Source organism: Melitaea cinxia, chromosome 8, assembly GCF_905220565.1.
Source record: "Melitaea cinxia chromosome 8, ilMelCinx1.1, whole genome shotgun sequence".
NCBI classification, from domain to species: Eukaryota; Metazoa; Arthropoda; class Insecta; order Lepidoptera; family Nymphalidae; genus Melitaea; species Melitaea cinxia.
This window is the reverse complement of record NC_059401.1, coordinates 14,346,513-14,469,859: the sequence shown is the minus strand read 5'-3', so window position 1 is coordinate 14,469,859 and position 123,347 is coordinate 14,346,513. Positions and strand designations below refer to the sequence as shown.

At 32.7% G+C, this 123,347-nt stretch overlaps 3 protein-coding genes and 1 non-coding gene across 4 annotated transcripts; 1 reads left to right on the top strand and 3 right to left on the bottom strand.

The window, feature by feature from the left end:
* Positions 1 to 3,902: 3,902 nt before the first annotated feature.
* Trnac-gca lies at positions 3,903 to 3,974 on the bottom strand. The gene has a single exon. It is a non-coding gene; the product is annotated as a tRNA-Cys (tRNA).
* Positions 3,975 to 5,853: 1,879 nt separating this feature from the next.
* Positions 5,854 to 16,558, bottom strand: LOC123656064 (ell-associated factor Eaf). The gene is made up of 8 exons (XM_045591788.1): positions 16,457 to 16,558; positions 13,454 to 13,546; positions 12,387 to 12,525; positions 11,246 to 11,361; positions 10,790 to 10,898; positions 9,563 to 9,788; positions 8,777 to 8,909; positions 5,854 to 7,527 (listed from the first exon to the last, which is right to left on the bottom strand). Exons 1-8 carry the CDS (start codon positions 16,551 to 16,553, stop codon positions 7,463 to 7,465), a joined length of 978 nt encoding a protein of 325 aa, XP_045447744.1. The 5' UTR covers positions 16,554 to 16,558; the 3' UTR covers positions 5,854 to 7,462.
* A 9,014-nt stretch (positions 16,559 to 25,572) lies between these two features.
* LOC123655887 (PIH1 domain-containing protein 1-like) lies at positions 25,573 to 30,446 on the top strand. Its single transcript, XM_045591632.1, has 6 exons — positions 25,573 to 25,713; positions 25,801 to 25,948; positions 27,559 to 27,634; positions 27,821 to 28,398; positions 29,909 to 30,052; positions 30,372 to 30,446. The coding sequence occupies exons 2-6, from the start codon at positions 25,880 to 25,882 to the stop codon at positions 30,402 to 30,404; spliced, it is 900 nt and encodes a 299-aa protein (XP_045447588.1). The 5' UTR covers positions 25,573 to 25,713; positions 25,801 to 25,879; the 3' UTR covers positions 30,405 to 30,446.
* A 3,656-nt stretch (positions 30,447 to 34,102) lies between these two features.
* LOC123656063 (dnaJ homolog subfamily C member 10-like) lies at positions 34,103 to 93,418 on the bottom strand. The gene is made up of 25 exons (XM_045591787.1): positions 93,363 to 93,418; positions 79,074 to 79,293; positions 69,212 to 69,357; positions 63,844 to 63,967; positions 60,426 to 60,540; positions 59,644 to 59,861; positions 58,684 to 58,852; positions 57,817 to 57,917; positions 56,674 to 56,829; positions 55,990 to 56,198; positions 46,897 to 47,053; positions 45,531 to 45,744; positions 44,299 to 44,411; positions 44,127 to 44,222; positions 43,684 to 43,878; positions 42,702 to 42,890; positions 42,430 to 42,550; positions 41,122 to 41,325; positions 40,434 to 40,540; positions 38,868 to 39,033; positions 38,364 to 38,503; positions 36,508 to 36,683; positions 35,885 to 36,019; positions 35,176 to 35,263; positions 34,103 to 34,665 (listed from the first exon to the last, which is right to left on the bottom strand). Exons 1-25 carry the CDS (start codon positions 93,416 to 93,418, stop codon positions 34,399 to 34,401), a joined length of 3,882 nt encoding a protein of 1,293 aa, XP_045447743.1. The 3' UTR covers positions 34,103 to 34,398.
* Between the last annotated feature and the right edge of the window lie 29,929 nt (positions 93,419 to 123,347).

Genomic DNA, 123,347 nt, shown 5'->3' with positions numbered 1-123,347 from the left:
AAAAACCAAATTGGTTCTCAATTCGACACTTATTTGTATAGGTATATATGCCTATGTTTGTATATATGCCTTGTAATAATTTTAGAAATTTAACTCTAAATTCGACTCTCATATGCGCATTCTGCATCTGCATTCGCATTCTGTTATGACAAATTTAATACTTGTGGAGCGAGTTTTGTAGCGTTAGTTATAAATTGATGTTTTACTCCTTAAAATGTAGGAAGTTTTTGAATATTAAAATCTACTTGGCTTCCACTAATAAACTGTAACATTTAAATTTACAGGTTGCGAATAGGAACAACAGAGGACTTTAAGATAAGATTAGAAATGAGACTATCCGCGAGAGAACGAAAGTAACCGACGTAGCCCACAGAATCAGCAAGTTGAAGTGGCAGTGGGCTGGTCATCTGTGTCGCAGGACCGATGGCCGTTGGAGTAGAGGGATCCTAGAGTGGAGACCGCGTTTTGGCAAACGCAGTGTGGGACGTCCTCCGGCCCGTTGGACTGACGATCTACGTAATATTGCCGGTGTAGGCTGGATGAGGATTGTGGCTGGATGTGGAACGTTGTTAATCCTAAAGTGTTGAATTATTTTTAAAATATGTAGGTAGTCAGTACTTAAGATACTAACTAGTATCCTCAATTGAAAACTATTGCAGTAAAGTTTTATTAGTTTTGAGTAAATGCCTAAAGAATTATACTAAAACAATTACATCTTGGTATTCAGTTTTGTGTTTTGTTATTTTACTGTAATTATACGTATTTAAAAAAATTCACTTATTTCATTACATTTTAAATGTACTTACTACTTCATTATATTTTAATGTACTAGGTAAATAGGTATTGTATTATTTTTTTGCATTTTGATCGAGGTAGTGAGTACAAGTTATTAAGATATACTAATGACAAACATGTTTTAAATATATTTTACAAAAGCCTTGAAGTGTTTCAATTTAAACACGTTCTAGAAAATATAGGTTTAAATTGGTTTCGTTATCAAAGTACGATACGATGCTACTTATTAAAACAATATTAGCTGCGCTACGCTTCAGCCTATTGCAGTCCACTACTGGACATAGGCCACCCCGATTTCGCGCCAAACAGCCCGGTTTTCCGCAATTCTCATCCAGTCACCACCGGCAATCTTACGTAAATCCAGTCAGTCCAGAGGGCTGGAGGGCGTCCCACACTGCGTTTGCCAACACGCGGTCTCCACTCCAGGACCCGTCTGCTCCAGCGGTCATCGGTCCTGCAACACAGATGATCAGCTCACTGCTACCTCACTTGCTAAGTTGTTGAGGATCGTGTCTACCTAGGTCTGAATCTGATAGCAGGATTCGGTTAGTCAGGGCGGCGTTTGGATTTGGTTGTTCGAAGATTCCGCAATGCTTGAAGATGAAAGTCTTCAGACGTCAACACAGACGAGGGGACTAGTCCATAAGCTCTATTATATTGTTAATTCAAATTAATTATTGTTCTCTGTCCATGACTCGATTTTCGATGACATTGGATGTTTGCTGTTCGTTGTTGTGTGTGCTCACTTTCATATTCTTTCGAGATGTCAACATCGATCTCTTCAAACCATTTAACATCTTGGTGTTCACTGAACTGTGTGATTTTAATGTGGTCTCACTCATGTTTCGGCCATATTTGCTTAAATTAAAATCTAAACAAAAACAAGAAATAATAAATGAACATTGCTGACGTAACCACAATCTGGACTTCCCCAAAAATAAGCAAAACTCCCATTCCCATTATTAAAGTTTTAAGTATTAAGTAGGGTGCTTACGTAATACTTAAAATAATGACCCCGATACAATGTATGTAGATAATGTAGCAGAAAATGACAAACAATAAAATTTAATCGTCGAATGACATGCCATTTCGATTTTTAGACATCCTTCAATAATAACAAGCACAAGTAATATTCCAAATATATATCATTACATAGTATAAAACGAAGTCGCTTCCTGGTATCTGAATGCTTAGATCTTTAAAACTACGCAACGGATTTTGTTGCGGTTTTCTTCAGTTAATGGAGTGATTCGAGAGTAAGTGTCGCTAGTTATTAATAATGTATTTTTCTTATACGTTGTCAATCACTAACTCAACGCTAAATAGAGATTGCCAAGTGAAGCTTTATCGTTTGTAATTTAACTTGCTTTAGTCTCATGTGAGGGAATGTGTTAATAATAAAATATTAAGGATATAATTATATCAATTTATAATTTTGAAAGAACATATTATTATGAAAATAAATAAAATTGGAGTGTCTGTTTGTAATATTAAAATTACCGCTTTTCACTAAAATTATTGCCTAGAAAAGTTGCACAAACATTGCCAAACGAAGTTTTAAAGATAACAATTTTCTACTTCTGCTCTTTCTTACACGATAAATTTATACACTATCAAAATCGAAGAATCGGGTGTCGTAAGAGGCGACTAAGGGATAATACAGTTCCACTATCACCTTGGAACTTATAAAGCCGACCGATGGCGGGATAACCAGCCATGCTAGCTTTGAAATACACAGGCCGAGGACGGGCAGCAGCGTCTTCGGTGCGACAAAGCCAGCCCTGCGGCCACCAACCCGCCTGCCCAGCGTGGTGACTATGGGCAAAACACATGAGTTCACGCCATTTTTGGCTCGAACTTGCGGAGGCCTATGTCCAGCAGTGGACTGCGATAGGCTGATTTGATGATGATGATGATGATCAAAATCGAAATTGAACTGAATTAAAATACCAGTCTTATTTACTTTGAATCTATTGTCTCATAAATAGTTCACATAGCGATACCTTTTCATATAGCGTCTAGCTCCTTTATGAGGGTAAAGAGGAAATTATATATCAAGAAAAAGTTACTTCTTATGTATATATTTATTTCGTCATATGATGATTGATTACATTTAATATTGTTTGCTAGCACGAAAAAAACCGATTTCAATTACATCGACAAGACAAGTAATACAATGTAAGTAGGTAGACGAAAAAAATAACAAACGCACTAGTCGGCACTACGATTTTCGAAAGTTCCCCTCGATTTCTCTGAGATGCCATCATCAGATCCTAGTTTCCTCATTATGGTACCGCCCTTGGGATATCTGTTTTCCAACAAAAAAATAATCAGCAAAATCGATTCATAAACGATGAAATTATCCGCAAACACGCATAAAAATCGAATTGAGAAACCTCCTCCTTGTTTGAAGTCGGTTAAAAAATATTTTAATCGTCGTTACAAATCAACTATAATAATTTCGAGATTACTATAATTTAACATTAGGCACATTAAAAACTAGATAGATAGCTGGAAATAGAGTTAATAAATCTTAAAGAACTCAACATATTTCTTCTCTCTACCATTTTTAAGGAGTATGTAAATAAACTACAGTCGCGTTTCGGAGCGGACCTGACAAACATACTTTTTTGTCGTTTACAATAAAGTGTAAATTATAAAGAAAACAACGAAATAATATGTACAAATTACGTATTTGATAAACAAATATAATCTTTATTTATTAATATGATTGCTTTGAATAGAATTTTTGTTATAGAATTTAGAAAAGAATTATTATTTGGGTCTATATCTTCTGCTAATTTTATATATTCAATTTCTAACTCGGTCTTACTTGCGATAAATTTTGATCTCTCAATGGATACCGGTCTTCAAGGAGTTTATTATTAAACATACTTACTAAAGTAAAAAAAAAAAATTAATTCTATTTTTAATTTTATTTATCGGTTTGTGTAAAAACTGTGTGCGATTTGTGTGATGTCACGAATAAACGTGTTTCTTTTTTTTCTTTAATTCGGTAATACTATGATGACTTAGTACAAAAACACAAACTCGTTAATTTTACCTTGGAAACGTTATGAAAAACAGAATAACTAAAAAACGTTCGAAGGGGACACCCGGGTTTGAACCGGGGACCTCTCGATCTGCAGTCGAATGCTCTACCACTGAGCTATATCCCCAGTGGTAAATGAGGTGAAAATATTAATAATATTATTACTATGCTTATTATTTCTTAAGAATATTTTTTTTATATTTTATTAAACTACATATAATATTTTGATTTAAAAAAAATATTAAATTATTTAACTATCCGCACTGAAATTGTTGTCTCCGCTGATACCCGCAGATATATGTAATTTGAATTATATATAATTAACTTACTTAGTTTAAACTTTAAAATTATTAGGAAAAGACACGTAGACAATTTTTAGCAAATGAGGTGACGTAATTCGATATGGGTGAAAACCTCAACAATGAAATACAGCGCCTGATGGAAATAATGCGCAAGATTTCAAGCGCAAAAAGACTATTTATAAAGTAATTATATTGCAGGCATTTCCAGTATCTTTTGATGGGTTTTTATATATTTTAACCACAAATAAATCATTATATCTTAAAAGACAACAGAAAAAACAGAAAAAAGTTTCTGTTAGTAAAAGGTCTGTTTGTAATATTAACATAAGCGCTTTTTACTAAATGCATATGGTATGGTTTATGTATCGTGTATACAATATATGCATTTAGGAAAATAATAGTAATATGAGTAATATATACACGACATAAACTAAAATAATTTATTTTCTTCAATTTTTGTCTGTCTGTCTGTTTGTGATTTTTTATTGTTATTATTTAACATTGTTACTCTTTTATTATACTAGCTGTGCCCATGACTTCGTCCGCGTGGAATAAATGAAGTAATTAGTGATAAACCAATGTTTAATAAAAATAATTATAACTTTTTGCTCCATAAGACGCGCGGTATGAAAAAATGTGGAAATTGAAATAGTGTGAAACAACGCTGATAGTGATGCTGAAAGTTACGCCGAGAATAACATATTTAGCTGTTTATGCAAGTATAGTACGCAAGCATTTACTGTGTGGCTACCTTAAGCAAAGGTTTTTTTTTATTTATAACACTGTGTCTAATATTCGCCGTGTTAGATAAAATAAAATGAAAAATCTAATTTTAAGTAAATTGAATTCAAAATATTAGATTTTTTAAAATAAATACTGTCTACTATTTTGACATAACAAAGACGAAAAAAATATTAGAAATGTTATACAACATTATGTAATTTATTTTTATTTTATTTTATTATACCTGTATCATTATACAAAACAATTACTTATGAGTACATAATTAAACATAGTCTTAAATTATTAATTTAGTTAGGGGTCGTCGGTAAATACTATTGGTGAAATATGGTGTGAGAAAAAAAAATTTAAACAGGTATAATCTGATTAAATTTTGCAAAATTAAGCTCCGTGATTCGTGATACAATTTCCAGCTAGACATCAAGATTGCAGGTTCTGTGGTAATGTCAAAGAGCGCGTTCTTTAAGAAAGCGTGTCAGCATGTCTCGTTTACTTCAAATGAGAATCCGTGCAATAATTTTAAAATTAAAATACCTACCATACTTTTTTGTTTTTTTTTTCATCATTAATTGCAAAGTTAAAAATAAACGTCTTAAAAAACTCACCTCATAATAATTTATCCATAAAATCTTTTTATTGTTGTTCTAAGAATAACAAGTTTTCAAAGAAATAATGATTTTCAATTTTGTCCCTAATTTAACAAATCTAATGGAATTTCCAGGATACAGGTCAATCTAATTATACTATTTTTGGTATCATGGGAAAATAGTATTATCTATATATATAATAATGAATGTTTGTCTGTATGTTCTTTATAGAATCGTAAACTATACATTTGATCATCATGTCATGATCTTCAGCAGTGTTATGCATGAGCCCACAATGTTTTTAAGGTTGATAAGACCAAAAAAATAAGCGCAGCAACGAGCGCAGGGTACGGCTAGTAATAAATGAAATATCTTCTATTTTTATATAATAATTTATTGCAGACTCGTAAACGTATAATATCGTTCGGTGTTTACCGAGCGCTATAATCTTAAATCTAGATAAAAAATTGGCATAAAATAAAAAATATATCTATATTTCACTCGAGGCACAATAATTTTTCAATATGATACACGCTTAACTAACCTAATTAATTCTATATCGTTAACATTTGTAAGTTTTACTAAGTTTTGATAAGTTTATCGATATAATCAGAAATCGACTATAGTCTAACATACAAAAGTAGGACCCGAAAGATCTAGAAAGTCAAAGAAAAAGTATACATCTCTAATCGACCAAAAATAGAATAAAAAATACTCAGTACTAACTCAGTTTGATACTTGAAAATGTAAATTTAAACTTTATTTCAATTTAGAGTAAATGTTGAATAGCGTTATTTTAAAATTTGATTTTAACATTAATTTTTTTTTTTTTGTGAAATAATTGTTATAGTTTTTTTAAGCAAAGTATCAAAAGTCAGTTAGCACACTAACGTATTAAGTGACGTTAGTGATGTCAACAATGTTTCCATATAAAAAATTAAAGGTTTTACTTTCGTGTGTCAGAAAAAAAAACATTACAATATAATCTACAACTATTCCCGGCCTTTATTCCTAGCGATAATAAGTTCTTTACATTATCATAGATGAGATTTGATATAATTTTCACAGATTATTGTTTCTTATCGATATATACATTTTATTTTTTGCTTAGCATGACGCCGAAGAGTATTTCATTAGCCCTATATTTTATATATAGTTTTAAATTCGATCCCAATAACTATTTTACAATGTACAAGTAAACTTACAAATGACGACTGTGTTTGATGCTGTTACGAGTTTTTATGACATTTCATTTACAATAGATCCGATTTTCAAACGTGACTTAAAAAGTTATAAATTCGAATTTTACTTCTTTAAAAATTTTAAAATATGAATTTTATATAACGATATGGCAGTAAATAATCAATACCAATGTTACTTTAAACATGGCAAGAATTGATGAAGATGGTAAAACGACTGTTTTCTTCTATTTACGAAGATTCACGTACACAGGAAAAATGTAATGTCGTTTTCGGTTTTTATATTAAAAAAATAAAATAAAAATAACTTGTTCACAATTAAACATGTGTTAAAATTTTATTAGTTCCAAAATCTTACGAGTTTAACTCGTATCAAGTTCAATTATTATTTTGACTTCAAATACATTATATAAATATTAATTAACAGCCTGATTATTGTCGAAAAATGAAGCTAACAATAAAAAAATTAAAGATAGCACAATTTGTCAAAAAAAAAAAAAAAGAAAACCAAATAAACACTGCAACTAACATACAATAATTGATTGTACAAGTGTAAATAAAACTCATATTTCAAATAATGTTCTGCATACAGATTAGACGATACACTTAACAAAGGAGGAAAAAAAAAACAATTAGCATAGACAGTTTTGAACAATGACACTGCTGTTACATTTGAATACAAAATACTGTCTGTTATCAGTTTAAATACAGAAGGCAGTCGTGACTTCAATTGCCAAGTCTCAAGTACTCGAGCAGTAACAGTTCCCGGTCAGAAAGTCTTGTTGGTCAGTCGGAGTCGCTGCCCGACTCTGAGAGGCAAAGGTCATCGTTGAGGACGTCGCTGGGCAGAGCTGCTGTGCCTGGAAAACAATAATATAGACACTCAGCTATTTACTATTTTATATATTATAATGAGTTGCTTTATTTTTCTCTATTTTGTTCTATGTTAGTCCACTTTTATTTACGTTTGTCTATTTCAGTATTTTCTAGTTTAAATTAGCATAGTATATGTACTAAAACCTACTCTTATTAGACTGCTACTGTATTTCACTCCATCCTACTTTAATACACTCTAGCCTACTATACTACACTCCGTCCTTCTCTAATACACTCTAACCTACTATACTATACTCCATCTTCCTCTTATACATTCTAGCCTACTATATTACACTCCATCCTCCTCTAGTAGATTCTAAACTACTATACTACACTCCGTCCTTCTCTAATACACACTAGCCTACTATACTACACTCCATCTTCCTCTAGTACACTCTAACCTACTATACTACACTCCGTCCTTCTCTAACACACTCTAACCTACTATACTACACTCCATCTTCCTCTGATACATTCTAGCCTACTATACTACACTCCATCCTCCTCTAGTACACTCTAACCTACTATACTACACTCCGTCCTTCTCTAATACACTCTAACCTACTATACTACACTCCGTCCTTCTCTAATACACTCTAACCTACTATACTACACTCCATCTTCCTCTAGTACACTCTAACCTACTATACTACACTCCGTCCTTCTCTAACACACTCTAACCTACTATACTACACTCCATCTTCCTCTGATACATTCTAGCCTACTATACTACAATCCATCCTCCTCTAGTACACTCTAAAGTACTACACTACACTCCGTCCTCCTCTAGTACATTCTAACCTACTATACTACATTCCATCCTTCTCTAATACACTCTAACCTACTATACTACACTCCATCTTCCTCTAGTACACTCTAACCTACTATACTACACTCCGTCCTTCTCTAACACACTCTAACCTACTATACTACACTCCATCTTCCTCTGATACATTCTAGCCTACTATACTACAATCCATCCTCCTCTAGTACACTCTAAAGTACTACACTACACTCCGTCCTCCTCTAGTACATTCTAACCTACTATACTACATTCCATCCTTCTCTAATACACTCTAACCTACTATACTACACTCCATCTTCCTCTAAGACATTCTAGCCTACTATACTACACTCCATCCTCCTCTAGTACACTCTCACCTACTATACTACAATTGATCTTACTCTAGTTTACAGTATTTTCTCTTGTCTACTCTTATCCACCCTCTCTATTGCACTCACCATTGCTAAGCGAGTGGTGCGCGCTGGAATCGTTGTCATCGCTATCACTACCACTACCGCTATCACTATCGCTGTCGCTCGACGAACTAGACGAGCTGTCGTCCTGTCGTGACACCTGAAAACCATCAGCAAAAAGTTTATAAATATTTATCCCTATTATGTTTGAACGAATTTATATTTTATATACATATTCTAATATATATAAGTTTACACTCTTTTATTCTCACGTATGAATATTTATACAAAAAAACCAACCAACAAACAAACGACACAAAAAAAGTTTGTCTGTTGTTACATTCCAAAAAAATACATACTATATGTCATTTAAGTATCAATTATCCAAAAGACTGATATGGCCAATAAGCATGTTACAAAATAACAAAAGTTCCTAAAAAGGTCAAATAATTATGCTCAAGGAATTATTGAAAAGGATCCACCTAATAAGCAAACAGGCAGAGGTAAATAAACATTTTTTTTTTATATTTATATACGACTAGGGCGGCAAAAAAGTGTATAGCCTACTTGATAGTAAGCGCGTTGCCTATCTTACTCTCGACCCTTCCCAGGAGCTTTAGCCATCTAATTCTCTACAGGAACACAATACTACTTGAGAGCAGTATCCAACCGTGATCTTCTGAGGTACTTTCTCAGATGGGATAAACGGGGACACTGCTCCAGCTTTTGAGCAGGATATATATATCCTGCTGTGCCCTACCTCAATGACTACTTCACTTGAATATAGAACGTAGTAGAGTAACGGATACTCACAGCGGGGGCGGGTGCTGGAGCGGGCGGGGGCGGCGCGTGGCGGGACGGTGGCGCGGCCAGGTGCGCGGGCGGAGCCACGTGAGAGGGCGGGGCTACATGTGGGGGCGGGACCGCGGGGGGCGGGGCGTGAGCCGCGGGGGCTTGTGCCGGCGGGGAGTGGGCGGGGCCATCGTCGAACCCTATCATGGGCAGCGACGCGTGCGTGCTGTTACCGCCTCCGGACCACCTGGTGGGTAAATTAATATAATTATAAAATTTATTTACCTAGACACTTTTAAATCCTAATATGTAAGATTAGCTGATTGAGATAGCAAGAGTCGGGATGAAAATTAAGCTATGCGTTCATCTGGATCTCTAGCTACAATACCAATTTTATTTTTATACAGCTAGGTCGGCAAGCAAGCCTACGGCACATTTGCTGTTTAGCGAATACGTATACGTAGCCTGTAGACGGCCTGCAACAGTAGAAGCAACGCGCGTTGTCGACCTTACCCCCAATCCCCCTAGAGTACTGGTCACCTTACACACCACAGGAACACGACACTGCTTGAAAGCAGTATTATGTAGCTGTGATCTTCTGTAAGGTCGGGGTACTTCCCCAGTCGGGCTGCTCCAGATTTAGATATTTCCTACTGTGCCCTACTTCAGTTAGTTCAGTTTCAACTTGAGACTAAAATAAGTAACAAACATCCATCCAACCATCTTTACAAACTTTCGCATTTATAATATCAGTAAGATGTGTCTTTATTTCCAATGTTTACTCATTATACCCTAAACAATTAGGTTTATCCAAAAAAAAGTAATCAACAGAAGTACTAATATGTACTATACACGTACTACATTATGTTGACACTGAACACAATAACTCAGTAGTATCAAAACGTACTATCAAAGTCTACCTAAGTACTATCAAAACAGTTAGTGAACATAGCAAATTTTTTTTTTCTAATATAGTAACAAGAGAAAAGCTAAGTTGTATGTTTTTACCCACAAGTAACAAGAGAAAAGCTAAGTTGTATGTTTTTTTTTACCCATTGTTATAAATCTTTTTGGGAAATAAAGTATCATATTATCAATGTAAGGAAAATCTTAAATGTCATTACATATTTTTTTTTTTTTTTTTTGTAATATGCTTTATGATATGAATAGTATATAAGAAGCTGTTGGTTTTCTGAATAAATAAATAAATAAATAAATAAATAAATATCTCTGTAATTAATATCTTACGGAGCTTGTGGCGGTGAAGTCTTAACTCGAGGAGGTGACCGGACCATGTTCTGTGCTTTCGGTGCTCCATGGTTAAACCGATTCTGATTATTGTGAGCACTGCTAGCCCCTATTTATACAAAATAATATATTTATTTACTGACAAACATTGTAATATACTTGAAGCTTAAAAGTTTTAGTTATTTTATTATATATTCACATTTGTGATTATATGTTTGATATTAGAATTTGTATACAATTAAAGTTACTTATAATTTTAGTAAGTTTAGTTGACTAATATTTAAGTCAAATCCATAATCAAACACTTTATTTCTATCGATTCTGACCTAATTTTTACTAATAGCAAAATTATTATAGTAACAATAACAACTGATTCAAAATTTTACAATTGTAATCATAAAAGAAATGTAATTGTTTCAAAACTTTACTAAAACTGTTAATGAATGTTGTAATTACCTGTATTAGTTCTCCTGTTTGTAGCCACACGAGTACGAGACGTCGACCTCTGAGTCGTATTTGTAAAATCTGATGTCACAGGAGTTAGGGGTCTGGGTTTCGAATTAGTTTCCTGCCTGAAATTTTTTTTTTGTTAATGTTGTAGTTTTTTTTTGTATTTGATCACCAAAAATATTCACACAAAATCATTTAAATTACACAAATAGTAAAAGAAAAAAAATTATAGATGATTGACAACTTTAACTAAATTAGGTAACAAGAAAACTAATAAAAATGCGACTATTTAGAATTTAAATCAAAAAATTCTGTTGTAAATAAAGGAAATAATTTGTTTTTTTTAAATAAAGTTAAATCAAAAAAATACATTTTGCTTAAAAAATGTATAATTTCTCTTTAATATGCCTAATCTTGAGAGTATTACTGTTAATTACTGTCACACTAGACCGTAACAGATTGTAATTAAACTTGAATAAAATAATATTTTAAAATTAAAATTCTATTGTGACCTAATGATTATCACAAAAAATGTTACAACTTGTCATAAACTATCAAAACAGATAATATATTTTATGATTAATTCAAAAAATTGTCCACTTCATGGTGTTTAATGATCATACTTAATTATGAATTTAGGTGAGGTGGCTGGTTTAGTTTTATTCACTTTTACCTTATTTCAATTACTTATAACTATTCTTAAAATATAATTAATACAGACATATGAGACATAGTTATTGTTGTTGTGGGAAATGTACATATGAGGCATCCAAGCTAGTAGTAATCTGCATATATATATGAATATTCCCTTGGTCGCGCTGTGAACTTGAGAATAACTACTGATTTCATTTATTGTTCACTTTTTTATAATTGTAGAAGGTTCTTACATAATGAAAAGATAATAAAATTTCACCAATAGAAAAATTTCAAGAAAAAGACAATATTACAATTTGAAATTATCAATTTTATTACTAAAATTATTTAAAAACGAGATATTTACCATGTTTTTTTTTTCATTTCGTGGAAACTGATACTTCGACATTATCTACTAATGTATTTTTCATGAGACATGGCATCTTATTGATTTTAGTTAGGTTTAGATATACATTAAAAGGGACAAATTCTGTAAACAAATCAAGACACTTACCGAGTCTTTTTAACTTGAATATTGCTAGAAAGTTTTTCTAGGGTAATTTCCCCGGTAACTCTGTCTATTATTAAAACACATTCTTTTGCATATGGTCGTTGACTGCCTTTAAATACTGTCTGTGGAACTCCAGCTCCATCTACAAAGTTAATAATATATGTTATAAATAAACAAAATCTTTATATTTGTCTGAAAGAGATGCTTTATATAAGACTGCCAGTTGTACTATTTTAATATTAATTTATATGTAGTATGTTTGCAATAAAGTGTTAAATAAATAAAAATACACAGCACCAAGCAATTGAAATAATCTGATAACTTTTTCTTATGTAAAAATATAAACCACAAATAAATTAAAAAATTTAAGAATAATTAAAAATAGTTTTTTCTTCAAGTTACCTAATTTTTTTTTTTTTTTTTTTATTCAAGTTGGACATTTATATAGCATTCAAAAAGAAGGTTAGCACAGGTTAATATATATTAATTGGTTGATTTATTCAGCCTGTAATATCTATATCACTCTGCTGGGCAGAAGTCTCCTTCAAAACAAAAAACTCTTTTGTACCAAAGGCCTCTTTCGGCATCAAGGCTCTATTGAGACATAGAAGATGTCACAGCTAAATAAAACTTTTTCAAACAGTGTTATGTTCCTGTGGTGAGTGAGATTTCAATTATAACTATATTTGAATACGGAAAATACTCAGCTACTCAACACAGCCGAATATATCCTGCAAAAAATGCTTGCATATTGTGTGTTTCCTGTCTCCCAACACAGGAGAAAATCCTACTGGGGGCCGTGGAGTGTGAAGCATTTATTTAAAAAAAAATCTAAAGTAGACTGAGGTAATACTAAATGACTGCTTTCAAGTAGTGTTGTGTTTCTATGATGAGTAAGGTGACTAAAACTTTTGGAGAGATTTGGGGGTAGGGTTGACATGTGATGCTTTTGGTGTTGCAGACTTACATAAGGTACGGTACTTGCTTACCATCAGGTGAGCTGTATGCTTGTTTGGCGAACTAGTCTTATAAAAAAAAGGAAAAAAGTGTTGGAGTTTTTTTTGACTTACCTAAATGAGGTACAGTTACGGTCACCTGGTTATTGGTGCCTACGTCAACTGTCGCCATTTTATTGACGTCCACAGAGGCCGGTTTGAAATCATCTGAAAAAAAAGTATATTAACACATTTAGGTTTTTAAACATTTACTTTACAAATACTGACAAATCAACTTAGCAGATTTGTTTTTATCTTTTTGTTTTTTAAATCCCTGCATAAATAAATTTTTAACTGTGATATATTCATAAATCATAAGCAACGATTTGATACAATATTATAAAGCTGAAGAGTTTGAAAGAAAGAAAAATATTTAATAACAAAGTTTGTTTTGGTTTAATTTGGTTAACCTTTAAAATACAGGCTTGAACACTAGGTCAGTCTATGAAGTTAAATCGTAAACAAAATGTGTAATGATTGCTGTGGCATTGTTTGGAAAAATGGTTTTTTTTTTTCTTTTCTTTTTAACGCATTAATCTTCGGAACTACTTACTGATTAGAGTTGTAGATTCTTTTAATATTAGACTAACCATTTATCAAGGAACTCTTTAAGCAAACATTACACTACATCTCTCATAAGTGAATATACTTTTTAATATTAGGAGAGATCAATGAAAATTGTTGCAAAAATGGAAAAAATTAATTCTTGCTATCACTACTATAATATACTATACTACTATTTACTGTTTTTTTGCTGTGTGGCTACGGCACTTTAGAATTTAGCCACCCCCCTCTCATCCCGTGGGTGTCGTAAGAGGCGACTAAGGGATAGCAAAGTTCCAATACCACCATGGAACTAGCCAAGCCGACCGATGGCGGGATAGCCATCCTACAGCTGGCTTTTTAAATGCACAGACCGAGGACGGGCAACAGCGTCTTCGGTGCGACAAAGCCTTGCGGTCACCAACCCGCTTGCCCAGCGTGGTGACAACCGTGGGCAAAAACCCCTATGAGTTCGCGTCAAAAGTTTCGGCACTCAGTTCCCGGCAGCCCCACTATTCCCGGCTACAGCAGCGGCTACGGTAACAGTGAGGTAAGAGGGTGCTAAGAGTCACCGGTTACGGGAGGATGCCAATCAAAATTACACCTGGCTATGTATAATGGGCGCACGCTACGGTTGGACCATCACCTTACCGAGCTTAAAGTAGAACTGAGTCACATTAAGTGGAGCGTACTGGGGTTGTCTGAAGTCCGAATAGAGAGTGAGAACACGATGATCCTGGACTCCGGACTTGTTCTACTTCCGTGAAGGTTATGGGTTTTCCCAAGGTGGCGTCGTTTTTCTGGTCCACAAGACTCTCACTAAAAACATCGTGGAAGTCGAAGCAGTGTGTCGACCCGGGTAGCATACCTTGTACTTAAAGTCACTGACAGGTACTCCCTGAAAGTGATACAGGTATATGCGCCGAACTCGGCACACTCTGACGATGAAGTCGAAGCCTTGTATGAAGACATTAAAACGGTCATACATGGCACTACTTCGACCTTCTACAGCGTTGTTATGGGAGACTTTAACGCTAAATTGGGAGTACAAAACCGCGACGGATAGAGAATCGGACCACACAGACTGGGGCAAAGGAATCGCAGGAGGCAGATGCTTGTCAACTTCCTCGAATCGGAGGGGCTCTTCTTGATAAACTCATTTTTTGAGAAGAAGCCCCAAAGGTGGTGGACATGGCAAAGCCCCGATACTGTGTGGAGGAACGAGATAGATTTCATCATAGCGGATAAAAGACATATATTCAGAGATGTCTCAGTGGCCTCCGAAAAGAGCGGGCCCGCTTGATGAAATCTATTCTCGGACCTATGCTGCCCCAAATACTAAGTGGCTCCGAGCAGTTCCAATTGGAACTCCAAAACCAATTCGATTCGCTGAAAACTACTGCTGACGTAGACGAGATGACCGACAACGTGGTGAAGACGGTGTGTACACTGGGTCGCAGACACTTTCCGCCAACGAAGTCAACGAAGCAGTCCAAACTTTCTCCCGAAGCCTTGGATCTGATGCGACGAAGGCGCGAGTTGTCCGCTGCTTCGCCAGATCAGAGGGCTCTTTCTAAGAGGATACGGAAACTTGTACGCTGAGACCTCCACTGCTCAAATACGAGAGAGATTGCTACTCTGATTGAGCAGAATAGGGGTCCAAAGTTTTCCAAAGACCATTGAGGAGAAGCCTTCTTGCGAAGCTTAAAACAGCGGATAGCAGAACCGTTTGCTCTCGCCCTCAGATCCAACAAGAAGTTGAAATTTTTTATGGACAGCTGTACTCGTTGAGCGCACGCAAGCCTGCGACTTGGGACACCGAAGATCCACGGGCACAACATTTTCATGGGCAACATTTTCATCATATAACACCGAGCCGCTAAAAGTGGTGACCCTAATGTGATCCTGATCTGCTGGTGATGCTCCAGGAAAACGGAAGGCACACAACGTTATTTATTAAGAATTCAATTACTTCTAGGTTCCAACTTGTAATCATAAATAATAAAGAGGAACAACTGAACAATATATTTAATATGCGTGCGAGTATCTCATTTGAGTGTCTCATTCCAACTGAGGGTTGCAAATACATATAATGTAATGTGCTGACGGCACAAAAACAAAATTAATTTACTACGCTTTTTATCATATTGTAAAGACAAACTTGAAAAAATGTAAAGTGAACTTTCTTTTAAAAAAAATTTATCTCTCTTAAAGTGAACTTTACATTTTTTACTAACATTGCTCATAATATTTTTATAAAAATAAGTTGATAACTTCTTATCAATATTTTATGCTTTTGTTTTACCAACATTAAAAGTTGATTTATTACTTAATTAGCTTTTCAGATTACATACATATTTCAATTTGTAATTAGGTAATATATCTTATGTAATCACTATAGACATTTACAACATACAGACACACACAGAAAGCATATTAACAGCAGTGTTATAAGAGATTTGTGTTAAATATAATATACTTATAACTTTTTTAATTTATATAAACTAATTATCATTTTATATAATAGGTACTTACACTTAATTGTATGATACTGTGATGCCTTATTGTTGGTGAAACTTGTTCCCAGTTTCAACTCCCTTACTTCATAGTTCAAACTATGACTCTCAGCCATTTTTCTTTTTCCATATGGTCTTACCTAAATTAAACAAAAATGTAAACTAAATATTAAGCAATGAAAATAGCTTAACCAAATAATGGATTTGTATTTTAACTAATTACACTTTAGATTTCTCCTATATGAATATTATATAGAACCGTATTTTACTAAATATTAATTAACATTATCAAATTAGTTATTAATAAAATAATTTTTAATCATAAATATGTTCTATTTTCCAATGTGGAATTATTCACAACTTTTTTCGTGATACAAATAAGATTTTGTTAAGTTTCTAATTCTTGAGTAAAATTTAAAATATTCAAATTACTTACGACATATTATTTTAACATATTCAAAGGCAAAAGTCATCGTCTAAAAAACTTAGAAAGGTTATGTCTCTGTTGTTTTTCTTGAGTTTAATGTTATGCATACGTATTACATTCACTTAACTACAGCTGACAAGCTAGAAACTTAAATTTGTCTTTTTCGAGATTTAGTTCCGAAATATTTATATTAAAACATTGCACCTCTTAAATTCGAATTAGTCTATCGAATCATGTATAATAAATCATTCAAATGTAATTAAGAAAATATCTACTAGACAAAATATGGCAAAGTAATATAATTATTATTCGTACTTTACCTTTGATAATTTCTTTCACCAAGGTTACACGTTGCTTGTTCTTATGAAATAAATTTCATAATCAACGAGTTTTTGCTAAATTTTGCATCGCAGAAATGATTATTTAAATAAAGAAAGACTGAAATAGTTCAAAAACTAGACATAGACTACTCTTTCGACCTAGTTCTCATGATGGACACGACGGTTGACGGCTAATCGGGTGACAATGACAATTGACATTGGAACAATAGACATTTTTATCATAACTATAAAAAAATGATTGGATTATGGAAATAGTCATAATTTTAGGATTTGGAATACTGATAAAAATTTTAATGTTATATTTATTTAACTATAATTTTAATTTTTCTTATATATAACATGATATATGACCATGAGAGGAAGGAGGGTTGAAAAGAATGAGACGTTCCAAAAAAATTCTGAAGAGATCGAACAGTTGGAAATCTATTGGTGCAAGAAATAGAGCAACACGAAGATTGGTGGCCAGAAAAACAAATGTGACGGGAAACTGTTGTTTACTTTTTAATTTCATTTTTTAAATGTCATCTTTCCATGGTATTTTTTTTATATTAGTAATATACATCCACGGGCTTTGAACCCATGTCCTTTTTATTTCTAAAACATACAATTTTTATAAATCAAGGTAGGCGTTACTCAGCAACGTCATTATTTAAGTTAGACTAACTTAATATCTCCAACAGAGACGTAAATTCAACGACCGGTTCTCATTGTAACGTATGATAAAAAAAAATGTAACTATTCTTATTATTTATTCTAGATCTTTTCATGGTATTAAAACCAGCCAGTTACAAACAATACAACCAAAAAGATTTTATTGCAAGTTTTTTACTAGAAAATACGAAAAGACTTTTTTCTCGACATTACTATTACGACTCGACATTACGTAAAATAAACAATAAAACTGAGTTTACCCAATCTATAAGGAAACAATATATAGAGAACAAAATTAAATCTATCAGCAAGTATGAGATCTGCCTAAATATAATATGGTCCATGGTTTAAAAATAGTCAACGTTACAAGTGCTACACGCTATTACTCCTACTCATGAGCTTTATATAACTTATTCTTTACAGGCACAGAATACTACTAGAGATGAACCCTGAAGTGATCGCGTGAATTTGATATGTAACCCATCCATACGAAATCGATATTTTCTAAAAATTGATTAGCGTTAGCTTCATGCGCTTTCGTTTACTTTCAAATAAATATTTGAGCAACGTACTCCGTACAGTACGAGCCACCAAGTTTCACATATTTGTGTTACAGGATCTTCGCAAACATTACAATTACATATTTAACAAATTTATGTGTGGGGCATCCTTTCCATCGTTGTTGGCTATTCTGATTAAAAAAAAACCGTTTAATATAATTTAGATTTGTTTCCAGCATTAGTCATTTTGTGATCGCAATTAGAGCAATAAGAGATTTTTTGGTAAATTTAGAGATTTTTTATTTGTTCATTATTAATTTTTAAGAAGGAAGTAGTTATTAGGTTTTGTTGATAATATTTAGTTAGTAAAGTTGCAGTCATGATGATTTTATATAATAAAAAAAAAAATTAAGTATTTGTATTTAAAAAATATGTGCTGTCATGGGACATCAGGTAGGAACGAAGTTCCTTCGGATAGTATAGAAGCAACACAATTTGAAAAAAAAGTTGAATTTTTATATATTTTCTAGTTCTTGATTTTATTTTTAATTTTGATGATTGGTTTTTAATTAAGAGCCATTTCATAATTTTACGCTCTGCAAGTTTAGGTAAATTTGGTCGCATCGCGCGAGTCATACGAGCCGCGCGATCTTTGTGCTAGTACGTATAGTGTGACAACCAAAAGACCATCGTGATCATTTTCTGATGTATAATAAAAATTATAACTATGGTATAAAATGTTTTTTACATAATTAATTTGTTAAAAATTTCAAGTATGTTATATAACAACAGTCAATAAATTAAAAATAAAAATAAAAAATCAATTTTATGAAACAATTTTTTATTATTTTAATTGATTTAGTTTTTTCAGTTTACGAATGAATCTAATATTTACGATATGAATAAAATAGCATTTAATGACATCGACACCGACAAACATATTAATTAACAAATAACAAGACAAACAGATTGAAATGCCTATTTGTATTGATAGTGTGAGAAAAGAAAATTAAATTATACATTTGTTTACAGAAATTATCATTATATTATTTTACAGTCATTTTCGTAATATGTTTATTTTATTTATATTTTATTATGAAAGTATCAAATGCGTTTTATCCGCTATAACAACAGGCGCTTGGCGCGTGTGAGCGAAAGAGACGGCTGCGCAGAATTTGGCGTGGACCTTACCTCTAAGAGCGCTAGCGCTCGACTGATTTACCGGGCTTGATGCGTGGCAATATATACTATCTTTTTATTATTTAATATAAAATGTATTAAAAATAATTACATCTTTTAATTATTTTTTTTGTATTCCTTAATGATGTAAGTTTACTTTGATGAAGATAGTTCGTTAAAATTTCTTAGTTTTCTAAGAGAAATATCGCTTTTAAAATTGTACTTATTTGGAAAATATTCGTAACTTTAAATTTTTTTTTATCGTTTAATAGAGATACAAATGAAATAAAAATCTATGATAGTGGACAACAAAATTATATTCCACATATTATGATATTTGTTTAAAATGGTTTCAACGTAGAGGTTATTGAAAAGTAGGACTTCAAACTATACATTGCGACCGTTTACCCAGGGAGGAGGCTGATGAAAAGGTTAATAATTTTATACACATAATATAAATCAAAATTCTGATCTGACTATGGACTACAACAAAGGTTGCTCTATTATATTTCAAGAATATAAATTACATTATTGCATCCAACACTGAGATTAACGACGTCAAAATATTACAATTTCGCGGAATGTTACCGATTTTTGTGAAATGGCTCTTAAGTACATAAAAGCATTTAGAAAATTTAGTATTTTAGAAAATAACAAATATCGTAAAATAAAATAAATAAAACAAAATAATAATAATTATAATAATTCAAACTATTAAGTGAAACAAAAAAACATGTGTCTATTTTTTTTTTGTCAACAGTATAAAATTACATAAATAATTTTAAAAAAGTTAACTAGTAATATTTTAGTTTTACAAATGTTATATTATACAGTTGTGTGACCGATATTACGTCACTTCTGTTATATATTTTTCTTGCGGTTTTAGTAGGTATCACATTTTTTTCAGTTCGGTCGCCCAGCCAAATGTCAAGCCTGCGGTAAGGAACTTCGTTCCAATAATAGTAAAACATTCTTTTGTAGAAGACGAAAATAAAGACAAAAATATACTGCTAACAAAGAACGGATTTTTTACAAAGCCACCCTTATCTAATTGTTTAACGTTTATTTGTGTAACGTTTACTTTTAGAAAGTATACAAGTAGAGGAACAAAGAGATAGGGTTTGTGACCGATTTCCGAAAACAGCATTTTTTTATGATATACGTCATAGCAGTATACCGCTATAACTTTCCATTGGTAAACTCCTTGCTATTGTTTACACTTTTGCTTTTAAAATAAAAAGAATTCCGAGGTATATAAATATTGTTTAGTACCTCATGGTATAAATACTAGTAAAAAAATATATTGCTTGCCTAGTAAGTAAACATTTTTACAAAGACGCTATGTTATAAGAATAACTGGACAGCTTTGAATAAATATTAATAATTTTTGATTTTAATTAAACATGGTTTTTTTCATTACTAATATTTTTTTAAGCGTTGTAGGTCTCGAAATTTCGAAATTATCTACGAATGTCTTGTTTCCGAGACTGAAAACATGACACGAGTGTCGTAGTAAGAAGTTATGAGGTCATATACGATGTATATGCGTACACGAAAAAATAATCAAGTAACTAAGCATTTAGAGGATCTCAGTCTGATTTAAATGGAACGACATCACAAGCACCAACTTCCGATTACAATAAGAATCCTCAAAATCAGTACATTAGTAAAAAGTTATGAGGTAACACACATAAAAAATACAGCCGAACCTCTTTCTTTTTGAAGTCGGTTCAAATATAATTGATATATTAGCAGTGAAACAAAAAAATATAAAGTTAAAAAAAAATGTAGTGTTATTAAAATTGGTAAAGTCGATCTTATAATATGGTGTAATAAAGGAAAAGGGGTTTTCTTTTCAAAAATAATGAGTAAATTATTGTAAACGGTCCGTAGTCAACTTAAGGAGAGGACAAAATTAGTTTGATAGAAAATATATTTAATACTAATAATTACAAATAAGCAATTAAATAATTTTTAAAACTAAAAAAAATAGCATGCATTTGAAAATTAGAACCGACTGGCCAGTAATTTATTTGATGTATTATGTTATTATACGTGTGTTGTTAACGAGGAGGCGACAAAAAACAACCCACAGTACAACAGCACATTGCAAATTTATATCTAGTAGTAATGTTTTACTTACCTGTGTAGACATTATTTTTAACTGTTCAAATCTTAATAAGTTCTCCAGAAGTAATACTGATAATAAGTATGTGAGCGGTAACTGATTCACGGTAGGACCCGGTACACTATAATGCGTGGGTAAATAGTTGTATTAATACAAATATCTGTTCCAACCAGGTACAGTACCCATAAGTTTAATGAAACTTTTCAGTATACACACACTTGGTGTGTCTAAGACTTCACTAGTAACCCGTGGTTACGTTACTTCACTAGTAGCCCCTAGTTACGTGTGATAGAAAAAGGGACAAAATGCTATTCTGTTTTCGTTGCACAGCACACCCATCATTCGTCATGCTTCTGGCGGCCGTAAACAATTAAGCCGATAATAGACAGTAGGGGCGTTGCTTTTGAAATTATTTTTGTTACACTTATAGAACAACTTATTTTTTTGTAGTGCAGTATCAATAAGTATAAGTATGTACCTACATACATATGTCTTCTAATAACAAAACATATACATTGCGCTTATTGTAAAAGTCTCCTAAGCTAATAATATAAAAGCATCATAGAACAGCATATCCAACATAATAATCAAATTATATAATTATAATTTTAACTGAGGTTGGGCCAGCAGGTAACTGAGTATTATAAATTATTGAGTATTACAATAAGTTCAAATATTTCAATCAAGGAAACCAAAAAACACGAGTGTGCTTTACATCACACGACTGAAATAAAACTTTTTAAGCTCCTACAGTAATATACGGAACGAAGCTCTCTCTCTCTCTCTCTCTTTCTATCTTTACTAACTTATATCTCCCACTCAACTTCCGTTTGCCTCGCCCGATCACACTTTTCACAATGTTTATTTTTTCAATTTAAGCTAAGTGATGACCTAGATCAAAGTTGATTAAGAAGTAGCTATCATGAAACGAATAATGATATAATATAATTTTAATCTCAGCATTTGGGTTTGTGATTGACTTTAACATCAGTGATTGTAGATTTGTAGATATTTATCAAGAAGCCATAGAGCAACACGGAGGGGAGTAGCCTTTGCGTCTGCTACCGATACAAAACTTTCTGTCATTTTTTGCGGGGGGAAATTACACACATGCACACTTTATCTAATTCCCACACAAAAATAATCGTCTGTCACTACGAAACTCACACATACTAAATTAAAATCACACTTACATTTTTCACACACACATAGATACATTCTGTGTCATTACAGTATAATGACACGCCGCAACTACACTGACAAGTTGCCTACAGCCGTGGTTGTAACAACTGTCGATATCCATTATCGATAAATTCAAGTACTCGGTTAGGGAAATAAGGTTTTTAAAATGATACAAAGGTAAGATGTTATTATAAAAATAGACTTAATTTATTATATACTACAAATCAAACATCTTCATGTAAAATAAACGATTATAAAGAGTAAAGATTTGATTGTTTGTTTGTTAGCATTGAATAGGCTCCGAAACTACTGGACCGATTCAAAAAATTATTTCACCGTTGAGAAGCTACACTATCCTTGAGCGACATAGGTTATACTATATTTTCAAAAATATTAGGGATCCTTACTAAAACTCCAATAATGTAACCCAAGGGATAAAAAAATAACCTAAAAAATTCCTTACATTGCGTACGCTGCAAAAACTAATGATAATAGAAATACATAATGTAGTAAGACTTTGTACAACACATCATTATCTACAATAATTGTATTTGCTCGCAAACGAAAACAAAACTGACTTCAATCACATCGACAAGTAATACAATATACATAATATATACGCGTTATCAAAGGTTACTCAAAATGTTGTTATCAGATCTCGATGAAATTTAAACGCGACCACATGATAAACATCAGCTTTCTGTTAAATTAAAAATCATCAAAATCGATTCACCCAGTCAAAAGTTCTGAAGTAACATACATAAAAAAATACAGTCAGATTGAGAACCTCCCCTTCTTGGAAGTCAGTTAAAAAGTGTCGCGACAGCCTATGTATAACTATTATAATTATGTCACAATACGTTTGGTGCAACGTTGTTGTAACAACTTTTAAACTTTCGCGTTCCATTATTATATTTTAATGTTCACACGGGGATTAACGCGAACGAACAACGTTGTTGTGCCAAACAATGCCAGTCTACAATAAACGATTTAAAGTTAACATACATTTTGAGGAGTTGATGATGTACACGGTGATGTCAACGAATCGGGAGTAGGGAGCGTAACACTAATGGCATCATAAGATGATAGCTTGCCATCTGCTAGATTGAATGATTTGTTGATGACTCTGAAAGGATGGACATTGTTAATTTTCAAAGTTGATAAATCTAAGCTTCATTTCACTACTATGACTAAGGTGAACCATATCTTGATTACCTTGTACATGAGACAAAAAAAAACAGTGTGGCGTTAGTGTTGGTTTGGTGCCCTCGACTAATCCTTCTATTGTTCGCCAACACTTGAAAGTTAGTGGTACTTATTTATTTATTTGACATATCATGACTAGCCCGTTGGCGCAGTTTGTAGTGACCCTGCTTTCTGCTCCGAGGGTTGTGGGTTCGATTCCCACCCCGAGTCTGGGTGTAATATAAATATTTATTTATATATTTATATATGTATTATTTATAAGTATGTTTATCGAAAAAAAAAAATATGTAGCTATATACCAGTCGGCTGTAACCTATAACACAAGCATTAAGTTGCTTACTTTTGGAACAGACGACCGTGTGTGTATTGTGTAAATATTTATTTATTATTTATTTATTATTTATTTATTATTTATTTATTATTTATTTATTATTTATTTATTATTTATTATATACTTTATTGCACTCAAAAAATAGATATAAAACATAAAATAATAGAAAGGTTTATGGCAAAGGTGGACTTATCTCTGAAAGAGATTTCTTCCAGTCAACCCATGGTCATGAGTAAGTGTTTCATATAGCGAGGCAAACAGTGCAAGAAGTATTCATTAACAAGAAAAAAAAAATATAAAAAAAACACCAAAGAAAAAATAAATAAAATAAAAGATAATAAAATTTATATATATACAAAAATGTAACATACTACATAATGGTATTGATATGATCTGAACAAATTACACTATTTTTTGTGGGTGTCCAGGTTAATCTGTTATTACCATTTTTTCCATGTATCCCTTAAATTTGGATTTTTAGAAAAGATGCCAAATTTTTATATAAAACATTATGGTGGAAATTCACATTAAGTAATTCTAGCAAAATGTATTAATACTCATAATACGTGTATTATATTTAATTTAATGCAATTTTATTATATAACTATGTTTATTAAAAAAAGCTAGCAATATAATATTTTAAATAAATCAAGATCTCAAAAATGTCTGTCTCCTCTTTTGCCTTTGCCGTTTTTATCGATAACCATCTACAAACAAACCGGTAACAACACTATCGCTCGGCGACAGTGACTTCTCGGAAATAGACTCCGATCAGTCGCTCGACCGATCCGCATATTGTATGCGGGCGAGCGGCCTGTGTTGGTAAACAAATCGAGTCAACACGAACGATAATATTTGTAATTTTTAAGTTTAAAAAAGGTTTAAAAGATGTATACAAGTAATAATGTGATTAAAAAATACTTACGTATGAAAGGTAACGCCATGTTTTAGTAAATTTGACGTGGCAAATCTTTTTTTGCAGCAAAAAACAGAACAATTTGGCATTTTTTGAAGGACGTTGATTCAATCGCGCAACTAGATTTAGTCTAGTGATCAGTGCGGCTGCAACTAGTTTTATTGTTTGCATATGGCCATTTGGCCTTATACCTTGACTGAGGGGAACGCCTGTACATGGCTACTCCCCTCCGTGTTGCTCTTTGTCAAGAAGCTTATACATATTTTATTCTACTCTATGGTGATTGTTTAGTGATTGTCATCTGGACTGTGACGTATAACGTTCTTGTAAGTATTACTATGCTCTGTGACCTGTGTACCTCTGTGAATTTGCGGCTTGTTTTCTTATTTTATACCGCATTTGCCTTTGTTCATAGGTATTATAGAATGAAAAAATAAATAAATGTAATAAGCCTACGCATACAATATTAACAATCAACCTTTATTTTTATTTTCTGGTGCAGGTCTCCGTAGGAAAAGCACTTTTCTTTTTATAGTATATACACGCTACCATAGCAACTACCTACAGAAAATAAACAAAAAATGAAAAAGAAGTCAATAACATTAGACGTTGATCCTAGTATAATGGAGAATAATATGAGAATAGTTAAGGTAAATAACAAAATTATAATTATTTAATGATTTTTTTTGTAACTTAGTCAATAGGATTTGTTTAATTAGATGTGTAGATCAATTTTACGGCTAAGATCTAGATTAGGTAAAACCGAATTAGAAAAACCGAATTATGGGGTTTTTGGGTGTGGAGGGTGGAGGGTGTAGGGGAATCTATACAAGGTAACACTGTCACACCTCAAAACCCCATGGTTATGGAGATATCCATGGTTAAAGTTTTGAGTCTGTCCTACCCCTAGAGTGTTTTTTTTGTGCCGCGGAGGCGCGGAGGGAGCTCACTCATGCTCCGTTCCGCAGCGGAGGCTGGTCGCCTTCGGCGACCAGCCTCAGCCGCTCCTCTACGCATTCGTTCGCACGCTTTCGCACGGCGGGCGAGGGCTGCACTTCCCGCAGCGCCGGAGCCAAGCGTTCCTCTAACTTTCGAAATTCTTCTTCTAACCTCAAAACTTTAACCATGGATATCTCCATAACTATGGGGTTCCGAGGTGTGACAGTGGTACCAGGGGTAGCGTTCCCCACCCTCTCCCCCCACCCTCTCCCCCCCCATCCCCCCACGGTCCCGAAATTCGGTTTTACCTAATCTAAAGCTTTACCCAATTTTACTTTTGTTTTTGTTTTACATCATTCATAATTTTCCTTTACATGTGAGAGTATAGAATAAATATGATATAGAAGCTGTAGAAAAGTAAAAATATATGTGTAGGTACATATAAATGAATTCCATTCGCTATTATTTTAGTAACTGCTCCCATTTCGCATGGCATTATTTTTTTTATTGTAAATAAATAAACGTCTCACGCTCAACTGCCTCACCAAGATTTACTCTAGTGCACAAACACCCAGAACACTGCAAACATTTGTAAGGCCAATACAAACATATGCCATGCACCAGGATCGAACCCACGACTGCCAGTGCAACAGCTGCAATCCAGCGCTGTCACCGTTGCGCTAATGCTGCCATTGTAAATATTTCTCTTCTGTTATATTTTGGTTTTGAATGGCTTGTTATAATGGTACATGCACTAGCTTTTAAGTTAAACCTTCAACAATACTGCTGCGAAAACCTCATCAAATTTCAGTCAATAGTTATTGCGTGATGTACAGACAAATATATAAACAGTCAAAAATTTAAAGATAATATTTTGGCTTCTAATGTCCATATGCCTCTTAATGCATTTTTTATCATATATCTCCTAAGTACAGACTTAAACCAGTTAGTTTTATTATAGATCCATTGTATACTTCTCTGGAAACACTCTATTCACTAAAGAAAACAGCATCAAAAACCATTGCGTAATTTTAAAGATATATAGACAGCAGGAAGCGACTTTGTTTTATACTATGTAATGATAAGTGTTAATGTATTAATATTTTTATCTTGTGTGTAAATTTATTATAACTACATTACCTACCAATTCTCAAATAAGTACTCTATCCTATTTTGGGGTATCTGGAAGAAAGAGCTAACTACTCTAGATTGTAACTACTTGTAGTGTATGAATTGTAATTGTCATCAATTTTTTTTGTATGTTATGTAAATTTTTTTGTATACAATATGTAAATCAATTAATAAATTAATTGAAATATAGGAAAATCTTATAGAGGAAGAGTTCAAACAAATGTTAGCAGAAGCTGTACCAACACAGATTGTTAAACCAAGGCCAGGTAAATAAAAATATTTTGTTTTTAATTTTTATTCTGATATATATAAAATAAAATAAGTAGTTAATAAAGTAGAATATAAGTATCTTTTTTTATATTTTTTTATTATATTAGTATAAAAATTTATTCTGATACCATAGAAGTTAAAATGTGTCTAAAATATTTTGTAAAATTGTAATAAATTTTCAGGATTTTGTGTCAAAACTTTCACTAAACCAGACAACAAAAAAGTTTTTGTGAATATTTGTTTAACTGAAGCTATACCATGTCCACGTGATATCACTAATGAGGAATTGATGCAAATTTTAAATTCTGATGATCCCTCAAGCTACAGAGTGCCTATGAGCATTGGTGAAGGAAGAACGGAACAGGACAAAGCTGGTGCCCCAGTCACTGTATATGATGTTGCAGTTAATCCAGACTTTTTCTCTAAAGTCGAGAAATGTGATCTCTTTCAAACATTCTTTTTGACAGTAGTTTTTGAAGGTTTACAAGATAAATATCAGTTCGAATTAGACATGCAAAAGTTCACGATACTGAAGAATAGGAAAGCTATAGGAACTTTACAATCTCATAGAATACAAATTAGAGATGTTAAAAAATGTGAGGAGAAAACTAAGCCGTTAATTGAAGAGGTACAGAAGCCACTGCCTAAGAAGGTTGAGGTTCCAGTTCCTAAGAAACAGCAGATTATTTATAGACTCAGACGAGAACCACCTACTGGAGAAATCAAGTATTTGTTAGCTGAGTTTATGATTCCAGCTTCAGTAAGTAGTAGCTTCAGTAATATTTAAATATTTATATAAACACAAGCTGTGTCCGCGACTTCGTCCGCGTAGAATAGTGAATTTCGACAGCATTTTTTGGATATATCTTTTGGTTTATTTTGGACATCAGAATAGCGATAATATAATCAATAAATAAATATTAAAAAAAAAGATTTTAAACTTTTAGAAACTTTGAATGCCATATTTATTTATATCAAATCAACAGCCTAAAAAATAAAGTCAATATGGCGATAGATATATAGATAGATACTCTTTATTGTACACAACAACAATCAACACAATAACATAGGTATTACAAATAAAAAAAAAACAGTGTACAAAGGCGGTCTTATCGCTAGAGTAGCGATACTTCCATACAAATTTTCATCCCCACTTTTCAACACCTTACATTCCTTTTTTCGCATTAAAAATTAGCCCATATCCTTTCTCAGGCTTTAGACTATATGTGCACCAAATTTCATTTAAATCGGTTCATTAGTTTCGGCGTGAAAGTGCGCCAGACAGACAGACAGTTACTTTCACATTTACAATATTCGTGAGGATTGAACTTCTTTTGATGATGTATTGATTAAAAAGAAGCCCGCAAAAATGACACAAACATCTAAATGGATTTTCCTTATCATTTTACTTTTTATAAAATATATTTGTTTTGTTTAATAGTTTGTGTACTACATATTTAAATTTTTCTTTGACTATCTTTTTTTGTAACTAATATACTGACTAGAAGTTAAATGATTGCTATTACACGTATTATAATTAACATATTCATTGACAGAACACTTAGCTCCCGGGATTTTTATAAATTTAACTGTTTTGCTATTTTTATTATCATTCTCCAATTTGTGTTCTTACTTGTACTTGTAGATTAAAATAACAAGGCATTATGTCTACTATATGTATGTATAGATAAATGTTAAATTCATTAGTGGGTACTTTATTAATTACTTTTTAAGCCGAGTATTGGAAAGCCATGGCATGACATAGGTATAGGGTAACTTTTGATAGCAGAATTAAAGTATTAAAATAATAATATATAATAATTAAATATTATCAAGTTTTTTTTACCGTTACATTTTATTTTTAAGAATTTTTCAACATTGTCGCCGTGTTAGTTTCATATAAAATAAATACGCTTCAGCCTGTTATATACTACTACTTTTTTTTATATACTACTACTGGGCATAGGACTCTTTCCCCATGTAGGAGAAGGATCAGAGCTTAATCCACCACGCTGCTCCAATGCGGGTTGGCGGATATATTGCCTACTATGAGTAGCGATCGCTATCAGGTGTACATGATAACACCCGGGACCGACGGCTTAACGTGCTCTCCGAGGAACAGCATATAAAATAAATATAATACAGCCAATGCAATTGCAACACATTACCAAAATGTGTATTAAAATCTTAAGGACCGATAATCAGCTAAAATCATGTGATATAATTATAAAGTATAAGTAGTATTTGCTTATTTCATTGTATATTTTCAGATAGAATTAAAAGATTTAAATCTAGAAATTGGGGAAGATAGATTAGTGTTGGACTCTAAAGGTGTTTACGAGATTGTTGACATTTTCTTGCCGTGCAGTGTCGATCAAGACGTTGTTGACGCCGAGTTGAATAGGAATAAAAATGTAAGTAAACTAATATATACCTAACAATATATGTATGTGTATACACTCCTTTTTTATAAAATATTTAAAAATAAATAAAATCTTAGTTTTACTATTAAACATCTGAAACAATTAGGTTATATTAATTTTTAAGTATGATGATATATCTATGTGTGATTAGAATGCCTGCAGTGGAATGAAATGTAAACCACAAAAAATGTAGCAACATGCTGTATTTTAAGTAACTAACATTTTGTAACAATAACCTAGTTGCAGTTCTGTATAATTATGTTAACTTTGAATAACTTTAGTTTTTTTTAATGTTGATTTTTTCTTTCAGATGCTGTATGTAAAAATGCCGATTATTCATTAAAGATTAAAGGAATGTACATTTTAATAAATTAAAGACAAACTATTTTCGTATCTTTTATTTGTGATATTAGTAACGTTTTTCTTTTATTACAACAACACATTTGTGATGTGAATATCAAATATTGCTCTAAAATACATATATAGATTTTTAATAAAGTATTACATAGCAAGTACACTTTGAATACAAATATGTATCTATAATTTAGTAAAAATGTAAACAATATAGAGGAATGACAACCGCTGTTACACAGGTATATGCTAGCAGTAGGATGACAATATAAAACATAGATAGATATAGTAATTTAAACATGATTCAGATTCTTTCGAGTGTATTATATTTCGACTGTCACTACGTATAATATCGAAATTGAAAAAAGGCACTTTACATTTTTTACGCTGAAAGATTTGTTAAGTATCCATAATGAGTATAAACTCATGAAAAATGTGATTTTATGTGTATTTTATAGCATTTTCTCTTTTTTTATTTGAAAATATACATAAAAAGTAGTTTTTTCATGCAATAAAAAAAAAATAGAAAATTTTCAGTTTCGATACTGTACGTAGGGACGGTTTATTTATTCATTGTTAATAATTAATACGTCTTCCAATATTTCCAAAGTAGCACAAAATTTGGCCAACGTTTCATATAATTGAAAAGACACGAAAGAGATAAACCTTTGAACATAATTATATTTTGTTGTATGAATAAAAAAAAATGATAGATCAGATATAAAATTATAAGCACCAAAAATTATTGATTGATTGGACTTCAGTGATTGCTGAAAAAGATTCAGATTTGATATAGGTACCTACAATGGTATCCAAGATAAAAGTATCCGACATTTTTCTGTTTCACTATCAAAATCGTATATTTATATTCCAAAAGATAAAGTTTAGTTGTTGAAGTGAAAGTAGGCTCTGAGGACTTATTTGACCTCCTTTAAGTGAGAAATAATTTCGATTTGTGCACGATAAACTAGCGATCGATGAAATTGGCTCATACATGTCCATATCAAAAAGCTATAAAGTTAGGACAGTAGCATTGTTAACATTACAAATCTGGTAAATTAGGCTGTTTGTTTAAATACATATCAGGTTTATATAAATATCTACAAATATGATATTCGCTATTATTCTAATGTAGGAAGGGGTTAACAATATTCTTTTACCTATGTTTAAAAAAAATGTACATTGTAGGTATGTACTATATTAGGTTTTTATATGATTTTGAGATTCACAAATACCAGCTAGTTTCATTATTAATGCAATTTCATTTACAATTTCAATAAAAAAGGGCATAAAATAACTACATAGCTTACAAATGCTAAACTTAAATTCAAATACTTAGGACTGGGAATCATTTGAAACGGAAGGTTATATTACAAAATAAATGCAATTTTCAGGAATGCGTTAAATACTTAAATTAAAAGCAGATTTGCTTATTTCAAGTAAAATATTTTCATGTAGGTTATAAAATAAAATCTGTGGTGTCATGGGACACCAGGTAGGAACGAAGTTCCTTCGGAAAGTATAAAAGCAACACAATTTAAAAAAAAATGTTAAATTTTATATAGGTATATTTTCGTTCTTGATTTTTTTTTTTAAATTTTGTTGATTGGTTTTTAATTAAGTACATAAAAGTATTTAGGAAATTTAGTAGTTTAGAAAAATAACAAATACCGTAATAAAATAAATCAAACAAAATAATAATAATTCAAACTATTAAGTGAAATGTGTCTATATTTATTTTTGTCGACAGTATAAAATTACATAAATAATTCAAAAAAAGTTTACTAGTAATATTTTAGTTTTACAAACGTCATATTATACAGTCGTGTGACTGATATTACGTCACTTCCGTTATACATTTTTTCATAAGGTTTTAGTATCGCATTTTGTTCAGTTCGGTCGCCCAGCCAAATGTCAAGCCTGCCGTAAGGAACTTCGTTCTAATAATTAAAAGGCATAATAACTTTTGTGCTATATGTAACAGGTTTAGAGACAATATTGGTGATTCTGGATGAACCAGTCACAAAATTTATACTAATATTATAAAGCTGAAGAGTTTGTTTGTTTGAACGCGCTAATCTCAGAAACTACTGGTCCGATTTGAAAAATTCTTTCAGTGTTAGATAGCTTATTTATCGAGGAAGGCTATTTTCTTCAAATTAACGTACGTGAAACCGCGGGGCACAACTAGTTATTAAATATTAGCTGTCTATAATAGGTTAATTTGGTTTCCTTACTTCATATATTTTAATGACATTAGATGATGATAATTAAGCTAATTATTGAATGTAACATAGTATAAAAAATTTAGTATAATTTAATTTAAGATACTAATTTAATTAATGCGGTAATACGCAGGGCCACGAAAAAGTATCTCCGTATCTTTGACCAGACCCATCTAGGGTTATGTCAAAATACCCCCTAATTTTGAGTAACTTCCAAATAGCCCTCATTTAATATATAAAATTCTCGTGTCATGGTGTTAAACATTGAACTCCTCCGAAACGGCTCGACCGATTTTAATAAAATTTTGGGCATATCGGGTAGGTCTGAGAATCGGCCAACATCTTTTTTTCATACCCCTAAGTTATAAGGGGGGGGGGGGGATTAAGCAGTTTAATAACATATATGGCAAAGAAACGTTTGCGGGGTCAGCTAGTAAATGGCTAAAAATCACAAAAAATGCATTTATGCAAATGATTTTTAGTAAGTATACTTCTTAAGTATTTCAATGTTTTAATAAAATTTGGTTATAAATAAATTATTCTAAATTTATTATTCTGTGAAAATATCTTCAATCTAACACTTGTCCTTTTTGAATATTAAAAAAAAAATACTTTCAATAACAAATAATATATTTAAGTACTAGTCAGAACGATTGGATGAAATAATAGATTCAAAAGCTGAAAATCAAAAATTATTTGAGATTCCTGCTTCTAATCTTTAAAATAGTGCAAAAAAATTGAAGATTATTTTTGAGAAAATATGATTTATTAGGAATAGTGTAATTATATGTATCTATTACTTATTAAATAAAAAATGACAGACTGATTGATTTATTGACTCAGTATGTAACATCACTCCTAGCTTAATCCGACACGATGCTCCACTACAGGTTGATAGATAAAAATGACAGAGCTTCATACAAATTTTCATCCCCAATTTCACCCCTTTCAAAGAGGAACTTAGTAAAAATTATTTCTGACATTTACAATGAAAAATCAACATCTTCTTGAGATTTCAAATTTAATTCTGTCATTAACGGTTTTTGTTATATCCCAGTTGGGACATTGCATAGTATATAGATTAAAAATATTGTCAAATTCAATGCCTATTATTTCTAGTAATTAAATATTTTGAAATATGTAGATAAATATAGTAGCATTATCGCCAATATTAAATATATTTATGTTGCGGTGATCATTTTATATATTTTAATCACAGCCTTATTAAAATATAAACTAAACACCTATTAGAATTTCACTCTTTAATGTAAAAAAAGAATTATATATCTTTAACCGATTTGAGATTTGAGACCCATTGAGATTCATATTTTAAAAGCAGATAATTTTAGTACACTGAAGATAAAAGAACATTAACGACTTGTTTACCGTGGGGTTGAATTTAACCCCAGTTTATTTTTCTACGCATATGTCACGATCTCATAAGTTTTGTATAGAAAAATGTTAGTTGTGTGAGAAGTTAGTACGAATTTGATAAAAAAATGGCAGTAATACATTTGCGTTCTAAATTCAATTTATAACCGCCTTCAAAATAGGAGGTATTTGATGTAATTAATATGAGTACATTTATGGAACGTTTTTTTAAATTATAAACAAACTAATACTTAAAAACTTTCAAGGATGGTTTTCACTGCTTTTCGTTTCCTTTTTTATGAAAATGTATTTACTTTTCATACATAAGCGAAAAGCATCGAAATAGATTTAAATTATGCAATTAATTATATTTACCTAATTTCTACAACGTTATAGTTCATCCTTGAAATTTATGTGACTTTTTATATCAATATTTTTTATACCAAAATCACTATTATATCTTAACAAATGTGGTTTTATATCTTCTATGAGTTTCTTGTAATGTTTTGGTTTCAATATAATCACAGTACTCGTGCGGCCTTGTTGCCGGTTCAAGTAAAGCTTGATTGTAGGGTAGTGAGAGATATGTTCTTGTTGGCAGATAGTTCTTTCGGTGATACAATTTACTTTTCCGTATTGTAAATCATTTCCTAGGTGCTGAAAGAAAAATATTTAATTAAAACAAAGCGTCATACTCAATGGTCCTCAGTAGAATGAAATTAAAGTCTGGAAACATAACACAAAACTAAAAAACACAAAATACAACAAGAACAAACACAAAACTTGACAAACGACTATTTTCCTAAAGAAACATCTTTAGCAGGGATTATCTTTATCTCTGCCTAGCAGTTGTCAAAACAAATAATATGATTGTAAATATTCTAGATATAAACTTACTTATTTGTTTATCTATAACATTCTGAAGATTCTTTAAAATTTAGTGTACCATGTGTTTGAACAAATAGACAGTGTTAATCCTATTCAAATTTAAATTATATTTCAAAGAAGCTGGCATATTATTTTCTAATTAAAAAAAAAAAACAAATGTAATTAGAATACATATTTACAATATTAAAAAATAAAACAGCCTCTGAAACATCATAATCTCCTAAAATGCAATAATTAACAAATCTTAGCATCTAATTAATAATAAATAGCTTTACATACATATGCAGTGATGACAAAGTCGGGAAACATTTCATAGCAGTGGTAACAACGTGGAGAATGGAAATAGACTAGCCACGGTTTTTTGTCTCTGAAATAAGAGAGACGTAATATAATATGTAGCATGTATATAATTATGTATTTTGAAGATCCTTTATAAAAATGATTTGTAATTATGTTTTTTTTAAAGTGCAATAAAGAATATATATATATATATAAACTTCTTTACGCACGCTTGACTTGGGGAGTAAGATGGTGAATGCGTGACGAGAGCGTTACGAAAAGTGTGATTGTCAATGCGAACGGAGCAAGAGAGAGGGGCGAGCACACTTTTTTTTTCTCTCTCATAGCCAGTTACGTTTCGTATATCTAAGACACAGCGCAGGCCTATTGCTAAAGAAGTTTTACTCCAGTCGTGTGGTCTAAAGCACACTCGTTATTTTTATTTGATTTCTGTTTAAATTATACTATGTATATGGTTTATTGTATCTATAGTAACTGACTCGTATGTCACAATAGTTGTATGAAAAAATCAGCCAATTTTGGAAATAAATTGCTTTAATTATAAATTACACAAAATTTCCATTAGGATTTTTGAAGAGGTATTTTAGCTCTGGATAACATAATAGGACCTTTTACAATTCTCGAGAGATTGTTGAAATGTGATTTTAATTTTGATAATGAACTTTAAAATAATGTAAAATTATTTTACCTGTTAGGATACAAATCTTCAGCTATGACGTTCTTAGAGAAAGCTTGCCAATTCAACTTGACAATTCTGTCGTATATTTGATCGAGTACTGATTCCAGTATATAAGGCACTTCATTGAGATATTGTAAACTTATCCTAAAAATAATATTCAGTTATTAGAAAATAATTATTATAAAATACATACTAGTGTTATTAAGTTGAAGAATGCATTTTTTTCCTTTACTGGTGACATTTAAGGAACTTAAACAACTTAATGAACAAACTTGATTCAATTATCTTAAGAGCGTTTAGAACTTCGTAGTTTGGTAGGTAGATAATTGTATTTTGTTCTCCAACAAAAATAAATCAATTTAAATTACATTGATGCACAATACACATTATTAGAGAAATAACTTAAAAACTACATTGCATATCTAGTTTTAATTTTAATCACGCCACGAGTACGAGTTCTCGAATAAAAAGAGAATCATTAAAACCGATACACTTAATAAAAAGTTATGAGGCACATAAAAAAATAAAGTCGAATTGAGAACCTCGTTTTTTAAGTCACTTAAAAAACATGTAGTGTGTTATTAATAAATATATACTGTACATAGTTTTAAAAGTATATAAATGGTACATACGTGTTAACTTGACGTTTTGCCTCAAGCGGGAAGTATTTTGCTATAGGGGTGCGAATAACTTTACAGAAGGGAAACAATAGTGTGTCACAGTCATACAATCCCACTTTGACGAAATCCAATGGTTTTAACTGCAAATAAAATAAATTACAAGACTTATAAAAGTGGTAGAAGTACATCATCATCATCATCATTTCAGCTTATTGCAGTCCACTGCTGGGCATTGGCCTCCACAAATTCGCGTCATAAACAGCGTGTGTTCCCCCTTAGTCACCACGCTAGGCAGACGGGTTGGTGACCGCAGTATTGGCTTTGTCGCACCGAAGAGGCTGCTGCCCGTCTTCGGCCTGTGTATTTCAAAGCCAGCAGTTGGATGGCAATCCCGCCATTCGGCTTTATAAGTTCCAAGGTGGTAGTGGAACTGTGTTATCCCTTAGTCGCCTCTTACGATACGCACGGGAAGAGATAGGTGGCTATATTCTTTAATGCCGTAGCCACACAGCTAAGAGTAGAAGTACATAGTTAAACTTCATTCATATAAATTCTCAATTATTGTCTACATTTAGTCTTTAAATATAAAAATCTATGTTCAAATTTCATTTTATATTTATATATTATCATATTTATATTTTTAATTCGTATCTTTTTTAACCCCATAATTTTTATTTTTAACTGATTTTTTTTCTCTTTTTGATAGTTAATACAATTTGTATTGTCTTCTTCTTCTTCTTAAAATGGCTTTCAATAGTGCCAAATGAGCACAGATGATTTCGCCAATGTCACGTAGAAAATTTGTATTGTTAATTGATTTAAAACTTCAACTTTTCAAATGACATGTCTGTGTATTATTGTTACTGGAAACTTTATTGATAAATGTGTTTTTTAAGAAATTTAATTTTCTGCGTGACATTAGCGAAATCATCTGTGCTCATTTGGCACTATTGAAAGCCATTATCCCTAAAAAAGAAGAAGAAGAAATTTAATTGTATGTGATGTTTATATTGTTTGTTTCCCAAATAAATAAAATAATATTTTTTTTTTGTAATCATTCTGTACTGGTTTTTACTATCTGTAATATTTTAGATTCCTGCTTCAACATAGGCATTGGATATGACTATTTATTGCTGTTTTGTCTAAGCATAGGATATAGGCTATGGTAACTGCTTACAATCGGGCGGATTGTACTTGTTTCAGTCACCCTGCTATATACATATATTTTTTTAAATATCTTTATGTTGGGACTTTTATACATATGTACGTTCGTATACTAAAGTTATCTATATTACACCAAAAACTTGGGATTTTTTTTTAAACTAAACTTAATTATAATACTATATTATTACTAGCACTTACAACCGCTCTGGTGTTGTGGAGCGAGTAGTTGCCCAAAACACTGACGGTTTGCGGATTCGATTTCCGCTCAGGATAGATTTTTATTGAGTTGCATTTGTACAAATATTTTGTCTGATTTGGATTTATGTCTTTGTGAGATGTGTCTCCCCACCGTGCCTCGGAGAGCACGTAAAGCCGTCGGTCCCAGTTGTTATCATAAATACATGATAGCGATCGTTACTCATAGTAGGGAACATATCCGCCAACCCGCAGTGGAGCAGCGTGGTGTGAATGCATTATAACTAGATGTTAACTTATACTACAAAACACAAACTCTAGTATGGTTTTCGCATATTGAAATGCGGTTCAGATCAGATCCGATTGAACAAGTACTGACTTTCTGTAGATTATAAGTGGTACATAATATTACTGGAGCCCTCACTTCCTGTATACTCTAAGTGGTACATAATAATATGGGCAACCAGAGGATAGGTTAGATAGATGTAGATAGGTCATTAGAGCATTACCCGCTGGGCCACAGCTCGCCAGTGTGCGCGGAACACGTCACATGCGCGTGCGCAGGCGGGCGGCAGGAAGGCTACGAGCCACGCCTCTTCCGCCTCTCGAGACTCTATCTCTATTGCTTTCTCATCTGATAACTCTATGTCTGGAATTTAGTCAGAATCAAATAAAAAACTAAAAATAATAATAATTAATACTACCTTCAATATTTTTTTTAATTTAATAAAAAAAAACCTTGCCGACTTTTGCGGTGTAAATAAAAATAATCATTATGCTAAATTGAAACATATAAATTCTTAGATCAATTGGGAAGGCACTTGAAATGGCATTTGTCATTAATTTCCACAGAAGTGCAGTGAATGTTCCGGTGGTGATTATTAATAAATAAATACATAAAAGAATCATGGAATAATACTAAAGTAATTTACGATGATATATACTCTACAAACATACAGTAATATATATATTTTTATTATACAGAAAAGATGATATTTGCATAACAAGCTTACCAGAAGTTTCTTTAAGCAATTGGATGAAATCAATAATTTCATCTTTACTGCCGTCTCCAGTGTATCTGAAGTTGATTGTGCCATTCTGTACAATTATGGCCGGTTCATTGTGAATCAAATCACGACAATATTTATTTGTACTCGCTGTACAGGACATTATACCAAACTGTAAGGAATATTATATACGACTGATTAATTTGTTATTAATAATTAAAGGTTTTATTGTGTTAGCTGGTAATTATATTTAAATCTAATAAATATAATAAATAAATAAATATCTACAAAATACACACACGGTCGTCTGTCCCTAAAGTAAGCAACTTAATGCTTGTGTTATAGGTAACAGCCGACTGGTATCTAATGGAATAGTGACTATACCTGCTCGATGTGATTATTTAAATTGGAATAACTTTTTTATTTAAGAACCAATTGACATGAAACAATCGGATAAGCCGTTTCTGCGATTAGCGTGCACAAACGCACAGACAAACAGACAAATATTCTGACAATCATTGTTTTGGGTGCCATTTGCGTTGATAAAGTAAGTATGCATATAGATGTTGTTGTGTTTGTTATTTAGTACAAAGTTCTATTACCTATACAGATGAATAAAATTGGAATGTCTGTTGGTAATTATATATAAAAATTATGTTACATTGGCTATTTGTATACGTTTGGACTCACTGTACTTATTCTACGTCATGTTGTTAGTCTGTGATGCTTAGTGTGATGGGTCATGTATCTTTTATGTTACTATCCTTAATGTGGCTATCCTATTAACTTAATTTTGTTTTGTTTTTCAAGTCATTTTAATATAGGCTCTTAATACTGCTCTTTTGTAACAGTACTAAGATGTATAGATAGGAAAACCTATTACTGGCCTTATTATTGTTAATATTATGTTATTTTAAATTTTTTTATGTTAAAATAAAGGTCGTAAAAATATTTTTTCTCATATATCTTAAATGTACAGACAGCGACTCCTTAAATTTTTATTATATGTATGATGAGTAAGCTCCTGGATTACTATACTATGTAGCTTCATAATAGCAAAAATTAATTTATATATATATAGCTATTTTTAAATCCCCTAAATAATAAGGGTGGCCGCCGGCCCAAGCCAAAAACTTTTTTTACATTTTTTTTTATTTTTATTTTATTATGCTTTGGCTTTAAAAATACACACAACCCTAAACTTTCACCCTTCTACCACCAACCTCTATTTTTTATTAGCGTTTAGCGGCAAAACAACATTTGCCTGGTCAGCTGGTATTAATATAGAAATAGATAGAAGATTCATTATCCTGTTGGCATAGTTTGTAGTGCCCTGCTTTCTGCTCCGGGGGTTGATGGGTTCGATTCCCACATCGAGTCCGGATGTAATATATATATTTATTTATATATGCATTATTTGTATGTATGTTTATCTAAAAAAAAAATAGTATGTAGCCATAGCAGTCGGCTATTACCTACACAACACAAGTTTTAAGTTGCTTACCATAGGAACAGACAACTGTGTGTGTATGTCGTAGATGAAAAAAAAAAAAAGATTGCACATATACTCACACTGATTCCCGAGTCCAACATTTCTATACTGGCCTGTGTGAACGGTAAATCTAAATGTTCCCATGAAACTTGATACGGTGCAATCAATAGCACCCATATACCCATATCTGAAACAAATGCACTCATTATGATAATATTTCAAAACACTTTGATTGTGTGGATGTGAAGAAAGTAATAAACTATTTTGTTTTCCGTGTCCGGTGTTCGGAGCTAGCGCAGGCAGTGATGGTGAGTCTATATAAGCGGAATGGATTTTGTGTACGAATAAAATAAATGGTAAGTTCTAAGTTTATCGTTGAATTTTTTGTGAACTCCCATTAAAAAATGTCACGACCCGCCTCTGGTGGAAATTGTTAGAGGAGACCTATGCCAAGAGGTATGCTGTGATTAGAGACATTTAATAAGTTATAAATGATGCAAACGCATACAATAGCTATAATCTCAGAATATATTATTATTGTTATTATTATATTATTACTAGCTGACCTGGCAAACTTCGTATCGCCTTATTTTTTTTCTTAAATATAATAATTACATATATCAAAACAAAATATACCCTATCATTCAAGTTGGATCAAACTGCACACGGTGTGCAAATTTGATTAAAATCGGTTAAGTAGTTTAAGAGTTCATCGCGGACAAACATTGTGACACGAGATTTATATATATTAAGATAAGCAGGCCGTACCTCCCGAAAGAACCCTGACGAGGTCGGAGGGCGACAGAGAGTGCAGGGCCCTGGCGTGGGCGGCCCGCCGCAGGGAGGGCCGCGTGACGTCACGCAGGCGCTGGAAGGCGCCGCTGCTCTTAAGCAGCGCCCACACGGCCGTTTCACCGCGTTCCGTCTGCAGGGACAGGCACAGCTGCTCCTGCCGCGAGCAGTTGATCACACCTGGAACAGTACAAGCCACTAGCCGTTACATTCTGATCACGATGATGATGGTGGTGATGGTGGTGATGATGATGATGATGACGATGATGGTGGTGATAATGGTGATGATGATGATTATGATGGTGATGATTATGGTGATGGTGGTGATGATGATGATGATGATTTCGCTGCCTGGCATAGGCCTCTTTCTCCATGTAAGAGAAGGATTGCAGCTTAATCCACCACGCTGTCTGTTGTGTGGTTACGGTCAGGCGTGGTGACTATGGGCTGTTGCACATGAGTTTTGAACACCATTTTTGGTGCGAACTTGTGGAGTCCTATGTCCAGAAGTGGACTGCGATAGGCTGATGTGTGTTTCACACGGGTATTGCTAGTCATTTATAGTTTAGTTATATCTAAATGAGTCTCTCATAGACACTAAAAATAATCTATTCGAAACATTTCTCAGATTAGTCTATCCAAGACGGATCCATCGACCGATACCGGTCTCGGTATGACTTGGTTGTTAAATATAACTTTCGTTTTGTCCAAGTTCATACAGAGTTCAAGCTGCCGCATCAGATCCAAGGCTTCGGGAGAAAGTTTGGTCTGCTTCGTTTATTTTGTCGGTGGAAAGTGTCTGCGACCCAGTGTACACACCGTCTTCACCACGTTGTCGGTCATCTCGTCTACGTCACCAGTAGTTTTCAGCGAATCGAATTGGTTTTGGAGTTCCAATTGGAACTGCTCGGAGCCACTTAGTATTTGGGGCAGCATAGGTCCGAGAATAGATTTCATCAAGCGGGCCCGCTCTTTTCGGAGGCATATATTCAGAGTGTCCTGTACTAGGCGGTGGTCGCTGCCGGTGTTAAGCCTGTTAACCACTGAGACATCTCTGAATATGTGCCTTTTTCCGCTATGATGAAATCTATCTCGTTCCTCGCCACAGTATCGCGGCTTTGCCATGTCCACCTCCTTTGGGGCTTCTTTTGAAACTTATGGCTATAATTATTTCAATCAAGTTTAGTTTCAATGAAACTTATATCGTATTATTTTGTTACTGTCTGTAATTTTACTAACACTGGGTAAAGGCCTACCACTAAAGAGAACTTATATTTAACTTACCAAAGTTCATTGCTGGTATTGCACTTCTCATTTGATGAAAGGCCAACATGTTGCTTTCGTCTGTTGTAAAATACAATACCCAGGGAGTTTCATATCCATTTCGTAGTTGATTTCTAATTTTCTGTAAACAACACACACAAAATTAAAACTTTTTTATCAAAATGATGTCCCGCTAATGATGGATTTTATAATATTAATTAAAATAGCAAATAAATGTAAACTAAAATAATACTACAACAATATATAGCAGTAAATTTAAGCATACAACTTACCTGAAACATTTCAAAGTCTATTTTCTCCACTGGATGAAGCATTTCCATTACTTCTTTAATAATTTCATTTTCATCTGTACTCTGTATTTCTTTGACATTTTCGTTATGTTTAAACACTAGCACTGTTTCAGGATTGTTACTTAGATGCGTTCGAATATGACCAGCCATGAACACATTTGCTATACCATTCTGTAAATTAAAAAAAAAAAAAAATTATTTGAAAATGTTAATGCATACAAAATAAACAAAATTAATTTTTTGTTATTATATAATTAGCTGACCTAGCGAACTTCGTATCGCCTTACTTTTTTTTCTTAAATAAAAATTATGTAATTTTATATCAAAATAATATATAGCCTATCTTTCATCAAATAGCACATCACTGCAGTTGGATCAAACTGCACATGGTGTGCAAATTTGATTAAAATCGGTTAAGTAGTCTAGGAGTCCATCGCGGACAAACAACGTGACGCTTAATTATTAAGATGAACAGAACCATTTAAACTCTGTCTGAAAACCACACAGTTGAGCAAGTATTCCATCTTAGAAAAAAAGGTAGAACGAAATGTGCACTGCTACTTCGTAGGTTGGATAATTTCCCTATCAATAGTTAACGATTATAAGCTATTTATAATAAATAATAATTGCGAGGATAAAAACCAATACAAGTGACAAATATTAATGTATATAAACATTGATTTATTTCATGCAGCTATCGAAATAACATATATCATACATGGTCATATACGGTACATCAAGAAATTTTCATACTACAACACCAGAGTTTAGATGCTTTCAGGTTACCAATACCCCCGTATTTCAAAAATAATAATTAATTTTCAATAAATAATATTAATTTCAATAAATATATAAATAATTTTATCCTTTTTCAAAGTATTTTTAATTTAATATGCACATTTTATGAATGTACCTTGTTTTAATAATAAAAGGCTATTTATTATAATTAATTTTCGATACTCACGAGATGGTATGCGATTTTTAATATTTTGTTTTCACCAATGTCTTCATCCAAAACATACAATATGGGTTCATCAGTCTTCACAATGTTAGCTATTACTGGTACACGAACTGTACTACGAACAAACTTTAATACAAATTCTTCCAACGCATCAAATGTATGTGCGCCATTGTAGCGAAGATAGTTGCCGTTTTTACCCTGAAATAATAGTCTTCTTTTACTTTAAATATATAAAACGTTCAAAATAATACTGCCATTTTATAATATAAATAATATATTGTACAACAGCATATTATTAGAAAATAAAAGTATAAATAAATAGGAATGTTTATCTGCTACTATAGTTTTAGTAATATAGATAAAGAAGGCAATGCAATTTAAGTAACATAAATTAGATGTAAGAAATAAATAGGTAGGAGTGTAATCATTAATATATGTATACTTACATCAGGGTAAAACAGAAGTGTTGGGTAACTACCAATCCTCATATTATTGTAACAAAATGAATTATAATATTTACAATTTACAGCTCCGACATTTATCTAAAAAAAATTGAAAATTAATATCACACTCTGTAAATAATCATTTGCAATAACACTAATAAAACATAAGTCTTACAATTCCTTTATAAGTTTCTGCCAACATTTTCCAATGTTTGGCCAAATTTTGGCACGGAGGACAGAAAGGTGAATAGAAATTTATAAAATATAATCCTTCATTTAAATATGAATCTGAAACAAAAAAGTGTGTGTTAGCTCCGACACGCGACTGGAGTTTACTTTTTAAAAATGATTACCGTGATATTTAATTCTTTTTCTCGCAAGAGACTTTCCTATCCACACAAATTCAAATCCCATTTTTTTTAAATATCTCGGGCTTTGGATCGTTTCTTAACGAGTTAACTCCAAAATTATTAAAAAAATTCAATTATACAAACACCGAAAAAACTGTCACATCTATAAATAGTATAATTATGTAAAAAATTTTATAGTTTTATAATATACAGCATAGATAAAAGTGAGAAGCATTAAATGAAATCTGTATATCTGATTGCATTGTTTATGTTTTTATATATTTTTTTAAATAATTAATGTAACTGGTGTAAGCTGTTTTATTTATCATAATAAATAAATAAATAAATTAATTAATTACTTTCACTTGTATATGAATACACATCGCCTGTATTAAAGGTAATAACAGAAAAATATATAAAATAGAATTAAAAATTAATATTTTAATTAATTCTTTGACCTTAGGAATTCTAATAAAATGTAACTCAACATAAGTTGATACTGTAGCATTTAGCACTTTAAATATACTCAACAAAAATACATATTGTTTTCTGTATTTTGAACTGTAGCTACACAGTTATTACCTTCCAACAGAATATGATGTAATATAACAAAGAATTGTAACAAAATAGTACTGAGCAATTCTCTTGATATATTTGGAACATGATATTTTAAAATTTAGGTGATTTTCAATTTTTTATTATTATTATTATTAATATAATCATCTTCATGTTTTAACTATTAGCCAAAAATGGCATTTGAAAAAAATAATTATTTGCTAATTTTTTGTAGTAGTTTGAAAGAAACTAAATTGGTTCCAATAATATTGGTAAAAGTAGCAGAAAAATTTTGTATATATATTTAAATTTCAGGTTTTAATTTGTTAAATTTAAATTCCTTTAGAAAAAACTTTGGCTACTATTGAATATGGCTTTCCTGAATTTTTGATTGATTGATTGATCCAGACTACAGTCTTCGTTACAACGCAGAAATACTTGGCACTTTTCATGTAGGGCAATCCAAAATTTTAGAATATTTTTAATTACTAAAAACACTTACAAAAGCTACGAGAACTCAAAGTCTTGACAAATGGATCTTCATGATATAGGCCATTGTAATATAAATTGTTGTATTCAGTTTGTGATTGGTAATCATATTTCCTTGTGTATGATTGTTCTGATCCATATATGTCATAGTTATGCCTTTTTTGTGGATCCTTTAGAGTTTCATATGCCTCAGTGATTTTTAAGAACCTTTTCTGTTGATCTTTATTCTGAAAGTTATACAAAATAAAATAATGAATATAACAGGAACACAAAATTTGATAAAATATGTGTATCCATATGGTTTGTCAATAAAACCTATCCACAAATAGGGGGGAGAGAATAAGTTATCTTAAAAATAAGAAAAAAGGTGAAGTAATAATATGTGGAATGTTTCTAATCAGGAATTTATTTATGAGGGAAGGGACTAGCTTTTGTAATGTAATATTTATTAGGGGGTCACTGAAAGTGTGACAATGAGCGAAGGGACTAGCTTTTGTAATGTAATATTTATTAGGGGGTCACTGAAAGTGTGACAATGAGGGAAGGGACTAGCTTTTGTAATGTAATATTTATTAGGGGGTCACTGAAAGTGTGACAATGAGGAAAGGGACTAGCTTTTGTAATGAAATATTTATTAGGGGGTCACTGAAAGTGTGACAATGAGGAAAGGGACTAGCTTTTGTAATGAAATATTTATTAGGGGGTCACTGAAAGGGTGACAATATAAATCAGTAAAGTTCAGAGTGACTTTTTTATGGTCAGTCCCTATATAATTTTTTTTTTGTAATAAAGCAGTATATATTTTAGATAATCATAGTAACATAAAATTATCAAAACTAAAATTTTATTTACAATTACAATTGAAAAATTTACTGAAATCATTTTTGTAAATTTAAAAAATATGCATTCAAGATTTTTTTCAAAGCAAAATTTTATCATTTTAATTTGTGAATGAGGTATGATTTTAATTTTTTATATAGTTTATATAAAACCATATTTCATTATATATGTCATACAAGCATGGGGTAAATCATGTTATCTAAACAATTCATCACGCCTTCAAGATAAACTAATCATAGTTTAACTGTGTCACTCTTATCATGCATGAGAATAATTCAAACATAGCAAGAGTGAATGTTCACCCACATCCTGCCCACACATATTTCAACACACTTTAGAAACTTCTCCAATGAATTTGGACAATTTATTACAAAAAATTAATTACTATAATGCACATGAATATTCGAATTTAAAAATTAAAAACATCAAGAACAAGTTACTTAAAATTGATATAGCAATATATCATATTCGGTTTAAAATATTTCGTAAAAATATTTTGGTAAAACTTTTTTTTATAATTTTTTTTTATAATTACTTACAGAGTTTTTGTCTGGATGAAGTTTAACTGCTAGCTTTTTGTAAGCCTGTTTTATTTCTTGAGTAGTTGCATCTTTCGATATTCCTAATATTTCATAATAAGTGACATCAGACGATGCACTTGTAAATAATATTAGCAGTATTAGTGTAAACTTATACCTGTAAAGGTAATAATAACGAATAGTTCATTTTTATATTAAAACTTTTAAGTTCAGTTATTTCAAACTTACATTATTTATATATTGCTGGTAACTTTAAGTTCACACTTTTAATTTTTGATTTTATTGCGCATTCGAAAATACGGTCAGTTTGTGTTTTTAATTTATCATATGCTTTTAAAATTCACTTTATTTGTATTTTGTACCGTTTTCCCATTTTTATCTTATGAGAAACAGTTCAGAAAGCGTATTCTTTACAATGACTTTTAGTCATCTTTCAGTTGTCACTAACAACTTGTCAGTTTGACAATCAGTGCGTTCCACTTAGCGACCGCAACACTTACATACCCCAGCTTGCAAAATAATGATATTTGTAATTAAATAAAAAATACTACTCGATAGATTTTCAATAGCTCAATTCAACTACGTTATCCTTTAAAATTGCTGACCTTAAATTATTTAATTAAAAATCAATAAAGTCGTTGAAAAAAAATATCATTTCATAAAGACGCCGCGTTGGCGCAACGGTCACAGCTATGGATTGTGGCTGTTGCGCTAGCGGTTGCGGGTTCAATCTCCGTACATGAAAAACATTTGTATTGACCATACAGGTGTTTGCCGTGGTCTGGGTGTTTGTGCAGTCCTTGTGGGTCTCCCCACCGTGACTTGGAGAACACGTTAAGCCGTCGGTCCCGGTTGTTATCATGTACACCTGATAGCGATCGTTACTCATAGTAGGGAATATATCCGACAACGCGCATTGGAGCAGCGTGGTGGATTAAGCTCTGATCCTTCTCCTACATGGGGAAAGAGGCCTATGCCCAGTAGTGGGATATTACAGACTGAAGTGATTCATAAAAAGCATAACATCATCTATTATTAGGTGTACAAAAAATAGGCACCCGGTATTATTTATTTTTTACTATGACTTTAAAATATTTAAATTATTTTATCGTCTTTCTCGTCGATAATATTGAAAACGAGAAGTTTCTCTTCTTCAAACGTCGAAATCACGTCAAAATTCGACAAAATTACGATGCCATGTTAGTTCCCGTAGAAATAAATATCACAGATAACTAAAATTACGTAATATTTAATTACAAGAATTTCATACAATTCTTGCGATTAAATTAGTTTAATCACTACTTAAATTTTAATTTCTTTTCGTGCAACTCGGCGTTAGCCTCCCTAATATTATGTGGCAAGGCATTCCACAGAATTATTGACTGCACTGTAAAGGAACAATTGTAGAATGCAGTATGATGAATAAGGTATTTACAGCGTAGTTACTTCATTCGAACGCAGTACCTTGTCAGATTTACGTACTATGAACTTTTCTCTTAGATACTCTGGGGCCTGGGGATTTTTAAGTATATAGTTAAGCAGCGCCAGCATTCTAGTATTCGGGCGAAAATGGATTGGCAACCACTTGAGCTTTTTACGAAAATCGGATGTGATCGTATTTTCGCAAAGAAAATACGAATCTAATAGCTAAATTTTGGAGCTTCTCAAGTTTTGTTAGTTGTTGCTCAGTAAGATCAGGATAGCATGTGTCTGCATAATCGAGATAAGAAAGGGAAAGAGTTTCCGCGAGCGCAATTTTGGTAGAAATAGGTAGCATGTATTGTAAGCGTCTTAACGAATGCCAAGTTGAAAACATTTTTCTACTCACTTCTTTAATCTGCGTTGTCCAGTTCATGTTCTCGTCCATGTAAACGCCAAGATTTTTAACGCATTTACTATATGGTATGGAAGTGTTGTTGATGAGCACCGGAGGTAAAGAAGCCCAGTAAATCCTCAAAATAAAAACCCGACTACCCAATACTATAAACTTGTGATTTCACTGGATTTAATTTAAGACCATAATAGTGACTCCATTCAGATACAGCAGCAAGATCTTTATTAATTATAGCAATAGCCCCAGGCAAGTTTTCGAGTTCAGACTGAGCATTTGCAAATCATCAGCATACAAATGGTAGAGAGAAGAAATGTTATTTGTGATGTTGTTAATAAATATGGAAAAAAGAAGGGGTGATAAGACGCCACCTTGAGGCACATCGACAGGCAAATTAGACCAAGAGTAAAGATCCATTTCCATCTTTACTCTCTGCCAGCGCCTCTGTAGATAACTACGAAACCACCCAATCCCTGATGGAGATATGTTAAGTGAACACATAGTACTAAGAAGCACGTCATGATCTACCGTATTAAAAGCATTACTGAAATCTAATAGTGACAGAACAATTAGCTTCCTGTTATCCATGCCCTGATCTGATCTGATGATCTGATGCCCTCGGTGACTTTAACAAGAGCAGTAGTCGTGTTATGTCCTGTTCTAAACCCTGATTGAAGTGGATTAAGAAGATCATTTTTCGTCATATATAAAGTAAGTCGAAAGTGGACTATGCATTCGAAGACTTTGGAAAGAAAAGGAAGCATAGAGATAGGTCGAGTCAGTAATAGTAAAAGGATCAGATTTTTTAGGTATAGGAATAACGTAAGCAGAGATGTATCTAACTTATCTAAGATAAAAGTATCTGAAATACAGATACAAGATACAAAATACGTATTTTCATCTTGTAACTAAATACCTTTTTTTAAAATTCATTTTGTATCTTGTATTTAAATACCTTTTGTTTGGTATCTTAGTATTTTGTAGATACTATGTTTGCTAAGATACTTTTAGTAACAGATAATTGATTCTATTGTGACATCCTAGGTGACATTAATTTTAAATATTAATGTTGTCGCAGAAACTGAACGCGCTATTGAATCTTTAGTCCCGTGTTTTAGTCTTTTAGGGTCAAATTGATGGATGGCGTGGCAACATTTTATAGAAAAAAAAGAATTGTCTTTTTTTATCCTATTACATGTTTTTAAAGGATTCAGATTCCTCTGTTGCAAGTGCCGAAAACACAGGATCAGGCAGCACCGCTGACTTAGAAACATTGCAATATTTAAATAATAAAGATACCAACATAAAGAGTTTAAATGTTTTTGCTGTTTGCTAAGTTCTACCCCTATGGAGCGACTCTTCTCATTTGGAGGCATGATCATGTGGCCTCATCGAAGGAAAATGACTGATAAACTTTGAAGGATTAGTTTTACTTAAGTTCCAATTAAAACCATAAAAATGTAATATTATGTTGTTTCACGGATGCGCAATCAACGCGATTTATATGTAAAAAATTAAACTTTCATTAAAAATAATGTTGTTTTTTTACAAAAGTATTTTATCTATAAAAAGTATTTGAAAGATACGTATTTTATATCTAGTATTTCAGATACCATTACACAAAGTTATTTGTATCTGGTATCTGAAATACTTATTTTAAAAGTATTTTGTATTTGGTATTCGAGATACTTTATTTGAGGTATCTTGTACATCACTGAACGTAAGCATCCTTCCAAGTATTCGGAAAAATGCTAGAATCAAAGAATTATTAGAGATATGCGAATTAAGTTTTACTGCAATCCATGCGAAATATTTACTCACAAACTCACAACCCCCACAGCTGCACGTTTTTTAGGCAGCGTTTTCAAAGAAAGCTCCTAAGTGACTTTATCATTTAAGTATACACCTAAACCTTCCATAGGAATTACTGTCATTTGGTTAAAGCTCCATGAAAATTGAAGATGGTGAAACGGAATGAGACGGAGGACTTTGTTTTATAATTTGTTATTAGAGTAAAATCAGCAACGCAACGATGTAAAATGGAATTTTTATCGCGTGATAATGGATTAATGTTTAATGAAGTTAATTATTTGATTAATGGTGCCCAGTTATGCGATAATGTGATGGCTTACTATTTTCGTAATGAGAACGGACTAAAGTGTACTTTTCTTCTAACTAATGCCGCAACACGTCAAGTAATCAACTACTCGAGCAGATAATTATGTAGTTAGCCAGAAATTTGAACAAGTAGTCAAGCAACTAGTCAGACCAGTCGAATAAGCATTCGACCAACAAGTCGAGAAACTAGTCAAACGACTTCTCGAACAAAAATACTTTTACCTAGATTATTAGTTAAAAAAAATGGTTTGTATTTGTATATTACGGGTTTTGTTTGCTGTAAACATACGAACAAAATTCTTTTGACACCTTCGCTAAGCCAGACTGCAAGAAAAACAAACCCTCATAAGATTACAGAAACAGCGAAGAGATGATTTTATGGCCTTTTCAGTCATTGGTCTCTTTTAAAATGCTTTGATTAACATTTTTCAACAGTAAGTCTACAGAGCTTAAACAGAATACCTAATTAGCATTTAGAAAAAATTCTATCTCTCTCTGACTCTACTCTGCCTATAAATTAAACATTTTTTATGTTTGGATCGAAATATAATTTTAGATTTTGATTATATGCTATTTTGATTCATTAATTGAATCATCATGTAACATCCCACTTCTAAGTAGAGCCCTCTTTCTCTATGTAGAAGAAAGGACGGCGTTTAATTAAATGCGCTTCCCCACAGCGGGTTGGCAGATATATTCCTTATTATGAGTAATGATCGCTGTCACTATGATAACAATAAAGGCACGATGGGAAGACCCACAAATATGTAATAAATATAATTTTATTCTCATCTTTATTACATTGTGAAACTAACTACTCGTAAACTAAAGGAAATATATATAAAACACAGTTTTTTTATATTAAATAAGAATCCTTTATTTTTTCAACTTTAGACATACATCATTTTATTTTCTAGTAAACGAAAAAAAAAAAAAAAAAACCGGTAGACGAAACAATAGTCAAGTAAATACGCATTATCAAAGATTACTCAAAAAATTGTAATCAGTTCTCGATCAAATTTAAATAGGACTACAAGACAAGCATCAGCTTTCGATTTAAACAAGAATCATGCAACGTAGATCGAAGAAAAAGTAGTCAAGTAAATACGCATTATTGGCGATAACTGAAAAAGGTACCTGTCAGCTTTTAATTAAATTTAAATGCGACAAGACACCCATCACCATTCAATAAAAAAAGAATAATCGAAATCGGTCCACCCAGTAAACAGTTCTGAGGTAACATACGTAAAAAAATGCATTTTCGAGAGCTTCCTTTTTTTAAGGTGATTAAAAAATTAATAGATTCAAATATTTTGTAAAACTTACAAAGCATACTATATTTTGCTCTGAAAACTGCACAATTTATTGAATATTTAAAATATTAAATAACCCTGTAATTGTAATAATAATATTCAATATAATTGTGTTTGCTAGCAAACGAAAATTACCGACTTCATTACATCGACAAGTAATACAAGATAAGTAGACGAAAAAATTAAGAAACGTACTAGTCGCCAAAACGATTTTCGAAGGTTCCCCTCGATTTCTATGGGATGGCATCGTCAGATCTTGGTTTCCTTATTTTGATTGAATCATCAAAATCGGTTCATAAGCGACGAGGTTATTATATTTTACACACATATTATATTTATATATATACTAACTGACGCCAAAAACGTTGTTTTGTCATATATGTTATTAACCCCCTTAATCCCCCCACCCCTCTTAGGGGTATGAAAAATATTATTTTGACATCACTTGCAGAAAATTCATACAAAATTTGGAGTCTTTAGGAGCTATAGCTCGAAAATTTAAATTTTTTATTGTTAACGCCCACCTTCGCAATACTTAATGGGGATGAGTTATCATACAATCCGCTCATTGATCATTTCTATATTACATGTAGGAGATTCCTACCAAATTTGGAGTCGATAGGGATTTATATATAGTTTAAATCCGGAATTTTCCATTGTTGACGCCCCTACAAGCCTCCCTTGTGGGTGGAATTTCTTAAAATCCGTTCTTAGCTGACCTCTACTCGGCGAAAGGAATATTCTTACCAAATTTCAAGTCTCTGCGCCATATGGTTTCAGAGCTATCGCGATGAGTCAATATATAGGTGGAAATATCTTATATTCATACGGTCGAATCGAGAAACCTCCTCCTCCTTCTTTTTTGAAACTTTATTATTTTGCTGTATACAGTACAGATTTACGGTATAATACTTTTTTCGTCTACACAATCTATATTTTATTATAAACTAAAATAATTATAATAGTATACCAAACAACCATTAATTAATTATATTTTACATAGTATAATAAATAAAATACAAAATGAAAGATTCATAAAATCAATTGTTATATCACAGAATATTTTAGACAATAAACGCTACGGGAGCATGCATTATTATTGTAACAGTCAATCAGTATTCCCTTACAGTATTAACATGTGAATACTACTGAGAAATATATCTCGAATAATATAAAATTTCAGTCTTAAGTAAGGAAAAAAAGCTTTAGATTAATTTATAATGCCTTGTGTTAATAATTTTTTTTCTGGTTCTGCTATAGAGGGTAGAGGGGAGAAAATTCATCTTATATGGGAGAAAAGTTGAAAACAGTTCTAAAATCTTCCAGAATCGCACTGGTGTAGACAAATGGTATGAATGTAGCAATTGTAGATGAATTGAAGTATCGGCATACTTTATATACAATTATACATACATACATTGCTATTGCTATGTGATTACGCTTGCTGTGTGGTTACGGCATTTAGAATATAGCCACCCCCTCTCTTCCCGTCGGTGTCGTAAGAGGCGACTAAGGGATAACACAGTTCCACTACCACCTTGGAATTTAAAAAGCCGACCCATGGCGGGATAACCATCTAACTGCTGGTTTTGAAATACACAGGCCAAAAACGGGCAGCAGCGTCTTCGGTGCGACAAAGCCAGCCCTGCGACCTGCGGCTGGGTAGGCGGACTGGTGACCACCAACCCGCCTACCCAGCGTGGTGACTATGGGCAAAACACATGAGTTCACTCCATTTTTGGCGCGAACTTGCGGAGGCCTATGTCCAGCAGTGGACTATATAGGCTGAAGTGATGTGATGATGATGACATTGTTAAGAAATTTACTTTCATTCTCGACTAAAGTAGTTAATTATTCAAAATTTCAACAACTTACGTTGTACAAAATAGTTTAGTAAATAAAACCTTGTAGAATTATTATAAGGAAACTTGCACCTAGAGTGATTTTATTTTGAAAATATGAATATGCTTATTGATATATTAATATTTTATGAAAAAGTATGTGAATAACGGTAAACCAATTCATAACATTTGGCGCTTTCTTTAGGATTATCATGATGCTAATGTTCATCATTACAGCCTATCATAGTCCACTGCTGGACATAGGCCTCCATAAGTTTACGCCAAAAATAGCGTGAACTCATGTGTTTTGCCCATAGTCACCACGCTGGGCAGGCGGGTTGGTGACCGCAGTGCTGGCTTTGTCGCATCGAAGACGCTGCTGCCCGTCTTCGGCCTGTGTATTTCAAAGCTAGCAGTTGGATGGTTATCCCGCCACCGGTCGGCTTTTTAAGTTCCAATGTGGTAGCGGAACCGTGTTATCCCTTAGTCGCCTCTTACGACACCCACGGGAAGAGAGGGGGTGGCTAAATTCTTTAGTACCGTAGCCACACAGTACAGTAGTATGATGCTAATGTTGCGCCACCTTAATTATATGCATTTCGATGGACACTTAGTGATATATACAGATGATTCTCCTCCCTTCTAACCACCAAAGATTCTGTAAATAAACCTGAGTTACGCCCGAAATTTTTTATAGTATAGTTATTATAGCTATTCAATAATTATTGTTGAATTTTTTATTTATCGTGTCATTTTTTATCTTTTAAAATTAATACCCCTCACTCGATACATAATATTGACGCTATTCGTCAACAAATGACAGCTGTTAATTGTTATGCTCTGAGCCATCTGTGGTCTCGCATCTTTATAATTATTACAACGTAGTAACTAATACTTAATCTGTGATTAGTATATCACGATGTAAATACATCTACAGCATAGCATAAGTACGACATTTCTTATAAGTTTAATAGACGGAAATTCTATTTGGATTTGGTTACTTTCCGTTTTAATGTGAAGTAAACTATTATACGTATTACAATTAACTGTATAATTAAAATGGTTATGTTCGTCCAGAAATTATCTTTCTTGAAACCCATTTCCTTTAATATCTCCTTCGGGTATCTGTAAATGAACAAAAATAAATATGATAATACACATTAAAAAATTTAAAACTTGCAGAAATAAAAAAGCAGAAACAGAAATAGTATTTAAAGTGTGCTAAAATAAGGATATTTTTATATGATTTAATATAATTTAATATATTTTTTAAAGATTATTCTACTGTAGGTATTTGCTATTGTCTTGCTCTCGCGCTTGAATCTTACTCTGTACTAAATGTTGAAATTTAAATCGATTATTAGAAGAAGAAGAAGAAACACGTTTATTCGAAGCATCACTCAAAACGCAGACAGTTTTTACACAAAAAAAAATCACAGTTAAATAGAAATAATAATAATTAATAAATAAGTACATATAGAAAAAAGAAATTTACAAGACTAATAATATAGACTACAAAAAAAAAAACTATAACATCAAAAAAAAGTTAAAAAAAAATGTATATAAAAATTTCCAAAGAAGTTATGAAAAAAAGGCGAATAAACAAGAAATGTGAAAATGTGTGATTATATGACCAAATAATACCGACCGCGGCTAAGTGCTGTGCCCCAAAAAGGTATATCACTCAGCTTGGAGTTGGCTTTCATAAAAACAAAAATCAACACTGAATTTCAGTGATACCCGATGTTTACCGAATGTTTTGACGAGCGCGACAAGTACCATTCCTTTCTTCTAGCAATATTATTATATTAAATATCGAACAAACATTTAAAAACTCCACCCATTTAATACAGTTTTAAAACTCCACCCGGAGTAACTATTGAATAGTAAAATTATATTTCGTAATTTTAGTTTTAAATTATAGAAAAGCTAGCCCAGAAATATACTAATTTTTTAAGTAACATAAAAATGACAATGTATTAAGCCTTACCTCAAATGGCAATAAATTTTATCTTTCGGGCATACAAGTGGTGCTCTGTTGAATGCATAAATTGATAGAGCCAGAGCCTCCAAAACATACTTGAGGAAAGAAATCGTTGAAACGTATTGCATGAGAGGCGACATGTGCGACGTCAGTACGAGAAATCCCGCGAAAACAATCATGGTACACGTCGTGATGGCACCAAAGAACGTACCATTCTGAAAGGAAATCAATTAAATAACATTAAAGACCTTTTTCAGATGTTGGCATGCATTGACAATTAGGCAACATTGGTATGTCAGAATTGTATGTCAGAATTGTTGCTCAGACTTTAACAAACGTTTAAAAATATTTATTTGGTTTATCTACCCTTTTCACTGTATATTGCAAATAACTATTCCAAAACGGAAAGAACTGGGGCAGTAATCTTATCAGCTCTTCTGAAAACATTGAAACTTTATGTGGTGAAATTTTTTGATGTTAAAAATTGTCTTATTAGAAGATCTACGTCTAAGTGCAGCTGCATTTTGTGCCGTGAGTCAAGCTAAGAGCTGGAAGACTACCGCTTCTTACGACACTCACTACATTAATTAAGCCAGAAACGTATTTATATCCTCTTGTGTTACATGTATGATTCACCGCGGTGGTGACCACTTGCTGTCTATCAAAAAAAAACAACAAGTAAGTACTTACGATTGCTTGCACACAAGTGCCTATGAGATTTCCAATAGCGTCAGCCAACAGCGTGACGTTGGCCAAAACCAACACGAACATTGCAAATCGTTCAATTTCCACCGGTTGGCCGGTCAACACGTATGATGGCGCTGAGTATACAATGCTAAATGAGATCTAAAAATTAAACAAAAAAAAATCATGTGTGATAATGCTGATCAATAATTATTTAATATTTCGACCCGTAAATCTTAAGTTTTAATTGACTACTTGTTTTTTTTTTTTATACATTGTATAAGAAAGACTGTTTTATTACTTAGGCTATATATAAATTTTCTGGGATGGATTATAGGAATTTAGTCAAACTTAAAATTTCAAATAAAATAATTTATAATTATATAACAAAACTAACTGTGCCCGAGACTTCGTCCGCGTAGAATTAAAAAAAAAATCCAAGATACTCCTTATTACATCAGCTATTTGCTAGTGAAAGCCCCATCAAAATCAGTCTATCTGTATTAGAGATAAGCCGGAACAAACAGACAAACAGACAGACAGACAGACAAAAATTGTAAAAAATGTTATTTGATATATGTACAGTGTAATGTTATTTTGATATTTGTGCTGTGTGGTTACGGCAGTTAGAATAAAGCCATCTCCTCTCTTCCCGTTGGTGTCGTAAGAGTTGACTAAGGGATAATACAGTTCCACTACTACCTTGGAACTTAAAAAGCCGACCGATGGCGGGATAACCATCCAACTGCTGGCTTTGAAATACACAGACCGAAGACGGGCAGCAGCGTTTTCGGTGCGACAGTAGGCCTTGTAAGGCCTACGTCCAGCAGTGGACTGTATTAGGCTGAAGTGATGAAGTAAAAAGCGGTTATTTTAATAGTACAAACAGACACTCCAATTTTATTTATATGTATAGATTACTGGAATGTATAAATCATTCATCATCATCATCATCATCACTTCAGCCTATCGCAGTCCACTGCTGGACATAGGCCTCCCCAAGTTCGCGCCAGACATCCCGGTCTTCCGCAATCCTCATCCAGCAAAAAAAATAATATAAATCATTAAATATATAAAATTGTGTTAAGCTTACTTATAAATAAATAAACATTAAAATAAAAAAAGATTTATTTAAGATGATTTATTTACCTGTAATGGTATACTAGTAATCAGTGTAGCCGCGTAGTAGGTCTTGAGATTATACCAGTTGTTGAAGTTTTCTTTTTTCAAGACCGGCAATTCGTCGGGAACTAGGGATCAACAAAATGAATATTAATTTAACTAGACCATATTGAGTTACAAAAATATATTGCTACAATTGCTTGACATAAAAGCTTAAGTTTTTATAATGCTTCGAAACGAGTGTTCTTATTTTATAATTTACTAGCTGACCCCGCAGACTTTGTTTTTTGCCATATATGTTATTAACCCCCCTAATCCCCCCTCCCTATAACTTAGAGGTATGAAAAATAGATTTCAATTCTCAGACCTACCCGATATGCACACAAAATTTCATAAAAATCGGTCTAGCCGTTTCGGAGGAGTATCGTAACTAACATTGTGACATGAGAATTTTATATTAAGCTTGATATTTTTTGTAATCCTATGTTTTTTTAATACATCTGTATGAGTATGGCAGCCGTGTCATTTTTAAATAACTGACCAATATGACCATATGTTTTTTCAGGCCTTCGCGCCACCGATCCTTTTTTTTCCCATATAACTAGGTCGGCAAACAAGCGTACGACTTACCTGATGGTAAGCGATTACCGTAGCTTATAGACACTTGCAACACCAGAAGCATAGCAAACGCGTTGCCGACCCTATCCCCAATTCCCTTTAGGAGCTCTGGTCACTTTACTAACCAAGAAACACTGCATGAAAATAGTATTATTTAGCTGTGATCATCTGTAAGGTCGAGGTACTACCCCAGTCGGGCTGGTCCATTAATTGAGCAGGAAATTTCCTGATGTGCCCTACCTCGGTTAAAGTTTGGTTGTAAAGACGTCAACTTACATTTTAATACTCCGGGCATCATAGAAGTGTAGCAGAGGTAGGCGGCGGAGACTATTAGGAAACCGAGATTGTTGAAAGTTTTTGATGCATCGTTGCCCGTGTACTGATAGAACAGACCCATCAAGACTCCAAGAACTATATGCATTAGTATCTTTAGATGCGTTACTGTCTGTGAACAATTGTACATATTTTGTATTCATTTTATAGACTCATGAATTACTAGCGACCCGCCCGGTTGCAAAAACTATCATTATTCCTCTACTATATTATGCATGTGTTATACGTATAAACCTTCACCTGGAATCTTTCTATTTACGAAAGAAAACCGAATCAAAATCCGTTGAGTAGTTTTAAAGATTTAAGCATACAGACAGCGGGAAGCGACTTTGTTTTATACTATGTAACGCTCATGTAACGATTAATAAAGTTTTCTGTGACATTTTGGAATTTACTCTTTAAGAAAGATATAAGGTTCGTGGTATGAAACAAAGAGTATATAAATGGTATGAAAAGAATATGGGTAGTGAACTCTTGTGACAGAACTGATGCTGACGCTCAGTGACGCTTAAAGTGACGTTTTATAGCGCTTTTAGCTGTTTTTATATAGTAGGTTATGATACACTTAGCAAGCGTGAACTTAAGTTTTGATTTTAGACTTAAAAAAATATAGTTCGATTATTTTAAATAAATATAACTTAATTTAATAGACAATTTTAATTTTTAAATGTTATGGTAATCCTGGGAGTAAGCATCAATCGCTTGTCCGAGCTGCCACACATGCTTTTGTATTTTTTTTTTTTATTTTAATTATTGCATTATACCAGTATAAATTTTGTATTTTTTTTGTATTTTAATTATTGTATTATACCAGTATAATGGATAACTTCAAAATTACAGTAGTTCCACTGTATTCGGGTTTTAATTCAATTCTGATAAATTGGTACAAAATTAAAATCTTACCCAATCTCGATATAGTTGAATAATACATCGTCTGAAAAGCACATTAAACTTATACAGCTCCGGTGGATTGTTGACAACAATTGTTAGTTTTCCGCAAGCGAATTTTGGAGCTGCTTGTGGTTCAATGGGTGACTTCTCGGTAAAATAGTGACTGCTGCTGATTTTCGCCGCCAAATATTCATTTAGTTCACCGTATTCACCATTCGCTATCTCCAATACTGGAATCATTTTAATATTTTTAATATTTTATTGCATGTTTTTTTTTTGACAATTTATTTAGAGCTTGGATCCAAAAGTTTTACGGCCAGTTCTTATTATCAATATACAGCTAACCTGCAGCAGAGCAGCTTGGTAGATTAAGCTAAGACTCTTCTCCTATATGGAGAATGAGGCCTATGCCATGCAGTGGGATGTTACAAGCTGAATCAATCAATCTACCAGAGGTAGAATTTGGAAACGATTCTTATGGAGCGTATGTCAAAAAATGTTATCTCTATTAAGGGGGGATCCAGCAGAATTAAGCAGTCACGGATAGATAGATAATAGAAAACAGCGTACGTTTTCTACGGAAGTTTAAATCACCTTGGCATCAAAAAGTTTTTGGTACAATGCCATCGCAGTCGTCATCTAAGCAACAGTTTTGCTTATCATCGAAAACAAATGTTGTAATTTGGCATTCATTTTAATGGAATAAAATATAGAAATTCAACGTAACTTTGTATGCGAAGAGTGCAATTAAGTATGACTAAAATACAATATAAAGAAAGGAAATTTATATTTACTGTAATCGGCAGGATTGTGGTATTTAGGACACTGTAGGCCCAATGATGCGAGGTAGGGCACAGTGTCCTCGCTCGGACCATTGTAGATGCACCTTCCCTCAGCTAGGATGTATACCTTGAACATTTCAAAACGGATAAATAATTGTTTATAGCAACGTCTTAAATTGACATCGACATGTATAGTAGTATGTACAATACACATTTATTAGATATAACTCAAAAACTACTAATATTATTAAAAAACAAATAGTTATATATTACTCTGGGTCACACTACAAGCATCAATTTTCTAATAAAAAAAAAAAAGAATGATCAAAATAACATAAAAATAACGATGAATTTAGAACCTCCTTTTTTTGAAGCCGGTTAAAAAAAACTACACCATTCCTTTTCTCGTTAAAATATAACTGTTTATTTTATTTTCTAGGAAGCAAATACATGATTCGTACAAAATAATATTCAATTAAAAAGAAAATTTTTGATTTGATATTATTAAACTCCATTTGGTACCCATATAGAGAATTACAAATAGTTGTTTAAAGACAACGAAATTATTTCCCCACCTATTAGATACGTGACTAAAATAAGAATGGTATTAAAAAAAGTTAATAAAATAATGGAGTAATAAATATAAATAATAAATAATAATAAATAGTTAATACATATTGATAGGTTTTTATGCTATTAATTTTTTATTCTCAATTAATTTTAAGTTTAGTAGATCTAACATCGTCATCAAGATAATCTCAAATTAATAAAACAAAATTAAATGCAACGAAGTAATTTACATCTGATAAAAAGTCAAATGACGATATTCATAAATATAACATGAAGAAATGTTACAAGTTTGAATCCTTTGAATTTTAAATTAACAAAATTCGTAAAAATGTCAAAGGATAATGAAAACATCGTAAGGAAGTCTATAACACGGTATAAACTCTGTGAAATAGCCAATTAAAGCAGAACCATTAATACAACATTTCTCCTAATAATGATTAGGGGCCGTTGGCTAGCAAATTAATGCCATTAAGCTTTTATTGTAATACTAGCTGTGCCCGCGGCTTCGCCCGCGTTTAAATCAGTTCGTCACAAAGTTTTCCCGGTAAACTTCCTATGAAACTCTCATCAAAATCGGCTTAGCCGTTCCGTAAACCTTCCTCTTGTAACCCCCTCTCCATTGGTGAAACCGCATGAAAATCCGTTCAGTAGGTTTTGAGGGTATCGATCACATACGATACACTAACTGTTGCTCGCGACTACGTTCACCCGGACGGTTATGAAGATATGCATTACTATTAAGATGTTCAACGCAATTTTTTTTTATTTCAGTTAATTAAAATGCTTATCAAACTGAGTAACTTTTTAAAAGGCACAATTTAGTATAATTTAATAGTTAATTTTATAAAACCTCTCTATACACCACATTTTTAATTTTCATACAAACTATCAACCCCAATTAAACCTCCTTAGCGGTCAAATATCGTAAAATCCGTTCTTAGCGGACGTCTGCTAGCTATAATCTACCTCCCTGCCAAATTTTATCTTTGTCCAACCTGGATGGATAGACCATCCAGCGGTTTTTGAGTTCTCTTGAGTGAGTTAGTGACCTTTCCCTTTTATATTTCTAGATTACGATGCATTATTTGGACACCTCCTCACCATCTATAGATCACACATTTTAAATTTCAAGTCTCTTACTTCAAAAACATAGGACTTTCATATAAACTTCCAACCCCCGTTTTATCCGCTTAGGGGTCGAGTTTCGTAGAATCCGTTCTTAGCAGATGTCTACGCCCTACCTACCTGCCTTTCAAGTTTGTAGCTGTTATAGTTTCAAAGTTTTCGTGATGAGTGAGTCCACCTACCTAACCTCGTTTTAACCCCAAAAGGGTGTTGATTTATAAAGATATATTATTTGGACACCTTCTCACCATCTATAGAGCATACATTTTAAATTTCAAGTCTCTTACTTCAAAAATATAGGACTTTCATACAAACTTCCAACCCCCGTTTTATCCCCCTAGGGGTCGAGTTTCATAAAATCCGTTCTTAGCGAATGTCTTATAAGGATCCTACCTGCCAAATTTCAAGTTTGTAGCTGTTATAGTTTCGGAGATTTCGTGATGAGGGAGTCAACCTACCACACCCGCTTTAACCCCAAAAGGAGTTGATTTCTAAAGATACATTATTTGTACACCTTGTCACCATCTAAAGAGTGAACATTTTAAATTCAAGTCTCTTACTTCAAAAACATAGGACTTTCATACAAACTTCCGACCCCCGTTTTATCCCCTTAGGGGTCGATTTTCGTAAAATCAGTTCTTAGAGGATGTCTACGTCCTATAATGAACCTACCTGCTAAATTACAACTTTGTGGCTGTTATAGTTTCGGAGGTTTCGTGATGAGTGAGTCAACCTACCATCCCCCATTTTAACCCCAAAAGGGAGTTGCTTTCTAAAGATACATTATTTGAACACCTTCTCAGCATCTAAAGACCGAACATTTTAAATTTCAAGTCTCTTACTTCAAAAACACAGGACTTTCATACAAACTTTCAACCCCCGTTTTACCCCTTTAGGGGTCAAATTTCATAAAACCCGTTCTTAGCAAATGTTAACGCCCTATAAGGAGCCTATCTGTCAAATTTCAAGTTTGTAGGTGTTATAGTTTCAGAGATTTCGTGAAGAGTGAGTAAACCTACTATCCCCCGTTTTAACCCCAAAAGGGAGTTGATTTCTAAAAATATATTATTTGGACACCTTTTTACCATCTATAGAGCATACATTTGAAATTTCAAGTCTTTTACTTCTAAAACATAGGATTTTCATACAAACTTCCAACCCCCGTTTTACCCCTTTAAGGGTCGAGTTTCTTAAAATCCATTCTTAGCGATAGTGTACGCCCTATAAGGAGCCTACCTGCTAAATTTCTAGTTTGTAGGTGTTATAGTTCCGGAGATCTCGTGATCAGTGAGTTAACCTACGATCCCCCGTTTTAACCCCAAAAAGGAGTTGATTTCTAAAGATACATTATTTGGACACCTTTTCACCACCTATAGAGCTTACATTTTAAATTTCAAGCCTCTTACTTCAAAAACATAGCACTTTCATACAAACTTGCAACCCCCGTTTTACCCCCTTAGGGGTCGAGTTTTGTAAAATCCGTTCTTAGCGGATGCCTTCGTCTTATAAGGAGCCTACCTGCCAAATTTCAAGTTTGTAGGTGTTATAGTTTCGGAGATTTCGTGATGAGTGACCTTTCGCTTTTATATATATTATACATTAAGGAAAAAAAATCAAGTAATATATATATATATATATATATATATAGACGAATAATTAATTTATTCGGCATGTGCTAAAACGATAAATAATGTGTTTTAAAATCATATTTTTTACTAAACATACATATGCGTACCTGATCAAACATTTTGTATAAAGATGCTGGAGGCTGATGTATAGTAAAGACGACTGTTCTGCCAGCAACAGCCAGTTCCTTCAGCATTTTCATGCAGTGAAGAGATGTCAAACTATCTAGCCCTCTGAAACACAATAAAAATTTGTAAAATCGTTATAAAGTTTCTGCAATACACAATCATCTCTATAGAGATATTAGGTACGTTTTCATATTTTAAACATAAATATATAAGTAGCACGACCGAGATGTTATATTTGCTTTTCAGCCAGTAATATCCCACTGCAGTGCATAGGCCTCTTTGCCATATAGGAGAAGGATCAGATCTTAATCCACCGCGCTGCTCCAATGTGGGTTGACGGATATATTCCCCACTATGAGTAATGATCGCTATCAGGTGTACATGTTAACCACCAGGACCAACGGCTTAACGTGCTCTCCGAGCCACGGTGGGAAGACCCACAAGGACTAACAACCGGACCGGAAATAAATATTTGTATAAACACAACTCACTTCACTCCGAGGGGTAATTAAACCTGTAACCGTCGCTGTTTGCTGTTGTCATAGATGAAGTAAAAAAAAATTTTTTTACTTGATCTATGGCTGTTGTATTACACCAGAGCGGTCGGCCATCAGGTATAGTACCTGGGTGACCGAACTTAGCTTGGTATTTTTAGTGAATCGTGTTTTTTGGAAATCATATTTAAATACGAATTACATATTGATTAAATATGAATGATATTTTCTGATTTTACCGACATAATAATAAAAAATATGAACTGGTTATTGAAATAAAAAATCATGGGTGCAATTAGAAAAAAAGGGAAAAAAAATCGATCTGGAGAAATGGTGATGTGAACTGCGCTATTAGAACTTTATTGTCAATTGCGAAATTTATAACCTTTGTATTCTAACGATATTGCCATTTTTTTCATTGCCTAAAAACAGGAATAAAACGACATTTTCTAAAAATGAATTCTAGCTATATCGATTTATCGCCCCCGAAATCCCCCGCATACTAAATTTCATGAAAATCGTTGCAGCCGATTCCGAGATTCAGATTATATATAAAAGAATTGCACGTTTAATAGTATTAAATAAATATAAAAAGGCATGAAAAGTTTTGCAAGTATATAACAGGTATTCTCTATAGACCGTTATTTCACTAAAATACAGTACAGATAATTTAACTAAAATATATATATATATATATATATATATATATATATATATATATATATATATATGATGATTTAACTAAAATAACAGATAATTTAACTAAAATACAGTTTAAAAAGCAGGTTTTAACAACAAAGATCCTTCATCATCATCATTTGATTGGCTGACTATAAAAATAAATATACATATGTATTTGTATGATTGTTTCGAACACGTATCTTCTATTAAATTACAAATACCACTATATATACACATACATACTATATACCACTACTATATTTATTTATTTATTTATATGTTTTTAGTTCAAGTACAGCATATGAGTAGATAGATTGACATTGACTTTTGATATTGTTTCACTGACCTTTCGTCTCGTTATGTGGGTTATCATAGTGCCCTATTATTAATAACACGGAATTGTTCTCGCATGTGATGGATGCTGTTTTTAAAATGAAAACAGTTACTTCTCTCTAAGATTTATTATAAACACTTAACGAAAGACAAAATTAAAATTAATATAAAATAACAGTTGGTCGTGGTAACAAATTCAACATACAGCTTAAATAGAGCCTACATTTTAATTTTAGTCTGTCTCACATCAAAGTGTAGCTTTCTAATGATATAGGAATCAAAGTTGATTTTTTAGGTTTCGTTTTTATCGATTTTAAATAAAACAGAAATACATATTTCCTGTTTATATATATATGCTAGAATATATTTACATGAAGTCTTGTCATATAAAAGAACAGGAACATAAAAAGCTTTTAATCGATATTACAAGGAAAACGAATCATACAGATTTCAGTTATAATTGATTAGCAATAAATTTATTATTGCACATCAAGTCACGTACTTTTATTATTGTTAACGGGTATTATAACTACAGAACTAACTTTAGTCATAAAAATTGTACATATATATGTATATAGTTTTGACACCAAATCATTGATATTAAAATGGTATATGAAATTGATTAAATAACTATTATAATTAATTAAAACAATAAAATTCTAACATTAAAACCGGGACCGACGGCTTAACGTGCTCTCCGAGGAACGGTGGGAAGCCCCACAAGGACTGCACAAACACCCAGACCACGGCAAACACCTGTATGGCCAATACAAATGTACCCGCAACCGCCAGCGCAACAGGCACAATCCATAGCTGTGACCGTTGCGCCAATGCGGCGTCTGATGTCAAGTAACCGTAACCAACTATGGAAAATAATAGCAAGGTCTTTATATAATATAAGGCAACTATAATATATTAAAACTACCTTTGCCATATACTGTTGTGATATATCTTTTTTACGTGATCTAAATTTTTCTGCATAATTGCAATCGTAACAGATAAGTAAATACTTGTTTTTGCAATATAATGATCATAATGTGTTTTTACGTATTATTTATTATCTGTGCCTGCGACTTCGTCCGCTTGGAATTTAACAAAAAAGTTATGAAGTTCGCAGAGTTATAAAATAAATAAATTTCTAAAACATAAGTAGCCTATGTTTTTCCTTAATACATCAGCTATCAGCCAATGATAGTCCCGTCAAAATCGGCCCAGCCGTTTCAGAGATTATCCGGAATAAAGAGACAGACAGACAGACAGACGCGTCGCGTGCACAGCTAGTGTAACTATATGATGAAATTAATATTAATTATATAATTAATTTTCATTAAGGGGGGGGGGGGGTATATCGGATGTACAAAACTTTCAAGCGGTTTTTCCACAACTCCCGTGTCAAAGCCGGTGCCCATCATAGCTCCAAAACTACTGCATTGATCTTTTTGAAATTTTAAACACTACTATACATAATTTAGATAACGCTGGACAGTTTATTAGGTTTATTTTATATATGGAGAGTTAAAATTGGAAAACCCTTCCAGCGTTTCCTGTGGTAAACTATTACAAGTACCTTACTTTACTTACTTACTAATCTTACGCCGAATTGCACGAAACAAAATTAAAATTTAAGTAGAAATTAAACTAATTTAATCACAAGAATTCCATACAATTCTTGCGATTAAATTAGTTTAATCACTACTTAAATTTTAATTTCTTTTCGTGCAACTCGGCGTTAGTTTCCCTTGGCAAATTATAAGTATCTAACGAAAGAACTTTGAATTTTATATTTCGAATGATCCAAAAGTCATGAATAAAAATAAGTAAATATATGTTTGACATTCAAAGAGCACACGTAGAAACCGGAATGTTAGATAAGAATCCTGTATCTGGGTTACGGAACACATACACAAAAAACGTTAATACAGATCCTTTCAAATATTTGTCATGAACCTCGATCGATGGAGGACCTCTAGCGATACAATTAGATGCTATGACTACAACGCTAAGTCATCGTCGTAATTAATCAGCATAGTTGGCATAGATAAGGTATTTATTAATAAAAAAAGAACCGACTTCAATTACATCGACGAGTAATACAACGTCGATCGACGAAAAAATAGTCAAGTAAATAACCATTATCAAAGATTACTCCAAAAGTTGTATTCAGATCTTGATGAAATTTAAATTTGACCACATGATAAACATCGGCTTTCGATTAAATTAAAAATCATCAAAATCGGTACACCCAATAAAAAGTTATTGCGGATTTTCGAGAGTTTCCCTCGATTTCTCTGGGATTCTATCATCAGATCCTGGTTTCCTTATCATGGTACCAAACTAGGGATATCCCCTTTCATCAAAATCGGTATATCCAGTAGAAAATTACGCGGTATAATACAACGTAGGTCGACGAAAAAAGCGTCAAGTAAAAACGCATTATTAGATATAACTTGAAAAGTAGTTGTTAGATCTCAAATAAATTTAAATGGGACCAAATGACACACACCACCTTTCGATCAAAAGGAAATTTGTCGAAATCGCTCCACCCTGTCAAAAGTTCTGAAGTAACATACATTAAAAAAAAATACAGTCGAATTGAGAACCTCCTCCTTTTTGGAAGTCGGTTAAAAATCGGCCCCATTCAACCGAGGGATATGGAACTATTTAAGCCAAAATGTTAAATAAAATCACAATTATTTATATTATTTATATTATTTGGATTATTGGATTGTACTTATTTCGAAATCGTTTTACACAGTATTATTACCTAATCCGGTGATCGCAATTTTTTTGTGAATATAAAGTTTTTTATACAAACCTTATTCAGATAATAACGAACACAAAAAGAGAATTATCTAATTTAATGCAGTCGCTCGGAAATTATGCGCGTACATTTGTATAGATGGTACATTTGTATCATATAGATGGACTTTGCCGTATAAATTGATAGTAATATAAAATTAAACTAGCATTAGACTAATTTTCCTCGTTTCTACTGCTCAGACATTGCATTGACGTGGAAAATTATAAGTAATTAATAATTATTAGCGACACGATATGTCTTCGCTAAGGTATAATTTAGTTATGAAGAAAACAGGAAATGCCTTAATAGAAAATATAAAATCAGGATAATAATATTTAGGTAGCATTATTGTGAACAATATATGAGTGTTAAATTGTGAACTAGAACAAGAATTATATACTAAACTATATGTACCGTCAAACTTCACATGATTACATTTGTCCCGAGAATAACGAACACAATAAAAAATATTCAATAGGGTGAAATCATTCGGGAGCAAGTTCGAGATGCGCATGACTGTTTAAGTAAGTGGGAAACACTAGAAAAATTAATATCTTGGATGAAGAACATACAAAGCACTTCACTCACTTCACTTCAGCCTATTGTAGTCCACTGCTGGGACGTAGGCCTCCACAAGTTCGCGCCAAAAATAGCGTGAACTCATGTGTTTTGCCCATAGTCACCACGCTGGGCAGGCGGGTTGGTGACCACAGGCTAGCTTTGTCGCACTGAAGACGCTGCTGCCCGTCTTCGGCCTGTATATTTCAAAGCCAGCAGTTAGATGGTTATCCCGCCATCGGTCGGCTTTATAAGCTCCAAGGTGGAAGTGGAACTGTGTTATCCCTTAGTCGCCTCTTACAACACCCACGGGAAGAGAGGGGGTGGTTATATTCTTTAATGCCGTAGCCACACAGCATACAAAGCACAAAGGAGATTAATCTTCGGTCGAGTTCGAGATTACATCCTTCATTAAATGTTGAAGATCGTAGAAACAGTAGGTTTTTTATTTGTGTTAATTAAAAAAAAAAAGATTATACTAACGTCGTTGGTTCATCTAGAAATATTATCGGTGGGTTATCGATGAGTTCAACTGCAATGGACAAACGTTTTCGTTGACCGCCGGAAAGGTTGCAACATCGTGTATTCTTTGTACCCGATAACCCTAAAGTGTCCAGTACTTCGTTAATCTGTAAATAAAAAGAAAATTATTACAGCGTACAATGTGACCTATAATTTGTTTTTGTTAATTAAAAAAATCTTATTGAATATAAGGTCATTAAAAAGTTTAAAAAAATTGGACATAAGTATAAAAAATATATATAAATAATAACAATTAAATATCAGATCAGAGCAATTGACGTCCTTCTTGATTGTGACTGTGTCAATAATAACAGGCTTGGGCTCAAATAACGCAGACTTTCGTTTTAAGGTTTTTTTTTATACAATGATAGGCTTACGTTTGACCACTATTTCACCTGATGATAAGTGAAAATGCGGTCTAAGATGGAGCACGCTTACCTAAAAGTAACCTATTCACTCGCGACTCCTAAATAAAACATTATGGATACCAAATTCTTAAAATATTAGCGAGTTATCTCAAATTAGTTTTAAAGATTTCTGTATTCTTAACTTTGGGGGGAGGGGGACCTGGTGACTTATAGTACAGGTATTTTATACCTTTTTTGAGCACCAGTCCTTCGCTAATCGTGTTGTCAAACTTTGTGTTGTATCATTAAAAAGATAAGGTTCATTGTATCAACATGACTGTGATGGAAAATAAATCATTATTATTATTATTATTTTAAAACAAAAGAATCGAGTCAAATAATTATTTATTCTTTATTGAACAAGACAAATACTTTCAACACCAAGCTTATAGATTTGTTTATTAATTTGTAACTGGCGACCCGCCCCGGCTTCGCACGGATAAAATGCTGATACTCAATACTACAGAATGTCAGAAGTGTACAAAGTTTATAGTTTTATTGCCATTAGACAATACAAACATGTTTTCTTTCGAGGTTACTCTTGAATTGATAAATTTTGCTTTTAGTCTAATCCTATCTAACCTAATGTACTTACTATAAATGCAGTTTAAAAATTAACCGTAATACCGACTAAAGTACGACCATACGATTTCGAAAAAATTGTACTTCAAATATATCGTCACAAGTTATAAACACTTAACGTAAGTCAAAAACGTCTTATCTTTTAAATAACTATGTAGTGGCAGGAACTCGATATACAGTTTAAAGATCGCTCAATTTTAATACCAGGTACACCACCAATCTAGGCAATGTTATCTAGCCACCTTAACCTGGTTCATAAGCCACGTGGTGACAAATGCAAAATGGCGCTAAATCAAGAAATCCTTGACAAGGAGCAATATGATTTTGAGTCAGATAAATAGTTTGTTTAGAAATAAATTGTATGTATATGTTGTATTTATATGAACCAATGGTCGCCCATTGGTCATAATTCGACCATAATTAATTTAAATTATAACTTTGAACATTGTGTTCTATTGTCAAAGACTGTAATAATAAACAAAAGAGTATATATGCGTGTCAAATACATGGTAGTGTGTAATTTTTTTTAATTGATTTATGGCATTTTTTAGGCATTATTTTTTAAAAAATATTAGCTTTCCGCACTCCCCTATATAAATTACAAGAGTGTGAAATTTCATACTCGTCCGCCCGCGCAATGTTCGTAATATGGGATACACAGTTTTTGCTTCATATATTAAGAGGAAAGGATACCGGCTCTTTCTCCATACAAACGTAGTTGACTGTTTCCTCTCTGGATAATGACACTAGATCAAATATTTTTGTGATATAAAACCTTTAATTGCCATGATCATGCCCCTATGTCTTGGTTTTTTTCATATTCTTATGCATAAAAGGTAGGAGTCTCCAAAAACTCGAAATATTGTCCAATTTTTTTTAAACATTTTCAGACACTCATTAAAAATAATTGTGTTTGCTCGCAAACGAAAAAAAACCGACTTCAATTACATCGACGAGTAATACAACGTAGATCGACGAAAAAATACTCAAGTAACTGCGCGTTATCAAAGATTACTCAAAAAGTAGTTATCAGATCTCAATGAAATTTATATTTGACCACATGACAAACATCAGCTTTCGATTAAATTAAAAATCATTAAAATCGGTACACCCAGTAAAAAGTTATTGCGGATTTTCAAGAAGTTCCCTCGATTTCTTTGGGATCCCATTATCAGATCCTGGTTTCCTTATCATGGTACTAAACTAAAGATATTTTCTTTCCAACAAAAAAAAGAATTATCAAAATCGGTACACCCAGTAAAAAGTTATTGTGGATTTTCAAGAATTTCCATCAATTTCTCTGGGATCCTATTATCAGATCTTGGTTTCCTTATCATGATACCAAACTAGGGATATCTCCTCTCCAACAAAAAAAGGATTATCAAAATCGGTACATCCAGTAGAAAGTTATGCGGTATAATACAACGTAGGTCGACGAAAAAAGCGTCAAGTAAAAACGCATTATTAGATATAGCTCGAAAAGTAGTAGTTAGATCTCAAATAAATTTGAATGGGACCAATTGGCACATGTACTGTGTGGCTACGGTACTCAAGAATATAGCCAACCCCTCTCTTCCCGTGGGTGTCGTAAGAGGCGACTAAGGGATAACTCAGTTCCACAGCTACCACCTAGGAACTAAAAAAGCCGACCGATGGCGGGATAACCATCCAACTGCTGGCTTTGAAATACACAGGCCGAAGACGGGCAGCAGCGTCTTCGGTGCGACAAAGCCAGCCCTCAGCGGTCACCAACCCGCCTGCCCAGCGAGGTGACTATGGGCAAAACACATGAGTTCACGTTATTTTTGGCGTAAACTTGTGGAGGCCTATGTCCAGCAGTGGACTGTATAGGCTGTAATGATGATGATGAATTGGCACATACCACCTTTCGATTAAAAGAAAATTTGTCGAAATCGCTCCACCCAGTCAAAAGTTCTGATGTAACATACAAAAAAAAATACAGTCGAATTGAGAACCTCCTCCTTTTTTGGAAGTCGGTTAAAAAATAGGCAAAAACGAGTACATGTGGGCATAGATAAAAGTTTTTTTAGTTACATAAAAACAAATAAAAAAATTCGCATCTTTTGGGAAGGAAATAGTCGACTACGAAATGCTGTTTTGATAAATAATTATCTACCTAAAACGGTCCGAGCTGCAGTTGTCCCTTTCTTGTCTCGGGGCGCATCGGCGGCATATAGCGCGACAGGAACATTTTATTCTAATACCTATTTTTCTAAAGTGTCTTAGGTACCTTTCCTCTTAATATATAGATATGTGTGCACACCTCCATGCCGTTTTAATCTTTGTCACATGACAGAATAAAACGGCATCATTCATGCCTGAGGTTGTCTATTAAGAGATAATTCTTTTAGCGATAAGACCGCCTTTTGTACATGTTTATGGTTTTCCTTCATATATGTATATTTCTATGTAATATGTCCTTTTTGGTGTACAATAAAGCATATAATTATTGTATTGTATGGTATTGTAAAGACAGCAGTTAAATATACATAAGTACGTAAATGATTATTAATCCTAATTACTTAACTATAATACTTAATTGTTTGAGGTTAAATTGTCATGAACGTTTAAATACAAACACAAAGAAGAATTGCTTTAGAATTGGGTGGGTTTTTCATAAGGTATCATGTAATTTGTAATATTATATATAATCTTTATTATGTAGTTAAACTAGCAAGCAATCATGAAATTAAATTATCATAATAACTAAATTGTTAAATGATTGGTCATAATGTTTTTTTTTTTCTTTTTGTATTATACTTGTTACAAATTATGTTATTTTGTTTTTGTAACTTGTAATTGCTTGTAACTTGAATTAACACCATAAAGAAATAAAAGGTCAAAGAACGTAGACGATATAATAACGCAGTAGCGTTATAAGTAGCATAGTAAGGTTTATGGTAAACAAGACAGACTTTTTGAATTGTAATTGAACTAAATATGTTTTTTTTGTAGTGAAATTAATTTAAAAATTTTAATGTTCTTAATTCAAATGAAATTATTTTTGTATACGTATTTAAATCTTAAATTGCAAATGTATGTAAGATAAAATCAAAATAACATGGAAAATATCTATTTCTATTTCTATATAAATATATCTTATATATAAAATTCTCGTGGCACAATGTCCTCCGAAACGGCTGGACCGATTTTTATGAAATTTTGTGTGCCCGATATGCACATGCATGTAGGTCTGAGAATCGGCCAACATCTATTTTTCATACCCCTAAATTATAAGGGGGGGAGGGGGGAGGATTAAGGGAGTTAATAACATATATGGCAAAACAACGTTTGTGGGGTCAGCTAGTTTTTATATAAAACTTTGATAACTGAATAGCTTGTACAAATTTTTATTTTGTCATTCAAGATACTAGTATGAAAATATACTTGTTATTTTATCACCCAAATCTTAATATGTAATATGAATATTAAGAGTCCATTTGGACTTTGTTTTTTTGCAATTTTTTTCAAAGTTCTTTAAAGATCATTTTAACGAGTTATATAAACATGTAGGTCATAAAATTGCGTACTTATTATATTTTATATCTTACATATTTTCAACCATTACGAGATACAATGACGAGATAATTGAGGTTACGAGATAGGTACCTTTGCCTCGAAGAATTGCTATGTTCCAAATGTACTCAAATTAGCTGTATGAGTCAAAGACAACTTGACTCGAGGATTGAAGTTGAAATTCCAAGGTATCTTATAAATGTTAAAGATGAGTGTGTTTTAAATTTACATTTTTTTTAAATATAAAAATAATGATGGATGAAATCATCATAATTATGTATGTGTAGCAAAGAAGTTCGTACATTAAGATTACATAAAATTAAAAAAAAAAGGATAGATATTTTTCACGTGGAACATGAACTATAACAGCTACAGGACCCATTTGAAGGACCGTAGGTAGCTGTTGAACACCTTATACATAGAGGTGATAAGTATATACATAATATATTGATTAGCTCGTTGGTGCAATACGCGGTGGCCCCGTGTTTTGCGCGGTTGTGGTCGAGGTTTCGATTCCTGTCATATATATGCATGTGGCATAGTTTTATTTAAACGTGTATGCCTTATTTATCCCTATATTTAGTTTAAAAAAAATATTTATCTATATATTAAGCACAGAAATTATGCTGCCTACTAGTCTGTAATATCCCACTGCTGGGCCTCTTTCTTGTAGGAGAAGGATCAGAGCTTAATCCACCACGCTGCTCCAATGCGGGTTAATGGATATATTCCCTACTATGAGTAACGATCGCTATCAGGTGTACATGATAACAACCGGGAAAGACGGCTTAACATGCTCTCCGAGGCACGGTGTGGCGACCCACAAGGACTGCATAAACATCCAAACCACGACAAACCTATATGGGCGTTTGTGTTTGTGTATTGTGTTTTCGTACCCCAGACACAGGAGAAAATCCTACTGGGGGCCGTTGAGTTTGTAGCGTTTATTTATTACTAACTGCCCGTACAGACTTCGTTCTGTCATAAGTTAATAGTATATATATATTCGTATTAAAACTTTGCGTGAGTCTTTGGGTACATACAAAAAAATAAATTAGCCGAATTGGTCGAGCCATTCTCGAGTTATGCGCTTAGCAACATTTATTTTTATTTATATAGGTAGATTTATTTATAAAACGTGCTACATAGGTCTTTTGAGATCCAGAATAACAAATAGCCTGCTTATTACGAGATTACCACGGAATCGGAAATTACGCGAGTGGAACCGCGTAATACAGTTGTGAAGTTACAACACAATTCACATTTGTGTCATTTAGTGTCACGAGCAGGCGCTGTTGAAACTTGTGTCAAAATTATCACGTTTATACTAGTTTATATGATTGTGAAAGAATTGAAATGAATTGTAATGGTATGATTCACTGTTTGGTAACAAAGCAATTTTAAGTAAGTGGAAAATAGCGACTGATGGTAAGTAGACACCGATAGAGTACCAGCAAAGCTAAGAAATTTGCACGCGCTTTGCCAACCCTATTCGTGACCCCCTGAGGAGCTCTGGTTACAGCCTTATTCTCCACAGGAATGCAACACTAATTAAGAACAGTATATTTAGCTATGATCTTCTGTAAGGTTGATGTACTTCTTCTAGCTGACTGCTCAAAATTTTGACCAAGGCACTTCCTGCTGTGATTTAATTCAATAAAATCTTACATGTAATGGTATCCAATAAATAACAATATACCATAAGGTATACTTTTCTACTTCATCATAACAGTTCACTTTATTTTCCAGATGTTTCTATTTTAAACCTGTACATATAAAAGTTCACCTCGACAACAACTCTACTTATTAAACCACCTTCTTTTACTTCCTGCTTATAAAAATATCTAACAGCTTATAAGTAACTTATGAATAAATTAATTTTTTCAATAACCTTGCCGAAATTGCCTTGTAGGCTGACGTACAAAGTTGAACTTGAAATATGAACATTTTACAATTAATAATGCAACAAAGATCATTCAACTACACGTCAGTGAGGTCATTGAACTATCGAAACTTTCATTGAACTTCGAACATTTACATTTTAAGGCAAAGAATCTTTAAATAAAAAATATGTATTTGTTACTTATATTCATGATCACATTATTTCAAATAAAAATATGTAAGGCATACATTTAATTTTTTTTTCAAGGTCAATTTCTGAACGTAACATACGAAATGACGTCTTTAACTAAACAAAATTACAAGATATATTCTTTATCTCAAAAGTAAATTAAAATTTAATAACTTACTATCATGAACAGTCTACCGGTAAGTAACCAGCAGGTAACCAGTTTAACCGGATTTAGTTTATTAATTACTTAAAAAATGTTATATATAAATATATAAATGGTTAATTACATATTTATAAGGAAGCTAAATAGTATTTAGTTATGAATATAAAATGAAACATTACATACATCAATGAAGTTCACCACTTACATATCCTTAAGGAACAATACACATATCTCAGCTTAATAAGAATCGGAACACCGCAACTTCATCATCACCATCATCACCATCAGCTCACGGACGCCCACTGCTGGGCATAAACCTCCCCTATAGCTTTCTACGACGATCGTGCTTCTGCGCCGCACGCATCCATCAGCTTCCCGCGACCCTGACCAGATCGGCGGTCCACCTCGTGGGGGCCTGCCAACACTGCGGCGCCCGGTACGCAGTCGTCACTCGAGAACCTTTCCGCCCCACCGGCCATCAGTTCGTCGAGCTATGTGTTTGTTGCCACTTCAGCTGTGCGATCCTTCGAGCAATGTCGGTTACCTTGATTCTCCTACGGATCTCTTCATTTCTGACTTTGTCACGTAGAGAAATACCGAGCATTGCCCTCTCCATTACCCGCTGAGCAACTGTAAGTCTTCTTATGAGGCTTATATTTAGCGACCACGTCTCGGATCCATATGTCATCACTGGCAACATACACTGGTAGAAGGCTTTCGTCTTCAGACACTGTGGGATATTGGACGCGAAAATACTCCGTAGTTTCCCGAACGTTGCCCATCCGAGTTGGATTCGACGAGAGATATCGTTCTCGAAGTTGGACTTACCTAGCTGTATTGACTGTTCTTGGTACACGTAATGGTCAACAACTTCGAGAACAGTGTTCCCGATGCGAACTGGAGCGGGTGCGACATGGACGTTCGACATAATTTTCGTCTTGTCCTTGTTCAGTTTAAGACCCACTCTTTGGGAAACACTGTTGAGATGCTCGAGCATTGTGTTCAGGCCTTCCAAGGTCTCAGCCATAAGGACTACGTCCACGGCAAACCGAAGGTGGGTAAGGTACTCGCCATTGATGTTGATGCCGAATCTTTTCCAGCCCAGAAGCTTGAAAGCGGTTATTATTACGGTTTTCATTTTTGTAATTTTGCTCATTCTTGGTATACAATAAATAAAGAGCTATTTTTATTAAAGTCTCAGAACTCATAAGTCATTAGTCGGAATAAAAAATTACGATTCTCTCTGAAACATAATAAATATTAATTTACGATCCATTAACGCATGACATTGAATAAACTCTTATTAATTCTAAATATGCCCGAAACGACTTTATTCATCATTTCTGTAGTATGTATAATGAAAAATTTAATGATGTGACTGATGAAACTTCAAAAGTAACATCAATCAGTTGTTAAATTTGTTAATGTTAAATTCTTGATTCTTGAATTTGTTTAACTTAAGGTAATCTATGCCTAGCATTTTTTATTTCTATTGCTAAGTTTTAAGCATTTAAATGCATGAGTTTTAATTTGTATTTAATTGTTTTAAATTATTATCATCATATACATTAATACGCTGAGGTTAGGATATTTGCACATAAATTATCATACATAGATAATTGCTTGCTCTACCGGCATCCACAACTAAAAAAATTAAACTATTTAAAAAAGGAAGGTTATGTATGCTTTTGGAAGAATGAAAGCAATTTTTCCAGAAATCAACGCGGGTGAAAACGCGGAGCCTAGCTAGTTTAAATTAATATTTCATTTTTTACTTTCTGCTTCCTGTTTGTATTAGTTATTAGTGGAAACTTGACTGGCTCATGGGATATCTTGTTGCTGTCTCTTATTTTTTGTGTTATGTTATACTGTTTGTTTCCCTATATTCATAAACTCCTACATGAAGAGTTCTCTCTGCTAAGCGTCCCACTGCTGGCAAAAGGTATCTTTCTTCAAATAAAAGGGTTGAAACTTTGACGATAATTATAATCTTCCAAGCAAGAGTAACGATCGTTATCTAACTATGATGACAATTGACAAACGTAACAAAAAGCTTCACATACTTTTTTAAACAAGTTAGGGAGGATATATAAATCTGATAGAAATATATGTACATATAAATAATATTCGCTCCGAGCGGGAATCTAACCCGCGAATTCCGGCGTATGAGACAACTACATGTACCAGTGAATGCTGCAGTGGCTTTGTTTAAGCACTAGGTACTTATGATTTTATGCTTGTTATAAGGAAGTAGTACAAGATTCAATATACAATAGTTCAAAGAGTAAATATACACTACAATTCTTGCTTTTGTATACATAAATATTAATAATTACCATACGTCATATTAGGTATAATTGTCGTCCATATACTTGTACATACCTAGGTATATTAAAACATATTAACCCAACTGACATATCAATGCCAACCTAAATCACTATAAATCTAAATTCGAAATTTTGAGAGCATATTGACATTAAACTGTGATTTTTAAGACAGGATTTTCTGAAATTGATCTAAAGTTGTAAATTGGGGAATGAGTTATGTATGAAAATACGTTATTTTATATTTTGAAATAAATAAATTTTTGTGTTGTGAAAAGGATGGAAGATTGTCCCTTTTAATACACTTAAAAAACACTAATTTAACGGTTTCTTGAGCTGCTTCAATCTATTAAAGATATGTATTTCAGTTTAAAAGGATGCACTGTTTCTAGCTGATAGCATAACACATGGGATAACATTTAGATATCCATGCGAACAAAGTCAACGGCAACATATTATATCTAGTAAATAAATATGATCCATGCCTCAAACAATATAACACTCGGAAACGGTATGAAAGTAACGTTACCTAAATGCCGTCGTAATAAATGTCACATCTTTATATGCGTGAAATGTTGTCTTAAAAATGTTGATTTTAGTATATTGACTTACTGTTAGTTATTTAAAAGTGTAATTTTCTCTGAAGCATTAAGTGCGTTTGTTAATTGACCTTATGACGAAAAAAAAGTTTCCATAAAATTTCAAAGATTTTTTAAATAAATCATTGTTATATACTTACAACAGAATCCTTTAACTTCGGAGTGATACAATTGCCGAGTTTCAGATCAGCGGCGAATTGCATTAGTTCACCGACCGTGAACAGTGGATTCAATCTGTCATCTTGTAAAATGTAGCACGATTTCTTACGATACTCCTTTAAACAGTCTTGGGAACTCTGACTGTTTCCTAATTCGCACTTACTGTCCCCAGCTCGGATTATACCCTTCACTCCTTCAATTCTGAAACAAAGTATTGAAATTATAGCTGGCAATCAAAATATGAGTACACACGGTCAACTGAAATTAAGATGTTATGAGGCAAATAAACAGCAGTGTTTTAGGGTCCAATCATAAATTACGTCACACGAATTCTAGAATTTTTTGAACCCTCCCTCGTCCTTGTTACAGCTGGTCACAATTAAAAGAATCCCCTCTCTTGTGTGACGATACATATTTTGCAATTTTACACCTATGAATTATTTTTCAATGAAGTCCACATCAATCGAACTTAGGTTTTAAAAATAAAATTATTTTAATACTAATAAATATTCATATTATATTTTGAAATGTGATGTCATAAAATTATGGACCCCGTCCCACCCCTTGTTTCACAATTTCGCACATCGTGGATGGAGCGGACCTCCTACTCGAACCCCTTTAGGTATGACGTATTTTATAAATAGCCCCTAACGATTGATATACTTTATAATATTTGGCTCTATGACTATGAAAAAAATGTTAATATTATTATTAAGCGTTATCTTGACATACATTAAATACAAGTATAAATGATAATTAGCTGTGTGACATTAAATAGCTAGATGTCATTATCGGCATATTTTACACGATTGACAACTCAGTTAATTACAATTGCTGTACAACAAAATATATTATTGAGTAAACGTACATTTGAACCAATTAGAGTGAATAAAAAACAATTACTATAAAATGCCAATTGAAATTGTTCAAAAAAATTATGGACTTTTATTAAAATGTAATAAAAAAATTATATGATTCTAGCACTGAATATTTCAAATTCTACGCTAGAGTTATGTTATTATTTGCCGATGGATTGTCGCAGCGGTCACAGCACTGGCTATTGAGCTAAGGTCGCGGGTTCGATCTCTGCACATGGTAAACATTTGTACAGGCCATATAGTTGTCTGTCGTGGTCTTAGCGTTTGTGATTGTGTATTGTAGTTATGAGAAGCTTTATTTTATTCTACTTAGTACAATTCGTAGTCAGCAGCTTATTGATTCTCAATATCATAACCATGTTGTCTTTATATAATCCGCATTGAAAAGTAAAAGTTAATTATCTATCGTTGTGTCCATTTATTATAAATATTCTTTGACGATTAGCAGGAAAGTGGACATAGGGTGCCAATCAAACCACCAATTGCAAATTCATGCGACGTTTCGATCCTTTATTGGACCATCATCAGGCATCTATAAAATATAAAATCATTGAAGAAAGCTGTATACATAAACCAATCCATAACAACAAACAAACAAAAAGAAACCAAATCCTCAGTACCTTTACATACGGTAGTCAAAAGACATCTCCCCGTCAAAGTTCTTTAAGTAAGATTCTAAATTCCAAACATTATATACTATTTTTTAAGTTATATTCTAAACTTTAATCTCTAAATTTTGTAGTTTAAATTTTCAAAATTTAGAGATTAAAGTTTAGAATATAACTTAAAAAATAGTATATAATGTTTGGAATTTAGAATCTTACTTAAAGAACTTTGACGGGGAGATGTCTTTTGACTACCGTATGTAAAGGTACTGAGGATTTGGTTTCTCTTTGTTTGTTTGTTGTTATGGATTGGTTTATGTATACAGCTTTCTTCAATGATTTTATATTTTATAGATGCCTGATGATGGTCCAATAAAGGATCGAAACGTCGCATGAATTTGCAATTGGTGGTTTGATTGGCACCCTATGTCCACTTTCCTGCTAATCGTCAAAGAGTAAAAGTTAATATTTGAAAGTATAGTTTTAACTGAAGTAGGTCACAGGATGATGTCTCCGGCTCAAAATCTAGAGCAACCAGACAGAGGTAGTAAGTACCTCGACCTTATATAAGATCATACAGATCAGACAGCTAAATAATATTGCTTTCAAGCAGTGTGGTGTTTCTGCGGGGGATTGAGGGTGGAGTGAGCAACGCGCTTGCGATGCTTTTGGATTGCACGTCACTATAAACTACGGTAATCGCTTACCATCAATTGAGTCGTACGCTTGTTTGCCGATCCAGTTGTAAAAAAAACTTAACTGTAATTAATTAAATAGTAAAACTTGTTCTGTAAATGACGATTTAAAAGTACCCTTGACCGACCCTGTACCGTCTACCCGAATATTTTTAATTTTGTTTTTAAATTTGATTAATATTATAAGTTAATTATTACACGAGGCTTGGTATGGACATATGAAATATGTGAATGTAAAATATGAATTGCTTTGTTGTCAAGATTGTTTGTGTTGAATAAAGTTTGTGGTATCACCGTTGAGCTTTTGCACGTTCTTTTTTCCACCTCGTTTTTATCATCGGAAGAAAATATTTTAAGGAACTTTGTATATTGCCTGAGACAGATGTCTGTCTGTAAAATTCCACCGTTCCTCCATTTCTCTTTGGCGGATAATTTCCGTAACATGATGACGGTGAATTTTACTGGTATTATTTTTCAATTTGTTTTACGCACAATTTCTTTTTACTCGAATGCATTCAAATTTTATATTGCTAGAGAACAAAAGAAAGAAAGAAAGAAAACTTTTTTATTGACCATTTACAGTTTACAAATTAATGCTACAATACGATACAATAAAAAGAAAAAAGGATGCGGAATACATAGATAGAAATAAAAAAGAATAGGCCAACTATTCCCGACTGGGTAGTACCTCGACCTTACAGAAGATCACAGCAAAATAATACTGTTTTCAAGCAGTATTGTGTTCCTGTTGGTGAGTAAGGTGACCAGAGCTCCTGGGGGATTGGGGATTGGGTCGGCAACTCACTTGCGATGCTTCTGGTGTTGCAAGTGTCTATAGGCTGCAGTAGTCGCTTACTATCAGGTGAGCCGTACGCTTGTTTGCAGACCTAGTGACATAAAAAAAAAAAAACTAGGTTTCTGCCTTAGCATTGTTTTTAACAGCAAAAATTTGCTGCCAAAAACGTTGATGTTCTGGAAGAACCTGTAGTGGTATAACCTGCAGATTATACCGCATCTAAAAATACCGCATATAAAATTGGATAAATAAAATTGGTCTGTTTGTAATATTAAAATAACCGTTTGTAACTAAATGCATATAGATGTGTAGCGACATTTATCGCGCGGCATGCAAAAACTAGAGAAAACTGACGTATCCTACATCGCGCTATCAAAGTTATCAAAGTGATTGAGTATAATATACAACATCCCGACAATTACCGTCGGGCGTTAGCCTGTCAGACACAACACCCGTCTGGTTGGAGGATACTCCCTTTTTGATGGCGGACGTGATTCTTCACACCACGTTCCTCTCGCTACTAAAGATGTATACACGGTATATATACCAAAATTACATTATACAATTTTTGTCTGTCTGTCTGTTTGTTCCGACTAATTTCTAAAACGGCAGAATCGATTTTGACGGGACTTTCACTGGCAGATAGCCTAGTATTAAGGAGTAGTAAGTATCAAGGAGTAACTTAAGCTATTTTTAATTAAGAACTTTATTTATTTTATAACTCTGCGAATTGTGCAATAACTTTTTTGTTAAATTCCACGCGGACGAAGTCACGGAGACAGCTCACAGTCATATAATAAAAAAAAAACAAAGACGAAGTCATAATCGCGACTTATTAATTTTCTTAGTTGATTTATTGGCCGTCATGATAATCTTAAACAAAACCAGATAAATATATGTACAACCTTGTAACCTCGAGAAGGTCGTCGCAAGTCAGGGCCCTGCGTTGCGTATATATTATTTATATTTTTCATTGAAATATGGCTGTAGTACATCGAGCTTATTACGTCCAAATATATAAAGCCTATGATCGAACGCAATTACATAAGATATACCTTACGAATAGTAAACCAGGTTTTCTTTCTTAAATAACTTTCCACGCAGACAACGTCGCGGGCACAGCTAGTACTTAATACATATAACTTGAATAATATTTTTGACTACTCTAAATTCTCTTTTTTTTTTAAATATTGTACATTCTAAAATTTATGTACATTTTGCGCGCAAGTCCAATTAGGAAATTCCCTGGATTGACCCAAGCTACTTTGCTAATTAGAGACGGTGGCATCGTCACAAATATTTCTAGTCTCACTCACTGTTACAAAACAAAAATTGGGATGTGCCATTACTTCACTATACTCATATAAATTTGACGCTAAGTATTACTTGCCGGAATTGAGCCAGGCTTCTAGCTGGGTCAAATAAAGAGTCAGATCACTGGTTACACGCAATTTAAAAAACACACACACTTTGGACACTTTAAGAAAATGAAAGTTTTAGGATTGCTGTCGGTCTCCGGTTGGGGTTCCACTGTGCTTTGAACACAAATGTCGGTACGACTTGCTTGAACTTGACTATTTCGGTCTATGGCCTATTCTGCAACGTTAATTTAGGTAGACTTTCACACCATGGTTCCCTAAATGAAATCTTAAAAAGTGTATTTGGCACCATCGATGTCCTCTTATTGAGCCTACTGGAATAAGTCAACCTGATGGATTGACGTTGGTTACCGTGGAAAGGGGACGGACGTTTTTGTGGGACGTCACCTGTATTGACAGACTTGCTTCGTCTCATATCAAGGAAACAGCCTTAAGAGCGGCTGCCACTGCTGAAAAAGCTTAAACGAAAAAACATCACAAATTTCGTTACTAATTCCAAATTACATCTTTGCGCCGTTTTCAGTCTCAACACTTGGACCTTGAAGTCGCAGTGCTAAAATTTTCGAAAAGAGAAAACTTCTCATCTTATTGCCTTCACTGGTGTTAAGAGGGTTGGTGTATTTTTGCCCAGAGAATCGGCATAGCGATTCAACGGGCAAATGCTGCCAGCATTCTTGCCACCATACCACGAGGATATGATATGTACCGTAACTATCTGTAAATATTTAGTTCTTAAGTTGTGAATTGTAAATATGTGTAACATTGTAATTTTTTTATTTAATAATGATGTACACACAAATTAATTAAAAGTTTTATACACAATACTATTTATGATAAAGTATTTATTCTTAAAACCATAGTGATGGTAATTATATGTAAATGTTTAAAAATTCAATGAAACAGTGACACTGTTTTTTCTCTTAATACATGTACATATTAATAAGAAATATACATAATTATAACTTATTTCCTTAACATGCAAATTTCGAACGTATACGGGTTTTGTCAAAAGCGCAAAAAACGCGACCCTAGCTAGAACAAGATAAAAACTATATTAAAATTGAAATTGAATTTAAAAAAAAATCCAATACCTACATATTATTAGACATAATCACATTAAAATAAAAGCTACGGTAATAAATTATTTTATCATATTTAGTCGGATCTGACGCCCCGTTGGCGTAGCGGTTACAGCCATGGATTGTATCTACCTGTTGCGCTGGCGGTTGCGGGTTCGATCCCCGCACATGACAAACATTTGTATTGGCCATACAGGTGTTTGCCGTGGTCTGGGTGTTTGTGCAGTCCTTGTGGGTCTCCCCACCGTGCCTCGGAGAGCACGTTAAGCCGTCGGTCCCGGTTGTTATCATGTACACCTGATAGCGATCGTTACTCATAGTAGGGGATATATCTGCCAACCCGCAATGGAGCAGCGTGGTGGATTAAGCTCTGATCCTTCTCTTACATGGGGAAAGAGGCCTATGCCCAGTAGTGGGATATTACAGGCTGAAGCGTTAGTCGGATTTATTGTTGCATTAACAAGTTTTTTAGATCTAGAATTAGTTAAGTAAATTGATATTATTTCCATTGCTTCTTGCATATTATTAAAGATTTAATGACCAACTTTTTACTAATCCCATGTTAAATTTCCCATAGTATTATTTTTACTAAATAATTTAGAATATATAGTATTTGTAGGCTAATTATAACACTGTTCATAGAAGTATAGTAACTCTTAATTATCGCTTATTTTGGAAAACAAATTAACATAAAAATGCCACAACAAAATACGCCTGGTATTTCCCACCATTGGTATCTACGATATTATTCCATTGTTATGAGGTTAAGATTTATACCTCGATAAGGGATTTCCATGACAAAATCTGACGACAATTAGTTATTTTTGTTATGTTCATTAACCATTTTAAATTTGCATACAATCGGGTATGCTTGTTGTAAGAAATTTTGTGGTCCGTTATTTGTTTCGCACGTGCTTTAAAATTCTAGTCAGTCATTAAACTAAAAAAAAAATATATATATTGTTGATTGGTTTTTATTAAACTCATAAAAGTATTTAGGAAATTTAGTATTTTAGAAAATAACAAATAGCAAAATAAAATAAATCAAACAAAATAATAATAATAATTCAAACTATTAAGTGAAATAAAAAAACATGTGTCTTTATTTATTTTTGTCGACAGTATAAAATTACATAAATAATTTAAAAAAGTTTACTAGTAATATTTTAGTTTAACAAACGTCATATTATACAGTCGTGTGACTAATATTACGTCACTTCCGTTATATATTTTTCTTACGGTTTTAGTATCACACTTTTTTTCAGTTCGGTCGCCCAGCCAAATGTCAAGCCTGCCGTAAGGAATTTCGTTCCAATTACGAAAGTAGAAGTCTTTAGCGCCTTTTCTTATACACGTACCTTTATCCAATCACCAATTAGTTTTAATATATCATAGCCTTTATCGCAATAATAGTTAGGTAGGATTTTTATTGAGTTGTCAATTCTTTGTTGTGATGTAAAGTCACGACAAAATACAATGTCTTTATATACCATGTATGCATCCGTGGTATAGGCATATTAGTACTAGGTTTTTCGATAGGTTCTTCTTCTTTTATTTTTGGCATTTTCTATAGGTTAGTTGTTAGTGCATTGCCTTTGCCTATGTATATATATCCTGTCATACTGACGCATTGAAAATAAATATAAAAACTACATGAATATAAATACTTCTTCACAATTCACACGAGGACATTTGCACCTGCGTCTTCATTGTTTGTAACAAAATGGTCTAACATCTAAGCATGACGACTAGACACAGATTTATTTGTTGTTTATTTTCTGCCTACAAGTTGCTATGGTGATGTAATTTTATTTTGAAAACAACGTATCGCTGTTGTATGGTATAATAAAAGTAATTTTATGATTACGTCTCTTTAAACTAGTTTTGATTTAATCTTTATAAAAAATACCTGGTTTTAGAACGAAATAATTATGTCTATATTATGCCGTGTTTTATAATTGCGCATTAAAATGAATTATATATATATTCAAATTGAATATTATTTATACAAAAATAAGTAGGTAACAGATATTTATGTAAGTATTTCCTCTTACAACATAGGTATTTATTTTTATTTAATAATTCGTCAACTATTACTGATATGTTTATTTTATGTTTACATATGTTTGTATTTTTTTCCACGTTTTTAAGACGCATTAATTTTAACGACGGCATTAATTTGACTAGTCCGTGGGTGAAGTTTGTAGTGGCCCTGGTGTTTGTATCCCTGCTTTCTGCTCCGTGGGTTGTGGGTTCGATTCCCGCCTGAGTCTAGGTGTTATATTTGTATTTATATATGTATTATATCATGTATATTCACAAAACAATATTTAGCTATTTCAGTCGGCTGTTACCTATTAGACAAGCATTAAGTTGCTTATCTTAGGAACAGACGACTATGTAACGGTAAAATATCTATGTGTTTTACAAATACGATTTTGTACGTGGAGAGTATTATTTAAATTTCCTATTTAAATTTAATCAAAATGTATCATTCGACCAGGATGATATTTATTATTAACTTTTTTACCTTTATATTGATACTAACCATTACATATATTTAAAATAATGTATTTAATGAAGTTTAACATATAACCGACGGAGCTTAATAATAAAGCAACTTTGTTTAAAATAATTATTACGAGTCATTAGCAACGACAATACATTTCTGTTCATTGCTTTATAGTGACTTACCACTGGTCCTTAACAAAAAATATTATAATTATTGAAAATATTTTATTTAAATTATAACCTTATTTTCAAGTCACAAACTAAGTAAGAATCTACTAAGTATAGTATTCAAGTTCAACTTTCTTGTATTAATAATAATAATATATACCTACTTAAAAATTAAAATAAAACAAAAAATAGTAAGGTAGCCTTCTCGTATAAGGTAATTTTTTCTAGACACCTTAGAGTGGAAATCACTGTTAATACTACTTTTATTTCAATTAATCAATATTTATCTTTAATCATTTGTTTGAAGCAAGCACGTGTCTAGTACAATTAATTTTTTATTAATAAAGTGGCCTTATCTTTCTATCTTAATAAAATTATTATTGATGTCATAAGAATGTTAATCAATTGCAGCCATATTGTTTTTAATTGTGATATGATTGATATTGTTTTTATTGATTTATTGTTTTATATTTGTTTCTATCTTTCCATCTCTTTTGAGTTTATTGTTTAATTTTACCTAATTATTTTTGTTGATTATATAATATTAAATTTTGCAAAACTCCGTCGTTAAAGAACATCAAATTCTTTTGCCAAAAAGTTGTTAGGCAATTAGAGATCGAGGTTTAAGACATCTGAACACGCAAATGCAAAAAAATTTTCAAATAAAATTATGTTACGTTTAGAATAGCGCACATAAACCCTAATTGGAGAGAATAAGATAAAGTTACAAAAATGATGTCATATGTGCCTAAGCTTGTGAAACCAGCAGTTTGTATCCAATATGGTGTCCTTGCAAAACTCGTGTACGAGTAGTATTACACTAAGTACCTTATTGCTGTAAACGAAAAAATTTATTTACAAAAAAGCAAAAGAGTTGATGAAATTACATGGCACAAGAGGAAGGTAATTATTTTTTTATCCACGTGTTTACGTTTTTTTATTTAGTATCAATTTAATTAACTTTTAGTTCTTATTACGATTTGACAGTTATCAATTAATTGTTACTAACTTGCCATAAATGCCAAATTAGTTAAGCGTGATGTTTCTGTCTGTGTTTAAGAGACATGACAATAGTTGGTTCAGATAACCAAAGACAGGCAAGTAATAAATAAATAAAAAGTAAATATTTGATCCACATTAAGGCTCGACTTAAAAAGGACATTAAAATAATAATGCTTCGGAGTTTGTTGACATACCTATCCTTAAACTTTTAACGACACATCGCACATTGCGTCTTTGAAAAATAATTTCTCAGAATTTATATAAATTTTATCGTCAACGAAAATTCGAAATTAATATTATATTTATAGCTTCTACATTATTTTTATATTATATAATATATACGTGTAGGACGACACGTCGTTTTTTAACCGCTTCAACGCAAACGAGTTTTGTAGTAATTTAATTTAGATAATGAGATAAGTGGTCAAAAATAATTTTTATGTGATAAAGTAAGGACAGTTTAAGCGTACATTAAATACTTAATAATAGATTTCAATATATGACCATAACACAGTATAGTTTCAAAATAGATGCACTAATATTTTAGTGAAATAATGAAAAGAGAAAAAGATTTACCTATTATTTACTAATAGTGGTCGCCCAATGGTTGGCATTCGACAAAAATTAAAAATTTAAATTAAAAAAATATATAATGAAAATAAAGAACCTTTTAAAAAATTTTCACTTTGACTACAGACTTTACAATTTTAAATATATGGTAGCGTGTTTAATGGTTTTTTTAAATCGATTTAATATATTTTTATGCGTAATTTAAAAAAAAAATATTAGTATTCTGCACTTCTTCTCTATATACTATAAGTGTACGAAATTTCAGACTCCTCCGTCCACGCAATTTACGTAAAAAGGGATACAAAGTTTTTGCTTCAAGTATTAATATATAGATATGCTACATTAGGAATTAGATAGATATAATAATTAACAAAAACTACGATTGTTTTTTGAAAAAAAAATGTAAATTAAATTTTCGTCGTCTGCGTTGTTATTTTTTCTGCCATCAACCACCAAAAACGATAAATTTAAAGATTATGTAGCAGATAAATGACAAATTTCTTCGTGACATTGGTTAAATCGTCCATGCTATTATTGAATAATTGAAAGCCACTGAATCTAAACAAGTGATTTATAATATTACCTGCATTTATATACGTATAGTAATGTTGCCGTTATTTACCAGTAGTACTATTGCATCACACATATAAACCTCATACATAACCGTTACAAAATGATTCATGCTTGAACGGTTGTTTTCATGCAATTAATGTAATCATAATACAATACACATATACTTTATCACACAACCAGAAACATTACAAAATAAAAACGACTTCAATTACATCGACAAGTAATGCAACGTAGGTAGCTCAGATTAATAAACAAAAGGTAGGTAGACTAAAAATAGTCAAGTAAATACGCGTTATCAAAGATCTGAGGTAACATACAGAAAAAAAATACAGCCAAACTTCTCAGTTTTTTTTGAAGTCGGTTATAAATATAAATATGCGAGAAAAAAATTTTGAAACAAGAGATATTATCGCTGAAAATGATACGAATCTCTCTTTTAAAGGACATGTAAAAGAAAAAATTTGTACAAAGGTTTGCATTAAGAAAATATTAAATCAACGTTTCTATCCAATTAAAATAATCGTGTAGCTATGATGTTTTATTTAATTAAATAATTCATTAACTTGACCTGCATACATAAATGAATTAAATAAATATGTGTGAGTGACATTTTATGGGTTTTGAATTAATTTATTATTATTTAACCTTTACCAAGTACATTTTATATTTTCGTTTCAATAATAACTTAACATTACACAATAGTATATACACGTGCTGTGTTAGAGAAATGAAGGTCTTTTAGGCAAGCATACTCGTAGAACGTAAAGTATAAATGACAAAAAATATACATAGTAAGGTTGAACTTATACTTATCATAAAATATGTATTGATTCGATTCAGCATGTCACACTTTTGGGCATAGGCATTTTTCTCCAATTAGAAGATTGAAACTTAATCTACCACGCTGATGCACTTTTCCCTACTATGAAAAACGATCGCTATCAGGTGTCTCTCCGTGCCTCGGTGGGGAGACCCAAGGGGCAGACCATGGAGCTTGGAGAGAAGGAGAACGATCGCTGTAGAAAATAGTGTCCCGGAAATGTCGACGAAATAGCGTAGCGCTGCGATCGCTAAATTGTGTCAATAAAAGCGCGGGCTTTTGTGCGCTAATTTGAAATGATATATCAACGTTTAGTCCCATACAATATTTCAGCATTTTTTTGTTTCTTTTTGTCAAACATTAAAAAATTACGGAGCACGATTATTTTCTCACCAATGCCGAGAAGAAAATTTGTACAATGTACATTATTCAACTAACTTCATCTACTTGTACTCATAAGCACACGGCATAAACAGCTAACTTCACAGACACTATTTACCGACGGTAGCGCGACTGGTGGCTGAAAAATGAACTATTCATTCTATAATTATGTACAAATTTTTAGGGACAGGCGGGCTAATGCTTTAGTCCGTAGCGATCGTTCTCCTTCTCTCCAAACTCCATGGGGCAGACCGGACAACAGACCGAAAATAAATATTTGTATAAACAAAACTATCCACCGTTGGTCGGTAGTAGCGATTGTCATATAAAAATATACAGCCCGAGTAGAATTTTTTTCGTCTTCCTTAGAAGGACAGGACCAGGCATGCCTGATCAGGACTAGATAAGGCATGTAACGCAGACGATTGGTCTGGACCTGATCAGGATGAGATGAGATTTCCTGATCAGGTCCAGATCAGGAAATTTCATCTCATCCTGAACAGCCGGTTCGGTCCGGCCCTTTTAAAAAACACGAAGTATATTTTTGAAAAAAATGTTTAACAAAAGAAAAAAAGAAAAAGCGAATTGATGTTATAAATATGTTACTTAATATAATTATTATGATATTTATTTCCGTTTATTTTTTCCAATGTATTATTTATTTATGTTTTTACTTTAAATATTAATTATTTTTATTTATTTTTATGTTATTAATTAATTATTATTATTAATTTAATTTTATTTATTAACTTCTAATAATTAACTACTAATTAACTATTTTCTATTACTTACGACTGCTCCACTGTGTTGAAATGGACTCCCTGCTAGACTGTCCTGACAACTGTATTGTGTGCGCGATTCAGGCTCAGTTCGCGTAATTTCTTTTAGGCTGTCCTGATCTGGACCGGACCGGGTCTTGATCCAGTATGCCTTACCATACTTGAATTTATTTTACATCAGGCTATCTTGATCTGGACCGGACCGGGTCCTGATCCAGTATGCCTTACCATACTTGATTATATTTTATATCAGGCTATCAGGACCGGACCGGGTCCTGATCCAGTATGTCTTACCATACTGGATTATATTTTACATCAGGCTATCCTGATCTGGACCAGATCGGGTCTTGATCCAGTATGCTTTACCATACTTGATTATATTTTACATCAGGCTATCCTGATCTGGACCAGATCGGGTCCTGGTCCAGTATGCCTTACCATTCTTGATTATATTTTACATCAGGCTATTCTTGTCGGGACCAGACCTGGTTCTGATAGAGCTTGCTGGATCTGGCATGCCTCATTCTATCCTGATTCGGTCCAGATACATGATCTGGTTGAGCCAGACCTTTTTTCTAGTCGGGTACAGGCTGAGGCAATTTAACATTTGATATTATATTAATCCTTTTTTAGACTAGTCGATCTTAAGGAGTTAACACCAGTCGTGCGTCGGAGCTGGCACACATACACTTTTATATTACGTAGACAAAGTTATACAAAATTATATATTTTTTTCCTTTTTAATCGAAACACTTAAGACTTTAGAGAAGCACTAATATTTTGTAATATTTCTAGTTCGCTAACCAAATTGAAATGTTTATTTGCAATCCAAGTGTCGATTCAACACGAATGAACTTAGATACCTTTTATAGGGTGCTGCAAATTTCGCAATGGGCACTGCTTATATTTAAATATCTAATCATTCAATATCATACAATCTTCCCGCAACCAACTCTGTTTACTTTTTTATCTAAATAATTAGTATTGCAATTCAATGGGTGTGAATTCTTACTATAAACATAGGTTATTGACCGTTTGGCAATAGAATGGGATCGTTTTGGGTCATCGTGCTGTTGTCGCAAACACTAGCGATTAACGCACGATGCACAGGGATAATTTATGTTTTTTTTTATATGAGAGAGAGATTTTATTAAATATTTAAATATAAATAAAAATTAAAAAATTTGAGAAAATCATTCTGTTCAGTACCTACAAAGTAAAAATAAATAAAATCTAAGTATTTGGTACTTATATCTACATCTAGTGGTAATTTGATCTAAAAAAAATTAGTAAAGTTATGAAGTCAACTAAATAATTGATCTTTTATAGAGGTACCATATAAGTGTTTTGAGTGTTTATTTTTAAAATGTGTAATGTTTTTACATATGGATCATATGTATGCTATAAATGAATTGTATTATTATATTAAAATAAAATCATTTTATATTACTTTTTGGTGTTTGTCAAGATAAGTTAGCCTTAAATGTATTAAAAATATGATGTTAACAATAAGTGAAATGTTGTTAAACAAATTTTTAACTTATACTATGTAGTACCGAAGTTTTATTGCTCCTGGAGTAAAGGAAAGGTAACCAATCTGGAAAGGCACTCGAACGACAGTACGACGACTACGAGTAGGTATATGATTATCCCGTGCCTAGCTTTTGTCATTAAAGAGATCTAAAATTCGCCTTAGCGTAGGTTGAAGATCAGCGCTCAATATCCATGTCGTGTAACTGTACGCTATTCGACTCGAACAACGTGACATAATTATTATTATTTATTTAAGTTTAGCTAGTACCAATAGGTATATTAAAGTCATGCAAATTATAATATTTTATTTTTATTATAATTAATTTATAATACATGCAAATTTAAAACAAAAATTTAGTGGCATCGAGACTATTGTTTTATTCATTAAGAGCAGGTACAAAATGCAAAAACATCTTCATATTAATTCTTATGACGTAAACTGTCGGGATTTTAGTTTCAAATTTATTGTTTTACATTATTATGCAAATAAAAAATACTTACGAAAAACCAGTAAGTGCATTCAAGAGCGTTGTTTTTCCGGCTCCAGATGGACCCATTATTGCAGTTAACTGTCCCGATTTGAAATGGCCAGACACATTCTTCAATATGGTCTTTGTTTCTGTAAACAATTATAAAATTTTATATTATTACGTATTTGTTGTAGTTTCTATTAAAATTATATTATATTTATAAACTATGACCTGTCAGTGAAATTAGATCGCCCGCTTTGGCGACAAAACCAGGTCTAGGGTGCGCACTATGGCTATGCGCATTTTAGTAAATAGGCTTAAAGAGGGCTCGAAATGTAACCGTCTAACAGTGGATGAAGCCCTCGTGAAATATTTTTGAGGCCTTAGTGATGGCGGTACGGCTTTCGGGGGCAAACGAAGTTGTTCTTATCAAAGATGTTGCCTTACCAGTTGCCTTATATAGACTAGGAAAATCTGTTTGAAATGAGGTACTGTAGACCTTATCTGACAACAAACATCTCACATGAGTTTTCCTGAACATACCGGAGTCCCATGAATGTTGTATATGCCATCTGCGAAATTTACGTAAACATACTCTCCACTGTACTCGTCCAGTCCCACCATCCACTCCCTCAGAATGAATGGATACACAGGTGTGGCAAAACCAAAAGCTCAGCGGGACACCCTATACTTGTTTTATATACGAGAAGAGAAAAAATCCTAATTGACGAATAGTACGGCATCGGTGAAAGATCGTGCGTCATGATCATTCACCAAGCACAAGGGTAAACCTACGGCGAGGTCGTCATCGCCTAGATAAAGACCGAGAGGCTTCAAATCAAATAGTAATAAAAGGACACACTAGCACCTGTGCTTACACACTGACGATGGTGACAACGCAATCGGCAGGTTCGTTAGCCCAGCGGTGGGTACCTTGGCGAAGAACATCTTGGAGCACAACTTGAAAAGAATCATCTACAAGCATGACATGTAGCTAGCAAGGGCTTTGCTCAATATGTTAAGGGTAGGCGTGAGATGAGTGGAGATAAGTATACCTTTATGTAGAAATAAATAAATAATTATATAAATTTATATGTGTAAGTTTGTTGTAAATGTGTGTTTTTAACCTTGGTGATAAGAACGGATGTTACAACTGTAGTGTTAGTTAGACTGCATCCGTTGATAAATCGACAACAATGTAAAAAGAAGCATTAAGCTTATATTAAGTTTTAAATATGTTTCTTAAATGTAACAACTGTATAAATGTAATAATTATACATATACTCGTAAAAAGAAGATTTGCTAAAATGTTTTGTAACGAAAATACTTCACGCACAACGCAAATTTACATACTATTTTAGTAGGTGATATCTGGGAAGTAGCGTTCGACTTCAGCTAGGGGGTATGAATAAGTTCACTGTACAAACTAATATTTATCTATTGTATATACATATTTCGCCTATCAGAAAATAAGAAATGTCTGGGGGGCCTGGGATCTTTGACCATAACGTGCGTACTTGTGATGTACTAGCATCAAACTATATGAACCGATTTGATTTTTGAAATATATTTACAATAAAAGTGAATGATGAAATTGTGGGATATGAAGTAATATTTGAATCCTAAATATATTTTTCGTACTACTTGCTCAAAAAAGTGACATTCTATGCCACAAAAAGCGAACATAACAATAGTAATTTTTAATCTGTTAAAAACAGGGAAAGAAAATGGTACTGAATTTCATTCATCCTCTAGGGAGAGAGTGTGATTTAAATTTGGAATATTTACCGAAATTTATACTGAACTACATCTGTGTTTACACCATTGAGTTTGTATATAAAGCATTATACATCTTTTTGAAAAAGGAATACGCATTTATTATGCAGTTATGATTATTAAATAAAATTACGAAAACCGACGAGGCCGTATGAGCTTGATGCCTTTGCTTTTCCGACAAAAAAATACACCCATCAACTTTCTGCATCTTATCTTCGTCCGTAACTCACGATGCACCACCACTACTATCTCCGACGTATACTATCTACAATGAAACGCAAGTTCCTCAGACGCAAGAACAGAGAAATACTCAAATCAACTCATCAACAATAAATGTACCAAACAAAAATGTAACTCTAACTATTTATATTATTAGGTGATATTTTATTAAGTTACTAGTGATCGGAGCTTACGATTATAAAAACTTTAACTTTTTACTTGCTTTCAATAAAAAAAGAAATAAAGAAATGTACCTTTTTCTGGAAAATTAAACGAATTTTGAAACTTTGTGAAAAGAATTAATCGCCGAAATGTACTCACAACTACATCAAATTGCATAATAATTTTTTGCTTCCGTTAATGTGAAACGAAATTTAAAAAAAAAATGACAAATTCACAACATAAAATCGTGGTACGAAGTTCGCCAGGTCAAAAAAAAAATCCGCATCATAATTAATATATGTATAACGTCACAAACGAATGGCGCACAGAGGGTGATTTGACCCAAAAAGCTGGTCAAAATTCAAAAATTCAAAATTTATAAATATTAGAATATTTTGCTACATAGTCATAGATAAGGACATAATGAATGATGTACCGTAAACTTTCATTCACTCTTGCTTCGTTAAACATATCAATCAATCGTCATTTTACCGTCTCGTTTAGATCGTCTTTGTTCTATACGGTTTGCTGCGAAAAACAATTGAAATTTATATTTTATTTGAAACAAGATTAAGTGAAACTGAACTTTTTTATACAATGGACCTTTATGCACCAGGTATGTGTAATTAATGTTTATTAGTAACTTGGTATTATATTGCTTAGTATCTTTAGAAACAAGTTTTTTTCTAACTACCTTCAACATATTATTTATTTTATTCAAAGATTAAATACTTAAGTTTTTTAAATATGTTTCCCGAATGGTCCCAGCTTGTATTTTTTTTCTACTATTAACCTAATGAGTTGTGAAGAGAATTACATAAAATTTAGGTGCCAATAAGTGCCAATTTTGGAATGATATTTTTTTAATTAAATTGACTCTTTTACAAAGCAAAGTTTTATTTGCGTTCAGATATTTATTTACCGTATTTTATGGTTGTATTGTAGGTTTTTGTGGGTTAACTGTTTTATCAAGACACAGTATATATATATGATGACTAAGAACATAAATGAGAAGAGTTTTAGCGAAAAAATAGATAAGGTACAAGAAATAATAATAAATAAATACAGTTTAAATAGTAAGGAAAAGAATAAATTTATCACTAAATTTTCAAAGCTAAAGTCGGAAATGAAGTCACGTTGGATAGCTGCAAAAAGAACAGAAGATAAATTTTTGAAAATGAATCGAGATTGGCTGCAAGGGACAATATCAATGACGAGAAAAAAAATATCAAGTGTTGGTCGTCCCTCTAAAGACTGAAGACTTATCGGAGCATAGCAAACGTCGCGACGTTTATTGTCCATTGCAGCCAATCTCGATTCATTTTCAAAAATTTATCTTCTGTTCTTTTTGCAGCTATCCACCGTGACTTCATATCCGACTTTAGCTTTGAAAATTTAGTGATAAATTTTTTCTTTTCCTTACTATTTAAACTGTATTTATTTATTATTATTTCTTGTACCTTATCTATTTTTTCGCTAAAACTCTTCTCATTTATGTTCTTAGTCATCATATATATATACTGTGTCTTGATAAAACAGTTAACCCACAAAAACCTACAACCATAAAATACGGTAAATAAATATCTGAACGCAAATAAAACTTTGCTTTGTAAAAGAGTCAATTTAATTAAAAAAATATCATTCCAAAATTGGCACTTATTGGCACCTAAATTTTATGTGATTCTCTTCACAACTCATTAGGTTAATAGTAGAAAAAAAATACAAGCTGGGACCATTCGGGAAACATATTTAAAAAACTTAAGTATTTAATCTTTGAATAAAATAAATAATATGTTGAAGGTAGTTAGAAAAAAACTTGTTTCTAAAGATACTAAGCAATATAATACCAAGTTACTAATAAACATTAATCACACATACCTGGTGCATAAAGGTCCATTGTATAAAAAAGTTCAGTTTCACTTAATCTTGTTTCAAATAAAATATAAATTTCAATTGTTTTTCGCAGCAAACCGTATAGAACAAAGACGATCTAAACGAGACGGTAAAATGACGATTGATTGATATGTTTAACGAAGCAAGACTGAATGAAAGTTTACGGTACATCATTCATTATGTCCTTATCTATGACTATGTAGCAAAATATTCTAATATTTATAAATTTTGAATTTTTGAATTTTGACCAGCTTTTTGGGTCAAATCACCCTCTGTGTGGCGGTTGAAGGTCATAAAAATGATTTTAAATATATGCATAATGTATTTATGTATTTTTAAATAAATTTCCAGTTTATTTATCATAATTAATTAATGCATGATACAATTTTATAGTGATTTAGTTTTAGTTGTTCAATTTTCTACACTAATTTTGTATCGAGGAAAGATAAACTCAAAAACTACTGGACCCGTTTTAGTTAATAATTATATTTTTCCATAAATTCCTTAATACCCCGACAAATCCTTGATATGGTTTTTCTATGAGTGTGTCACAAACACATATCTGTCCACATTTCACAGTATACGTACAATTGAGCGACCACGAAGGTCTTTCTATTGTACCTTTTTTTTACAATTGTTTAATCTATACAGTGTTGAAACATTTAACCGCTTGGCAGTATGAATAAAATGATGTTAGTGTTGGTTGACCTCATATTATTGGCCCGGATAGTATATATTATGAACTAATTACGACGCCAACGCTCTTACGCAGTAAGAACACGCTAGAGAAAAAAACCGACTTCCATAACATCGACAAGTAATACAACGTAACTAGGCGAAAAAATAGTCACGTACTTACGTGTTATCAAATATTGCTCAAAAAGAAGTCATCAGATATGGATGAAATTTAAATGGTACCTCAAGACAAGCACGAGCTTTCCATTAAAACAAGAATTATAAAAATCGGTACCCCCAGTAAAAAGATGAGGCATAATACAACGTAGGGAGGTCGAATAAATAGTAGTAAGTAGTACGTAGTATTAGAAGTAAATACGCATTATTAGATGTAACTCCAAAAGTGCTTGTCAGATCTCAATGAAATTTAAACGAGACCACACGACAGGCACCACCTTTTGATAAGAAAACGGTCCCTCGTAATATTTCAAAATTAAAATATTTTATCATCATCATCATCATCATCACTTCTTAAATATTTTATGAAATGATTAATGAACCAAATTGCCGGTGTGCGGATAAATCAACAATGATTTTTGTCACACCGTTGACTACTCATGTATCGACTCAGTATGACTCGTCAATACTAATGTTTTTAGTTAAGATTATTTGTATTTTAAATAAATTAATGAAAAAAATTATTATTATTAAAAACAATAAAAATCAAAAATCAAAACATTAATTGACGCTCCTATTCGTATTGGAACTGTAAAAGCTCGTATACTATTGTTACTAATTGTGTATAGTAAAAATATAACGGATCGTTGTCTGTACATGGAAGATATAATATGAGAAAAAATATTATTGGGACCTTTATCAACGCAAATAGCACCCAAAACAATGATTGTAAGAATTTTTGTCTTTTTGTCTTTTGTCTGTTTGATTTAGATGTGGCTTTCAATAATATATTGTGGTAAGCTTTTTTAAAATTTTGTGTTTGTTTGATGCCAATCGGTTCATAAATAAAAAAAGTTATGCAAATTTAAAGAATCACGATGAATATGTAAACGAAGGTGTTTATAATCCAAAATGAATCAAAATAAATATCCAAAGTCAATATTCCACGCGAACGAAGTCGTTTGCACAGCTAGTCTTACATAAACAGCTGGAGGCAAGCTGTAGTTATAACGTCACTCAGCGTCATTGATCACCGTTGTGTCACACGATTTAAGCCCTTCATATTTTTTTCCATACCGGACCTTACATCATTTCTTAGGGAGTATATTCCACTTAGTATATATTGGAACGAAGTTCCTTATGGGGCGGGGCGCTGCGGAGGGGTACACTAGCTGGTAAAAACGCCCCTAACGTTAAATAAAAGCTTATGATTCTTATGTATAATCAGTCATCTATGATGGCTACCTATACAGTGTCTAATGTATAGTCTAGTGATGACTGTTATTATTATTGCAGTTTGCTATTATTTTATTTTATTTTATTTTCAAATTTAGAAAACTTACAGCTAAATTACAAATATAAAAAAAACTATGATTAAGTTACGGTCAATTACAAGTTTTCACAAATAGTAATTATGGACATATGGAATAAAATTAATTTAGTATAAGATCGAAAACAATAATTACGCCAACAACTCTATACAACGGCCATTATTATGTCAATCGATAGTTTTTATATATTTTTATAAATCATTGCAAAAAAAATAAAGATGTTAAGATATTTTTGTAAAGCATTTTTTTATGTTATCGATAAAAAAATGATAATAAATAATGTATACCCGAATAATTATTTTCTTTATACCTCGAATAGAAGAACTTGATATTAATATTTTATAATAAGGAACTTCGTTCTAATCTGGTGTCCCATGACACCACACGGTTTTTATGTGTTTTGAATACTTTTGTTTAGTTGTTTGAAAATTATTAGCATAAAAAACTTGCAATTTATGACTTATTAGATTTTGTTTATACTCGTATGTTTAATATATAAGGAAGTAGTTTTATTCACAAAATAATTATTATAATGGATAATTATATTTTGGGTATTAATTAAAGTATGTTACTTATATATATTATATATTTTTTATTATTTTTTGTGATAAAATAAAATATCAAAACAGATATATTTTATTTTTCGTGAATATGTAGATTTTTTTTCATACGAACGAACGTTGCACGGAACGTAACGAAGACAGACAAAACTTATGCGCGTACATACATTTTAGCGAGTCGTTTTTATATAATTATGTTAAATGTTAGATTATTACAGATTTAGAAACAACAATTTTATGACCAAAATATGTTAAGTAATATTTTCTACCCGTGACGAAGCGAAGTATATTTTTCCTTGTCATTTTTTGCACATTTTACCTCTATACATACACATAAACGTACATATTGTTAATTCACTTATCTTAATATATATAAATTACGCGTCACGTTGTTTGTTCACGATGAACTCCTAAACTACTTAACTGATTTTAATCAAATTTGCAAATCGTGTGCAGTTTGATACGAAGTTCGCCAGGTCCAAGGTCTTTCAGTTCGCGATAAAATTAAAAAACTACTAAGCAGGTTTCATAAAATAAATTTAAATCAATAATTAGAAAAAATAAAGCTTTCACAAATCGACAAGAGTTAATGAGGGAGATTAGGTATTTATAACAATAATCGTCGGGAATTTTGAATGATGCGACATGCCTCGTACCGAAAGATCCATTATATAAGATCCATTATATGTTCAGCGTGCGAAGCTGGGGTGGGTCGTTTGTTATTTTTTTTTAATACCACTAGGGTACCAAACAAGTGTACAGTGCGGCTTGAATGGTATGGGGTTACCGTAGCTTATGGACGCCTGCAACCAGGTCCATTGCAAGCGCGTCGCTTGCCCTATCCCTCTGGAAACCCTCCCTACTATCTCCTATATCTATCCCTCTCCTTTCCTACTCACCCGTGAAACATAACAACATGAGAGCACTATTATTTTACTGTGATCTACTGTTAAACTGAGTCTACTTCCGTAGTCGAGCTACACTAGATACACAATATATTGACAATATTTCCTACAAGGCTATGCAACCTTAATCTGAACAAATAAATAAAATGTTTGTTATATTAAAATAACCGTTTTTTACTCATGCATATAGATAGATGTATTACATATACCAAAATATTTTTTTACATTTTTTTTTGGCTGGACTAATTTTGCCGGGACTTTCACTGGCAGATAGCCGATGTGATAAGGAGTAACTTAGGCTTTTTTTAATTTAGAAATTTATTTATTTTATAACTCTGCGAACTGTGCAATAGCTTTTTTGTTATATTCCACGCGGACGAAGTCGCGGATACAGCTCACAGTAATATAATAAAAAAACAAAGACGAAGTCATAATCGCGACCTATTATTATATTAAAACTATTTTCTTAGTTGATTTATTGGCTGTCATGATAATCTTAAACAAAACCAGATAAATATATGTACAACCTTGTAACCTCGAGAAGGTCGTCGCAAGTCAGGGCCCTGCGTTGCGTATATATTATTTATATTTTTCATTGAAATATGGCTGTAGTACATCGAGCTTATTACGTCCCAATATATAAAGCCTATGATCAAACGCAATTACATAAGATATACCTTACGAATAGTAAACCAGTTTTTCATATATCTTTATGAAAAGCTTTATTATTAACTAGCTGTGCCCGCGACTTCATCCGCGTGAAATTAAATAAAATAGTTATTGTTCAGTTCGCAATTATGAAAGAAAACTACAATTAAAATAGTCTTAGTTACTCCTTATTACATCAGCTATCTGCCCGTGAAAGTACCGTCAAAATCGGTCCAGCCGTTTCAGAGATTAGCCGGAACAAACAGACAGACAGACAGACAAAATTGAAAAAAATATATATTTTGGTATATGTACGAATTTAGTAAAAAACGGTTCTTTTAATATTACACACAGACACTCCAATTTCATTTATTTGTATAGATAATAATTTAATTATTATCAATGAACTGAAAAAACAACTAACAAATATAATTGTGTTTGTTCTCAAATAAATAAAAAACCGAATTCAATTTTCATCGACAAGAAAAAAATGCCGTGGACTGCCGTGCTGTGCCGTGGTCCCGACAAGAAATGTTTGCCGTGGTCTGGATGTTTGTGCAGTCCTCGTGGGTCTCCCAACCGTGCCTCGGAGAGCACGTTAAGCCGTCGGACCCGGTTGATATCATGTACTCGTACACCTGATAGCGATCGTTACTCATAGTAGGGAATATATCCGCCGACCCGCATTGGAGCAGCGTGATGGATTAAGCGCCGATCCTTCTCCAACATGGGGAAAGAGGCCTATGCCCAGTAGTGGGATATTACAGGCTGAAGCATAAGACAAAAATGAAAAACTATACATAAGAAATAAAAGATACCCCCTGACAAGCACCAAATTTTGAATAAAAAAAGGAACATCAAAATCGGTGCGTTATGTAAAAAGTTATGAGGTCAAGATAAAAAATTGTTAAATTAAGAACCTCCTCTTTATTTTAGAGTCGGTTACAAATAAAAACAAATTTGATTAATTCATCGTGTTTACTCAATTTTTAGGTCAATGTTTTCTTTTATGTAATAAACATAAGTAAACGTCTTTTTTATGGGTTATGGTATTCGGATGTATAATGAATTCCCACAAACGATATTGAAATTATCTATACAAATAAATAAAATTGGAGTATCTGTTTGTAATATAAAATAACCGCTTTTTTTACTAAATGCTTATGGATGTGTACACGGTACATATACCAAAATAAATATTTTTACAATTTTTGTATATCTGTCTGTCTGTCTGTCTGTTTGTTCCGGCTAATTTCTTAAACGGCTGGATCGATTTTGATGGGACTTTCACTGGCAGATAGCTGATGTAGCAAGGAGTAGCTTAGGCTACTTTTAGAAATTTATTTATTTCATTACTCGGCGAATTGAACAATAACTTTCTTGTTAAATTCCATGCGGATGAAGTCGCGGGCACACCTAGTCTGAGAATAAATCTTAAGTCTGATTTAAAAATTCATTAATAAATAAGGCTTATTAGATATTCGGTGCGGGATTACATAAGTGATAAAGATGTGTGGACTAAGTGACGCTGATTTGCATGCAAGACATGATCAAATTAGTATAAAAGCACATTGTTGGGCATAGGCCTCTTTCCCCATGTAGGAGAAGGGTCGGTGCTTAGTCCAATACGCTGCTCCGCTGCGAGTTGTCGGATATAATCCCTACTACGAGTAACGATCGTTATCAGGTGCTTATGATAACGACCGGGACCGAAGACCTAACGTGTTTTCTGAGGCACGGTGGACAAACCCACAAGGACAGAGATCCGAACTGGAAATAAATATTTGTATTAATAGAAATGTCCATCCCGAGCGAGAATGGAACCCAGGAACCGTCGGTGTTTTAGACGCCTATACTATTTGCGCTGTAGCATGGTGCGGGTGACAGTTTGAGTAACGTTTCGTTTCACTCTTGAAAGTTGCCGCGATTTACAAATTATGACTCAGTATTTCAGCTGTAGCGCATTCGCAATATATTAAATCATTAATTACTGAAGTAAATTAAATTAAACCCAACCAGAATGTTCTAGTCTACAAATGAAATGTAATGGAAATAAAAATTAAGCAAAGTATTATCCGTATAACGTAACGCCATAGACGTATTTAGAGATGTACTGCTACGATGGATAGTCGATGTTTTTTTATAGCAAAGAAGTCATAAACGCGATTTTTATTATTTTATATAAGCACAAAGATATTATTATGTAGCCATAAATTATATATATTGACAAGTTTAAACTAGTAGTTACACTGCACAACTGAATAACATACTAATTTTCATAACACTATTAATGAGAATTAGATTGATGCTGCGAGTATCGTTAGTGATAAAAATGAATTGCATAACATCACATCCCTAGTCATGTGGTACTGACAGATGTCAACGTCATAATATAGGCAACTGTCAGCCCGCATCATGCTACAGCAGAAACAGTATAGACGTACTACTACACAAATATAAATATAAATAAATAAATATCTTATAACATACACATGATCGCCTGTTGCTAAGGTAAGCTAGCCTACCTAACGTGCTCTCCGAGGCACGGTGGGGAGACCCACGAGGACTGCACAAAAACCCAACTAAGTACTTAGCTAAACTAGTTGCTAAAGTAACCCTACTTAATGCTTAAATATACATACATAGAAATAGTGTTTATTAAATATACTTTTGACAATCTAGAGTCAAGTCAAATATAATTTTGTTACTCTAAAATGACCTTTTTCCGAAAATAAATCGGCTCATCGACGATTTTTTTTTCTTGTAAAATTAAGACAGTTAAATTCGTTAGCTTTTTGAATAAATGGGCGTAGGCATTGGACAATGGAAATGGACGTGGGGCAAAACTTTTGTTCCTTCTCTCGAAGTCTTCTTTGCACGATTCTTTTGAAAATACCTAAGTCTTTATTTTTTTTTAATCGACTTTCTTTTTTTTACGTCATGCGTTTTTAATGATCACTATTTCTAATTCTTTACACTTTTTGGTTCTTATTTTAACTACATATTTACCTATTTAATTATGTATACTGATTTCTCTTTTAGAGATGCAGTTTTTTGGTCTGTATTGACATGATGCCGGTTAAAAATGATAAAGTGCTAGTCTTTGATAATTATTATTTACATAATATACACTAGCTGACCGCGCAAACGTTGTTTTGCCATATATGTTATTACACAAGAATTCTATATATAAGATTACAATACTGTTTATTCCAATAGGATGGCAAATAAGTTTACAGTTTGTCTGATGGTAAGCGAATAACGTAGTCTATCGACGCCTGCAATCGGGACCCTTGCAAGCGCTGACGTTAACCCCGATTCTCCTCAAAAGCTGATCCCAAACTTGTCTCAGACATACAACACTACTCAGAGCTAATTTTGATTATAGCCTTATACCATTTTGACTATTCCCTTGCAGTCAACCAAAGAAGGTGTTACAATAATAATAAATAAATATAGCAGTAAAGTTTCATTAATAATATTGTTGCCTATTTCCGTATCCAACTACGGTAGTAATAACTCGGAAAATCGAGCTGAATATTCAACTGAGGTAGGGCACAGCAGGAATTTTCTGCTCAAAATATGGAGCAGCCCGACTGGGGTCTCGACCTTAGAGAAGATGACAGCAAAATAATACTGTTTTTAAGCAGTATTGTGTTCCTGTTTTTGAGTAAGGTGACCAGAGCTCCTGGGGGGATTGGGGATTGGGTCGGCAACGCGCTTGCGATGCTTCTGGTGATGCAGGCGTCTATAAGCTACGGTTAATCAGGTGAGCCGTACGCTTGATTGCGTTTGTTAATTTTTTTCGTCTAGTTACGTTGTATTAACTTGTCGATGTAATTGAAGTCGTTTTTTTTCGTTTGCAAGCAAACACAATTATCTATTTCTGAGTTTGACTTCTTTATTTCCTGTAATTCTGTTTTCAGATAAGATAATTCAGAAAATAATTTTTTAAGGTGTCATTTAGATTGGACTTTCATTCACGTAGGTTTCGTTCTTGATCCTCTTTCCATTCAGAAAGCATTTTCAGGACATCCACTCTCAAGTCTCTACTTTCGGAACTAGAATGAGCTGAAGCGTTTGGCGTAGAGGTCTCCATTCGCTAGCGCTTAGAGCGCGTTGTTATAGTGGTGTCACCCCTGGCAATACAGCCTACACTCGTCATCGGAGACTTTGAGAGATCAGACTCCGATCGAGAGCAAGACATCACAGAAGTGTTACGAAAGGGTGAGCGTTGGATATTGGGCATAGCTTCAATGAAAACAAAGTTCACAATAGACAATAGCACAAGTTATAGCAGATGCTAGATGCTAGCTTTGTAGTAAGTATCGTTTTTACGAATTACAAAAAATTCGTAAGTGAATCGACCGGTGTTAAAAACCTTCAATTTATCATTTCCGGAGTCAGTATCGTGTCGTTAAATGGAAAAGTACGTTCAACGATGTCGTTAGCCAGAAAAAAAAAATAAAAAAAAATAAGGACGTATCGGATCGTATTTTTTTTAAATGATAAATCGTCTCTGACACAGTATGGACGACCCGATTACACGTGAGGATGAGGTGACGATTCGGGTACAAAATATATTGCGGAGTATCTGTCATATGCGGGAATCGAACCCGTACAACCATTAAGGCATCAGGTAGTTGTTTCGCCCACTTCACTAAATTATCGTCATAAATAAACTTTAACCTTAAAGGAACTTGTTAGAAAAGTTGATAGTCGATTTAAATTTATATCAAGTTACTCCCAATTTATAATCACCCAAAAACAAAAAACAAAAATACAAAAATAACTAACTAAATTCGATAAAATTCAAACAGTACTACGTGTTGGAAAATAAAAAAATAATAGATAAATTATAGATAATTTCTCTGAGGTAGGGCACAGCAGTAAATTTCCTGATCAACAGCCCGACTGAGGAAGTACCTCGACCTTATAGAAGATCATAGCTAAATAATGCTATTTTCAAGCAGTGCTGTGTTTCTGTTGGTGAGTAAGATGACCAGGGCTTTATGCTACGGTAATCGCTTACCGTCAGGTGAGCCGTACGATTTTATATTTATGATAAACCATCACCTATTTAATAAATAATGTAATATGTATATATTTATTTGTGTATTTATTATTACGATAAAACATAATGTAATGGGTATGTATTTATTTGTGTATTTATTAATTAATTTATTTATATGTTTATTATTTATTTATATTATAATTATATTCTTAGATAGTAGCATTCACTTTTTTGCCTTTTTGATGACCCTACTGTTTTGTTTTAAAATCTCCTCTACCCCAAGGTTGTCTGGGAGAAGTCACTTACCTAGCGATAAGACCGCCTTTGTGCATATTATTATTTTTTTTTTTTTTTTTTTTTTTTTTTTTTTTATTGTTAAGGAACACAAACAGTTAAAAATAAACACATACAATTAAAGTTACAAACATAATACATAAACCAAAACTGTGTCCACAAATAAGTTTAACACGATCAGCTTTCGCCAAAACTAAAAGCAAGAATACATTTGTTAAATAAGTTAAAAATCAACATTAGCACTTAAAAACTAAATTAAGGCTACAACTACAGGCAAAGGAAGAAACATTACGAAACAACTATACAAAGAATTAAAAATTAAAAAATCAAAAAATTAAAAAATCAAAAAATTAAAAAATCAAAAAATTAAAAATTAAAGGCCAGACATCACCAAGATTTGTTGCAAGTCAATTCTCTAACCCTACTCTTATAAAAATTAAGTGAGCACCAGAACTGGTCAATTGTTTTAAAATGTTTATTATATGATGAAGTTGCACGTGGAATGAATGTGTTGCCACCATACTTGGTTTTGGTCTTAGGTATATGGTACGACTCCTTTGATCGAGCACTAATACGTGGACATTTTATATCAATGTTACGTAATAAAAAGGGAGAATCAATATAATTATTAATAATTTTATATAAAAAGCACTGATCCCTTTCTAATCGGCGAACATACAATGGAATTTGTAAGTTTTTATTTCTTTAAGATACCTATGTACTTTAACTTTTATGCCCAATAAAGTATATTTCTTCTTCTTCTTCTTCTTGTTACCGACCTAGTTATATTTATAAAAAAAAAAGATTATACTATTATCGTTAATTGAAAGAATTCTAATGGGCTAGTTAATGTCATATTAGTTAATATTTTTTTTTTATATTACTATTTCACAATTAAGAAAATAACTTTCAAAAATACTTATTTTTCTTTATAACAATTATTTCACTATTATCTATACTAACATTATAAAGAGGGAAGATTTGTAATTTAAAATGTAGTCGATAAAGTAAAAAAAAAACGCCTTCCTGTTTTTATCAGAAGAATGTTACGTTATCTGTGTTACTGAGTGACAAAGGCGCGTGAAAACGGAACTGCAACGGAAAGATAATAATTTTATAAATAAATTGTGATTGTAGACTGATAATTATCGCTTCTACTGTTTGAAGTCAGCTGTTCCTAAATTGTTAATAATTTTTGATGCTACTTCTTTTTATTCCACTTGTATAAGGGCCTGTCTAACCAGTTGCTGTTAACGCTATTTGGCAGAGACGGTATTTCACCATCGAATTCCACTATAATTATGGCATTCGCAGGTTGTAACCTAAAAGTTGTAGTCTTAATTGAGGCGAAACAGGTCCTAATGTCATACTCAATCTCCTGCTATTTAAGTCTATTCGCATTTCGCAACTTATGCGCAGAATAAAATATATTCACAATGGGTTAAATAGGTCCTATTAAGACGAAATCCTATCTTAAAGACAAATCTAGGTTTCCTTCTAAGTACCTATTTGCTACGAGCTTCGTTAACAAGCAAAACATAAACAATATATTTTACTTGCTAATAATGACTTTATTTGTTAACTTTTCCTTAAAAAAAAAGACAAGTAATTTATTTAAGTAATTTGTGGAAGCTTGTGCCAGCATTTTTTTTTTTTTTGTCTAAATTCGTGTTTTCATTTACTAAGGTCGAATAAAAGCATATCTTACAAAGACAATATGTGACAGTTATTTATATAATAATGCGAAATACAAATAAAATAGAACGAAAAATAACAATGACATTTGAACGAGATAAGATGAAGGTCACATTAAATGTCCTACAAAAGGTAGTCTGATGAAACTATGCCTCGGAATATGTGTCTAGTACAGATATTTATTTTTTGTCAGGCGACATGTTCCACTGAACCGAGATGGCCCAGTATCGTTATCTATTAAATTTGTTTGTATGTATTTTTAACAGTTTAATTATTATAGTAATTTTGTACCAATTAAGTATAAATATTTTAAAAGCTAAATTTTTTTTTTTTTCACAAAATATGTCTGGAAAAAATTAAAGTAATAGTCGCATTTGTTTTGATAATTTCTGTTGTATTTTTGGTGTTATTTACTTTTTATCGGATAATATATTTCGTTGCCGATAATTTTGAACCAGGATAAAAAATTTCATTTTTTAAATTTTATGCATTAATTTACATATTGTTTTCTAATGTTTACGCATGCATTAATATAATTTAAAATATTTTGCAGTAGACCTGATGTTTAAAAAATATGAGATTTTCTTTATATTATTATAGACAGTTCTTTAAAGGAGTAACTTCTTACCATCTTCCACGACCATAAGAAGAATCCTTGACGATTCTTCTCGAGAGAATTTACTTTCCGAATTGGTGGTAGCTTAATAGTAAAAAAAAAACAATAGACATTTAATTATAGTTTGTAAAATGGCGATTCAAAAGCGCTTTTGTAGTATTAGTGTAAGTATTATCTAAATGAAGACTTTTTTATTTTATTTTTTTAAGTATCACTGTTGAACTACTAATAAATATGTTTAGTATCAAATCGTTATTCATTCAATCGTTTTATACCATCAACGCTGGTAATCATTTAATGTTACGTTTTATATTATATAATGAATATAATATGAATTACACTATATTTAAAATACAGTAAACGAAAAATATATATTTTTTTACATTAAGAAAGCATTTACTAAGATATAAAGGGGCAAGGGTCAGAAAAGCAGAGCAATATTGTTGGTAAATTCGTCTGTCACATATCGAGTCATTAGTGTTGTAACAGGTCAAACATCACAAATTTTTTGCTACTTTAATTTACATAGTGTTAAATATTTTTATACCATATATCTAAATCTCCTGAAATTTAATAAACTAATCAAGAATGTTTTTATTGAAATGCCATCAGCTACACAGACGTTATATCGAGTCATTAGTGTTGTAACAGGTCAAACATCACAAATTTTTTGTTACTTTAATTTACATAGTATTAAATATTTTTATACCATATATCTAAATCTCCTGAAATTTAATAAATTAATCAAGAATGTTTTTATTGAAATGCCATCAGCTACACATACGTTTATATGTAGTAAATATATCTCGGTACATAATATAATAATAAGTATAAAAATGTATATTATTATACTATTATATTTCTCTAGTAATAATAATATAGTAGAGTAATACAATAATAAATTTTTAAATTAAAATCTTTCCTGTAGGGTTATTATTTGATGGGTCAATTTTACATAAATTACTTCGGCATTGTCATTTGGTATAGAGAAAAATAAATAAATTATACGAGTACATAGTAAATTTTACAGCAGCTACACAGTGACAACAGTTAATATAGGAATAAAATGTTGGTTACGGTTGTACTAATAATCGAAAGTGGATTAAGTGATAACTACCTTTCATCAATTTAATTATGCTTAGTTCTATATTTGGAAAAAAGAATTTTTTAAAAGTTATATAAATCATATTTCTATAATATAAATTAAAAAAACTATAAACAATAATTAAGTGCGTGCTTAAGACTGCATGGCAGAAGTACTTTATTCGAAATCACAAACAAGCGCATAAATTTAGAGTTCACCCGATCAAGCCTTTTTCTTTCTCTCATCTTTCTTTCTTGGGTACACTCGGCGATCCCGAGTTTTCCCCTCAGAGCGTTATGGATCAACCTAACTGATTACTTACGAAAAAAATGTTTGTGTGGTGCGCCAGAAGAAGTTGTCATTTCAAATAATAAATAAATTCTTTACTTTCACGTGAGCTATAGCGATTTTCATTTTGAAAATCCTAATATCTGCCGATAGTCATACAGGAGCATGTCTATAAGGTCTTCCGAGTATTGAGAACCTCAAAGTGACAATCGTCATAAAACACATTTTATAAGTTAAATGCGAAAAACTATTAACCCAAAAATCACAAAATACAATAAAAAGAGCTATGTAGTGAAATTAAGATTTTATCATACGTCTTTATGGTCGTCTTATTTGAAGGTTAGTATTGTAAGTAAAATAATTAATTTAATTATATTTCGAGTTAGTGAGAATTCTAGTTATTGTGACTATTACATTTAGACTTTGATTCTTTGAAAGTAAATAACTTAGACCATTACGTCTCATTCTTTAATAAATTAAGTTATTTCTTATTACGACACATATTAGTACTATTACCATGACCATACTCATGAGAAAAATAGAAGTCCCTGGACCAAGCAACTGTAACCACTTATACGAATAATTTAGTCTTTTTAACCGACTTCCAAAAAAGGAGGAGGTTCTCAATTCGACTGTATTTTTTTTTTTTTTTTTATGTATGTTACATCAGAACTTTTGACTGGGTGGAGCGATTTCGACAAATTTTCTTTTAATTGAAAGGTGGTGTGTGCCAATTGGTCCCATTTAAATTTATTTGAGATCTAACCACTACTTTTCGAGCTATATCTAATAATGCGTTTTTACTTGACGCTTTTTTCGTCGACCTACGTTGTATTTATACCGCATAACTTTCTACTGGATGTACCGATTTTGATAATTCTTTTTTTGTTGGAAAGGAGATGTTCCTAGTTTGGTATCATGATAAGGAAACCAGGATCTGATGATGGGATCCCAGAGAAATCGAGGGAAACTCTTGAAAATCCGCAATAACTTTTTACTGGGTGTACCGATTTTGATAATTCTTTTTTTGTTGGAATGAAGATATCCCTAGTTTAGCACCATGATAAGAAAACCAGGATCTGATGATGGGATCCCAGAGAAATCGAGGGAAATTCTTGAAAATCCGCAATAACTTTTTACTGGGTGTACCGATTTTAATAATTTTTAATTTAATCGAAAGCTGATGTTAGTCATGTGGTCACATACAAATTTTATTGAGATCTGATAACTACTTTTTGAGTAATCTTTGATAACGCGTAGTTACTTGACTATTTTTTCGTCGATCTACGTTGTATTACTCGTCGATGTAATTGAAGTCGGTTTTTTTTCGTTTGCGAGCAAACACAATTATGCTTTATTATAATGGCAACAGATGCCCTAAATATGTATGTAAAAAGCTTCTGCAATAACCGTGTTCTTTTGCTTTTTAATTTTGGATTAGGTTTTCCCAGTGTCACGTTGTTGCGTGGTTACGGCAGTAAGAATATAGCCACGCCCTCTCCCTTGGGTGTTGTAAGAGGCGACTAAGGGATAGCACAGTTCCACTACCAGGCTGGATCTTGGGAAGCCGACCGATGGCGGGATAACCGTCCATCTGCTAGCTTTGAAATACACAGGCTAAAGACGGGCAACAGCGTATTCGGTGCGACAAAGTCAGCCTTTTGGTCACCAACCATTCACGCCATTTTTCGCACGAACTTGTGGAGGCCTATGTACAGGAGTGGACTGTATTAGGCTGAAGTGATGATGATGAGTGAGTGAGTGTCACGTGTCACACTTGTCACGTCATATTATATATATATATATATATATATATATATATATATATATATATATATATATAATATTTTACTTATTCTGCTATTATCACATATGAGAAACGGAGAAGATCCACTTTCTTCACTTCACTTTCTCATTTGTAGATATGTCTACTATTTGACGCAAAAGGTATTGAACTGATTATAATGGAACATAGAACGTAGGTAGCTGGATCAAAAATAACATAGCCTTCTTTTTACCACGACATTCCGACAGAATCGCAAATTACGCGAGTCATAGATAGTGAAGTATAATATAACAAGGATAAAAATTTTAAACGTAAGTTTCATAGGTTTGAAAATCAATTAGTTCAATAAAATAGGATGTGACTCCATTCAGTCGTGTTGCAATGCATAGATATAGAAGTATAATATGTGTTGCAATGGTCAACCAATGAAGTTTTAAGTTTTAATTTTTTTATGTTATATATTTTTACATCCCTCTTTGTCACATGAATTAATATCGTATGACTGTAGTCATTTATGTATGCTAAGTGTATTAATTTTATAAATGAAAGGAGCAAAGATCTTTTTACCTCTAAAATGACCTATAAGGTCACGTTAACGTTATTTTCCGGTTACGATTAATAAATTTTTTACATTTACTTTTTATTGTAAATTTTACTTTGTTACCAATGAATACGTTGTTTTGTACGAACTTGTGGAGGCCTTTGTCCACCAAGGACTAAAGTGTGTGAGTGAACCAGTAAATATGGAATTTTATTTAAAAAAAAAAGAATAATGTTAGGTAGATCGGCTTCCATTGATATTGCATTTGTATTTTTAAATTATTTATAGTATTTTGATTCTAATTTATTATACGTTCAATATGTTTGTATAACAAACGAAGGATGGCATTAAGCGAACATTAAAATGAAATATTATAAAGTATACACCGCATTCAAAAATATTGCCTTCGTTTATATTATTTAATTTGAATATTTTAATTTTATTACTATTCTTAGAAATTTATCTGACCTTTAGACTTACAGACAGGATAAACAAAATGAAAGAAAACTATTATGTAAAATTATAACATTTTAAGCTTTGTGTGAGGCATCTTTAGTTTTAAGGAAACCGGTACGGTACGGTACTTCAGATTACCGGTTTCACTTCTGACGGGTAATGATCTCAGTAAATAAACATTTTTTTAGAACTAAAGGCCAGTATAGCGAACGCAAATTTACAATAATATTTGTTAAATGACGTTTAAAATATTTTATCACATAGCTACGTGATGTATAATACGTACGTGTAATAGTTATGCTTTCCGGCTTTGCCTGTTAAGTAACTTATTAGTACATAGGAGTGATAATTTGGTAACTTGTTACTAAAAAGAATTTATATTTATTACCTAGAGTAAACATGTTTACTTATATTTGGTCTTGTACATGAATAAAATCTTAAATCCATAAAAAAAATTATCTTCAGGTAATAACAAAATAAATCAAATAAAATGTCCAGAAATTAAAATATATTCTCAAAAAAAAAAAACTTGAAATTACGTAAAGGAAGATGAATGTCTTATAAAATTATCACATATCCAAAATATTAATGGTTTCAATCTTTCACCGCCATTTTGACTTCTCCTGCACAAAGGAGAAGATTCACCAAAATCCTTTTTAGCATGTTTTGTGTTCATTACATACCTCCAAGCTAACTTTAAGCTTTCTAAATTTAGAATCCGTTTCCTTAATTTAAAAACGCTCGTTTTTCTTTCGAATTAGGTATCTATTTTAGTAATTTTTAAGATTTAATCCCAGTTTCTGTATACAAAACGCTTCGTTTTCGTATATACAAAAAAGGTTTCATTTTACTTAGGAACCGTTTAACCGAAAGTTACTGATTATGCATTAAATGTCTGAGTGAAGTTTCGTTGTTATATGTACACATCGTCAATGTGTACAATTAGTACCTTAATATTGTACCAGTATGTGTCAGACTATGTGTCAGTGAAGAATTTGTTTGAATGAGACAAAAACAAAACTACCGTACGATAAAAAACCTTATGATACCAAATAGTTTGTTTAAGACTAGGTTTTACAATGAGTGGAGTCAAGAAATAGGCTTATGTTCGGGCGTTGCGAAGGGCTACAATTTGCCGGCAAAAAACGTCCGTACCGTTAAATAAAAGCGTAAGATTCTTATATATATACAGTCACTAGCTGACCCCGCAAACGTTGTTTTGCCATAACACAAAATTTCAAATATTTTTCTATATTTGATCGCAGTACCAACTGTCGGGACAAACTGAAATTAAAATAGAATATTATTTAATATTTGATGCTGCGATGGTAGCGCAGTCTACCGGATCCAATGTAAAACATTCCAAAATTAACAACTACTTATAAATGAAAAATTAGTTAAATAAATATTTTCCAGTGGACCAAATTGTGAATCTAAACTATCCTCGAATCCCCTTGAACTCACACAAAAAATTTCATCAAAATCCGTCCAGCCGTCTAGGAAGAGTTTAGTGTTTTACACACGCACACAAGAAATCTATATATCTATAATATATATAAAAGTGAAAGGTCATTCATCACGAAATCTCCGAAACTATAACACCTAGAAACTTGAAATTTGGCAGGTAGGCTCCTTATAGGACGTAGACATCCGCTAAGAACGGATTTTACGAAACTCGACCCCTAAGGGGGTGAAACGGGGGTTAGAAGTTTGTATGAAAATCCTATGTTTTTGAAGTAAGAGACTTGAAATTTAAAATGTATGCTCTATAGATGGTGAGAAGGTGTCTAAATAATGTATCTTTAGAAATCAACTCCTTTTTAGGGTTAAAACGGGGGATGGTAGGTTGACTCACTCATCACGAAATCTCCGAAAATATAACAACTATAAACTTGGAATTTGGCAGATAGGCTCCTTATAGGGCGTAAACATTTGCTAAGAACGGGTTTTACGAAATTCGACCCCTAAGGGGATAAAACGTGGGTCGGAATTTTGTATGAAAGTCCTATGTTTTTGAAGTAAGAGACTTGAAATTTAAAATGTATGCTCTATATACAGTGAAAATGTGTTCAAATAATGTATCTTTAGAAATCAAATCCCTTTTGGGGTTAAAAGGGGGGATGGTAGATTGACTCACTCATCACGAAATCTCTGGAACTATAACAGCTACAAACTTGAAATTTGGCAGGTAGGTTCCTTATAGGGCGTAGACATCCACTAAGAACGAATTTTACGATAATCCACCGCTAAGGGGGTTTAATTGGGGTTGATAGTTTGTATGAAACATATACAGCCAGAAAAAAAATGTGGTGTATAGAGAGGTTTTATAAAAATAACTATTAAATTATACTAAATTGTGCCTTTTAAAAAGTTACTCATGACAGCATCAGACTCAGCATTTCAAATAAAAAAATAATTTGCGTTAAACATCTTAATAGTAATGCATATCTTCATAACTACGCGGACGTTGTCGCGGGCAACAGTTAGTGTATTAATAATATAAAACAAAATAACCAAAAGTGTATGTGATCGATTCGCTCAAAATCTACTGAACGGATTTTCATGCAGTTCCACCATTGTAGAGAGGGCTCCATCATTGGCAAGAGGAAGGTTTACGGAACACGCTAATTTCAACGTGGGCGAAGCCGCGGGCACAGCTAGTATATATATAAAGATGTATGATGACTATACAAAGTCTAATGTATAGACTAGTGATGATTAACTTATTATTATTGCAGTTTGCTATTATTATTATATCATTCGATAATTAATATATATTTTTATACCATTGTAAGTAAAATAAACGTTTTAAGATAATTTTGAAAAGTAGTTGTTTTTATCGATAAAAATACCATAATAAAAATATATACCCGAATAAGTATTTTCTTTATACCTGGGATAGAACTTGAAATTAATTTAATACTATAAAACGAGCAATTCTTGTATATATATAATCTGAATCTCGGAAACAGCTGCAACGATTTTCATGAAATTTAGTATGCAGGGGATTTCGCGGGCGATAAATCAATATAGCTAGGATTCATTTTTAGAAAATGTCGTTTTATCCCTGTTTTTAGGCAATGAAAAAATGGCTACAATATCAGCTACATATATACAGTTGTAATAGCTCGGTGGGAAATCGGTCGGTCGGAATCGAGGGAGATGACCACGCTTCAAATCCCTATGTCTCCATATCGATTATTTTTTTCCTTTTTTTGCACTCATGATTTTTTATTTAAATAACCAGTTCATATTTTTTATTATTATGTCGGTAAAATCGGAAAATATTATTAATATTTTATGAATATCGTATCGTATCATCAGTATCGTATTTAACTATGATTTCCAAAAAACACGATTTACTAAAAAAGCCGAACTAAGCTCGGTCACCCAGGTACTTTATAATGAGAAACTTCGTTCCTATCTGGTGTCCCATGACACCACACGGTTTTTTATATTAAGTAATTATGCTTTTGACTTTCGTATAAATTATAGAGGGCAATCGTTTGGCCATCAATGCCGGGGTCCCTCAGGGGTCTGTACTTTCGGCAACGCTATTCTTGCTGCACATCAACGACCTGCTCAAATCCGGAACCTTTGGGTATGCGGATGATAACACCGTTGTCGAGCGTTACCTACGTGTCCGACGCACCAGCGAGTGGGTCTGAGATCCAGTCGCTGAGGGAAGTCACGATTCAGCGTCTGAACTTGTCCCTTAAAGCTGTCTCTGATTGGGGTGACGCAAACCTGGTCTAGTTCAATGCCTCTAAGACCCAAGCGTGTCTCTTTTCAGCAAAGCGGAGTCCTTTTCATCTGACTTCCTCTTTCCGAGGTGTGGCCGAACCCATGACCGGCCACCTGGAGCTTCTTGGCGTAACTTTGTCATTGACCCTCAATTTTGGATCATACGTAGAGGCAAAGGCTCAAACAGCTGCCAAAAAACTGGGCAGCCTCTCGAAGGTGAGATAATACTTCACTCCGGAACAGCTTCTAAATTTAGATCAAGAGCAAGTTCGATCATGCATGGAGTATTGCTCTCATCTTTGGAATGGCTCGCCCAAGTACCAGCTGGAGCTTCTTGAATCAATTGAGAGACGGGCCAGGAGGCTCATCGGTGATGATGCATTGGTCGCTGCAAAGCTGCAAAGCTTGCATCGATTTTTATTGAATATACTTCGAAGAGTGTGCGCAGGAATTTCATGACCTAATCCCCCCCCCCCCCTTCCATATCTGTACCACCAGATGCTCGGCGTTACGCCACCCTTATATGGTTGATATTCCCCTTATACGCACTAAGCGATTCGCTAGTACATTCTTGATCCGTACGGCTAAAGAATAAAACTTTCTACCAGCCTCTGTGTTTCCGGAAAACTATAAACTTGGGGATCTTTAAGTCGCGAGTGAATAGGTTACTTCTAGGTAAGCATGGTCCATCTTAGACCGCATTTTCACTTATCATATTATTATCTTATTCTATAAATAAGTGAGGGTTTTGGTGCAAGTAGCTGAACACAATAAAAGAGCTCGCAAATGTACATAAAAATAATGTTCGTTACAATAATTATTATTTTTATTGATGACAAAAAAATCCCATTTTTTATTTATTAATCATAAATCGTGTTTTTTAATCAGTGGTCAAACGCAAGCCTATATTGTATAAAAAAAATTACATGTGTAGAAATGATAATATATAAGTATTAAACAACCTTTGTTGCAAAGATAAGAAAATGTTGTTAAAAATATATACATTTGATAACTTACGTAATAATGATAGTATCAAATTTCATAATAATATTACCAAACGAACATGATTGTATACAATTACTAGACTGGCTTACAAAATACATAGGTATTACTGTGAACGTTTAACAGTTTTATTCTTTAAAAGCATTACACAAATTTATACCAGTTACCTAATCAAGGACTAGTTTTACTTGTCCTTGCTAATACACTCTTTTCCTAGTAAAGGCAAGCAAGCAATCGTGTATTAAAATTATGCAAGTTTTAGTCCTAATTGACCAATCCCAAGTGAGTGTACGACAGCTTGAATTAATCTCTTGACGCATGGCAGCTTTATCGGTTTTAATTAATTTATCTTAAAAATAAACCTTTTATAACAGGTAACTTTGGGTTACTTTAAATATTTATTTATGACGTACTGTTATTGTTGTGGTAACAGCAGCTGACCTAGCCTGCTGCTGCGATAAAGGTCGAAGGTTCGATCTCCTCACATAACAAATATAAAGGCCATGAAGGTGTTTATCACAATAATTATATATAATATATTGTATGTGTCTCCAGAACCCTGGTGGTAGTCGAAGGTTGTGAAGCGTTTATCTTCTTTCCCGCAGAGTCGAGCATCCATGTCGTGTCTCTTGGACGATTACGACCATATTTACGTTACCATTCTGATTAACCACATTATGTGTACACGTGATGTTGCGGTAATGATAACACAAATTAAGAATGCAACAACATAATTACATTCTCATGAAATTAATTGCATGCATTTTAAAATGACAAATTGACTGTTTTTAACTATGTCTCCCTAATTCATTTGGTCTCTGTACCAGGACTTTTTAAGGTTCATGTTTTCTAGGAATACATAGATCTGCTAGAACTTCGCATTGTTCTTATATGGTGGAAGTGGTGTGACTATTGCTTATATTTAAAGGAGGGATGACTTGTGTTCTAGGATTAAGTGATTTGATTTATTGTCAAAATAAAATGAAGAATTATCTTACTCTTGCCATCATGAAAGTTAATTATATATTACACTCTATTAAATTTAGATAAAAGAGATCTTCTTGTTACATTGTTTTCCGGTCTGAGAGAAGCTACGGCAATCATTTTTAAATCTAATTGGTTTTCGTAAATGACGAGGAAGCACGATTTTACTATGAGCCGGTGTCACCGGAATACTATATTTACGGGCATCAATGATGGTTTTTGACAAATGTTCTATACTATTATCTATTTTAGATATATATTTGAAATGCGTATTACCGAGAGTAATATTTTGATCTATATACCTTCTATATTTGTTCCAATTAACCTTAGTATAATTAAACATAAGGTAAGATTTTCGAGTGTAGTTAGTCTTAAAGAAGACGGGAAGATGATTCGACGATAAGGTGTTTAAGGCTTTTACTACAAAGATATCTTGAACACTCTTAGGATGATAGGATGTGCGATGTATTATAATGAATCAAAGTAAGTTTATTAGGTGCGAAGACGTCATAATCGTTATTTATCATATGGTTAAATGAAAATATATACTGGTAATATACTGTAAATTAATAATCCAAAGAAAATCTTGGTTGAATAGTAAAGAAATTATTGTTTTTTATTTCGATACAAATACACCCAGCCCGGCGTTGACTATGGGCTATACAGATTAGATTCATGTAATTTTTGGCGCGAACTTGTGGAGGCCTATGCCCAGCAGTGGACTGCGATCGGCTGAAGTGATGATGACAAATACATATTTAAGAACATTCGCCTCCACGTAAAAATGTATGCCTAACGAACTCCGTAACTAACGTAACGAGTAGTGACAATAACATAGATAAAAACTGTTATTGTAACGTTATTTGTAACATTGCGTGATAAGATTCATTACAAGTGACTTGTAAAAAAATGCAACAATTAATTATCACTAAGTAAGTAGCGATAATTATGCATTTGAGTAAATTACTTTGATTAATTGTGAAACCATAAAAAAAGATTTACCTGATACCTATCCGTTTTACGTCTAAATAATAAATAAAGTACTACGTATTAGTTCTACATTTCAATAATCAGAAATGCAAATAATGAAAAAATGCATTAATGTCGGTTGGCGAAGAAAGTGATGGCTAGATGAACACAGATGAAATAGATTATTTGTAATCACTTCAGCCTTTTTTTTTTGGTATCGCAGAGGAACCCATTTACGGGTGATATCCAGGACGTATGTCGGCTTCAGCACTTGGGGGTGCAGTACCGACCAAACCCCTGCGGGAGCCTTCAGCCGCTTTAATTGGAGGGTCCCGGATCTGCAGGCAACAGGATCCCTCCAGCGACCGGCTGGCCTCGGCGAAAAGGCCAGACTTCTCCTCCATGGGGATTATCCGACTCACCTCTGAATAATGCCGACGACGCCATGTCTAGCAGGACTGGGATCCCATCCCGGCCCGACACGAGCACAGGGGCGTTGCTGGAGACGCATTAAGTAGCGCCTCCTACGCACCCCTGTTTGTCACCTACGGACGGAGGCCTCGTCGGTGGCCTCCTCTCTCATCCGCTCGTCGTTCTCCTTCTGGGACATTACTATCTAGCAGAAGGAGACCATCGCCGTTCAGGACTTGTCGTCGCCGAGCATCGCGGTAATGACGCTAGGCGTCCCCTCCGAGAACTGTCGTCAGATCGCGACGCAGTGCACACCGTGACGCAGTCCCATCTCGGGCACACCTCGAGGGTGTGCTCGGCAGAGTCCACTGCCACGCCATAATCGTGACATCCAGTCGTCGGCTCCTTTTGGGCCGTCCGACACAAGTATTCACCAAAGCAGCCGTGCCCGGTGAGAACTTGCGTCAGACGGAAGGTGAGGGGCTTGCACTTGCGGCGCATCCACCGCTCAAAGACCGGGCGCAAGGCAGCCGTTACGTGTGTGCCATACGGCTGTTCCGCCAGGTCCTCCCCCACCCCCGCATTAATGCTTCTTGCCCCATCCGACGCGCCCGTAGAATTCCGTCCAACGTGGGGTTCTCACCGAGAGCCCTTCTACCCGAGATGTATTAGTATGTCTCGGTAAGGCCCTCCGCCACGATCTCCCACGGGGGGTCGCCGGCTAGAACAGTAGCTGCAGCCCACGATACCTTACGGTACCCCCGGATCACCCTCACCGCGATGATCCTCTGCGCCGACCGCAGTGCGGCCTTACAGGTTTGCTTGTGTAAATATTATGAAACGATCAGGATCCATGCATGTGTGACTATTTATACCTACTATTTTTTGATTCCTAGTATTTTGCACTTTAAGGTAGTCTCTCTCAGCTCCAGCTTTACTCGGGTGCTCAGAACTGAAATTTTGATTTGTTCATACCCAAGACACTTAAAAATATCTTTCGTATGCTATGTAAATTTCTCTTGTTTATATATCACTTTCATCAGGCCATATTTGTCGAGACAGCCTTAAGGCGTGATGGCAAGATGGCATCCATTTAGATTTAGGATGTTTTTGTTTTCAAACTTATTTTTTTGCCATTCGAGTAAAATAATAGAATAATCCTATGCGTACTTCGTTGTACTATGCTTGCGATCTTTGTTGACTTGTTCCTAACTCGTCAGCTCTAAATGGTGGCTGTTTGATGCATACTTATTAAATTAATTACAAGGGAACAACGACCATGGTATATTTTATGTTGCCGCGTATGATTAGGAATGGCATACATTCAAAGGCAATTTGCGTTATTATACGGTGCTTAAAGCCATGACAATATGATATGTTGTCATATAATGCGTGCTCACTCACCCAGAAATTTATAATATGCGTAATATTTTTTGTAGACTATTGTTTTCTATAATTACAGCATCAAAATTATTGTAATTTTTTTATTTTATTGTGATATCTTACTTTGAATTCTTATTAATTACACAAGATATTAAAAGTATGTTTTCTATCTTGACGAACTGATATATTTGTTATAGAACTAATAAGCCGCTTCTTAAATGTTATTACCTTAAGTTTTTGAATTTTTAATTTACGTTATATTTTTTATGAAGTTGTTAAAGGATGAACTTCAGATACAGCTTTAAAGTAATGACACTTTTTTACGTCACGCTGGTGTATGAAAATCGACCTTGATATTCATCTAATATATAAAATTCTATTAATAGATTCTATTAATAGATATAAAATGAATTTTCAAAAAAATAATAATTAGTTACAAGTATTTGATAACAAAAAAGACCTATTACTTTACGTAATATCAGGGTGACGGCAAGATAAAGACAAATACCTATTGAAGAATACATATTTGTTCTAATACAAATATCCTGACAGAAAGGAAATCGAACCGGAGGCATCGATGCTAATGGATTTCCGTTACCAATACCTACACTAGAAGAATTTTCAAGTTCATAAAGTATTTGCTTTTATTATTTACTAGCTGCCCGGACAGACTTCGTTCTGTCAAAATTTAATAGTAAAAATTATTTATTTTTTAATATATTTTTTTTGTATTAAAACTTCTGTAAAACCTTATGGAACGTACAAAAAAATTAATTAGCTTAGCAACATTCATTTTTATTTATATTATATTGTTTTTCGTTTAATTATTTTAAGGATTATTGTTCTGCTTTTTATTTGAAATTAGTAGAATATTGTACTACATCAACTTTTTAGAAATTATAATTTAAAAATTAGATAAAGATAGGTTTAACAAAGGATTGGGAAGGGGTGTGAAATTGCTGTCACTTGGTTTTGTCATACCTACAATATTGTAAATGAAGAGTTAAATGTACTTTGTTCTTTATTTTTGTGTGTTGTACATATAATAAGTATTGTACATATATAATCATGATTTTTACAGTTTTTCAAACCTTTTGCAGTAAATTGAATTTTTATTTCTGAGAAATAAATTCGTAAACCGTAAACCGCACATACCTTATGGCAATACAATGCGGTATAGAGAAATTTCTCAAGCCCTTCGTATAGTTGCGTTTTCGTCACATTTTGCCATGTGCCCATTTCATTCATAAATCATTCAGCAAAGCCACTCTAACCAAGCCACTTTTACACGATTCAACATGGATATATTTCCAAAATTAAAGGCAAGAGCTCCCATCTTTAATCTTAAATATGACGGTACTATAAATAACTGTCAATATCGACCGAAGAAGTCATAAAAATTG

What these genes read in the sequence shown, in the direction of transcription:
- LOC123656063 (XM_045591787.1), bottom strand. Translation starts at nt 93,418, where the DNA reads ATGGGTCCATCTGGAGCCGGAAAAACAACGCTCTTGAATGCACTTACT. An exon ending in TTCATCCAGACAAAAACTCT is followed by an intron (nt 45,745 to 46,896) that starts GTAAGTAATTAT and finishes TATAACTTTCAG; the next exon opens with AATAAAGATCAACAGAAAAG. An exon ending in ACTTTGTCATCACTGCATAT is followed by an intron (nt 34,666 to 35,175) that starts GTATGTAAAGCT and finishes TTTTTCTTTCAG; the next exon opens with CACCTAGGAAATGATTTACA.
- LOC123655887 (XM_045591632.1), top strand. Translation starts at nt 25,880, where the DNA reads ATGAAAAAGAAGTCAATAACATTAGACGTTGATCCTAGTATAATGGAG. An exon ending in GATTGTTAAACCAAGGCCAG is followed by an intron (nt 27,635 to 27,820) that starts GTAAATAAAAAT and finishes ATAAATTTTCAG; the next exon opens with GATTTTGTGTCAAAACTTTC. An exon ending in AGTTGAATAGGAATAAAAAT is followed by an intron (nt 30,053 to 30,371) that starts GTAAGTAAACTA and finishes TTTTTCTTTCAG; the next exon opens with ATGCTGTATGTAAAAATGCC.
- LOC123656064 (XM_045591788.1), bottom strand. Translation starts at nt 16,553, where the DNA reads ATGGCTGAGAGTCATAGTTTGAACTATGAAGTAAGGGAGTTGAAACTG. An exon ending in ACTTCACCGCCACAAGCTCC is followed by an intron (nt 9,789 to 10,789) that starts GTAAGATATTAA and finishes TTTACCCACCAG; the next exon opens with GTGGTCCGGAGGCGGTAACA. An exon ending in TGGTGAGTGCAATAGAGAGG is followed by an intron (nt 7,528 to 8,776) that starts GTGGATAAGAGT and finishes CAGGCACAGCAG; the next exon opens with CTCTGCCCAGCGACGTCCTC.